We start from the raw sequence: 127,835 nt of genomic DNA, 5'->3' as shown, positions 1-127,835 counted from the left end.
GCTAATCAATAATAGTAATAATATTGCAAATATTTTTTTTATAAATAATAAAAAATAAATTTAGTTTGTATATAATTATTCTATATTTTAGTGTGTGTGTGTGTGTATATATGTGTGTGTGTGTGACTAGTCAACACTACCGATATTCACAATAAAAAGTAACACTCTTAGCATAAAAAGTAATATTTTTTTATTGATGACCCAAATAAGATATCCGTCTTACAAAATAACAGATCTATCTTACAAAATATGACCCGTGAGACCGTCTCACACAAGTTTTTGATTCAAATAAGATAGAAGGGCATTTAAGTCAAACAATTTTTAAAGATAAATAACTGGTCTAGTTTCTAACCGTAAATAGAGATGAGATGAGGTATGATATTAAAGCAATTTGATAATAAAAGGCAAAACAAATATCACACTCCATAATTAATAAATTTACATTTTTAAAATATTCATGATGTGTTTATTATTATTATTATTATTATGCTATCAGGTGATCATCATAAAGAAATGTGCAATAAATTGCAACACGTGTGATCGATTGGCGCGAAAAACCGTAAATCTATTGGATATGCATCGCCTTGATGGATCTGAATGTTTATTTCATTTTCTGTGCTCCTGATCAACAAAATCTAGTTTTGCCATGTAGATTTCAAGTAATAAATTTTTTCATCGCAGTAACTTTTAGTCTCGATATGAGTGATCCGGATGAACAGAAGAACGCATCTCATTAACTAATCCTTACAAGAATGTGAGCATCTTAGACTACAGAGTTCTGTGATTTAAGTGATTACATGGCCAATACTACAAGATTTCATCTCTATTACTCGACTATTGATGTGATGTTTTACACTCAAAATCTTAAGTTCAATGTAACCACCTAAGTCGTACTAAAACCAACTCACGGATCCATCAATCTGCATTACCACGTGCGAAACCTATGGTTGTGAAACTATCCAGATTTTTCTATAGTCCAAATCAAAATTGATACGCAGTTGTTTCACTAGTGTCGTGAATTTAGCTCTCTAAAGTCTTTCATTCTGATGCCTTCTACATGGTGAATTTTTAGGGCACGAATGGCGCGTTACGAGATCATACCTTTCTGCAACCTACCGTCCCTGTTATGTTTGTGCAAGTAAAAAGCATATACTCTGTTTATGTTTAGTATTGAAGTGCTTTTTTTACTGTTGAAGTGCTTTTAATAAAGGATGAAAATTCAATAATGTCAAAGCTCAGAAATTATTTAGGACTTTGATGCATACTACTAGTTAAGAGATTCTTAGAAGTTTATTGGCTTATCATGAACTTTTCTGTTTCATTTATTAATTAATGCCTCAGTTGTATTAAAGTCTCTGGTCGAAATTATTGCCTATGGGAAGTGAGAATTGTACCAAACTTCGGATATTTCATATGACCCGCTGTTTTTTCTTGAAGGGTAGGTAGTAAAGATGGACTCTGTCCACTAGACAAGTTGGAAACTGTAATGAAGAAAGTGAAATGCGTTAACTCGTTGCATGTGATTGATGGCGGCGATCACTCTTTCAAAATCGGGAAGAAGTATCTGTAGTCTGTTGGATCCAATCAAGAAGAAAAAGAAAACAAAGCTGTTGAGGCAATAGAAACGTTTGTTTCTATACTCTTAAGGGAAAGCTAATCTCTTGGTGTGTAACTCTAATTCGCCTGAAGATCAAACATTTCACAAGGACGTTTATTGGTCTTAAATTTTAATGTGGTCGCTTTCGGAAAAAACTTTTGCTACCTTCTTTTGTGATGTTAATATGTAAGTAATTTGTAGGGAACCTAGACTGGGTAGTTTTAAGTTTCTAAACAGTGTTTACTTTTCTCTTTTCTTGAGAAGTTACAGATATTGCAAAAAAAAAAAAAAAGGTTACAAGGACCTGAAGAACAAGAAGAACAGGGAAGACAGCCATACCAACAATTCGAGCAGCAGTGACAGTGATGATGAGAAGAAGTCTAAAAGAAAGGTGAACTCAGTGCAACTCTTTCCACCCCAATCTTTGTAGTTAGTATTATTCATTTATTGGGAATCTGAAGTGATCGTTCAATACCACTAAAATACCACTGAGCTTTGCATTTTCTGGATGCAGAATTAAGAGACGGGCGCCTTGAAGGACCGAGAGAGGATGTCTCGTCTATATGAAATGATTTTCAAAACTTTCGATCACGTGTTTCACTTCATGCCTAGTTAATCTGATATCACAGAATCCCCTTCCCATAAAATACACAATTTAAATGTCAAAAACACAATTTAAACATTCGAACTATTACCTTCCTATTTGGACATCATATTACCAAATTGTGATCGAACATTATCTTCCTACAAACTAATTATTTAAAGTTGATGTTTACTCCGATCCATCCATATAAATAAATACCTCTTCTAGACGAAATAGAGTAACAATCAACTTGTAAATGAAATGCACATAAAACAAAATCGTTTTCAGTCACGTCTTATCTTGTTCTTGCGTACAAAATTACAACCCTGCGTTTTTTTTTTTTTTTTTTGCTAAATCGGACAAAAAAACCCTTTAAATGAGAAAAATATACTTGATTTTTAATGAACCAGGTAGTGTAAAAGGTTGTTATTTTGTTCAGGGGGTTTTGTGCTTTTTGAATTTTCGTAGGATATATAATATTTTTACTTGTCCTCTGTTTCTTAAGTAATGTTCTCGACATGTATGTACATGAATATTTTGTTATCTAACAGTGGTCAATCATTATCCATTTTCCTAATTATCCTTATGTTTGTTCATGCATATTTTTTCAATAAACTCCTTTAAGTAATTAAAAAGAGATTTAATTCATTAGAAATTAACTATTCCTGAGTATTTAAGTAACTTTTATAAATTTTGCAAAATTTGGTCCTCATGTTTACAATCTATAGGTTTGATCCCTTTTTTTTCCAATTTGATTTTATGTGATCACCAAAGTTTTCTATCAAAACTCTAATGGTCTTCCCAGAAATTGGGTGAGATAATTATTTTTATGGTTTATTTCTAGATTTAAGAAAACACTCCCTTTTTAAGGTTTGTCAAAAATATCAATCGTTAATTTGGCGATAAAAGTTCAATCTTCTAAAAAAAGGCAAAAACTTATGTGAGGCGGTCTCACGAGTCATATTTTGTGAGACGGATCTCTTATTTGGGTCATACATGAAAATGTATTACTTTTTATTGTGAATATCTGTAGGTTTGGCCCGTCTCACGGATAAATATTCGTGAGACCGTCTCACAAGAGACTTACTCAAAAAAATAATACTACCGATGGTTCATTTCTAGAATTCAATTTTCTTGTTCATCAGAAAGAGATTGTAATAATTTCAAAAAAAGAAAAAGAAAAGAAATTGTAATCTCCTCGATTCATTTTACATGTGCAAAACGACGTCGTGATGGGTAGGAAACACGAGCGACCCACCGATCCGTGGCCCTCTCATTTACTCCTTGATATCAAATAACGCGGCATTTGAAGATTCTCGTTGCCTTGTTATAAAAAATTCCATCACTTTCTTCAAAATTAAAATACTTGGCTCCATTTTCTTCCCACACTTGATTCTTTTTTTAGTTTTGAATTGGTCAGATTGAACTTTCCACTCTTTCTATTACAGGACTTGTTTGTTACTTAAATATATTTTCGTCTACTACCTCGTAATTATCATAGACTAACGTGATTCATAAGTTACTGCGTAGTTTGTATTTGATTTAATCAGTATAAAGTGAAATATAAAGATTGCGAAGTCATCATCATTATAAAAAATCAAATTATCACGAGCTAAGTAAGAAATTTAATAAAAATGTTTTTAAAGAATTTCTCCAATCCAAACTCGGGTTATATTAAAAAATTTGTCATAAGAAGGGAATAGCACATTTTGAACAGATATTTATACTTCAATAAATTTTTAACGAGAACCGTGAGTATAGATAGGCATGCTAGTATTAAAAATGATTAGGATACAAACGATGTGAGATTAGGTCAACACCTCCCATACAAACTTCTGATTCAACTTTTTTTAATGCCAAGCGAATTTTTTAGTTTTTTGAGTCAGATATGTTCTTACTAAATTCATTTAATGATTCGAAAACTTTCCGACCAATTACATTAATTTAATTATTATCCTATGCTTCTTGACACTCTATAAATCACAAAACAAATGCGATTTTCTTTAATCTAAACTTCAAAACTATGCTAGAAGCTTAAAATGAGGCGACAATAATTTTGAGGAGATAATTTGGCGAATCTTGATGAGATGCACGTTGATTTTTTTTTTTTTTTTGCAAAAAATACAAATAAAATTTTGAATTTTATGAAATAACGCGATGTTGTGATTGAATCGATGGATTTTAAATAATAATTTAAAGCTCAATAACTTCAAATAAATTGAGTTGTGAATGGCACTGGTGACTCTTTGATCTAAACCGTTGTACAAGCCTACTCGAAATTGAGGCGTTCATGTTACTTACTCTACGTAAAGAGTAGCAGGGAAAGGAGAGGTTTGAATTGGTCTGCACTTGACTTTTCGCTACTCCTAACTATCCCATTATTTATGAATAAGATTTATGACCAAAGATTGGTCCACGCAGAAAAAATACTCGGTTTCTCGGTCAAAGTTCAACACTCCCTTCATTCTTTTCTTTTCTCAGGTTTCTTTAAATTCAAAAGCTTCCACTTTCTACTTCATCAGCGTTCCTTTACATATATATATACCTACACCCCTTCTCTTTTCCTATAAATATAACATCCAAAACACCCTACTTCACAGCAGAAAAAACTGCCTTGAAAATATTGAAAGTGCCCACAATTATTCCTATGCATGCTGTTTTATCCAGTCACCTAATTTTCTGAACTTTCCAGATCCTAGTCTTTCTTATATTTATGAACGAAAACTGATTCTGCTGTATAACTTGAATTGTTATACTGTTTTACTGTTCCGTAGTGCTAAGTGATCAACTGAGATTTGTTCAAAGATAAATCCATATTTCCTACACGAGAATAGGCAGGAAAGAAACAAGAAATGGAGAGTCCTGTGAACTGGGAATATAATACACTTATCAATGAGCTCACTCAAGGAATGGAGAAAGCGAAGCAGCTTCGGTTTCATCTGTGCACGACGTTTCAAAACCAACCTCAAGACTTGCTAATGCAGAGGATCTTGTCTTCTTATGAGAAGGCTCTGTTGATTCTGAAATGGACAGGATCAAAACAGAAAGATAATGTTGTTATGGCAGCGGCAACATCAGTTGCGCTCGAGTCTTCAGTATCGGTTGATGGAAGTCCAAGAAGTGAGGGTTTGAACAAGAATTTCGGGGATCATCAGGATTACGTGAATCCCTCAAAGAAAAGGTGAAATTCAAATAAAGATGGAAATTTATTTGACATTGTTTGTGTGTATGTGCGTGTGTGTTGACTCTGTTACTTGATTTAATATGACAGAAAGCTGCAGCCCACTTGGACAGAACAAGTGAAAGTTAACTCTGAAAGTGGACTTGAAGGCCCTACTGACGACGGATTTAGTTGGAGAAAGTATGGGCAAAAGGACATTTTGGGAGCTAAATATCCGAGGTATACTCTCTGTTTCCTACTCGGAACGCATTTATTCACTAAAAAAACATGCACACTTGTACTCGCCAAGTGTTTTCACACGTGAGGAGGGGTGATCAAGAAGAGGGGCAAGGTGGACAACCGTCCATTGAACTAGAATTTTTTTTCGAAATACACACTTGTTCCTATATGATATTGTTCTTATCCGAACAAAACTGATGAAAATGGATCCATTTTGTAGGAGCTACTACCGATGTACGTACCGCCTGGTTCAAGATTGTTGGGCGACGAAGCTAGTGCAAAGATCAGATGACGATCCAACCACATTTGATATCACCTACAGAGGAACACACACTTGCAACCACTCCACTATTGCAGTCCCACCAGCAGCATCACCTGAAAAACAAGAAATGAAACATGATATTTCTCACTGTTCTCATCAACCACAACAGCTTAACCAGACACTTTCCAGCTTGAAATCTAACCTCAGAGTCAACACTGAAGATTTAAACAATAATGAAACATCGGCCCACTTCTCTTTTCCATCAACATTTGCATCCTATGACAGCGAAAATTGCTATTTTCCATTATCTGATCTTGTTAATGGTAACCACCAGGGCACGTATTTAAGAACATATTCGCCACTGTTTTTATCTCCAGCCGTATCAGAGTCGAACTACTTCACTACAGGGACTTATAACCCAATAAAGAGCAATCGGGGAGGTGCAAATTTGCAGCATTCAAAAGCTGATATTGCTGAGATAATGTCGACCCATGCTTCAACAACTAATTCCCCGATTGGAGGCGTGGAGTTCTCGATTGATCATGTTGATCTCGACCCAAACTTCCCATTCAACACCACAGAATTTTTCACCAATTCAAACTTTGAATGTTGAAAATTATAGGAAATAAAGTGGCCCTGCTGCTACCTTGGTGTGTGGTCTTTGAAGGGTTTAAAATCCGAGGAAGATAATTATAGCATATATATTCAGTGTTCATAGTTCTTTTTACACTTTTGGTCGTTCACCGGGAAGAACAAGCTTCTAAAGTGGCTAGTTCAAGTGTTCGTATCTAGAAACTGAAGGAGAAAAAGGCACTATAATAACTATCTTCTAAGGCAACATTTTAAATGTGGATTTAATCAAAGATCGGAGCATCAAAATACAAATGCTCTTTGATTACCAATCAGGAACCAATAAACCATAACATTTTAACAGATAAACAAAGTCAGTTCCACAAATACCTAAGATAAAGCTGCAAATATTAGATAGCTAATATAAGACTTGAACAAGTCTTCATGAAAATTATAAGGGATAATACCAAATTTACCTCATCATCCTGAGAAGTAGATATACATCTCCAGCTAATAGTAACAATGGAGGTGACATGTAACTTTCGATTGTGCATTGATGGTAAATAATTTGATATGTTTCTCGAGATTATCCTTGACAGTTTTTGTTGCAATCGATCTTTGGTGTCTGTATAACATAATGATACTCAATATCAATATCCATTAATTACTTCTCCAAACAGATAACAAATGGAAGATCGCCTCACTAGAATCCTACTATGCAAATCTCTTCAATCTTTCATTGTGAGGTTTTGGCGGGGTGATACTAATGGCGATCTTGCGGCATTCAATCAAGCGCTGCGAGTTCTTATAACCAAGTAATCCACCTCATCAAATTTCCATCTGGCTGGGGTTGGTAATAACCCATCACGTTTATGGCTGAGTATTTTATGGAGCCGAGAACTATTAACTAAAGGTCTTCGTTGGTGAATTGCTTCAGGGCAGCAGGTTCGGGTATTCCGGGATCCATGGCTACAGCGACCTCGTTTTTTCAAACCAGTCATTGTCCCTCCTGTTCAGTTTGCTAATATGATGGTGAGTGACTTTATCACCATCATATTTAAACCCAAAACATAAATTGGCTGTTCAGATTCCAGTTTTATGCCAAAGATGTCATCAATCGCCTGAGGATATCTTCCATGCTCTATGGCTTTGTAAGTTTTCAAAATCTGTGTGGCATCTCTCAGCTCTTTTGGCCTTTACTCTCAAGTTTCCATGTTAATTCCTTCTATGGATTTAATGTGTAGGGCTGTGGATAATGGTATTGGCGATGATCTTGGGAGTTTGGCTGTGATATCGTGGAGTCTCTGGATCTCAAGAAATAAATGTGTTTTGGATAATCGAAAGACAGAGGTAGTTGATGTGTTGAACCGGGCCAACCGACGATCAACAAAATACCGTGCGGATTCCCTTGCAGCATAAAGGATCTTCGATGGGTGCTTCCACAGCCTTGGACATTGCTGGACTCATATTCCCTGCCTCTTTACTTAAACAGAAAAGAGGACATAGGAAACATCCCGACATAATCGGATATGGGTTTGTGTTGGGAGTACCGATTACCTCATTTCAAATTTAAGACGAACGTTGAAAAATTCAATCTGAAACCAAACTTCTTTTTTAATAGTTACACCCAAACCCAATTAAATAAACGAACTATCCAATTAATGCTGCCACCCAATCCAATTGCCCACTCTTGGTCAGGTGTGTGATGTGGAATTTTTAATTAAAACACGCTTTTTCTAATTAAAAAAAAAAAACACTTTTAAATACAGCATTTGCTTTCAACAGTTCACTTGTATACAATGAACACCGACTCCAATAATTGGAATCAACACCCTATTTGCAGAAATCAAATCAAATACAGCGTTTGCTTTCATATCTCGGATTGCAATAAAAACGTATAAAAATTCTACGATGCAAAAGCGGATGATATATCACATATGCAACTTATAACAGATAACATATGTGAAATTCGATCTAGAGGTAATCTAACTATAACAAACAGTTGCATCAGTGTAAACAACTGGAACATTCTGAGAAGCCTTACATCTAACGCATCAGTTAACCAAGATGTCTTGGAACTTTCATACCGAATCCGTGCTTGGCCCTCTCGACCCTGTCGAAATATTAAGAATTGTTATTGCGTGTGTGTAAATTTTGACCTGATGGATGATAAAGTCAATGGCAAATAATGGTTATTTACAAGTGAAAATGGTCCCCGACTAAGAAAATTCAGGCCAGAATATGGGGAAAGAGCGAAGCAATTCTTGATTGGAGGGTGGTTGAAAGATACTCTTAACAAATAGTATCTGGGGGGCTGATAGTTGGGTGAGCGGAAGGCTTAAGCTACCCAAGACAAATTAATCCCCTCATCAGGGGTTTTCCCAAGTAACTTTTCCATGCTTCCGTGATGAGATTATGCCAACCACCAAAGGATTGTGAATAAGAGGCAAAAGACAAGGGATTCATAAACTTGGAGGTGCCTATGCCAGTGCTTGCATGGAAAATTTTTCGATCAAACATATATAGTAGGGATTTCGAGAAAGAAGTCGCAATTCTTACGTCGGGGCGAGTTTGCCAAGATCTAGTTCCTCTCCAGTGCGCTCATCGATCACCTTCCCTGATATCTCAATGTTATAAGACCGTGGTTGTGTGATGGGAAGACCTCTGCTAGTAAGCAAATCTAAATCTTTCTGGTGAAGTTCCCGCCCGTTGACAAAAACTCCAGTATTTCCAGCAGCACAATTTTTTGGCATCGGATAGTTGAATTCTTCAATATTTGGCTGCATAACATCAATCTAACTTAATCAGGAATTTTTGCTTCAATAGGGAAATATAGTGAATTACAAAAACTTTAAGCCCGTTTAAGAATTGAAGATCTTAGGCTTCAGATACTCGATGAACTCACCATGACAATGCCAAGACATGGGTGGCCCATCACACCCCAAAAGCCCGCACATTTGTCGTACCTGGTTTAACAAAAAAGGAGCAAAATCTTCATTATGTTTTTTGTCGAAATGAAAATAATAGCAGCCATGCTTCTCAAGATACTTTATGAGAAAGACAAGGTGAATATATTCAAATGGGATTATGAATGCTGTGGTCAAGACGTCGTGTCATACAGTTTCAGCAAAACACATTCTTCACCCAACACTTACACATTAACACGACTATTTGACACCTTCTATCAATTGCATGAAATTGCTTCAATTTTATTTTATTTCTCAGACTTCTCAAAGCTCATGTTCTCTTACTAGTGTCAATTATGTTTCCTCAATGTCCTGTCTAAGCCACGAACCCAACCTCTTTTTTCTATTTTAATCTTCCAAATTTCGTTACGCCCTAAATGGAAAATACAGCAAGATGACGTGCTATAATGAAGATACATTTATTGAACAATATGTTAATGAATCATAGATGGACACACAATAATGCACTGAAATCAATGAAATTTAATTCGAGGTGTATTTACCAGTATTCTCCAGGTTGGATTGGTCCAGCCAAATTTTCAGCCTTCTTGACCACACGATCCGGTATTACATGCCCGTTAACAAAGACTAGAGATCCACCATCTTGTATACTTTGGTTATTTTTTGTGAGGTCTCTGAAACTCTTTTTTATGAGACCTGCAAAGAAAGATTCGCCCCCTTTGTTGACCTTAGGGTGATCTTCTTTACTTGTTTCCACCAAATCCTGAGAAACACAGCTGTTAGAAAATTCGTTTAAGGACACATCCATCTCAGTTGCCACTATTGCTTCTATCACAGAATTTTGCCGAAAATTAGTCCCACCAAAGGCAATTTTCTCAGGCTCAGATCGCTTGCTTCTGTTTCCATCATCAGATCGCCCGATCACTTCAGTATCAGGAAAATGATTGGGGCATTCCTTAGAGGGCAATTCAGGATTTAGGGAGGACTTGATTTCTTTTAAAGGTGACTCCGTATATGAGGAATCATGTTTCCTTGATGTGATAATTTCTGGGCTTTGCTCGTTCTTGAGGTGACCTAAAGTTGAAAAAAGAGGATCCTGCTGCTTCTCAGATTTACCAGAATTAGATTTCCTGTCTATTGGAGAAAACTTGGCTTGCAAATCATCATAATCATTTGAGTCGCAGTTCAAATCCGCACTATTTGTATCACCAGGCCAATATATCAAGTTTTCATCCACTGTGCCACTAGAGCCCTTGTCAATCTCATTTGGAACCTGGTCATCATGCACAGAAACTGATCCAATGCATCCATTATTCCCAACCTCAAATGATATTATCGAAGAACAAGCCCCGCATTTCATTTTGTGTTGCATTTTTGCGGAAGAAATGCATTTTCTGGGCAGTTTCAATAACTCAAAGCAATTGCAGCACGTAATAAACGGTGCACCACCTGCAATTGGACGATACACCCCTCCACTTCTATGACTTACCGCCATCTTTCTGGGATGATGGTAATTGGAACGAATATTTTCTGAATCAATGTCACTTGAATTCATCTGTAAAGACTGCCGAGAATTCAACTGATGTAGTCCCGAGCCTCCAAAATTATAACCCTGCAGTCCCTGTGGAGTAGAGTTTATAGAGCCATGAAAATTCAGATTAGAAGGTTCATTTTGAGACCTTTGGTTACGAACACCCAAGTGATCAACCTTAGGAGATAAATGCAAGTTCTTGTTATGACAATGCACACACGAGCACGCAGGCTGGTGGAAAAAGTTTTCATGTGAGTGTAACATGATTTGATCATGATTGGCATTCGCATGGTAACCAGGAAATTGCTCATTATATGGCAGATGCATGTATTGAGAATCTGATTGGAGAGTCCGCCCCCTAAGCATTTCTTGACGATAAGTGTCACCACGTGCCAAAGATTTGTGGGGGGACCCTCTTTGAGGATATGATTCCGGACCACTTGAACCATATCTATCTGTGTAAGGATTAAATCCAGCCATATGACCTAAATAAGGAGATTCTAAATCATACGGAGAAAGTGGCTTCTTGTCTATGCCGTGTGAACTAGTCAAGCCTTCTTGAACATAAGTAGCACGATATCTACCATAATGATCGTATAGAGTTGGAGAAACCATCCTCCGATCAGGAACAATCATTTCCTTATGTCTGTCCGCCACATCACAAGACCGAGTAATTTGATCCTTCAACTCATCAAGTTTCCTTAGGAGCTCGGCTCGGTCGTTCTCCAAACTTTTAACTCTAGCTCGCCCACCAATATCTGGATCCTGATATCTAGTCCTCTCACCATATTCATAATAAGAGTTCTTTCCATGACTCGATGGCCCCTCACCATGGTAAGGATAATGATTAAACCTCACTTGTGCCGCAACACCTCTGACAGGACCTATAGAGGCTACCACATCCGGTTCCTCCATAGGTAATGGCCTTGACCTTAATGATTCCATTGGAAAACCCAATTCTTTAACTGCATGTTGACCATTAAAATTAGTATATTCCAAACCACTGGCATTCAAATTACGGTCTCTTCCCTGATTTATGTCACGAACCAGACCTGAACCACATGACCCATTATCACCACTCTTGCTTTCCATTATTACCATCCTTTCTCTCCCTCGCCTACTTAATTCCGAATCAGATTTTGCTTCTCCATTTTCAACCCGTAGAGTGGAACTACCATCGGAAGACACTTTTTCGTTATGAATCGTCTCTGCCGTACCAAGCTTGGTTCCATTTTGTTTTTCCATTTCAACCTCAGAAATATGAACTGTACTACTTTCCTCGGAGATTCTTGGCCCCTTTAAATCATCAGTCCTCTCAGACAACCTGTCTTCCAGAATCCCCTTCTTTTTGGCTGTAGAACAACATCAAACAATCAAAAAATTACATTCACAGACGCCCAAAAATTGAAGAAGAAAATTTACAAGTTCTAACATGTCCCTCGTCCTAATCAATGGAAAAAATAAATCTCCCGCAGCTGATATATCAACATTCTAATTTTTAAAAGATAACCATAGATCAAAATTCACAGTCTGCACCCCAAAAAATTAACATAATTGCTACCTTTGCATTATATTAGGAGAAAAAAGATTTCAAACAAGGGCATTTTCTCATCTGTAATGATTGATAATCTTGAAAATCGATACTAATAAACAAAAACAAAACTAGCCAAGGGACCAAACTAAGAGTTCCCCATATATAGAGTAGCCTTTCTAGTAAACTTTGCACACAGAATAAGACAGAGTGCGAATTGTACCTTTGAGAACAGCGCCACAGCCACCACATTGATACAGAGGGAAATCCGGGAGTTCTGGAAGGAGGTTTTCACACTTGGGGCAGCGAACCAAACGTACCTTTGCGGGTTCCGCAGCCCTGCTATCTTCCAGCCCCATTTACTTCGCCAAATCTTTAAATATTGATTGAATATTCTATGGTCTAAATTGAACAGGTCGTCAAGAATTAATCAAAACAAGAAACTTCAATAAATAATCTCCCAAAGTCAACATAAATCTTGAAGCCCAACACACCTAAATATCATTAATACGATGCCCCAGCTAACCACAAAAATAAAATAATAATACGCAAAAGGGTATTTTCAGAACGTTTCAAATGAAACAAATGCAAACAAGCGAGCTGTCGTATTCAAGACGTGAGGATACAACTGTGTAAGAAGAGTAGGAATTGCTTGACTTTTGCTTCTAAAATTACAGGGCCTTCGATAGAAACAGCAAAATGGAGTCCAAGAACAAACAAACAACACGGTACTCTGTTTCTTGTTTGTTTTTCTTGGCTATCGCTGATTCGTGCCTAGATCGAATGAGACTAAAAACGGAAAATTATTTTATTGTCTTTTTTACTTTAATTCAAAGCTGAGATTTTTGGGTTCCCAAGAAAAGGAGAAGCTGGGATTTGGAGGGAAAGGAATATGGTGGTGACTCGATTCCCGACATTTGTTTACTTTTCTGTGACGAATTTTCTATCTTCGGTTGCTTTCTTCGGCGACGGAATCGTTATTACGACGTCATTTTTCGTCACTTATTGCAGAAGCTTGATCATATTTATATGTAATTTTTTTTAAACAAATAAATATTAATATTTAAAAGAAAAGCAAAAGGAAAATGCAAACTTCGTTGACACAAGCCGTTAGCCACTGTCAAGATTCCTTCTTTTTTTCCCAAATTACAAAAAAGCTTCCTCAGGTTTCTTTGAAAATAAATTGAGTTTGGGACTTTCCATTTTAATTTGCTTTTCTATTCATTATATCTTTACTATTACCTTGATTGATGAAATCTTAGCACAAGGATATTATCGTCACACTATATTTAAAGGTTAAATTTAGATTTGACTATGTTGACCAATAACAATAATTACAAATAAAAGAAAGATTCTGGGCTTATTTAATTTTATTTTAGTTATAAGATAAATAGTTTTAGGTAATAATTCGAAAATTGTTTTGATAATATCAAATGCGTGATTAATTTAATTGTTTATGAATAGAGTTAATTCAAAACATTAAAATAACATCTTTTTGGATTAGAATATATAATATAACGATACAATATTTTAAAAAATGATAATTATTAATATTTATATTAGCAAATGTGTCGGGCAAAGATGAATATAAACCAATAGTAATATTTATTTGTTTTATATATATATATAATAATTGAAATTTGGAAAGGCGACAGCCCACGTAGACCCCTTCAAGAGTATTAGGATGGGGACCATGTTATAGATATTAATTATTAGCACGTTGACCACTGCAACTGCTCGTCATATATCTGAATCGAAAAAATAAAATTCCACGCACATTTTTTTATAAACTTTAAATTTCCTTTTTTTTTATAAACTTTAAATTTCCCATTTCTTCTTTTAATTAGAACTCGTTCTTCTCTCTCCAATCTTGCGAACGTCATTTGAGGACAGATACGGTATTTGAAATGAATGGGAAATAATTGTAGTAGTCTTACATCTAAATTTTTAGACAAGGCAGTACAACATTTCTACACACAAAATAATTCACGTATCATATGCCAAACGTTTTTCTCAAGTGTATCACGGTTTCAAAGTATAGAGGACCGACAAAACAATTAAACAAAGCTTTTGAATGGAAATCTAAAGTGGGCATATTAACACATTTTACACTGAGTTTCCCATTCAAAAAGTAAAAATCCACACACTACATTTACTATAAAACGACATAGCAATAGCTGCAGCACTCTGGGATTTGAATAGATATGATTACACAATCGAGCAAACTGGAAAATTTTCCTATACTATAAGTGAAGATTAAAAAAATTTTCTAAACAACTGTCTAGAATTAAAAAGGACTAGCCCCTCGCTGAAATAAATACAGATACTAATCAAATTCAGAAATAGATGTTGAAACCATTCAGACCAGAAGAGAGTTGATGTGCACTTGGAGTTAAGTAACGGTTTGCCTCCTTGAGACCCCTCTTGTTTTCATGATCATGCCTTTGAGATCATCATAGCGATTCCGATGGTGATCAATCCATACACACAACTGTCTTATGGCCTCTCTTTTCTCCTCAATCAAGCTTGAGATCTCCTCGTCCTTTTCGTTTACTTTTCTTTGCAACTCTCCCATCATTCCATCCCTTTCTGATATTATTTTCTTGAGCTCTACAGTTTTTTCTTCACGGTGTTCCAAGGTTTGAATCAAACTATCTTTTTCCTCTTCATCTTTTTGCAATTTTGCCTCTAATTCAGCCATCTTTCCTTTCAACACCAACTCTTGTTCTTCCTCATCTTTTATCTGCTTAACTAAACTTGCAATTTCCGTTCTTAACTGATTTTTCTGGATATTAGTTTCTTTGATCCAGTTTCTAGTAACTTTAAGCTCACTCACGATTTCATAAATCCGTGTCTCTAAGTGGCCATAGTCCTCCTCAAACTTGACACTGAATGTATCAATACCGGTCAACGTGCCATTTACCTTCTCTGAAATCCCTGCTACAGTTTTTGCTTGAGCTTCTTGATAAACAGAAATTATCCCTGCCAGTTTAGCTACTTTCTCTTCAAATAATTTTTGTTCTTCCTGAAACTTTTGTTCTTTGCTCGAATGGCTCTGCTCATTCTCACTGAACAACTGTTCGGTGATACGGAGCTTCTGGCTCGTTAACCGCTGCTTAACTTCAATATTTCGTACATTCTCTACCAATGTACTGATTTCATCTACTTTCATCTCCAGATCTCTCTTCAGATCTTCTATAGTGTCTTCCAGTTGAGTAATTTCGTTATTTTTTGCATCAATTTCTTCATGGAACTGTTCTGTTATCTCTACAATCTTTTGCTCCGATGATTTGAGATTCCCCTCGTGACTTCGGAGCTGCATTAGCAGTTGTTGCTGATCAACACCCATCTTGATGAAGGAGTCTTCTTTTTCTTGCAGATTTCTCTCATGTTCAAAGATCTTGTTCACCAATTCAGAATTATGATTTTCAGCATGAGTCAAACCTTCTGAATACTCTTGCTTAGCTCTGTCCATTTGCATTTCCAATTGGCTTTTCTCAGAATGCAGTGATTCTAGCTGCTGCTGTAAGGAGTTGACTTGTTCGGTCAAGGCACCAACCTGGGTTGATGCTTCATTATGCGCATCCTCCAGCTTTTTCCGTGTAGCAATTATCTCATCTCCTTTCTCAACTACATTCTTTTCCAATTCAGAAATCTTGCTCGCGAGTACTCCCTTCTCCTCCCTCAACTGGTTTCCTTCATCAATTCGACTACTTATTTGATCTTCAAGTTCGCTTTTCTGGTGACGAAGTGCCTCTAGCTCCTGCTGTAATTCATTTAGGTGTACTGCTAGACTTTCCTTCTCTTCCTTTATTCTTTCTCCATCTGCTGTTTTGCTTGATAGTCCCTCTTTCAGCTTTTCTATCTGAATTATGAATTCTGATATTTCGCCACTCTTTTCCTCAAGAATAAGATCTCTGTCACTTTTCTGATCAGTTAAAGACGTCAATTGCTCTTGAAGACTGTTTACTTCTGCGGTCAACGCCAATATTCGAGCAGATGCTTCATTCTCTTCATCTTCAGATTTTTTCTGCAAAGTGGAGAGTTCAGTTTCCTTTTCAGTAAAGGCCCTCTCCATCTCTAAATTTTTAGCTTCCAGATTTAACTTTTCCTCTTGCAATTGACTGAGGTTCTCACCTTTTCCCTTCAACTCCAACACAAGATTCTCTCTCTCTTCTTTTATTTTCTGTTGCTCCACAGCACTGTTCTCCAATTCCTCATTCAAGGTCTTTATCTGGATTTGGGATTCTGAAAATTCCTGACTTCTGAGTTTTAGCTGTTCCTCCAATTCAGTTTTAAGGTTGCATGTGGTGTTGAGTTCAAGATCCAGATGCTCGACCTGTAAAGCAAGAGTCTCCTTTTTGTCTATGTTCAACTTCAGCTCCAAGTTTAAGTTATCCAACTCTTGTTTCAGATTTTCAATCTGAATTAAGAACTCAGAAACTTCTTGTAGTCTTTTCTCCAGTTGTGTCTCTGATTCCATTTTTTGATAGAGCAGAGACTCCAGTTCCATCTTCTTAGCATCGACTTGATCTGTCAATTCCTTTACTCGGGCTGCAGCTTCCATACCTTCATGCACTATCTGATCTTCAAGCTTGCGTTTATGAATCTTTACAGATTCCATCTCGGCTTTAATACTGTTGACCTGAGTGGTTAGATCATTAATTTGATCTGATGATTCCCTCTTTTGATTCTCAAGCTTTTTCACAAATGCAGAAAGTTCATAACCTTTCTGGTTCTCCATTTCTCTTTTCTCAGAATGCAGTGATTCTAGCTGCTGCTGTAAGGAGTTGATTTGTTCGGTCAAGGCACCAATCTGGGTTGATGCTTCATTATGCGCATCCTCCAGCTTTTTCCGTGTAGCAATTATCTCATCTCCTTTCTCGACTACATTCTTTTCCAATTCAGAAATCTTGCTCTCGAGTACTCCCTTCTCCTCCCTCAACTGGTTTCCTTCATCAATTCGACTACTTATTTGATCTTCAAGTTCGCTTTTCTGGTGACGAAGTGCCTCTAGCTCCTGCTGTAATTCATTTAGGTGTACTGCTAGACTTTCCTTCTCTTCCTTTATTCTTTCTCCATCTGCTGTTTTGCTTGATAGTCCTTCTTTCAGCTTTTCTATCTGAATTATGAATTCTGATATTTCGCCACTCTTTTCCTCAAGAATAAGATCTCTGTCACTTTTCTGATCAGTTAAAGACGTCAATTGCTCTTGAAGACTGTTTACTTCTGCGGTCAACGCCAATATTCGAGCAGATGCTTCATTCTCTTCATCTTCAGATTTTTTCTGCAAAGTGGAGAGTTCAGTTTCCTTTTCAGTAAAGGCCCTCTCCATCTCTAAATTTTTAGCTTCCAGATTTAACTTTTCCTCTTGCAATTGACTGAGGTTCTCACCTTTTCCCTTCAACTCCAACACAAGATTCTCTCTCTCTTCTTTTATTTTCTGTTGCTCCACAGCACTGTTCTCCAATTCCTCATTCAAGGTCTTTATCTGGATTTGGGATTCTGAAAATTCCTGACTTTTGAGTTTTAGCTGTTCCTCCAATTCAGTTTTAAGGTTGCATGTGGTGTTGAGTTCAAGATCCAGATGCTCGACCTGTAAAGCAAGAGTCTCCTTTTTGTCTATGTTCAACTTCAGCTCCAAGTTTTTGTTATCCAACTCTTGTTTCAGATTTTCGATCTGAATTAAGAACTCAGAAACTTCTTGTAGTCTTTTCTCCAGTTGTGTCTCTGATTCGATTTTTTGATAGAGCAGAGACTCCAGTTCCATCTTCTTAGCATCGACTTGATCTGTCAATTCCTTTACTCGGGCTGCAGCTTCCATACCTTCATGCACTATCTGATCTTCAAGCTTGCCTTTATGAATCTTTACAGATTCCATCTCGGCTTTAATACTGTTGACCTGCGTGGTTAGATCATTAATTTGATCTGATGATTCCCTCTCTTGATTCTCAAGCTTTTTCACAAATGCAGAAAGTTCATCACCTTTCTGTTTCTCCATTTCTCTTTTCTCAGAATGCGACAGATCGAGTTCCTGCTCCAAATTCCTCAGGCGAGTTGATGTTTCCTCTTTGTAAGTTACATGAGTCTCTAGGTGATTTGAAAGCTCCCTTTCTTTCACAGCCAATTTTTCAATTAACTGGTTTGATTCAGATACAGTATCTTGAATTTTGTTTTCTGCCTGTCTGATCTCATCCTCAAGCTGAAAAATCTTTGAGGAAAGTGCTGCGTTCTTCCCGTCGGCAGCCTTGTGCACCTGACTTAGGCTAGCAATTTCATTTTTTGCTGATTCCAGTTCCTCCTTTAAAGTAGAGAAGTCCCCCTTCATCACTTCCAATTCCAGATGTAAGGTGTCTTTCTCTTGTCCTAACTGACCGTGAATGGTCCTCAATTCATCAGCTGTTCTCCTATGTTCTTCAATGTTGATGATGGCGGTATCTTTCTCGAGAATTAAGCTATCTTTCTCTCTATTAGTCTCATCCAATTTCTGGTTCAGTTCAGCTAGTAGCTTTTGGACACTCTCCAGTTCCATATTGAGATCAGACTTCTCGCTCAACAGACTAGATTTCTCACCGTTCCATTTTTCACTCCATTGCCTTGATTCAGAGGAAATAGCTTCAATTCTGATTTCAGCCTGTTTTACTTCATCCTCAAGTTGTAAAATCTTTGAGGAAAGAGTTGTGTTCTTCTCTTTGGAAGCCTCGTGCACCTCACTTAGCCCAGCGACTTCATTTTCTGCTGATTCTAACTTCTCTTTTAAGGCAGATAATTCTCCCTTCACGCCCTCTAGTTCTACATGTAGGGCGTCTTTCTCAGTTTGTAACTGACCATGAGAGATTCTCAAGTTTTCAGCCTCTCGCTTCTCTTCTTCAACATTTTTTATGGCAGCATCTTTCTCAGCGAGTAAGCTTTCTCTCGTGTTCTTCATCTCTTCAAGTTTATGGTTCAGTTCAGCTATTAGTTTCTGGGCACTCTCGAGTTCTTTATTGAGATCGGCCTTTTCAGTCAAAAGACTTGATTTCTCATTATTCCATTTTTCAGCCTCAGCATTTAAATCTGTTACAATCTTCTGTGCTTCTTGCGTTTTGCTCAAAGCCCTTTGGTATTCCAGAGAAAATGCCTCCTTTTCATCAGTAGTGACTGCCAGCTTTCTCTTCAAGTCAGCAACCTCAGAAAGTGCCATTTCTTGATCGACGCTAGCAGGATCTTTCTCAAATTTATTCTCGACTTCACCATTTTTTATGCTCTTTTTCCGTGGTGAATCATTCGAGTCTGAGGAATCTGAGCTGGGTGAGGAACTATCCTTCCCATGTTTGCTCTGTGCTTTCTTTCTCAACTCATCAGTAAGATGAACATAACGAGCATAAAGAGACTGGTAGTTATTGTTGAAATCCTCAATCAAATAAGTAAGTGGTTCGCTCTGAGCACTATCATCGCCTTGGAGAAGCTTAAAAATCTTCTGCACTTTGCTGTCAATTTCTGCAGTCATGAGGCATTTTTAAACATTTGAGCTGCACCTAATCTTTAGCTTTGTATATGAATGGAGTAAACATAAAGTTGGAAACAACTGCAATTCTTGAAACATGGCATTATGAATTCAACTTTCCTTGTAGTCTGATCTATACGAGAAAATTATAGCTAAAAACTATTACCTGATTTGCTTTCTTTAAGCTCCTCATCTTTTTCAGTATCAAGACTCCCAAAGAAGGATTTAAATGACTCCCGCCAGCGACGTCTAGGCATTTCTTCTTTTGTTTATCTGCAAATGGTCTAGCTACTGAATCACAAGGCAATCTTCATCTTGGAAAGAAGGTACCTCGAGCCCAAGAAAAATGACTGACGATATTTGATTGGGTCCACGCTTCCCGCGCAAAGAGCACGATCAGTGGAAATCTAAAATGGGGAAAATATACCAATTATTTGACGCACTTATGGATTGTATGAAGGATTTGAAAGGCATGATCATATAGGTAGCAATTTTGCCCAAGGGCCAAGAGTAGTAATGGAATGGCTCTCAAAAGATCAAAGAAAAAATATATCGTCCCTCCCCAGTCATGCATTCATGATTTTGCCGAGGAGAAAAGGATCAGACCACGGCCAAGAAACTATTTATATAAATTGCGGTAATATAGGGGTTTAGTTTTAGTTATCCGTTGACAATAGGCGGTATGTGCTGGCAAAGAAAAAATAAATGAAACCCAGATAGTCAAAGCCTCAAAGGTCGGACAGGAATGTTAATGCCCATCACAAAAAATAATAAAATGAATTATGTAACCTTCACCCCGCATCAAGCGAATGATATAGAAGCCGGAGGGTGAACCTTGTTCTCAACTCGCTTTGGGTGGGCCTGGAAAATACGTGTCGCGACAGAATCAACATGCTATGAGATTTAAGTATGCGACAGATCGGGCCCACCATTTTTATAGACAAAGCCAACGCACAATTTAAAAAATTTGCTGGATGGACGATACTTTCTACGGGAAAAAAGATAAAGAAGAAAAAGAATGCTAAGCAAATAAGTTTTTTTCCATTTTTAAAAAATGTCAGTTTTACATAAATTCCGTGAAATAGCCAAATTTGACACCCAAAAAGTCAGATGGATCGATACTTGAAAATTTTGAAATGATATGTTAGTCCCTAGTCAAAAAAGGACCAGCTAATTAAGTTGCTCTTTAAATATGTGTGTATTCAAAAACGTAAGCAGCACATAATGCTCTCTTTTTCGTTCGTTTAATTCGAAGAAAGTGACTCTACTAGAATTTTCTTGTTTTGATAAACTGATGAATTAAATTCTCATCTTGTGAACATTATTTAAAAAAAACATACAAACTTGACTCGTTGTTTACATTTTTTTTTCGTAATATATATCCAAGCAAATTATATTTCTTTTATTTCAAACACAGATTTTTGTTTAAAAATCGATTAACTAATTTCAGATCAACACAACTAGAACATCAAAGATCAAAACAGAAGATGGAGACTAAAATAAAGGAAAACACAAAATTAGCTCCCAAAATTTTGGGAACAATTCAAATTAATAAAATTTAATCAATAGAAATAGCAATAGTTAGGATATCAATAACAGAGACAAAACATCATGACAAATCTAGTAGTAAACACGAAAATCTCGCCGAAATTAAGAAAACATGATGTTTTTTTTTCAATGGACAGAGTTTCTCAAACAATCACAGATGACAATTATAATCTTGAGTTGAGAGATCATGATTGGATGGCATCAACAAAATCAAACCAGAGCACAACTAAGCTAATTTCTACATCATTTCTAAACATCAGCGTAGGAAACAAGCTAATAAACAGCAGAAACAAAAGTGGATCAAATTCAGCAGACAAACCTCGTAAATCCCGCCACAGTCAGATTGCAGAATTCAAGTCTCCAGCCCAAAGATCATGACTGGATATCATAAAAAGAGAAATGATCAATCCAACGAGCGACTAGCTAAAGAGAGAGAACTGAAATTAAGAAATCAATTAAACATCGGCGGTCAACCAATCAATCAGCCGAGGATCAAAGCTGGAAAAAATCAGTCCTCCAACGCCAAACTTGCACAAACGATAGAGAGAAAGAGAGAGAGAGAGACAGCCAAGTGTGGTGTGTGTGAACTCAGACTGGTAGGAGATTTTATTGTTTTCCAAAATATGCGATGAAAATCGAAGAATATTCAAAATGAAAGGCGTAAATGAAAAGTGGTTTTGTCTGGCTTACACAGCGACCCACGGACCATTTTTTTCATTTTATTTTGTTTTATTTAAGGGGATGGAATCTTTGGAGTCGTCTTGTAAATTTGTGTGTCTTTCATGCATACAGGTAATCCCACTCTGGCAAAATTATGACGCAATTATAGCTCAGGGTATCATTCATCGTGACTTTTTTTTTATTATTATTGATATTATAAAAACAAAATATACTTATCGATATGTGTCATAGATATAGATATTTCCGCTAAACTTATCACAAAAGACATAAATATATATGTTTTAATGGAAATGTAAGAGTCCATATAAATATTGTTAGAAATTTTAAAAATTTAAATTTAGTTAACTACATACATCAATCCAAATTTATGCGATTTAATTACGGGGATTTTTCATTGAACTCCCATATATTTCATACATTTGACTTAAAAAATTAATATTTACTATCCATTTTTTTGTTATTTATTACAGTGGAATACGTCCTATAAAATTAATGTTTGATATATTTTAATAATGAATAAATTGGATTTTAAAAAAATAAATAAATCATTCCTGCGGGCACTGTCTGTAGGGGTCGATCCAATGGCTCGGATTTTTTCGAGATAATTTTTTTTTTTTTACAGGGAGGTGGGCCCGGATCACTCCGTTCATTGCCCGTGCAGGAAATAGGTTGAAACAAACCGAAGTATCCGAGGTTTAAAATCCGGGTGGGTCCCTTGTTTAATTTTCAAGACCAGTGTTATTTATGTAATTCTTCAATGATTAATCGCTTCGAGTGAATGTGGGTTTCCACTGGATTCACAATATCACAGCCAAAACCCTTTCATTCAAGAAAATAAATAAACCCCAATCCAGGCTCCGTTTGCAATCCTACCGTCTTCAACAATGGCCAGCAAGAAGGATGCGGACCCGAATTTGGGTTTCCTAACCCGCAGAGATACGGAGGTTAAGTTGCCTCGACCGACCAGAGTCAAGAACAAGACTCCTGCTCCTATCCAAATCACGGCGGAGCAGATCCTCCGAGAATCCCGTGAGAGACAGGAAGCAGAAATCCGCCCACCCAAGCAGAAAATTACCGACACCGCCGAGCTAGGCGATTACCGCCTCCGCAAACGCAAGGAATTCGAGGACTTAATCCGAAGAGTTCGGTGGAATAAAAGCGTGTGGGTGAAATATGCAAAGTGGGAAGAGTCCCAGAAGGATTTCACTCGCGCTAGGTCCGTTTGGGAACGGGCGCTGGAGGTGGATTACAGGGATCATACATTGTGGTTGAAGTATGCTGATTTCGAGATGAAGAATAAGTTTATAAATCATGCGAGGAATGTTTGGGATCGTGCTACTTTGTTGTTGCCTAGAGTGGATCAATTGTGGTACAAGTACATTCACATGGAGGAGATGCTAGGCAATGTGGCTGGTGCAAGGCAGATTTTTGAGCGGTGGATGGAGTGGATGCCTGATCAACAGGGCTGGCTCTCGTACATTAAGTTTGAATTGAGATATAATGAGGCCGACAGGGCAAGAACGATATTCGAAAGGTTTGTTAAATGTCATCCGAAAGTAAGTTCTTGGATACGTTTCGCAAAGTTCGAAATGAAAAGTGGGGATGTTTCTCGCTCTAGGAATTGTTACGAGAGGGCTGTGGATAAGTTGGCCGATGATGAGGAGGCGGAGGAGTTGTTTGTGGCGTTTGCAGAATTCGAGGAGAAGTGTAAAGAAACTGAGAGAGCAAGGTGTATATACAAGTATGCCTTGGACCATATCCCTAAGGGTCGAGCGGAGGAGCTTTACAAAAAATTTGTGGCTTTTGAGAAGCAGTATGGTGATAGGGAAGGAATTGAGGATGCCATTGTCGGCAAGAGGAGATTTCAGTATGAGGACGAGGTTAGGAAAAACCCACTTAATTATGACGCATGGTTTGATTATATAAGGTTGGAAGAGAGTGTTGGAGATAAAAACAGGATTGAGGACATATATGAGAGGGCCATTGCAAACATTCCACCTGCACAAGAGAAGCGGTATTGGCAAAGATACATCTACTTGTGGTAACGCTTGCTTCTGAATTGTTTTTATATAAAAGGCTTCACCTCAGAGTTATTGTTGGATGTTAAAATCAACTAGGCTGACTGGTTGCATTTGTTTTGTGTAGGATTAATTATGTATTATACGAAGAGCTTGATGCCCAGAATGTGGATCGAACCAGAGACGTGTACAAGTCAGTTACCAAATTTGGTCTTTTAAGATGATTCTAATGTGGTTTATTGGTTCTGCTGTCATTATATTTATATCTTATCTGTAAATTTTCTACGTGAATTATAGAGGGTTTCTCCCTTGTGTTGTGAAGAATTTTTCTAACCACAATTTAAGGTATTAGGATTTTGTGTTTGGATTATTGAATGTGGAAAGTCTCAGTAGTAGGTGAAAAGTGAAAAATGAAAAATGAAACTATGCATCTTGATGTTAGAATGATAACATGGCCAAATAATCTGTAACTCCTTTGCTGTTGGTGCATCTAGATGACGTCCATTCACTTGATGCAATGCATAATTTGCTTCTGATGGCATAGTTGAGTTTGAGCCCAGGATTTTGCTTATTTAACTGTGCGCATCCAGGCAGTCGCTTATTTCTGAGAATTGTGGAACTTATTAAAAGAATCGAAAGTTCCCGACTCTCGAAATTACAACACTAGGCTCAAAGGTCAATAATTTCCTATTCGGGGTTGCTTATTCCCAAGAATTGTGGAACTCATTAAACTTTATGAAAAAGACTTAAAAATTCTCCTGTATCTCAAAACTACAGAACTATGCTCAAACGCGAAGAATTTCGTATTCTTTTCTCTGTTCGCTGTGTATGGGTGGAGGATGTGGCCAGGAAATTGCTTTGCCTGATGAAAATTAATGTGAAAGTAGTGTCAAAGACTCTAAGCTCAATAATTATTTTAGACTTTGTAAGTCAGGTTGATAGTCAACTTTGGCAGCTCAAAATTTAATTGAGAGGTATTAGAACAAAGATTTTATGCTCCCATTCCATGCTTGCTTTTGAAATTTTCCCTTGCATACTCGATATTCATACTTGATATCGTATTCATGTGGAATGATTATCCATCAAACACGTTCCTGATCGACAATGAAATGAAACAGCTTGTGTCTCAAGATAATTCCTCACGACAAATTTTCATTTGCGAAGATTTGGTTAATGGCTGCACAGTTTGAAATACGTCAGTTAGATATTGATCGGGCACGTCGAATCTTGGGGTCAGCGATTGGTAGGGCTCCCAAAGATAAGGTATGATGGAACTGATTTTTACTGTGATATACAATCTCTTTTTCTTGTTTTGGGCCACGTAGATTTTTTGGTTACTGGTTCTCCCTTGGTTTGTACTCTAAATATCTCTATTTAATAAACAGATATTTAAGAAGTACATTGAAATGGAGCTGCAACTTGGTAACATTGAACGCTGTCGAAAATTGTATGAGAAGTATTTGGAATGGTCACCTGAGAATTGTTATGCCTGGAGCAAGTTTGCTGAGTTGGAAAGGTCCTTAGCTGAAACTGAACGAGCTAGAGCTCTTTTTGAGCTCGCAATTGACCAGCCTGCACTAGATATGCCAGAAGTGTTGTGGAAGGTACTTGGATAATTAAGTCCCATTACCCACTGTTCGCTTTCTGTTCTTCAATTCATTTTGCTGAATGACTTCAAATTTGTTGCACTAAATATTTATGGGAATAAACTTGCTTCTACATTCTCCCTGCTACTGTGTTTACCTGTTTATGTCCATGATATGGCCTCATTTTTGTCTCTTCATCTATAGCTTTATTATAATATATTTGAAGTATTAATTTCTTAGGGTGTCGTTCTTTTATTTATTCATCGATAGGCATACATTGACTTTGAAATATCAGAGTCTGAATATGAAAGAACTAGAGCCCTTTATGAGAGGCTTTTGAACCGCACAAAACACTTGAAGGTGTGGATTAGTTATGCTAAGTTTGAGGCATCTGCTATGGAGGACTTGCAGAACTCAGATGATGATGAACAAAAGAGAAAATGCCTTCAGCATGCTCGAGGTAAGAATATTACATTTTCTGCTACTCGTGTCTTTCATTAATGTGTGTGAAACTAAAACTCACATTTTTCTTTTGCTCATCAGCTGTTTTTGAAAGAGCACTTGGCTATTTTAGAACTTCTGCTCCTGAATTGAAAGAGGAAAGGGCGATGCTTTTGGAGGAGTGGTTGAACATGGAAAGCAGTTTTGGTGAGCTTGGCAATGTTGATTTGGTCCGTGTCAAGCTTCCAAAGAAACTCAAAAAGAGGAGGCATATAGAAACCGAGGATGGTCCGGGAGGGTATGCAATTGGCCTTCTCTCTTTCATTTTCTTCTCCATTTTGTTGCATTCCGCACGCTGTACATATTCTTTCGTCTCTGCCACTTTCGATATTTGAATTTGTGGACCTTGCAAATATACACAGTCGGCATAGTTAGTTTTGGCTATCGTCGTCCTTTTCAAATCTTCTACCCCTGCTTTGGCAAATTTTCTACCCCTGCTTTGGCAATTTTCTACTACCTCTTGGTTGGTTCTACCGAATCATCATATGTTTCAGAATTGTTATCTACGTTAAACGTTGTTGCAACTTGCTGTACTTGTTTTAAAACATTAACAAGCGACGGATTTTTCTTAATTCTAGAGTCGACAAGTTGAAGAGGTGTTTGAATTTGGTTCCATCACCACAAAATATTTGTTACTCGCTGACCTCACCCAGCTGATTGAATTTTCTTTTTGCTGGCAATCGACGCTAATACTATTATCACTTTCAGGTATGAGGAGTATATCGACTACCTTTTCCCTGAAGAAACACAGACAACAAATCTCAAGATTTTGGAAGCAGCATACAAATGGAAGAAGCAAAAGACTGTTTCTGACGATGATTGATTTGGCAACACCTGGCTCATTTCCATTTTAATGAATGCATGTGTTGGATTTTTTCTGTCTATGAACGTCGATTCCTCGTATCTGCGATTTTGCCTCGTCATTTACAGGCTGTTGTGTTTGGTAACTTTTAAGATAGAAATTCAAGTGTCGTCGATGTATGTTGCGGCAACGGACTTTCTTGGATTTGTTGTACAGATAGATCATACATGGATTGTACTGTTTTAAATTTAGGTTTGTCCACTAGCACTTCAATCTTGTGTTACATAGTTACGTGGGGTGAATCTGAAGTTTCGAAACACTTCATTGTATGTGTTGTATTTTGGTCTACATGGAGTCATTAGTTTATATTTTTTATTATTGCTCATCAAATATCAAATACAAGTATTCAAAAATGAGTTCAATTTAGTTTTTAATATATTTTAATGAGACGTTAACATAAAATTAAAATAAAAACAAACAACATATCTAAAATAAAAAAAAAAATCAAATTATAAATATATTCATTTTTCCGTACTTTTTTCTTCAAATTAATTTTTAAATCTCCACACTATTTGATATTATGAACAAGAAGTGATAATTGTAAATCATAAAAAAACAATGAGGATATATATATAATTTTTAAAGTAAATAAATATAAATATAAATTTGATGCAAACCTAAAGAGATATGTATAATTTTCAAAGTTAGTTGAGTTTTTTTTTTTTTTTTTTAATCGTCATGAGAAATATATATAATTAATTATATTATAAAACAATCCTGGTATTTGTGTTTTAGGATTGAACATATTTTTCGAAGTTGTTATAAGTAAATATACTTAGCACTAATATATATTTTTTATATATTACATGAAGAGAGAATCCTTTGAAAAAATTAATTTTTTTTGTTAATTTGAAGTAAATTCATTTGTTTATATAATCTATATATGAATTATGTTATCTCCAATTTCACTGTTAACTCTTCAAAATTCATCTTATTATAATTAATTGTTAATTTTAAATTTTATATAAGAAATAATTTTAAATATAATGAATTGTTTACCGATAATAATAAGGTAAAGCTTCATACTAATAAATAGTTTAACTGATTATAAATTTGAAAAAAATTGTTTACTCGATTACTAATACGTTTTCACTTTATTAGTAAACTTTGAAAAATAAATGCATGCAATACAAAATAGAGTACAAATAAAATTTCCCGAATAAAATAATAATAATAATTTGATTGGACCATAGGCAGCATGTGGCGCTGGCGGGTGGGTTACACGAGGTAGACCCCACCAATCCTAACCAATCACCGGTTCTCCTGGTTGTCTTCGAGGATATCACGAGGTCAACATAGTTTCATGCATATTAATTTTTAGGATCATTTGTTTTTCAGATTAATCTCAAGAAAATCAATTACTTCTTGTGAAATTATTTCTCAAGACACATGTTTTATTTTAAATTACAAAATCTTTTAAAAATTTCGGAGAAGAAAATAAAACCAATCTCTATATATATTGCATCACATATTTATGTCAAATCCAATATATTTTAATATTTATCGTTGAATATATAAAATATTTATCTAATAGATTGAAAGAATTTCTGCGCAAAATATAAAGTTACGAAGAAACAAAAACACTTTGGAACAACAAAATAAATAAATTTATATCGTCCACACTACCCGCCACTCAAATCTTGGCATCTTCGTTATATAGTATCCAATATTTTGCAATTTGCTGGCGCATTTCTCTCTCTCTCTCTCTCTCTCTCTGCGTAGGAGCCAGCCGTTCATTCGGAAATTCGGAAGAAATTTACTCTGAAAGAGCTTAACTGCGGGAGAGAGAGAGAGAAAACAGAAAAGAAAATGGCGATGAATTGCAAAGTTTCATTCGGCGTGTTTGCGATGTTTTCTTTTGTTTTCGCATTCTTTTTGCCTGCTGTTCAGGGCCAGCAGCATTTGGCCCCTGCTCCTTCTCCAACAAGTGATGGTGGGTTTCCTTTTCGTCCAATTTTTTTTTTTTTTTTTTTGGTACGATCTTGGAGTTGGTGTTCTTGAACGTTATCCTATGGGAATAATTTTCTTTAAATTTTGCATCTTGTTGGGTTTTCTTGTATTAATATGATGTTATTTGAGAAATGCTGCACTGTTTTGTGACTCCGTTGCTTGTTTCCTGCTTAGTTGATCTTCAAACTGAAAGCGTTGGAGCGCAATTAAGATCTTGAATGCATCATTTATTTGGTTTTTTTCTCAATAAAGAAAACGGAGAATTTGATAAATATTCTTGAATAAAGAGGCATTTTGCCTGAATTTAATGCTCTGGAATCCACATTGATTATTTATATGTAAGTTGGATATTAATAATTTGTCTTTTTGTTTTTCGAAGTTACACTGGAATGACAAAAGTTTCAGAGAAATTTGGAATGATGCCATTCTGTAAAATCTAATGAACAAATGGGAATTCTTTGCAGGGATTGTGCTACACAAACATAATGATATGATTTGGTGGATAAACAAACATAACTACGGTCTTGAGACAGATTTGTAAAGCTAATAATCTGTAATGGCCAATATTTCACTTTATCATGAGGACGATGTAAGGAAATTTTAAAAAACTCGTTAGGAGGATATGCTTGTAAATATGATATTATTTGGTACCGTTTTCTGTGATATTTGACAGTGTAAAACGTTCTAGGAACATATGGAAGTTCATCATTTGTTATCAAATTCCGACTGAAAGGGCTCGGGATATCTTCCCTTGTGGACCCTCTGGTTTCTTGATCTATCCTGCAGATTATTAAGAGTTTAAGACCTTGAGTTTTTTATGTACGACGTTCACTTGTTCTATCAACACATTGAACGCCTTGGTTACGCTTTTATCTTGTATGCTGTACCAAAGATGGGCTGGCAAGGGAAGCCGTTGCCTTAAAATTTTCCCATAGGCTTATATAATTTTGTAAATTACATATGCAGAAAAATAGTCTCACCCTCCTATTTCTTTTCACTTTTTTGTTTCGTCCCCCTCTTCGTAACTCTTCTGGCTTAGCCATTGATGCTTGTTGCCTTTAAGTCACTTTATTTGTTGCTTAGTTTTTGGACTCTGTATCTCTAAACTTGAAGTTTTCTATTTTGCTTACAATGGAATATAAATACTTCGAGGCTTATTGTTAACTGTTTTGGACCTGTAACTTTGACTTCTCTCTTTAACTAAACATAGCTATTCTGCCTCTCTTATCTTGTATCGGAGAACCATAACATGCAGCAACTTCAGTTTGGACATGATCTCACATCTAAAATCAGTGCAACACGTTAAATTGCATTGACTAGAAGTTCGTCAAGTGTCACATATTACCACAATGGTCGAACTTAAAAAGCATGAACTTTTTGACAAAGATTTGCCTTGGTTATGTATGAATACTAATTTTTGAGGCATGTTCGAGCAGGGACGACGGTTGATCAGGGCATTGCTTGTTTCCTGATGCTGCTGGCATTGGTTCTAACATATCTCATCCACGCTTCTGATGCTTCATTGGTTGTCTGAACTCATTTGTCAGAGCTTTTTCGTTTTTCTATTTTATTTTTCGCGAATCTAAGATCGATACACTAGTGATGTAATATGAATCATGATGAACCTCAGAAACTTTATGAATGTCCCTTTATTGACGATGTAATGTTATCTTTTGTGGTTTTGATTCATCCTATGGCTCGATTGAACTGTCGGAAATTTGGTGAGCCTATCGAATGTGTTTTCGGTCAAATAGATATATATGTTTGCACACAATTTGCAACAAGTCAATGCGTTAAATTACACAAGGGAAGAAGTATCACCTCTTCTCTTAAATGCACTGTTATGGTTTAATTCCAATTAATCTTTATAAAATTAGCCTTAAATGCTTTCTATGTAAAACGTGCATGGAAATCGATCCTGAATCTCTTAATAAATCTGATTTGTAAATACTACCGAAGTGGGCCTTGTCATTCCTCTTTCTTCAGAAGGAACAGAAAAAGGGATAATTATCAGCCCCAAAAGGCTCGCAGATGGGCTCCGAGTAGACTTGGAATTTACCTCTATGTTAACAGTATTGCCAAACAATAAAAATGACATATTATCTAGCCCACAACTAGCTAGAGCACTTTTTTTTTCTTTTGCTTCATTCCTCTCGGATCAACATCTCAAAAAATTAGCGTATGCCGCTTATAGACAACACACACACGGTATTCATTACGGTGTGTTTGGTAACCAGGATTTGAGAGGATTTTATGGGATTTGGATTTCAAAATCCTATTTTTACTGTTTGGCAAGGTGATTCAAAAAAGAATTCGGATTTGTTTAGAATTTCATGGGATTTTCGTGAGTATATCCAAATCCCATCAAATTTGATAAGATTTGGTGGGATTTGGATTTTAAAAACAAACAATCACTTTTTTATCCAACACATCATTCTCATCAACACATTATTCTCATCAGTCAACTTTCTCCACCAAAAATTTCTAAATGGTTAGACTTTTTTTTCCTTTTAATTTTTTAGAAGTTGAAAGATTTCGTTTAAATTTTATAAGTTTCGTGTGTTATTTACTGATTAATATAATAAAAATTATAGTAATTACCAAAGCTTCTTTTTTCGTTTAATAATTAATTTCATGTTAAAGTTTGAAGTTGTTTGATGATTTTTTAATTATTATTTTATGTGCACTATGATTAATAAATAATAATTAATTTTTGAATTTACAAACACAAATAATAGAGAAGAATGATTAATTTCTAAACTTCTTTGGGTTATTTATGTTTATATGATTTCTAAGGGTAGCTTAGTAAAATTTTAAAATTACAAATTCGAATCTTTTTTTCTCCAAACAATAAATGAATTTGTAAATACTATTTTTAAATTTTAATCCAAACACTAAATGGAATTTCAAATACTTGAATTTCCAAATCCAATTCTAAATCCCATGAAATCCTCTCAAATCCTAAATGCCAAACACACTATCAGTAAAAGGCGAAAGAATAGTTCGCTATGTGTTTATCGCACGGCTGCCCCCATCACTTTTTTCATGGAAATTATTTAATGCCGTTCTGTCTCATACCATTACACTATTATATTCAAAATCCTTTTTCTTCTAAATTCAAATATATCCAATTTATACATATATGATGTCTTATATCCTAAATTCTCTCATTTATATATATATTTTAAAAAAAGAAAAGATTTTGGGATGATTGTCGCTGTGGACAGTTCCATTCAATGTACATAGAGAAGACAACTACGCAAAATAGGGGAGAGTGGAATATTTGGGACCGAAGGATCTAATTTCATTTGCTCCATCACTATTATGTCTGCTGTTGACACTGACCTTTCGGGTCCTACATTCTAAATCCCACATTTACGTCTGCCTCGTCTCATATTTATCAAGGGTTATCCAATAAATTAGGAAAAGTAACGATATTGCATATAAATATAATGGAATTTTAATGACATGAATAAAAGATATGAGAATAACATAAATTTTAGTATCGATTTAGGAAAATAGAATCCTTATCCAGAATTTTTTAAAAAAACATTGTCTCAGAATCTTTGATTATGCACTTTTCTTATCGAAAATTGTAGCTTTGTAAAAGAGAGGGCGATTTGGTGTCCTTTGACGTTTGTCTTTAGAGAGAAAGAAAGGGCAAGACTCGAACCATCCACGTCCTCTGTCCCATAATTAACTAACTTTTGTCAGACGATCGTGCCTCTTAAGTAAAAATAATAATCGGGGAATTTATTTATAAAAAAGGTCGAATAAATTGATTAATCTGGATAAGAAAAATATGATTCAAATTATACAAAATATCGTGTCACCTGAACAGCATAGGATGACACGAGGCAGCTGGCTTTTTTGGCAATCACATTCTTGTTTACAGAAAATACATTAAGACAAGCCTGATTAATACATTTCTTGGACCGTGTGTAAGAACATGAAAATGGTATAAGCTTAGGTTTTCTGAAAGCTTCGGTAAACCTTAGTTGTTTGTCCAATTCTATGTCATGTCTGAATTCTCACAGCTCATCCTAGGACCACAACCACCACTGTCCATTTGAATTCTTGAAATTTGAGCCCTAAACAAAAAAAATCTAGAGCCTTACGTAAAATACACCAACTCAACTCCATACGTTTTGATTTGGGAGTTCAATTTTTATCGCCGAATTTCGAATTTGAGATTATATCATATGTGTTACAGGTCATCGACAATCTACTTCCACTCTATTTTCGAATTGAGATATTTTAATCCCAGTTGAGGTCGAATTGAGATATTTCAATGTATCTCAATTCGACGAAAATAGAGTGGAAAACAGAGTGGAAGTAGATTGTCGATGACCTGATTCGACAACTCAGACCTTTGTCCTTTATCATCCTTTGTTTTCTCGGTAATGGTTTCCTTCCCGGTGGATGGACAAGTGGTTTCCTAATTATAGGACAGTGGAATTTTATGACTACTAAATTTAGGCAAGAGACTGACAAGCACACAATCATTTGTAACGGTGTTTGCTCCATGAGAATTTAAAGTAGTTCAACTTTTTAGTCAATTAATTTATGGGAATTCTTTTTTTCTACCACAGATCAATCGATTTAATTACGTCAATTAATCATATATTGAACGCGAAACATGAATAAAATACACGAAATAATTGATGAATTTTTGACATAATTTTATAATAAAGACAAATGTCTACATGCTCAAAAAAATATAACAAAGCTACTAAAATGTTCAAATCTATTAAAGAGGATATCAGCTCAACAAAAAATTTCACAAGAATATTGACCATATCAATAGAGAGACCGAATACTTAAATTATCTCAGCTAATAATCACAAAAGAGAGAATATTGTTGAAAGAGACTTTCCAGGTGTCCAAAATATGTATAGAAAAATGTACAAGTCACGTGATCAGAATTCACATCATAACACTACTTTGTACATTTTCTTTTCTTTTAAAATATACGTGAATTTTATAGTAATTTATCCATTGCCAATGCACAAATATCTTTGAATATATTATAGTAACAGTATATTAAAAAAAACATCATAATATTATTAGCACAAACACAATATTATAGTTATGATTCCACGCTAAATTTGTTAATTTAAATTTTTAAATTAACAAATTTAGCGTGGAAACATAACAAACTAAGTTTCAAAACTGCCAAAAAAAGCAGAGCTATATATTTCTAGTACCATTTTTATTTAGATAGTAAATTTAACTACACTCAGAGACGAGAGGATCCGACCCGAATGTATCCCCAAAATCTTGAAAGGAATCATCCGCTTGCCAACTGGGCCATAATCCGAAATCACGGCTCGACCCGATAAGCATCTGTCCGGAGCAGCAGTCAAAATTCGATCCGAAAATGTAACCCGTTTGATCGAACAAATCGGGTACGGGTACCGGGGTCTCGAACCCGCTGAACAGTTCGTCCTTGGGCGGAAAAATCGGCAAGTCCTCGTCATTATCTTTCACGGAAACTGAAGACGACTCGGCTTCCATATCGGCTTTGGGTTCAGCCTCGGCTTGGGAATAAGCGGTGGAGACGAAGCGGAGGACTGATTTAGGAGACCGGGCAGTGTTGGGCGATTCCTCGCCAGAGTTGTACCCTGAGCTTGTTTTGTTGTCAAGCACTGTTGGAGTGGAGAAGTTGGTGAGCGCATCAGGTCCACGCAGCTTGATTGCCGCGTGGTCGTACACCATGGCAGCTTCCTCTGCAGTATTGTAGGTGCCTAACCATAGGCGTACTCGCCGCAGGGGATCTCGAATCTCCGCCGCCCATTTCCCCCAAGGCCTCTGCCGCACACCGCGAAATTTCTTACCATTCCCCAACTTGGCTGCCGGCGTCTCATTTTTCCGTCCACCGCTCTTCTTCTGCTTCAGCGCAGCATCCTCCGACCGTTTGCTCTTCAGAACTTGGTTAGCTTTGACGTTTCCGTTCTTGCTTCCGCCATCTGTACAAGGCTGGATTCTCACCTCGTCGATGAATTTTCTAACTCTCTGGCGTTTGAGAGAGCAACCCTCTTCTTCATCACTAGAGGAGTCGGTAGCGTCCGCGTCAGTAACTAAAAATCTGACAGTCGTGGGGAAAGCGGCAGTTGCATATTCCGGCGCCCTGAGAGCTGTCGTTTGTTTTATATGCTCGATGTAGTTGATTCTAGCAGACAACATAGTCTTATCTATCTCTTTACGCACCATATTTCAATTTCCCAGTTTAAATTTTTTCCTCTTTCAGATTAGCATTGAAAAGGAAAAGGAATGAAAGCGTGAACAGTTTAAATAAAAAGGAGAGTGAGCGAAGAGATTATTTGGGAATAAAGAAAAAGATAGATATAAAAATAATCCCGGGGGGGCGAAAAAGTGAACCTCTTTCAAATATAGGTGGGGAGTAACTTTTCTTTGGAAACTTGGATTTTCTTCTCGGAAATTTATCCAAGAAAGTGCAGGAATATGAGTGAGTTTGGGGAGTGAGTGTGTGTGATTTCTTCTTCTAATAGTTTATTGTGAAACAGTATCACGAATTTTATCTGTAAGACGGGTCAACCCTACCGATATTCACAATAAAAAATAATATTTTAGCATAAAAACTTTTTCATGGATTACCCAAATGAGATATATGCATCACAAATACGACTTGTAAGACCGTCTCACACAGATTTTTGTCTTTCTTCTTGTATCTTTGTTTTTGTCTTTCTAGACAAAATATTGAAATTGTTTAGTTATGCTTAATCACACATTATCGATCAAAATCACTAAAACTCTTGCTGGAAGCAGAGGATAGTTTCTAGCGAGTCGCCGCATGCTGGAAGCAGAGTTCTTTTTACCATTTCCATGAATCAATTCTCTAGCACCCAAATAAGTTTCCTATTACATATTTACTCTGTCGATTAATATAAATTATTTGGTCACTGGCTTGAGATTCATTTGTTTCTCTACCTATATATGTTAATTTATCTCAAATTGTTTTTGCCAATAACGGACCAATACTGGGTGTTTCCGTACCAAAGTCTAATTAAATTTTGGTTAACTTGTAACTCATAAATTCTATTATTTTTGTTTGACAAAAACTTGTGTGAGATGGTCTCACGGTCATATTTTGTGAGACAGATCTCTTATTTGGGTTAATCCGTCTCACAAATAAAGATTCGTGAGACCGTCTCACAATAGACCTATTTTTTCTATTTTGAATATTGTTAATCCAGTTAGCATTTAGAAAATTCTATCATGCTTTGTTGGTAATATTATATGGATAATTCTAAATGCAAGTTTTGTCATGAACACATGTGGTTGACCATATGGCATCTTAGAACTTGTAGATTCCTATGACAAATATTTAAATTTGAAGGGAAAATTCCTACAAAACCCAACGAAATTGTATTAACAAACCCTAATAATTTTTTGTTGTATTTTAACAACTAATTAAACTATTTTTCATAATAATAATAAAAAACCAAGGTATCAAAATGCATGATTTTTGTAACTAAAATATCATTTACGGACGTTATTTAAAAATCAAGAACCTTTTATTACAAACTTGTTGGTTGAATAGTATACTAGGAATGAAAGTATATATTGGGCCTGGAGCTAACGAAATGTTTGGGCCTGGAGCCCCTGTTGATTTAGAAGTCAAGATTTTTTAAAACGATATTATTGTTTATCATAAGATAAAAATATTCTGAGAGCAAAACGTGCATTACAAAAAAAGTACATATACATTACTAGTAAGTAGGAAAAGCGACGCATTTAACCATATTATCAAGAAACAGACGATACTTATGCATGTGCAATTAAAAAACAAAAAGACCAAGATTCATGAATATCACGAGTCTGTTTTCTCTGCACAAATTTAACTAAAAAAAGTATATCTTTCGCCCATTCCAACCATTTCTTGACCTGGATCACGCCAAAATAATTCTCCAATCGAGAGATCTTCGTCCACCGAGATGGTGAACAGGTGGGGTGGAGGTTTATCCGTCTCAAAAACCCGGAGGTGGTGATGGAGGCAACCGCGGCGTATTTTCAGATATGGTTTCAGAGGACACCGGGTTCATAGGAACCATCTGTCGTAGATTTTCGATCATTTTGACTACTTCCACCATTTTGGGCCTCTGATCCGGCATTCTCACCACGCAGGCCATGGCTATTTGCAACATCTCAACTAAATCTTCTTCGATATTTGGATACCTCAGCAATTCCACATCGAACACTTCTGCAGTCCATTCTTCTCGAACGACCGAGTGCACCCATCGAACCAACTGAACCATCTCATCACCATTAGTCGTGTGGACAGGAGGTTTCCCCGTTAGTAACTCAAGTAGCATCACACCAAAGCTATACACATCGGATGGTTGTGTTGCTTTTCGGGTGTCTGTAACTTCCGGCGCACGATAGCCAGCTGCACGAGCAAGTGTTGGAGCTAATGAAGCGGCTATCGCTGACAGGCCAAGATCTGACACACATCCGTATTTTTGAGGATTTAGAAATATGTTCGATGATTTGACGTTTCCATGAACTAGCTTGCCCCCGTTTTCTCTATGGATACGAGCAATGCCCCTCGACGCACCAATGGCTATCTTTAGTCGAGTTTCCCAATCTAGAGGGCTCCGGTCTTCTCCTTGTTTTCCTGCATTTTTGGATGAAAATCACACAGTGCCGCAATTGTAGTAATTGATCGACAAGCTTATGCTAACTTTTTAGCATATGAATGTTAGATTTTAAAGTTGAAGAAACATAGTGAAGAGCATGCAACACAACATATATATAATTTACGTGGTTCATATATGAAGGCCTAAATCCACCATGTCTGGATAAAAATGGCAGCAAATCGTTCCTAATAACAAAATCACATTAAAAAAATATCCCAATCTTTCCAAAATATGTTTCGAACTAGTTAAAACCATACAATCGCACTTGAAAAAGGAAATTCCTACTATTAAAACATATGAACCATGCAGGACAAACAAAATCGAGCATCAAAACCATGAAAATCAGATTAAAAGTCGTACCATGTAACATTGAAGCTACACTTCCCTGACTATAATAATCATAGACCATGAGTTTCTCATCTTTGGAGAAATAGTAAGCCCTCAACTCAGTCACATTTTCATGCTTGATGCTTCCGATAACCTCCATCTGTTGCTCGAATTCCCTCTTTCCGACATATATATCTTTCAACCTCTTCACTACCACCATTGTCGCGTCCTCTAATATCGCCTTATATGCCGTCCCAAAAGTACCTTTCCCCAAAACTTCAGCAGAAGCCCTCAACAAATCTTCCAAATCAAATGCAAAGTTGCATCCCTCAAAGAAAGCCATCTTATTGCTGGTTTCTCGGTTACGGGAAATTGCCTTTTCAGGAGACATATCCCCTTTTTCTAATTTTCCACGGAAACCATATTCCACATATTTTTTCCTGAGTAAGCAAACAAGTAACACAAAACCAAAAGCAAGAATCCCGAGAACAGAACCAGCTATAACAATTCCAAGCAAAGCCCTCTCACTTAATTTCCCACCATTTTTAAATTTTGGATTTTGATCACGAGGAGGCAGAACAAGAGGGGGACTAGTAACATTATACTCCAATAAAGACTCGTTATTACCGAAAAATGAGGATTTCGGGAACCTATGAAGTGATTCAGGCACACTACCAACAAGATTATTCTGTGACAAATTCAGCAACTGCAAATTCGGCAAATGCAGCTGAGGAATCTCACCAGAAAGTGAGTTGTAAGCAAGATTCAACGCAGTAAGCTGGTTCAAACTCGAAAGTGAACTAGGAATACTCCCATTAAACCCATTGTTCGACAAGTCTACAAAAGTTAAGTTCCTCCAAACAGAGAAATCCAGAGGCAAGGGACCTGAGAAATTATTGTACTGCAGATAAAGAAAACTCAGGTTTTTGAGGTTACCAAAATCCATGGGGAAAGACCCATTAATGCCATTGGATCTGAGACTCAAGATCTGCAAAGCGGATAAGCGGCTCAAAGTATTATTTGGAATTGGACCTTGAAACCCAACCCCTGGTAATCTTACCGATATCACTCGAGTCCCATCTTCACTGCAAGTGATTCCGGTCCAGTTCTTGCACACTGGAAGCTCTTCATTCCAGTTCAAGAAATGGAAATGCGGCATCTTGTTTACAAATTCAAGCAAAGCACGCTTGTCACTATGAATTACTGCTCTAGAAGAACTGAATCCGACCAGTGAAAACAAGAACATAACTCCCACGAGAAACGTCTGGTTCCCCATTTACTTTTTTTGGCTCTTTCTTGGCTCCAATAAATTTTTAAACTGTTTTTCAAAATAAAGAACCCATCTTTTCGTAGTTTGAATTGGTACTAGGACCTGAAACAAAAGCTGGGAGACAACTATTTATGTCTGTGTGCGCCGGAGGAAAAAAAAGTGGTACCTTGAAAAAGTTGAGCAAGATTCTGGAAATGGATTTAGGAATTGGTTAAAAGGTGAGATTTTAAAGCAGAATTTAGAGTGAGAAGCAGAAGCGGAAGCAGAAGCAGAGCAGTTTTATTTTTTGTTCTTTGTGCTTTTGGTATTGGTTTGAGTGGCAACAGCCCTTGAACCGGAAATAACTACTATTTGTCTGATGAAGAAGAGCTTGAAGCTAATATGACACTTGCTAATTTTGCATTCAGCGTGACTAATAAATTCCAACATCTCAACCAGTTAGCTTTGTGGTCTTTTCCATGGCTTTTTAGGATCAAATTTCTTAAATAATTAAACGCATAATGACTACTTCCAAGATTTGACAAGAATCAAACCTACATACAACTTTCAAAAGCAAATTTCCCAAAAAAAGTGTTCGAATTTAACCACTGTCTGAGAGCATCTCCAACTCATCTCTATTTTAGAGAAAATCTCCAAAATAGAGTATGGGTTGGTGCTCCAACCCAACTCCAAACATAATATCCATTTTGGAGATTGCAATAGTGATCCTCCATTTTTGGAGGATCATTATTCATATAGAGATTCCACCAAATTACTGAAATGCCATCATAACAATTGCAAAATAATCCTTTTGTATTTTTATGTATTTGTTTTGGTCCATTTTATAATTTTATATTTTAAATTATTTAATTAATTAATTTTAATGTTAAATAATTTTTATATTTAGTTAATTTATTTTAATTGTTTTATTATTTTCATGAATTAATTATAAGTATATTGTTTATAATAATCATGAAATGAAAATAATAAACAAGATAATGATCACAAAAATTAATAACATAATTTATTATAAACACTTATTGTCTATTTAATTTATTTAACTTGATAAACATGCGATTTTTTTAGATGATAAACAGTAGATAATACGAAATGACATCACCAACAATTTAAAAAACACAAACAACAATAAAGTTAAACGTCGATTTTTTATTGTATTATGTTTATCGAATTAATTGAGTTCGGTTATATAATACATAATGTAATTATATAATTATATGTGTGTGTTTTTGAAAATGAAAAAAAAAGAAATGGAGTATGTTGTAATATTTTTAGAGGATGTGGGTTGGAGAAAGTTTTTAAAAATAGAGATCACAGATCTCTATTTTAAAGGATAGAGGATGAAAAATAGAGGATATGGGTTGGAGACGACCTAAAAAAAATATATATATAATTGATTGAAAATGCTCAAAGCCAGTCTGTTTCCAATTAATTCTAACCAAACTATTATGTCAGACACCGATAAAAATTAAATTTCATTTAATTAGATACAAGTTGGATCTTCCCTCTAATTTATAAGTTCGCACTCAAAAACATCTTGTATATGATCCTGAGTTCAAATATCATGAATGATATTTTAAGACCTTAAACTATGCCTTTATTTAGATTCTCAAATTGTCAGCTTGATCTCAAGATTATTGTTTTAATCTTTAAACCCTTTTAAAACAATGTTGAGTGGATATTGCAAATTGGACAATGGAATGAAATAAATGGTTTTATATACCTCTCGCTCATTCATCATGTCAATGTGTTAATTGTCTCACATCGGTTGAATAAATAACCTGGAAGTTGTATATATGAGCTTGGACAATCCTCCCCCTTGAGCTAGCTTTTGGGATTGAGTTAGGTCCAAGTTCCAATCTTAACATGGTATCAGATCCCGGGTTCTACCGTTATGTGTTGGACTGTCTATAATTAGGCCACCCGTTCTGCCAATAATTGGGTCATTTGTAAACTTCACGCTCCAGATGTTCATTCATGGGCGTGAGAAGAGTGTGTTAATTGTCTCACATCGGTTGGATAAATAACCTGTGAGTTGTATATATTGGCTTGGAAAATCCTCCCCTTGAGCTAGCTTTTAGGGTTAAGTTAGGTCCAAATTTCAATCTTAACACAATGCATGTACCATCATTTCATTTCCAGGGATGGGAATGAAAAAAGAGCATTGATTATAATGGTGATGAACATAAAAGCCCCCATAGCAATCATGGCACACTCTACCTTAGTAAGAAAACATAGTAATTAAAGCCTTGGTGTTCGAAAAAGGTTTTATGTAAAACTCGAACTAAATCATGTTATATTGGTTTCATAAAATTTCAAATCAAACATAACCAAATCATGATTTTTTTTTAATCAAACCATTAATTTCTATTTGGATGGGTTTGGTTCGATTTATTTTTATCGAAAACTTGAATCAAACTAATTTTTCGATTTGCATGATTTTAAAATCAATTTAAACCGTTATTCATTGAAAATCCACTTATTAAATACCATTAATTAATCAATCCATTCCTACCAAATATACGAATGTTATCCTAAATATATATTATCATAAAAGATAAAATATGAAATTTCTTTTTATGATTGAATTTTTCAAGATATTACTAATCTGTGTGAAAAAAAAAGTTTATACATTTTAATACGAGTGAATAATTTTTCTTGTTAAAAGATTTTGGGACAAAAATCAATAAATATTGAAATGTGACTCAACAAAGGATTTTTTTTGTTTTGTTTTGTTTTTGGAGTCGGAGAGAAAATTTATTAAAATTGAATATCGAACTCGAAATTTGTCTAAAGAAATTTTTTTTTGAAATGCAATTTAGTAATTTAAATTTAAATATTTGTTGTACGAGATTATTGATTTATGTTTAAAAGTAATTTGCAAATAATGAGATAATATTGAGAGATAGTGATCCGACAAAGGCCGTGGGACCGAAAAATTTAATGATTTCACCATCACACTGTTTTGTCCTTTGTAGGGAAAGTTAAGTTACAAAATTCCAGTGGGGACCTGAAATATATAATATATTTTATCAATGTTACATTTTCAGACATTGTTATCAATTCCATGTTTTGGATGGTTCTTCGTTCTATTGCACAACACAAAACACACCAAGTTAAATAATCATTTACTAGCAATTGAGGATGTTAAGATTGACATTTGAACTTAATTCAACCACAAAAGCTAACTCAAGAGGAGAGGATTGTCCAAGCTAACACACCCCTCTCACGTCCAGGAATGAACATCTGGAGCGTGGAGTTTACAAATGACCCAATTATAGGCAGAACGGCCAACACATAACTGCAGAATCCGGGCTCTGATACCATGATAAGATTGACACTTGCACCTAACTCAACCTCAAAAGTTAACTCAAGAGGGGAGGATTGTCCAAGCCATATATACAACTTTCATGTTATTTATCCAATCGATGTGGGATAATTAACGGAGGATATTCTCAATACGAAAGAAGATTAAATTGCATGAAAATGAGAGAGAGATGTGTGCACAATTAAGCAAGCCAGAGAAGGAAAGAGGTGTTCCTAATTGCTACCACAAGAAAGCCACCTTTTAACTAATTAGAAGGTGGCCCATGTGCTTCGTTCGTATCTTCTTGGCTTGTAAGGCCATCAATTGAGCAACACTTCGTCGCCTGCTAATTTCTAAGTTTGTCTACGAACTCTATGCCTTTTTTTTTAAAAAAAAAATATTACTTGTTTTGTAAAAAATGGGGAATCCAGCCAAGCATTTGAGTCGTGGCAAATTGGCAACTCTCACAAAAAAAGGCTCCTTTTTATTTGCAATTATTCACTTGGTAGTTAGCATAGAAACCTAAGAGGAAGTTGTGGTTGGAACTTTGCGTTTTGTGCTCCATAACTAAGTTCTTTGTAACATCTTCTTTGTACACTTGTCGCGTCGATCCATTTGTTTTGCTTTATTGGGCATTCTTTATTTTTTTAGGTTGGAAATGAGGGGAGCTCTATCATGTAACGAACACAAGCCATGTGATGGTGTCTTGCAAGTGTCATTTGGATCAAACTACCCCATATTGACAAATTTGGTTTTTCTCTTTATTTGTTTTTGATTAGTCTATACCCAACGTTTTCGAAGATCAGGTTGGTTGATAGTTTTGCTGACAAGCAAATAGGGACGAAGTGTGGGGGCATACAAATTATCTCATTTGGTAGGCGTCGAAAATGTGAGAATAGGAGGAATTCACTAGATGGTCAGAGGGCCAACGTGCAAGAAAGTATAAAATTATTGTGGACATAATTTTGAATAATTTCTACCATAATATATATCACTAGAGTTGAATATTTTTTAAGAAAAAAATTGTGGTTTTAAGCAAACGAGTACAATATATAAGCATTTTCGCAAGAAAAATTGAAAGAATTGTTTATATTCACGTCACATGTATTATTTTTCTAATATTAACAAATATTTGGCATCATTAAATTCAAGAAGTCGCCATATGTGTGTTAAATGATCCAGGATTACAAACCCATAAATAAATACTAATTCAAAGTCATACCTAATCATGTATATTTTGTTTATCAATCATAGAAAAACTAAATCATTTTTACTCTCAAATCGAATGAGAAGTTGTCTTGGATCTGGTGATCCAACGACTCTACGGTTCACATTATCCATGTTGTGCACTTTAGAAGATCTTTCCTCGTATGCTCTATGCTCATAGATGTATGGTCACACTCATACTCAAATACACATCACATGACAAAAATCCACTTGACATAATTAGCAGTACAAATAAACATTCAACCGTACACTACGAAGTATAGACAATGAGTCACCGAACATTGTAAAAAAGAGAGAGACAAACTAACACTAACAAGAAGCTTTATACTCAAAAGTTAAAATATTATACACCTTTAAGTTTCACTCTCACTTTAAAATACATATACAGTCGCCAAGTATTCTGAAAAATCAATACAACAATCTTCTCCTCCTTTAAAGAGAGAGATATCGAAAAAATAATTAGATGTTTTAAGTTCCATGTCTTGCGGTTGAACAATGAAATATCTGAGCAGTCATCAACGAAAAGTTTCGGTCTCTCGAATCATCTTGACAACGTTTTCAGTCAGGTCAAAATCATACGGTATTATACAGTGTAATACAGGTCCGCTTGAGATTTTTATCAAATTTACAATCTAATTATCCTGATGCACAAATGGCACCTGCAGAACAGTAAATAACGGAATCAATCACTACATTTTTAATATAATACATACAAGTATTGAGTATCATTTTTTATTCCGCATGCAATAGAAAACACTCAGCCCCATTATAGGAGAATAACATTACCAGAAGACCACAATGGTGGCATAAAGACAAGGAGGCATTTTAGTATTGCTTTTCGCGATTTGGAAAATGTTATCAATAACTGAATTGGGGAATGTCTTGACTGTTTGGTTTTGTTTCAGAAGGGGTATTTTCTGGTGAGTTCTCCAATTTTTAATAGTTTGCGGGGTTTTAAAATTTGAAAATATAGTTTATTACGATAGAATATCGTAATAAAGTTGTTTTTAAAAGTAATGAAAAATTGAATCGACATCAATAGACCCACAAAAATAGTGTAACGAAAATAGAATTGAGTGAGGCCATAGTGAAACCTGATGACTGGGATGAGCAGCAGAACTTCCCTTCGTCAACATGATTCACATCAAGCCCAATGAACCATGATCCGATAGTTATATCATCGTGGGCGTAACTATGAAGGATCAATCTGCAGAACACACAACCACCAAACGCAACCATTAATATGAAATGATGTACAAGGATTGAGTAATGACACTAAAGGAACTTTACTGGTTGATTGAAATAAACCGAGCCAATGCTTGCGAAATAGCAACTACTTCACCAGATGCATGCTGAAAGTATCTGCTTTCAGGAAAGAATTAATTTCAAAAGCTATCAATCAGGAAGTCCATTTCAACTCCACAAACAAGCAAATGGAAATTAAAACATGAGTTCTAGGGAGATAGAATGAAGCAATTGTTAGTATTGAATGTTTTTCGTATTGAAAGTTTACTAGAGTGGTCGCAAGACAAAAGTGAAGCTGGAAAATCCCATTACTCACGATTTGCCATCCCCAAATTTCCACCAGTCAAGTTCATACCATTTGTGCTTCCTGTGCATCCAGGACAACAATATAGTCAACAAAACTTTCAAGATATTATCCAGATTCCTTATTTAAAGAATAATACAATCAGGGGATCAAATGAACTCACGGCAGAGAAAAAACTTCTCCTGACTTCATACATCCAATGTAGACACGAGGTTTATCCAAATGAGTTGCAAGCACAGCTCCAAGTGCATCTGTACGAAATGAAATTATAAGGTGCCAATAGAAGCACTGATTCAAAACACCAATGTGGAAACATTATACAATTTTTTCATTATGGAGCAAGTAAAAGGGAGTGGCTAAAACAAGAGATGTTTCTATTGCTCCCGTGACGTGACTTGCAACTTCAGGAATCAACAGGTGCATGAATTGCAAGCTAACAAATCTATCATTATATCGAAAGATTCAGGTAAATGAATAATTCTAACTCAATCGTTTTATAGATTCATCAAAGGAGTTTTCCGTGATGAGTGACATAGCAATTTTTTTTCCAAATCTACAATGATTAAAAACAAGGTTTCAACCTGGAAAATATAAGATGAGTTCATTAATTTGCCGGATGTTTCCAAAACATCAAGCAAAAAGCTTAGTAGTTTAAAGGTCAATGAACAATACCAATATCGAGATAAACATCATCATTGATCTTAGCATAGAACTCAGCATCCCACTGCTCCACGGCATGAATGAGGAACAACTTCGTCTTATTTGCTTTCGAGTCAAGAGATTCCACATAATTGTCCTGACAAGAAAGATTCAAATATAAACAATCAAGCATCTAAACAAAATCTATATTTGTGATCCAATACAAAATATATACAGTGGTTCATTCAGATACATCAGCATTTAGAGTAAAAGATTACTTCATTAAACAAGACTTTTTCATGTGATATTTTAGTATTAAACAAAAGCTTAAGTGGTTTCTATATTGGTATATAAAAGTTAGAAAGCACTGTTTTAATTTTAAAAACAAGTTCAAGCTAAAGCAATAAAAGCTACAATTTTTGGCTTCTTGATTTCAGTTTCCAAATGCGCTATTCAAATTAAAAGAGCTCGATCAAACATCATATTTTCTTTTTTTGAAAAAGCTTCTCTAACCAAATGCCTTTCGTATATAGTTAAACGTACACAGGAAAAGGGTGCACACCCGCCATATGCACGCACTATGAGTTAAGAGTCATCTAAAAAGTGGGGGGGAAAGGATATGGCAGACCAGTTATATTGAGATAAGCTATAAATGTTTGAGAAATAGAAATGAAAAAAAGTAAAGGAAAAAAAGATGAAACTTGAAAAGAAAAACAAGATTGATCCAAGAAATAGGTGAGGAATGGAAATTGAGAGAAGAAACTTCCTAAAGACATGGAAAGGAAATGCTTCACTTGAATGTGACAGATGTATTTCATCAACAGCCATTCACACAACACAAATGCAGGACTGGGGGCCCAACCCTTGAGAGAAAGAATAAAAATGTGGTAGAAATTGAAAACCATTTCAATGACAATCCGATCATCCCCACAAAACAATTCCAGAAATAGTTTGTGAAATACAGCACCAAGTTCGTTCTCATGTAGTAGAAGTGTTTTATGACCAATTAAAATCAGATATGGGAAACTCAAACATACAAGAATTATGAAGTCGTCAGTCTGTCTATTTTCATCGTCGATCTCCCTTTCTGAACTATCTCCGTGATTTGAACTGCATTAATGAGTAAAACCATTTAATTTCAGCACTCTAAGGAACCCTTCTACGATTTTAATCAGCATCATATAGACCTCCTTCCTAAGACAAATCTTATGACAATGCCTTTTTCTTCCTCCAATATCTTAAGAGCAGCACCTGCATCGAAAGAATTTTAAATTACCAAGTCTCATGAAGCAACTTTACAAATAATGTATACTATAACAGGACTTCGGTAAAAATGTTATTAGAGTGTGATAATCATGTCCATTTGACAGGGAGACCACAACCCCTTCATCCCCACCCCACCTGAACACTCCCCTAAACAGAACTTTTGAGAGAAATAAGAAGCATATCACTGGAAAACAAGGTGACATGGACTTATTTATTTAGTGATTTATACCAGGAAGGTGATATGACTTACCGATAGGCATCCAGGCCTTACGAATTGCATCTCTGTTGTTTTTGCGTCCAAAAGTTGTAACAATCCCTATCACAGCCAGAAGCTTTTTCTTTGCATTAGTTCCAGTGTTTTCTGAGAGATGCTTAGGCACAAATCCTTCCTGCCTAGCTTTCTCCAGCTCCACATGGAGAGCAGTTAATGTCTTCTGTTTTTCCCTGACAAACAAATCTAATTTACTGATGCAAATGCATCCACATAAACATGCAGTAGACAGATAAAAGAAATTACCTGCAAGAAATTATTTTTAATGTATCATCCACAGAAACAGAAGATTTTCCCTGACATAGAAACACAAAAGGATGTCATCGAATTCAGCTGGAAAAGTCACCTGAACAAGAAACGGATATAAAGATATATGTCGAACAATAGAAAGAAACGGGACAGTTCTCAAATTGGCCAAGATCACCTAGTATATGATTTACTGTTGATCAACTCACACGGTATCGAAATCATATATTGGAGCAGAAACGGGATACAAGTAACAAACTAGTCGAGTCATCAGATTTCTTGCAAACCGTTAACAATCCAAAAGGTTGCATATGAAAAAAGGAAACAAGAATAATGGCCAAATAACCACAACCAATGAGAACGTCAACATAAGCCATTCAACTAGACCTATGATAATATTCTGGATATGAAGTCATCCATAGCTTCACACTGAATCACAAAGAGTTTGAATAAGCTCGACACAAAAATAGCTTCTAAATGAGAAATTCACGTCCAATCATTCTTTGACACCTCGGCATCAGATGATAACAAAGCAAACACTGGCATACAGAAATGCGTCTCCATTTAAGTAAGTCTGGTATTTGATTACGCTGTTTATCTTCTTTTTTCTCTGTATCAGCATCCAGTGAGTGGTATTACTAAAGCAGTCTACAAGTGCAGAGAAAACAATGTAGTAGGAAAAAAAAGCCATTCTTAATTCTTATAATAGACGAGTTCGATAGTCCCCTCACTTTACAGTGCTGAAAAAATTAAACTTGGCCACAAAATGCTCAAAGTCGTTCTAATTAATTAAATTGTAAGATCTAGCCGGTGTTGCGGGCTAGAGCATGGAAAAAGGCCCAGTAAAATAAGACATTCTAAAATAAAAGATAATTACAGCAAAATCACGTAATTTACCAGGCCAGTTCTTCTATCGAGCTCGTTAATCAAATAAACTCTGCTCTCCGCATCCTGCCACAACCTATAACATCAGATCAACCATAAGCATTAAAAAATAATAAATAAAAATGCAAAATGAGTGGGTTCGAACAAAGCACTGACCGTCCGGCCACATACAATGCTGCCATAGCCGCAAGCATCGAGAGCATTAAGAAGGAAATTTGACTCCCGAAGGATGACACTGACGAGGATAACCGTTGGTTCGATCCACGGCCAACCATTCTAGCCTCGACGGCGTCGTTTCCTAATATCAGCAGCACCAAGCTGGTGAATATTTTATTTGTTACGCGAATTGAGTTTGTGACAACACACACACACACAAAATGGCGTAAATAAATGAGTTTTCACTCCGATTCAGACGATATAACTGATTAGTTGATTTTTTTCGTTTGAACATCTCCTTGGTAATTTCTTTATTCGAGGTCGATCCAAAACTGAACGGGTGTTGTTGGGTTAAAACCCAAAATAATTTTTGGACGTATACATAACATTGTAAAACACAGGTTTGTCTGTATTTTATACATGTAATATTATTGAATCTGATCAACTAAATCAATCATTCAACTGTCAAACTAAGTTAATCGTATTTGTGAACCAATTAAGTTTCGGAGAAAAAAAAATTAGTATATTTTATAGGATCGAACTCTTACCACTTTATCAAAAACTAGAGCTGATGGTAGATATGTAACTCAATTATTGAGCAAATGATTTGATTCGACATTTTCTACTGATCAACTTAGTGAAATCCCCCTATATCCATGTTCTATTAGTAGAATAGAAATTGTCTTTCGGAGAGATGGCTGAGTGGTTGATAGCCCCGGTCTTGAAAACCGGTATGTTCAGCAAGGTTGTTCTGATTTTTGGTTATAAACTTATGATATATGGTATTAGCTTCAACTCCAAACTGATTAATTTAGTCCTAACAAGAAAATTATCTGAACGTATGTAGTTTGACATTCAATAACTACACATAAATGCAATGAGATATATCTTCTTATTTTCTTCTTGCTACCAAAAAAGAATTTCGTTGAAAACATGTTTTCGGATCAAATCACAAAAGCACAAACATTTTAAATAGAATAATCCATATTATTAATCTGTTGTTGGCAATCCACTTTCATATAAAATTATACGTGTTCAAGTGCGATTTTATTTGGAATAACTGTTTTATTAATTCATTGTTGAAGGTTTTCATTGGGATTTATTATTTTGACAAATAAAGGTTGGAGAATATAAATCAAGGACAATGAAAAGACATATATTGGTTTCTAAATGTGAGTTCAAGTTAGACACTCATTAAATATTTGCTAAATTTTGATGATTATTATACCTTTCATGAAATGTTTATTTATTTGTAGAGCATTATCAATGTTACAACATTTAATTTAGTATGTCACACGTATCTTTATTCGTGAGACGAATCAACTTTTCTCGTATTTACAATAAAAAAGTAATACTTGTGACATAAAAAATAATATTTTTCATAGGTGACCTAAATAGAATATATGTCTCATAAAATTGACCCGTCTGACCGTCTGCGATGTGTTTTTGTGCATTTATAATTGATTATTATTGAATATAGTCAAAAGTTAAGTGATGTCCCTTCCTGTTCTTTTTATTTGGGACATCGAATAAAGTTCAGTCACAAATTTAACTAATCATTTTTTAAAATATAACAAAAAGATAATTAACTTGCATTTTAAAACACAAGATAATGATGCTGGTAGATTTTTATGGGAGGAAATATTTGCATTTTATATAATGAGCGGATATTTATAAAATTTAATTATATTATGTACATGCATTTAAAAACAAGATAATAATATTTTTTTTTCGAAAGGTAAACTTGAATCAAAATAATAAGAGTGGAGCGAAAATACATTTTCAATTAAAAATTTTAAGATAATACATACATTATGTATTGTATATGCTTATTAATCTTTCTTCAGAATGTAATATTACCGAAAAATATATAAAACAAACATTCTGTCTATTATCATGTCGATTAAAAAGAAAAAAAATAAGTAATTTAAATCCGACATAAAGAATTTAGCTGGTCTTTTTTATATGCGACTGCTACTACTTTAGAACTAAAGAGATGAGGTTTATCTTTCACGATTGTACTTAATTAATATGATGATAGCTAAACTGAGCCCTACACTTTTACATTAATAGTAACATTAATTAATTAATTGTTTAGAATATTAATGCTCATCTATACCATTAATTTCTCAGACTGCGGTATTCTCAACAATCCCTTAATTATCAATTGACATTAAATTTTCGATAAAGTTATTCAAATGTGAAGGGTAGTAGAGGTTGGAATGTGTAATCAATTGGTTAGCTACTAAATTAAGATATATATTAAAGATGATAAAAACTTGTGTGAGACGGTCTCACAGATCGTATTTTGTGAGGCAAGTCTCTTACTTGGGTCATCCATTAAAAAGTATTACTTTTTATGCTAATACTATTACTTTTATTGTGAATATCGGTAGGGTTGACCCGTCTCACAGATAAATATTCGTGAGACCGTCTCACAAGAGATCTACTTTTAAAAGATATGGGCAAGAGCCACTCTTGTCCATATACCTTCACCGCCTCTGATCAGCGTTCTGTTGGTGTGTGTATATATATAAGTAAAATATGCCCATGTGTTGTATGTGTTATTATTATTTTTTAATTTTCGAAAAAAATCTAAGCTAGTTATTCTAAGGGTCTCATACTTAATAATATTAATAATATAGTGTATATTACTATTATTATTATTATTATTATTATTATTATTATTATTATTTTGCAATCCTAGTGCCTCAATCCTCACCCCATTAATTGATTCGAAAACTTCGGACGATTTTGATATGAATAATGTACTCTATAATCTTTTTTATTTTTATAAAAAAAATGAGGTATTTTTTTCTGCATAAGTTAGTTTGTTCCATTTTTATACATATATTTTGGGAATAAATTAGTCAATTTTTTGCTTTTAAGATTTATTTATTTTAAAATTTGTTAAATTTATTATTTATTGTTTAAATTATAAAATTATTAGAACACACTTTATATGAGTCTATTTCACCCTTAATATTAATATAATATGATATATATATATTTTTATGATTATACATACACTTCAAACAAAATTTCGGCCACATCGAAATTTTTTTTTGGCGTAGTTGACATATGCAAGAGTACATCAGCACTCGCCACTCATGACCAAAAAATTAAAGTTATAAAAAATCGAAAGATATAAGATTAATGTTGAAATATGTCTATATATATGTATGTATATATTTAATCGTAAACATACTAGCATACACTACACAATTTTTCCTTATGTTTATTCTTTTTGAAATCCAACCGCACAAGACTTACACTTTTATTAAAAACAAAAATGGTCATTCTTGAGAGAGGACAAGGCAACACACATCAATCAAATACACTATATCACGTAAGATATGTAGTTCAGTAGACAAAATCATACTTAAACATGTTTTCTGATAATATTAAAATAAATGTTATGAAACGCCTTCATGATTGTAAGTAAAGTGATATACAAATTTAATTGTCAGAATATGTCTTCTAATTTTTCCAATAAATTAAATTTGTATAACATTTTTGTATATGGCCATCATCATCATGACGAATTAAATATGAAAAAGAAAAAGAAAAAGAAAGAGTTGATAAAGCAAAACGGGGAAAGCAGGTTATTTCTAGACTAACCATTCGTCCACTACGCGGCAACACCTCCTAATGTCCGAAATTTTCGGGTTAAATACGGAAAATTTCATATATCTTTACGACAATACAATTTTGGATTAAATACGGAAAATTTCATATATCTTTACGACAATACTTTAAGGAGGTATCTAAAGATAAACTTTTATCCTTATATATGAAGTCCACCGAAAGAAAGAAAGAAGTGTAGATCTTATATATATTGATAAATGTTCATTTACTCTTGAGACAATCTCATACAAGCTTGTCGTATAAGATTGATAGCGGTTACGAGTTACATCGTCTCAAAATATGGAGAAAAAAAAAGTATTAAACTGTATCTATAATATTTTTACAAACATAAGGATATTAATTTATTAATTTTTTGCGTGGTTTTTGAATTTTGAACCATTTCAGCATCAAATAGAAGTGAAAAATATTAGTGCATTCGTCTAGAAAAATATTGGTGCAGAATTAACGCAGATCGCAACAATATTAATTAATTGGTGACTTTTGGCCTTTTAGGCTTGTCAGGCCGTTCACTTTATCACGACGAGAAAGAACCGATGTGATCGTCCACAACATATTATAAACTTGTGTCTGCTTTAAAATGTTGGTTGGTCTTCCAGCTCTTAAAAATCATATACTCTGAAACTCTTAAATATTATATACAGAAATGGACACTCGAAATGTGATGTCTAAAGAGCCAAGAGGTGCTTTTTCCAGTTATGGAAACTATCAGCAGAAATCATTGTTTGAAACCAATTTAAATATAGATCCAATTGTACTTTAGCAATTTGGTTTAATTAATTAATAATATGCTCTGTACTTACTAAACTGGATGTTTAATTCATTTTGTAAAATAATAGAATTTTTATAAACATTTTTTGCTCAGCTTGCGCACGTGATGTGCACGTATGAACGATGTAAGGGAAATAATGCATAGAATTACTCTCCGATCGATTGTCCGGGACGAGGGGGCACTTGTGATATTTCGGCATGGGACGCATTTTATTTGGCTTCGATGTGGGCAGTGGTGGAGCCACATGGTAAGAGGGCGGCCCAATTTTTTTTTAAAAAAATTGTATGTAAATTTTGTATAAATTTGGATATTAGCTCGGGTAGATCAATTTAAAATATTAAAAAATTATAGAGTTTAAAATTCTATCTCGGGCAGAGCTATATATATTCCTGACTCCGCCACTGGACGTGGGTGTGTACCAAAGTTTTCCTCCGATCGAACATGTATGTATAGTATATAATATATTATTGGGGCTAGTTGCCTCTCATAAATTTAGCATTTTGTTAAGGGAATGTGTAAGCTTTTTTCAGAAAATTTTAATACTATTATACGAAAATTTAATTTATTGAGCGAAGACAAACATATATATTCCTAATTTTAATATATAGTTACAAGTACATCACTGTTGGCTCAACATTTTAGGGCAGTATCTACTAAATTTTTTATTTTTAGAGCAGTATTAAATGTATAATTTCATCGTCTACATATACATAAATACGGTTTTGCCTCTAAATTGTTATTATTATAAATAAATATCCTGGTTTTTGAAATCATATATATCAGATCCAAATTAGTTAAGCATGGATTTGAGATTATGGATTTCAAATTCAATAACTTGTTTAGGTTAACAAAATATAATTCAAATGAATTTCAAATACATGCTTTTCATATCAAATTATGGAATTCCAAAAATAAGTGTGAAGTATTTTCAGATACACCTCATGAAATCTGTCACTAATCAAATTCACCTCTCCAAATCAAATCCATCATTCCAAGCTTAACCTTATAATCGAGCGGAATAAGATTAGTTGAGCAAAATGTTAAAGGCGTTTGTATTCTAATTAATTAATTTTAGAAAAAAGTACATGTGGACAATTAATTTGGAGTAAAAACTAACAACAGTGAAGAATATATTAAAAAAAAAAAAAAAACAATAGTGAAGAATATGAATCTCTTATCTTTCACGTACATTTCTTGTTTCCATTGATAAATAAACTACAATTAATAACATACCTTCCCCCAAGCTTCTTTAGCTATAAAAAGCCAGCGTTTCACCCTAAATTTTGTGAGCTTCTTACAATTTAATTGGGAGATAGTATCTTTCAAAGTTTCCCCAACAACCCTTCTTCATATTGCATTTAAGTAGTTTTCTCGATCGAATTCCTGGGTCTAGCTAGTTTGATATTCGATCTAGATCCATAAAACAACTTCTGCCCTTCCTTTTTGTTTTGGGCTAATGGTGTAGATGTTTATTAATGCTTTCGTACAAAAGCATTCAATATGTACGTTTTCTTCTACAGATGATATAATTAATTCCAAAGAGAGCTTTCTTCAGTCCATACGTGGGATGCCGTAGGGTTCAATTTGCTGCCGACTCATTCATTCAAATGCTGAGTAGTCCATGGTCTTTGCTCGGTAACTGTGTGAATGAAGCGGGAGTCAAGCTGGATCTTAAGCTTCCTGTTCTTGGACTGAAGGGAGCTCCCTTTAATTCCATTTTATTCTACTGCCTAGTTCACATTAATTAAAATGTATTTTTAGTATATTTTCAGTCTGCTATATTGCATTTTATCGTATTTTTAGTTTGCTACTTTGATTTTGGGTTTTACTTTAAAGGTTTCATCTTGGTTATCATCGTATATTATTGATTCTACATATAAAGATGGTCATTCCAAATCCCCCATATAATATGATTTACTAGGGTTTAGTAGAACTGGATCGAAGAATTCGGGTGAGAAAGCGAGACACAGAGTATGGTGCAAACGTGAAGTGAAGAACATATAATTTCAAATTTCTAAATATTTTTTTTTGTTCTGGTCAATAAATATTATATTGGCCCGTAGCCTTTGCGGAAATAAGTAGGGTTGGAACCGAAATTATTGATATTAAAAAATGCATAATTTTATTATGCTATGCTTAGTCATATAAAATAAAAACCCTTGATTTTTTTTTTGTGCAGAAAATAACGAGGATTCCATCCACCGAGTCTAGGGTTTTTGTGAATATCAAGAACTCAAAGTACAAATTGTGAAGTGGGTATCTTGGGCCCTGCAGCTCATTGGTAGCAACAAGTTCCCAGGCATGTCTTCTGGTCGGTGCAATTACCGATATCTCTCCCCATTTTTGATGTCTAGTTTCAAGTTTCAACTGCGTTTCTGACCAGGATCCACATCTTAGATCTACTTCATTCAAATTGCACAGTTTTTCATCCCCAAAAATGAAAAAAGAAAGAAAGAAAGAAAGGTACGTAGATGCACTACAAAACCCTGAGGGTGGATCAAACGGGGTGGACTCAAAGGTTTTCGCATTTTTGGGGTCAAACTTGAAATTTAATAAAATTTTCTATTTTCATTTTTTACGATTTTTTATCCTCCTCATTTTTTGGATCTGACTCCGCACCCACTTGAGTCCAGCTAATTCTAATATTTCTTGTCGCAGCTTTATTAGAATTTCCTTTACCCTGTGAAGTGAAATCCATCTCAGATCATGAGAATCTTAGAATGAGTCTTTCTAGTCTCCTGTTTGGTTTTTTTTTTTCCTGGCAGATGCAGGCGGGGTCCCTTCTTAGTTGTCGTATTTTTACCATTCATTCATACAGCGGCACTGTTGCAACGCCAGATCAACAGAAATCATGAAGTCAATACTAATTTGTTCAAAGCACAAATTTATAAAACCAAACAGTACTAGAACGGAAAATTGTACATTCGGTCTAAGTCCAATAAGCAATTGGATGTTTTTTTAATTTTTCGTCGACCACATCAGTAATATCCATTCGACGATATCATATCAACAATTTTTGGCTGAACAGATCAGTACTTCAAGGAAAATAGATTCCAAGAAGTAAAAAAATAAAAGAAAGAATAATTTTTCGATTTTTGTGTAATATATCGAAAGGGGGATATGATTTGCAACGACTTGCTTTTGTTCAAAGTGGATTGATTAACTCGAATGTGTCTATATAGATGAATATATATAACATTAAAAGAAAATATTCAACGTCTTTCACATGTGTTTCCTCTTCTTATCTTCTCTTAGGTCACCTCTAATTTCAGATTTTTTGGTCTTTGTATATGTAGGTTTTCTTGTTGTAATAGCTCAATGAAAAGTGAAGAAAAAATTTGAGATGATCTTGGATTGGATGCCTGATTATAGGGAAAATTAGAATTTTGGTCATATAAGCATAGTGCTTGGTTTTCATCAAGTAGCTCTGAATTGTTTTTTGGATTTGGTCTTTTTTTTTCTTAAATCATTAAATTCAACGAATATTACTTATTTGACATTTATTCTATCTTATGTGGCTCACATGATACAAGTAAAGCTTATGTTACACATATTAAAATTCATCTGATAAAAAAAATAAAGGAAAAAATAAATAAAACGACAAATAATATTTCTAAATGTGATGGAAATTTTTTTTCATATGTGTATTTTAGTATATGTAATATATATTTTATTATCGTCACATGAGTCACGTAGGAGATCATAGATATCAAATAAACAACATTTATTAGATTTAGTCATTTCGATAAAAAAAAGAACCAAAACTCAAAAAAATATAAGTTACTGAATGAGATCAAAACTTCAACAAGTTATATGATTAAAATAAAGAACATGTTAATTTACATGATCAAAATCCTAAATTTCCCCTTATTATGTGTGGAGTCAATTACTTCAGAAGGAATCTTGGGTTTATATATATATATATAGTGTGCATGTGCGCGCGCATGATGCCTAAGAGATGAGATTTTTGTAACTATGCCCTTATACATGTATGACCTTTAAGTTACGCACAACAAAAAAAGGTCATGTACTCCAAGTGTGATATATCTAATAGACTTATTGGAGGATCCATTGGTTTGCATGGAGTAGGAATTGAACCTACGAATTCGCCAATGTTTTGTTGTGGCACTTTAACCATTCAGCTATATATGGATGCAAAGAGACTTTAGATCTTTCGTGTAGTTTGATTTTTTTTTCTTTTTGAGGCGAAATATTTAGAAGGCTCCATGATATATTTTTTACCAACTAAAGTGTATCAATTTTGCAGTATATATTATGGATATGGATACCAATTAGATATTAGTGACCTTCATATTTTATAAATCTCGAAGTATAACAACATATTCCCAATGGTTTAATAAATGTTATAAAATGTTTTAAAATTCAATTTTGTGACTTATAAATTTTTAGATTTTGAAAAGGAATAAATAACATAATTATTATACCAAACTTACGCTCTTTCCCCATGATGACAAACCCACCATCAAAATTTACAAGTAAGTTGTGACAGCAACAATTTCTCACCTACCTCATGATATTCTAGCCAGGAAGAATAAAATTTATCCAAGCCTTCATATATACAAACTGTACTAAACACCAATTCTTAAGCCAAAATCGATCCCATTCACAACCATGAACAAAAGCACAAGTTACATCATATTATTTTTTCTCGTATCCAATATTTAAAGTCTTAGAACTTATTTCAGGACTTCCATCAGACGAAACGATCCCTGTAAGAGATTCGTGCTATACTACCACGACATCGACATCGACATCGACATCGACATCTTATTCAGTGGCACCAATTTTGCAAACGCAATGTCTGCCAAGGCAATCAACTCGACTGAACTTGGAGAACAGAAGTTGGGGATGCTGGTCATTTTCGATGACCCCATGACTAAGGATCCAAGCTTAGTTCTACACCGGTTTCACGAGCTTAATGGTTCTATTTTTATGACATGAAGAGTACTTACAACGCTTGGTTTGCTTACACTTTGGTCTTCAATTCTAGTCAGTACAAAGGGACGTTAAGTATAACGGGGGCAGACCTTGTGGATGACGAAACTCAAGATCTTTCTGTATATATGTGCATGAAATGAACACGACAGAACTAATTGGTACTAGAAAATAAGTAACTCAAACCATTTCAATATAGGAACTTCGCATTTTTTGCTTGTTCTACAAGTGACTGCATGATGAGTACTCTTTCATCTCATTATATCTCTGATTAAGAAATTATAACAGTAAACTCAATTCCTTTGTCAGGGATCTTATGTGATTATTTGATATTACCATAAAATACGTTTTATGGCGCTTTTGGGATTATTTTACCTCACTACAAAATAAGTGTCATGAATCCCATGTTTATATGTTCTTCACAATAAATAATAGAAACAGAGTTAAAACACTGATTAGTTCATATTATATGTAAGCTTGAAAACTTTTGTAGGCTATCGAGGACATATATAGCTAGCTTTCAAAGCAGATGACACAAAAGGTTCATTTTTTTGAAAGATTGTTATTTAGCAGTCGCATTTTTTATAAAGCTGCATACCAGACTGAAATCTCGTATTTATTTTAGCACGCTAGCTTGAAAACATACTCTAACATATATTATTTATACGAGAAAAGTTTCTTTTTTTTCGTGAGTTGGGAGAGAGAATTATTATAATTGAGCATGAAACTCAAGACATTGTCTCAAACTTGAGATCTAGGTGTCAGATAAACTACAAGTCATTCACCCTCTTTATTTATTTGAGGCTATAACACTTGAATCGTTTTGGCATGTAATTGATTTTTTTGCATAATAATTCAATTTTGTTGGGAAAAATTAGTACGTGGATATATTACTTCGTCCATCGAAAAATGGTTGGTGAAGATTTGACATGATCGTAGGCATAACTAACCAATCAAAATGTGTCATCAACTGCATAATTAACTTTCCATTAAATTTTGAACATCTTTCACACACCATTACTTTACTTAGCTTTATTTGGTCGAACAGCTAAAGTTGTAGCAAGTGGACTTGAGGCAATATAATATCAGCACATTTCAAATGTATATATTTCGGGTAAAATGTAATGTGTCAGTGACACACCACGATGAGCTAATCAATATATCGCATTCTTATACAGTGGTGGTTGACTGGTCGTGAGATCAAATCCTAATTCCTGTGACATTGAATGAGAGTTATTTATTTTCTGTCTTATAAATAGGATTTTTGTTAATTTCGATCATCTTATGGGTCAATCTCAATTTTAGTTCACTTGCATAAATTTTTTTTAATATAAAGAATTTGAGTTATTATTCACCGGATATATTGCTAACGTGATATGGGATAACTCATTAATTGCATTCGTCATGCATCAATTTTCGGTGACACAATATCATTTTCTGACGTCACGTTAGCACTAACTCCGGTAAAAAAGGACTAAAAAAAAAGGGACTAAAACAAAAATAGTATATTAAAATCATAAATTAACAGATAACACATCCAAATAAAAAAGCATTCATGCAATTTACATGATACAAAATGTAGTTTCCCATAGTATTTTGATATATGGTGTTGTGAACTTCTTGCTGCTGAAACAGCTCGTGCAATTTACTGGCTTGGGGTAACACCACCATTTTAGCAGGATCACTTTGGAAACGTGGTTGTTTTTTATGATCCTATCACATTAGATAATAATCTCCATTCGTCTCCGGTTGGTCGGGCTCAGGGATTCTACTTAAACGATAAGAAATATATATTCACAGCATGGCTAGGGTTTTCTTTCGTTTTCAACTCGACTGAACACAAGGGTACCATAAATTTTGCCCGTTCCGATCCGCTGATGAACAAGAAGGGACATTTCGGTCATTGGTGGAACCGGTGATTTCTTCCTGACGAGAGGGTTGGCAACACTGAATACCGATGCGTTTTGAAGGAGAAGTGTATTTTAGGCTTCGTGTTGGTATTAGTCTCTATGAATGTTGGTAAAAACAGCGCAAGTATACATATATGATTTCATGTGTTTTCTTGTTATGATATAAAATTTGATAAATCAATAATTTTAAGTTTTAACCCACAAATTCAATAGAGAATATGATTGAAGCACATAATTAATTAACTAAATATAAAATAGGTTTTAAAATTTTGAATATATACGTTTTTAATCTAACTAGTTCATGCTTATCGATCTAGTCCAAATGAATCTTCAGACTTCAGTGGAGTTAGATTAATACAATGTACACAAACTTTCCTCCTCTCATTCACAAAAATCAAATACTTAATGTTGTATACGTATATTATAGCATTTTGATATATTTAATTAATATTTTTGTGTATATACATACAATCACATTATTGTATCATTCATGTGTCTTTTTTAATCAAATATTTTTTTTAAAAAAATATGTCTAAAAGCTTTAATAATGATTTTAAGTAACAATAATAAATCTTTTAAAAATTATCTCTGAAATTCCCAATTTTGTCCCAAAAAAAAAATTAGGTTATGGTTGGGATTTTTGGGTTCACGGTCAAATCTAATTGGACCCGAAATCAAACCCGAAAAATTTACTCATATGGTTGGGGGTTTTTGGGTTCGATTTTTTTTAAAAAAATACCTTTTTTATAGAATTGAGAAATATTAGCTATACATTTTATATCGTTTGAATTTTTTTATTGTATAGTGATATCATTAAATTTCTTCATATAATATTTATTTTGTAAAATATTAATTTTTTAAAAATATTTCTTATTTGTTGTATTAAATATACTTTAAATTTTCGACAAGCTATTTTCAAATTTATGAATTTATTCATAAATGATGATGCTTGATGAAATATTTATTTTGTAAAATATTTATTTTTAAAACAATTTATTGAAAGTTATTGTGACGTGTTTGGATATTTTTTTTATTGTTATCAATCTCATTAATTTTTAAGTAATATATATTTTGTGAAATATTTATATTTCCTAAAAAGTTGTTTCTATTATGAATAATTATTAGTTTACGCAGCTTTTACTCTTAAATTTAAATATTTAAATATAAAAAACATAATTATAATATATTTAGGTAATATTTTGTTATTGTGTGTTTAAATTAAAATATTAATTATGTGTTTTGAATTTTTATTTAATTATTTAATTTGTTAAATAATAAAATAATAATTGTTGCATACTTGCATATTAAAAAACATCATATAAGTCAATAAAGATTGTGCTTCGCCTTACACTTAATGCCCCAAGACACTCTAACGTTTTAGTGTGTTTTGCGCCTTAAATAACTATATGGTGTTGTGAACTTCTCCTGAGACATTTAACATTACTTTTGTTGATAATTTATAAAACCCGGAAGCCAGGAGACTGTTATTTAGAAATTGAGTTGCGGTTCAGATAAGAGTGTTGCACGGTAGCTATTTGATCATGGATCCTAGATTCATAATCTGGGTTTTGCTGCTAACCCGCAGGCTGCAAATGCTTTCACAAACCTGTGCAATTCCATCCAGATTGGAGGGGCTGGAACTGAATTTATGTATTGTGCAGACAACCTTGAGATTTGATGCACCTGGATTTGCAAGTTCATTTTCATTTCTCCCAAAGTGATTCAAACGGAAATGGAGCTCAATAGATGGACCCATGGATCATAAACTTGAACCATTTGTCAAGCTCTCCGGACAGTAAAGAGAGTACCGCAACTTTATGTATCACAATGTCATCAGCCAAATTAAGAAACTGAAGTAGCAAGAGTCCTCTATGGATCTAGAACTCGACTTCACTCTTTATCATGGCGGGGAAAAATCACCAGAGCTTTCCAAATCATCCAACTCTAATTATAAATCGATGGATGCATGTGTGGCCTAAGATTGATCTGTGGTTGAGCCTTTCCAGCGGGCTTTCTGTATCTGATGTTACAACTGTTCATCAAAACTCCCCTGCACAAACAAAATGGATCAGATGTGGTTCCTGCTGATGGAGCTTTGAGGACAGATGAAGCAGAAGTTATTTTTGTCCACAGAACATGGAAAACACTTACTTTTTCAATCAGCCTATGGGTGTGATCTCTCCTCAAGTTTAACAGCACCAATAAGCTCAGTTACCTGTTCTTCCAGGACAACACGCTCACAACAAAAGCTTAATTATAATACTAAACAGTGCCGGTTTCAGGGGTGTCTGAAGGACGCAAGAGGGGCTTCTGGCCTTTGTATTGCTCATGAGCCACTAGTAGCAGAGACATGGCTGGTCCATCAGATCCCGAAAAATCTTTCGCGACTCGTCAGAATTGGATATAAGATAGTTCTTATGTATAGTTTTCTTTGAAGCACCGGTATTAGCTAGTGGTTTGAATGAATAGTTCACCTCGATTTAAACTATTTTGGTCTTCATTTCAGTTGTAAATTCAAGTCTGAATCATGCAATGTCATCGGTTTTTTTTTTTTTTTTTTGGTGTTGGATACTGAAAAAGATTCTTTTTAATCATTTAGGAAAATTCGTGAGTAAATGTAAATGTTCAAATCTAGCAGAATCTCAAAATCAAATTCCAAATGTTCCAGTTTTATAGTTTTAAATTCCACTTTTATTAGATTCAATAACAAATTTGAGTCGAACATAATACAATTATATCTAATTAATTTCTTTTCTGATTTATACATATTGATAAAGATAGGATTATTAGTTATTTTTTGTCAAAATTAATATATAAGGAGGTTAAATTTTTTATTTTTATTTTATGTCCTAGCGGCTGAGGAAACTTGGAGATGAGAAATAGTCCCAATTTAAAATTAGAAATAAATAAATATATGATTCGTAAAAAAAATGTGGTTCTCTCTCTTCTAACCATTAATCCGAAAGAAGAATCCGACGGATTCTATGTATTCGACTCGCGAATGAACAAGTCAAGTGGAAGATGCCGACACAGAGCTTGAAACAAAATTGAATCAAAACGAGGGTTCTCTCAGGTGTAAAATGCACAAAATCTATGATTTCCATCAACCCATCAGCCCCGAAATTTAGGGATCAGCCCGAGTGTAATCTGATGCTGAGCTACCAATCTTTGCTGCAAAGGCCCATACTTTCAACTTCGAGCCATAGATTTAGAGCTTTGAAATTCGCCCCCAAATCGATTTTTCCTCATTCGTTCAGCTTTCCTGTGTCTGAAACTCATCGCAGGTTCCCAACCAAGGTGAATTATTTGATAATTGTGAAGATGCAACCTTTACTTACTGTGTTTGCCCAAGGATTTATCTGCGTATGATGGATTTCAGATGTGTGAAATTGAAATTTTAAGTTCGGATATGAGCTGAGATTTTTTTAGCCAAATACTAATTTATTTATGTTTTTTTTGGTTATTATTAATTGGTGGCTTTATATTTGCCGTGAAATTTTTTAAGTTTTCAAAATTGCTAGAGTATGAATGTGTTGGTGGTCTTTGATTTCGAATAAAAATGTATTTATGAACTGGGTTTAGGTCGCTATATTTTTTTATGTATAATTTGGGTAGATATTAGCTCTTGAAACCCGGTGATTGATCAAACATAATTGTCGATTTTTTAAATCACAAATCGCATATTAGTTAAATATTACTTTTGTTCATTTAAATCAAGCAGATATTGGGTGTATTGAACACTAAGATTTTCTTTACTGTTATTCAAGTGAAGTATGCTGTGCATCAGCTTGCAGACGTATCAGCTAACAGGAAATATTTCCTGTTGGGTTTATGTGCGGATGATATATCCTTCAAAGATATTAGCTCACACAGATAATTTTATTCATTTTGCAATGGTTTTTCTCGGCATATTTACTTTCCTCGTATATCTACAAGATTGCGAGCACGTCTTTCCCATTATTATGGGCGTTGACAATCTTCAATATGCTTCGAAATCAGGATATTATATCTGTAACTCCTTATCAGCATACACTCATCCATGCTCTCCAGCATAGCCAATAAATTAGAATGTATTGTGTTAATTGGTTGTTTTAAGCCCCGAACTTTGGGAAATATGGGAAGAAATTAATGTGTAATATTTATTCATTGGGAAATATGGGAAGAAATTAATGTGTAATATTTATTCATTGTATTTCCAGTTTGTTATCCATATGGAATCATTTATTCTCTTCCAAGTTTTAAATCTGTTTTCTTGTTGGAAAGGTTTACAATTCAAAAAGGTTTTTGAGGGCAACAGAAATTTCTATTCCTTTGCTATTGCAGTAATTGATGTTAAACTGTCTATCGGACATTGATTGGGCTTGTTTAGGTTTCATTATGGCTCTCTTAATTGGTTGTGAAGGAAACAAGTGTAAAATTGATTGAACCTCCCCAAAATCTGCGATTAGTTGAGGGACTAAGATAGAGAGAGAGAGAAGAAAACCGAAGGAGAAGAGAAGAGGCTGTTTTTATGTAATGTACACATTCTGGATATCAATTGTGAATTATTCTATTGATTCTAAAGCTGGCACAAGGTAGTGAATACATGATCGTATAGAGTCTTATAAGACATGGAACACTGAATAGGACTTGTGGTGAGGAAAAACTAATTATAAAGATATGGCTAGTTCTTAGTTTGAGTTTTCTAAATAAAACTTAAACGACGACAAAAACGCAAGAGGCGAAGACATCTGTCCCTTAGGATCATAAGATTACTACATATTTGAACATTGGTTTCCCTACTAAACTTGAGAAAAAAATGGGATAAGTTTTGAGGAAGGGAAAAACTATTAATCTTCCGGATTATCTAAAAGGGTCAACATCTTTATGGGAGCTTATTAATTATTCTGAACTTTCAAGCTTTCTCTATTTGCCTCACCTGCTGATCATAATTTTTTATATTTTTCGTTTCGCATGAGTATCGTTTGTATGCTGCTATGCTACAATGCAATGCTCAAGTATGAAGTGTATGTACAAATATCATTGGCCTTTTCATACAGTGTTCTAATTGGTTATTTTGTACACAGAAGTGGAAAATCCGGTGCTTTCGGCATGAAGAATTTTTATCTGGCTCCCCAAACTCTGATTCTGGTGAGAAAATCTTACAGGAGTCAGAGAAGTCAGAAATTAGCAAACCAAATATTGAAAAAAGAAATTGGGGAACAAATTTTAGAGAGGTAGGAAAGCCTTTCCTTTACCTGGTGTTTCTTGAAGTTTGCTACCTGGTTCTTGTTGCTGCTGATTTACCATGGGCCATAAGAACTTGGACAATAATAGTATAAAATGACCAAATTCCTACTGTACTCATGACGTGGCAATTGTGAATTACCATTTCTCATTGTTCTGGAGCGAACAGATTACCTATATGAGTATATAGAGGAAAATGAAAATCACAAGGGTGTCACCATGGATTCGTTGTTTTTTTACAGGCAGTAGATGCAATCTTAAAATTGATAGGGAAACGGTGGACTGTACCATGGACTGCAGAGACCATCCTTCAAGTAAGGGTCTCTTTTCCACTAATATGTAATAATTTCTCCTGAAGCTTATGATGATCTCATCTTGGAGAAATAGCAGTTGTGTTTGCTTTGCCTGTGCCCAGCTACAATAAATATTAAGTCTTCCAACGCAAAAAAAATCAGCTTTATGTATTGTGATACTTGCGTTTGGGTTATGAACTTATAATCGGCTTCGTTGTGTCTTTAGTTGTTATTTACAAGAACTAGTTGGCTAACTGAAAGGATGACATACAATTAATATGATCTTATGCGGTAAATTTGTAATTTGTTCCATTTGAGCAGAAACTTTATCAATTGTGACATCTGTATCTTTATTCTTTTCCATTGATTGCAAAAATATGCATTGTGACAGCTAACTTTTGATACTTTGGACTTTCATGAAGGTTGTCACCATGATTCAAAACATAAATGTTTGTTGACAGAACCTAATAATTTTACGGCACTGGCTTACAAAATTTGTTAGCCCCTGCCAAGAACTTTGCTCTATAAAATTTTACTTCTATCAAAAGTTGGAGTGATCAATTATTTATTGAAGCTTTCTTCTTCACAATCTTTCTCTTAGTAAATAACTTATAGTTGGTTTGACAGAGATGCTATTGGATTCTCGTATCATAACTTCTGTCTCCTCGATGGACAAGGTTTCTTTAGCAGTTGATTATAAAATCATAAATTTACGCCAATTTAGTTGTAGTGGTTGAGGATTCATAATATAATATGTATTTTGGATAGTGTTTCGTTTAGAATTAGAACAATGTAGTGAAACTTTCTGGTGATGCAGGTTACACTCCTTTGGATTATGTCATTCTGGTTCATAGGTTCATGGATTATCCCATTTACTGCACATATTACCGGCTTCAGCAAAGAATCACTGACCTTCAGAGGGCAAGCTTTGTTCAGCCTTCTAACAGACATAACCGAAGGCATAGCTGGAATTTTAATACTTTACCGCTCTTTGTCTCGATTCCGTCCCCTATCATCAGATTGGTTTAGATTTACTATTAAAGGAAAATGGCTATTTGATGTCTTGCTTGGGTGCTCCATGTTTCCATTAGTGAACTGTCTCTCTCAGTTCAACCTTGATTTATTACCAGTTCTGCCTTCCACTCCCCTCACTCTATCTAGTGTCGAGCGGTCTATAATGGCACGTGATCCAATTGCAATGGCTCTTTATGCACTAGTACTTGTCGTATGTGCTCCTCTGTGGGAAGAAATCATATTTCGAGGCTTTCTTCTACCTTCTTTGACTAAATACATGCCGGTCTGGTGCTCCATTTTAGTCAGTTCAGTTGCCTTTGCTCTGGCACATTTTAACGTTCAAAGAATGTTGCCACTAATATTTCTGGGGGTTGTGATGGGTGTAACTTATACGAGGTCAAGAAATCTCTTACCCTCCATGCTCTTGCACAGTCTGTGGAATGGCTTTGTATTCCTGGATTTAATGAAATGAAAGAACTGTTTTTTTTGTGTTTCATATACTAATCCATACTCTACATAGTCTTTCGCCTGGGGTCCTTGAGAAAAGATGTAGAACAGATCATCAATCCGTTATGGAGGCGATTCTTGGGCTATGGCTTACTGTAAATTTTATCAGCTCGTTTGCAAATGATGATGATCAAGATACCCGAAGTTGGATTGACTCAGTCGAGATAATCCACCATTTATATTTTGGCTTCCGTGAAGGGGCGAGCCAGGAGATTATTCGGATAGACTGTAATCTGACATTCGTCAGCATAGTGCTTGCTTCTAATATATTATTTCAAGAAACAAGATTATTTTTGGAGAAATGTAGGAGCTTATACCATAAATTGTTATGAAATGAATTTAACAGTCTAGATCCATCAAAACTATAGTTCTGAAAAATCGGATTAGAATATTCAAAGGTCAGGGATTTAGTATATCAATACTAGTCCTCGTCCCAACGCATTTAATTATTATCCTACGGATATTAATATTTTATTCAAATATCATATGATGACCAAAAATTACATTTTTTTATATTTGAATTATTTCGACAAAGATGTGTATATTTACCTAATTTATACGAGAATAATAAAAAAAATTAAAATTTAAAAAGTAGCAATGTAAACTATATATTAAATTATTTTTCATTATCTAATGTCACTGTTCAATAAAAACATATTATAAATAATATTTCATCCTTTATTTTTGCCACGTCAGCAAATGGGCCGGTGGGGCTTCGACGTCTGCCGGTGTTAGGCTCCATCTAATGGACCAGGAGATGTTAAGTCTCATCTTTGACGGAAGAGATGCAACGTCTCCTTCAATCAGTTTCCGTACTACCTGAAGTTGATTTAGTATATCACTGTTCTTTATGTTTCTATTTTCCCAATCATGACTGAATTTGATTTTTTTTTTTTTTTTTGGTTATGGTGGCATATACACAAACGTGTGGACTACTTTGCATGCTTTATATTTCAATTGACACGAAATGGAAGGCATGGTCTGTAATATTCTAAAAATAGATTCTCTTGTGAAATTATGTCCATAACTGTTTTTCCAAATTTTACGTTGTTATAGCATGCTGGAATTTAGTATTTGACATTGTAATAGCCTTGTTTTCTGTCCAAATTGGTAGTCACCCACTGATTCACCTGCTTTTATAAGTAACAGTGGGCGCTGTTCCTGTGACTAGAGTTGGAACGACGTGAGTTCTTTTGCAGTATATTAACGATATAATTAGGAAAAATAAGGTGGTTGAATTCCTGATCTTCAGTGCGAGCTCTCATTTATGATGTGCCGAATTATGTACTGTTGGTGGAAAAGATCGACATAATATGTAAGGACATGGTCTGCATGGTCACAACTCATATTATACTGCCTTTCTTCTTTGGGAGATACTATCTCAAATATCCAAATTTTTTATGCCTGTGATGAGAAGCAAAAAGAGTTCGATTGTTCATCAATTGAACCTGCAGTTGAATAGGAGTCTTACCTTCTGATCCAAAGTCATCAACCCCAGCTGCAAATCTTCGTCACAAGTTAATAAAATCCACTTGCCATCTTCATCCAAGTACTTCAATTTAAAACTTCCGATCCCGATCTTCAGTTTTCGGGCAACTTGTTCCTCCAGCTCTTCCATTCTTGATGACAGATGGGACTGAAATATCATAACATCGTCTTCAAATTTTGCCCTTATAATCAGCGCTTTGGTCTTCGGCTGGATCCTTGTAAAAGATCCTCTGTTTTCCACATTTTGGTGTATAGGGGAACTGGGAAATGAACCAGTGCCTGGAACAGTGTGTAGTATTTGTTGCTTCAAAGAGGAATGGGCTTTTCTTGTTTTTCTCGTTAGATGGCCATCTATGGATGCCACAGCCTCTAAATGCACACTTTAGTGTCGATTTGCCAACTGCAGATAAAGGAATACAACCGGATATATAGATTTTATCTAGAAAGAGGTGTGACCGAAAATTTAATTAATACGCACCTCCAAGCTCTTCCGCCACATCTTCAAGTCTCTTCCCAAAATGTTTTTTAAGAACCTCGTAGCCAATGCTGAAACTGATGTCATTTCGTTTCCTATTTGCTTTCTTTGGCATTTTCTGAATTTTGAGCCGCAGCACTATTGTTCTTCTCCAATTTCCCCACGTTTCTTGTAGAGGTAAAGTTTAGCCATTGAGTTTCCAAAAGTTGCTGCTCCATATCATGACCATTTTGAGTCAATTCAAATTTAAATGGATATAGTTTTGGCTGGTCTAATTCAACTAAAGTAACATCATTCTCCTTGTAAAATTCAAGAACCTCAACTATAATTCCCCTCCTAGTTGTTGCCCAGATGCGACCTTAAAACTTCCGAGTTTCATCTCCAGTACTGGCAGTAGAAAGTGAATAAATGACCACGAGTACGTGCCTTTAGATCCATTGCCAGCATTTATAAAGAATTCTATCACATAGAGGTTAGTCTCAGAGTGAATACTCCGTAAACAAATAGCAAAACTCGTTGTTAACTTAGCTTCTAGGGCATAATGTGCCAGAGGGAACTCGGTCATGCTAAAATTACATAAATTTTGGCAAAAAGACAACTTTCTTGTAGATGACAATACCCTTCCTGCAACTCCGTTTCCAGCTTGTATTCGATGCAACTGACATGCTGCAAGAAACTGAGAAAGATTCCAGTCGTTTTTCTTCTCGTTAGTGATGAATATCGCTTGTTCCATGCATCTAATGTGAATGCTTGACTTAGCACATTGCGAACAAGGAATCCAGATCTGTGCTAGCTTTAGCTGAGGTAACTGGATCAGCAGTTGAAGCATTTCCTTGATTTCACTTAGTTCTAATCTCTGAGCTTCAGAAATCTGAGGAGAGCATATTCATTTGAAAAGATAAATATTTAGAACACATCATCAGGCAAAACATCAGAAATTGTCAATTCGTACTATGTTTTTTATTCACTTTTGTCTCAACAGATACAAAACTAGTTATATTTCAATTCCGCAGGCTTCCTGATAGCAAACATGGTGAGAAGTTGACGTGAGTTGATCCCAGATTAGCTGCCTGCATGTAATTGATTATTACATATGAATCATGACAACAGCAATCTAACTTGAGAAGAGGAAACAATACACACGGGACAAAATAGAGGGGTAAAAGTTAAAGAATCATTAAGAGCTTATGTTTGGGGTCATATTTAGTTGTAACAAACATTAGAGTTGATAGCCAGGACTATGAATTAAATTATATTGAACCATATATGACCTAAAGCTCCCAGTTTTAATGGATTAGCTATATGAAGACAATTGCTGCTCATATTAAGTCAATGATTAATGATCTTATCTTTTTGAACCAATACTCGACTCTTGGAAATCAAATATTTGATTTTATTTTGACATCATCTTTTCTCATTTTTAGACAGTCGACGACTGGAAACACTACGATCAAAATGAGGTGCTTGGTTAGTCAAGGATTCAATTTTTAGTCCATTTTTAAAAAAGGTCAACAACTCAAATGGCACATTCACAAGCTATTGTCATGCCACATAGGAGAACGAGGAAAATTTTAATGCCTAGTTTTACACAAGTAACGTGGAATCGATTGTTAGCTTTACACAGACACTAAATAACTTTAACGACATGTCTTAATTGTTCTTCCATAAAGACTGGAATATAGTACAAAGGCATTCATATCAGGGTGCACTAAATAATCGTTATGCTCACCTCTAGTGCTAGTTCAATTATTCGAAAGTCTGCATATGCCATAAATCCCCTACAAGGTGATAGAACCTCTAGTACTCCGATACATTGGTCCTGAAGAGGATCAAACACAGGAAAATATCTTTGCAACCCGCAAAGTGCAGCATGATCTTGCAGAGAGTTCTTCTTTGAAGAATAGAGGCGTAAGTCGGGGGTGGATTCGGGATATCATTTTATGAATACACGTCTGAGGGGGCCTATGTCCTCTTCTTTTCCTCCTCCATCCACAAGAGACTGATCATGCTCCATGCAATACTTTCTGTACCGACAGAGACCTTTCCACAGAGAATCAACAGCAAATGGCTGGTCTAAGGTTGATAAGTATGGCCTGCCTGCAACCATTTTAGGTGCCCAGAACAAATAGTTGTCTTTCCAGCGCCATTTGGTTATCTCTCGAACCAAAAGTTGGATTATGCTTCGTTTGGCCGATTCATCAGCGTCTGATGCCCAGCAAACCCAACCATACCTCGGCAGCTCATCTGGTGGTTTACTTTGTTTGGGCAACGAACAAATGTCATAAATCTTAAAATATTCAATGAAATCAACAGCTGAATACTCTTCATCATCGAACCTCCAAAATTCCACTCCCATTTTCATCACACAGAAATAAATTTTGGAAACGGAGCTCAAATGGGATGCATGATTCAGTATATATGGCTGTCACTTGCATGTTCCATCGACATCTTCTTCTCGTTGTTTTGATTTTCCATTTAGAAGTGCCTTTTCAATAGGTGTAGAAGCTGGCCGGTTTTTAGATGAAAAGGAACGTTCAACCTCTAGTGAACATTAATAATGTTTTATTTGCTTGTACGAACACAATACATAACCATGAAAGGATAAATACAAGCGTGGGAAAATCTTAATAACTCATAGAATAGTACAGTCGACTTAGTACAATATAATTTTTTAATTGAGTTACATATGAACGAATCAATGAGCAAATTTTTTTTAAACAAAAATTGCATTGGGAGCCTTTAAAAATATTGCCATAAATTAAATTAAAATGACACTAAAGAATAAATAACAAAAATTTCAGTGAGACAATCTCGTGAGTATATTTTTTAAGATAGATATTTTATTTCATAATCTATAACAATATTATTTTTCTTATAAATATAAACAAAATTAATCAATTTCAGGAATAAAATCATGACAAAAACTTGTTTGACGGTCTCACGGATCGTATTTTATGAGACAGATATCTTATATAGATTATTCATGAAAAAGTATTATTTTTTATGATAAGAGTATTACTTTTTATTGTAAATATCTGTCTCATGATAACAATCCGTACGATCGTCTACTCTAAAAAAATTTGAGATTGTGTGACACGGATACTCAAAAAGTAAAAAGGATGAAATTGTGTTCGCATGAAATTGGTGATAGCTGGCAACAGAATTCAATTTGATCTGTTTTTTTATAATAAATTTGATATAAATGATATTTTTATATATATAATTAAATATGATGATTGATCGGGTATGGTATTGTGTGAACTACGGTGCGGAGTGAGGACTGAATAGCGAAATGGAGAAGCTTGAAATCATAGTAAAAGCTGAGGAATTGGTGAAATCCGCCATGAAAGGGAACGATGCTTCCCACGATGCTGCTCACGCTTTCAGAGTCAGAGACCTCGCTCTCTCTCTCGCCCGTGAAGAGGGCCTCGCTTCTTCCCCGGATTCCTTGCTGAGTGTAACCATACTATTTTTGTTTCTTTAAATTCAAGTTATTCGAGATTTTTTTGGGGGGAGTTTCGTGGAAGTTGGATATATGAGCTGAAGGGGGTTACTTTAAAAAAGATCGATCCATGTTTTTGCAGGATATTAAAACTTTGATGCTAAAAATTGTTTCTTTTTGTGAAGAACCACCAGCACAATTTTAGAGTATAAAACTTCGCGTGATATACGTAAAGAGAGAAATTGTGGGGAGGGAAAAACTCGAATTTGTGGGCAATTGAAATGGATATTTTGTATACGGTTTCATTTAAAGGGAAAGGGGACTTGCTTTCTTCCCGGTCATGATTCGTCTTTTGGATGTGGATCAGGGTATAATTTGGTCTACCTTCTTGAAAATCTGGTAATTTATCTTTTTACATAAAACAATAGCAGTTGCTAAAACAATTTGAAAATGCTGAGCCAAACACATTCTTTTTTTGATATCATTTGAATAAATTTTGCACGTTGGAAATTTGTTTACTTAGTGAGTACATCTAGAATGCGTGATGTCGAGTCGTTAAATAAATCAAGCATCTTATGCAACCATTTATATAATTATCTGTCATGAAGTTCTTGCCATGATTAATATGCCATCAGAGATATGGCTTAGAAAAGTTGTTAGTGAAATTTCTTGTGCGTTGATCCTGTATGTGAAGACACCTGCCTTGTGTATGTGTTTTACAGTAGTAAGTAACCTATCTGTTGGTTGTGAATTTATTCATTTGCACAATCTGTTGTTCTTTTTCATCAGGTGGAGTTGGCCGCACTTCTACATGACATAGGTAATAACTTGTTGAAGCATCAACGAGTAATGTTGCAAAGTAAAATAAAGCTCTTGTTTCCCTATTGTTTTTCACTAGTTTTGATTAAAAGACATAATAATAGATGGCATTCCTTATGTTCCTTTCTTCTAGATTCATATCTTTCTTTATTTTTTATAAATATTTTTCATTGTGATTTACTGAAACCTCTGCTTCCTTTCATGTCGATACCCTTGGAGTGATGACCATTGCTAATTAATGAGTATGGACATATATCTTGATGCTGATATATCTCGATCCAGTTGTTTACCACTAGAGTGACAACAAGAACACACTTATAATTTATGGTACTGCCCCTTTATGCATAAAAGACTTCAGGTTTGTGCTTATCCAACCACTTCTTTAAGGAAAGCGTTAGGCATATTTTTGTGCTTAACTTCCACATAGTTGCTTCGGAAAATTCTTCTTTTTCTTCTTACTTTTAAATTCCAATGCAAGTGTATACTATGCCTTTGAGTGCTTAAGATGTCTATTTCCCCTACTTCTATGGAGTTTTCTTATCTTTGAAGTACTAATACCAGTTTCATTGGATAAATTTAACACAGGTGATTACAAATACATGAGGTTGGTGTTCTTTGTCTTGTTTAGCAGCTTGTTTTGTTGTTATTGTTCCCATTTTAAAGAAGCATGATTCTGTTACACCATCGGAAGCTTTTCATGTAGGAAGTTTTATATTTTTTAAAACTAAAAACTTGTTTTACTGCACCATAAAGTTCAAATTTCCTTTTCTTGTGACAGCTTTCATAACTCGGGTTTTTAAATGATTATTCAATGTAATCCTTTCCAATCTTTCACGTTTGTTTCATTGTGCTACTTTTTATTTTTTCCCCTCTTTCTGCTACAATTTTTTGTCATCCAGAGATCCATCTGAAGGCAAGATTGTCGAGGACTTTCTGGTCAAGGAACATGTAGATGAAAATATCAAGACAAGGACATTAAGCATCATAAATGGAATGGGTAGATCTTTCATTTCTTTGTCATTTGCCTGTTCTTCTTGTACAATTTTAGTGCTACTTCTTCTTACTAATCTCTTTTGTGGCATGTTTTGATCTCCAATCAGACAATACAAAAGGTTATAGATAATTTGAGGTTCCTGGTTTCCACTTCTAGTTACCTCGCAAAAGTTGTGAACTGTTTGGGGGAAAATAAGAGAGCTGATCATGTATAGCTGAAATAGATAGAGCAAATAAATTTGAAAGCAAGATTAAAATATGCTAACTAGTTATCCATGAAGTGCTGTAACAATGAGATAGAGAAGCTAACCATTTTTTTATACTATTTATATTCTTTTAAAAAAAATTATGCTTTGAACTTCATTAGTCTCCTATATCGATGCACTAGTTTGTTCCTACTTGCCTACAACATGTTTTCAGGTTTCAAAGAGGAGATCGGTGGTCTTGGAGCGGGCAATTTTTGTGCAGAATTCGGGGTGGTACAAGATGCTGATCGTCTTGATGCAATAGGTGCTATAGGTAATCTTCACTCATTTACTCTTGTAAATTCTATGAACACATATCTCAAGATTTACTTCATTTATTCATATCACAATTTCCCAGCTTGGGGGTGGATATATTATAATTTTTAAACTCCAACTAATTAGAGACCGAGGTGTAATTATGCTGGTGAACCATTATTCCTCAAACGTTGTCTTTAGGAATTGCTCGTTGCTTCACGTTTGGTGGAAATAGGAATAGGGTGCTCCATGACTCGCAGATAAAACCTCGATCAGATTTGTCGAAGGAAAAATACATGAACAAAGATGATCAGACAACAGTGAATCATTTTCACGAGAAGCTTCTCAAGTTGAAAGACTTGATGAAAACTAAGGTCCGACAGCTCTAATTTACAAAAGAGCTCTTTGTTTTCAATTCAATCTTTGCAATACTCACAACGAATTCTTCAAGTGCGTGGTGGTGATAAAATTTCAGGCAGGGCGGAAACGGGCTGAGAGGAGGCACAAGTTTATGGAGGAGTTTCTTCAAGAGTTTTATGAAGAATGGGATGGAAGAGCCTGAAGTCTTTATTTCTGTCTTTTTCTTGTGGGATTATTATTATTATTTGGGGACTTCGTTCTTGTTCAATGTATCACTTTCATTTATTAGACATTCAATCATTATTATTTCTTTGAAATGTCGCTTTACCTCCATAAAATCTTAACATGGAAAGGGAAGCAATTATGTAGTACATTAAATTTAAATTCACAATTTTTCGGACAACTCGAACCGATACATTTGGAGTATGAAATTTTAATTTTAATTAAATGATTGAAAAATTTTACTCATACTAGGGAAATTCATGATCCAACACTTGTATTATTTGCCCAACGGCCTTGTTTTCTCTCGTGGGACTATTAGTTTTGCCAATACATATACATAATGAATCAAAACTTTGCTGGTTCGATTTCTAGGATGATTCCTACTCTCCAATTAATTCGTGTGACACGTTTTCATTGTAAAATTCAGAGACGAAACAATAAGAATTGTAGTGTATGGTCTATTCTCATTATCAATTCACATGGGCAGCTCTTTTTAATAGATTTAAACATGAAAATGGTATATTAGTCGAAAAACGTGAAAAATATGACAGAAGAAGGTTAACTTAAAAGAAATATTATTATATAATGACAAATATTGTCTATTTGATGTCGATGTTTGAATTTATATGAAATTTAAATATAACAAATCTCTCTCTCAATTAAAAAAAATTGTAGTTATCAATTCGAATTATTTTATTTTTTTATGATGATGAAACTCGTATGTGTTATCTTTCGGTGCGCATGGAGTAAATCCTCATGTAATCAATCGTATTAGCTTGATAAACAGTGTCGTGCAAAACAATTACTTTGGATCATGAAGGACTTTCGATGGGAGCTAGCAGTGATTATTTTGATTTTGTTCCCTTACGCCTGGGTCACCTTGTAAAGTTGGACTTACCTGGTTGATACGTATGTTATATTTCATCTTCAAAAAAAAAAAAAAAAAAAAAACAACCTCAGAAGAGTCGTGTTTGTTGATCAAAATAATTAATTTGGCTGTTATGTTTCCTTTTTCTAGAAATGTAATCTTAGAAAACAAAAACAACTCTACAATTTTATTTATTTATTTTAGATTTTTACGTTCTTAATATAGTTATGTCTTTTTATATATACTCAAAATAAATCTCATAAAAAGATAAACAAACCAAAATCAAACCAAACAAATTTTTTTTTTATTTCTCTAAATTTTACTTGAATTGTTTGTTTTGTTTTTAGTATTACTTAAAAAATAAGAGAAAAATATATTATTTGTCATATAATTTACATGTTTTTTCGTTACGTTATTAGTCAATTTACATTCATAATCTATTAATTTGTAATTTTTTCAATTTTGATTCGTTTTCATGGGAATGTATTTCAGAAAATAGCCATGACAAAAAAAATTGTGTGAAGTATTAATTTATTGATTACGAGTATCACGAACTTTTTCCCTTCTCTGGTATCTCTATTCTGACATATTTTCACTTTTTCTTCGGAGTAAACTTATACATGAGTGAATTGTGGGGAATATATATTTTTATCATGGCTATTTTCTTAAGTTACTTTTTTTACAACACAATTTCACGAAAATATTTGCGCGAAGTATTTGATCCATTCGAAAATTTTTTTTTGTGACATGAGAAACAACCGTCCATACCTTTCGGTTTGCACATAGTGAACCGTCGAGTTATACAACAACCTGCAAACCACGCTAACCATGTAAACTATCTTGGGGATGTCATGTGTGACAAGCTCGTCCGAAAAAGTGTTAGTAAAAAAAATCGAACTCTAGAACATTTACCAAGCGTTCACATGATCTAGCAACTCAGCCAATCCTTATAAGCAGAACAAATTTTGTTGTTGTTGTTGATGCTGATCAACGAGGAAGAGAAAAAACTCTGATTTCTTGAGTAGATAAGGTAGTAAAATACTCGTAAGTCGTAACAAACGTATGTACGTAAGAAGGTATGTTTATATACTTATGAGCAAGCATGCATAATATTGTAAAAATTGATATTTTCCAACACTGAGACTCTCTCTTATAAGAATTTCCACGTGTCACTTCACGACCCCGGAATATTATACAGGAGTCTTTGTCTATAAGTATCCAAATACTTGCAAGTAAACACGATAACTTCACCAGAAAAAATAAAGGATCGAGAGCTGTAGAAAATGATTCATTTCTTGAAATCTTTATCAAGAACAGTCCACCAATGTCCAGAAGAATTAGAAAAAGGGATATTGAAGATTAATCGTAATAACAGTAATTATGATACTGAAGACTGCACGATTTCTTTAACGGTTTGGAGGAAATCGCTTATTTTCAGTTGCAATGGCTTCACTGTGATTGGATCCGACGGTAGTTTAGTGTACAGGGTTGATAATTACAGCAGATGCTCTGATCAAGTTGTACTCATGGATGGCTCCGGCAACCCCATTTTCACCATATGTCGTCGCCGGGTAAATAGAAATTTTCTTGATAAATTTTGAGATATAAATATATATATTATTGGGTTTGCTATTTTAGTCTTTTATCTGATTTACTTGTGTTAGTTTAACCAATAGTTGAGTAATTAATGTGTTCGCCTTATATATTTTACTTTGCTTTACCAGATTGACAATATATGTATTCCCAAATCAATTGATTTGATGTGTGAATTTGAAATTAATTACTCCACTCAAATTCTTCGATCCAAACATAATATCATATAAACAAATTCAGCTCGCAATAGACTTCAAATTCACATATCGTAAATAAGTAAGGTGTAGATTTAAGATTTATTATATTGTAAATAGTAAAATTAATCGTAATACATACACACGCACCCTCAATTTTCGAAATTTAGTAATTTCAAGCAAAGCTTATTCGAGTTTCACCCTTCTCACATTATAAGCACGTTAAGACATGACATGTAGCTATTATCTTTGCATAAAAAAAGTATTTATACCTTGTGAAATGAAATAATTTGGACAATCGAGTACCAAAAAAATTATATGAAATTGACTGTATATATATGTGTGTGTGTGTGTATATATATATATATGCATGTTTTGATTTGATTTTATGAATTTGCAGAAGCTGAGGCTAGTGGACTGGAGCTGGCTTGTCTATGATGGCGAAGTGAGCACATCTCACAACAATCCATCATCGAGTAAACCTATCTTTTACGTGAGGAAAAATATGAAAATTTTGGGGGAAAGTTCGAAAGTTCTTGCCTATGTTTACGACGGGGTATATGACAAAAAATGTGCATACACAATCGAGGGGTCGTACACGCATCGCATGTGCAAGATTCTGGACGAATCCAGAAGGGTCTTAGCAGAGATCAAGAGGAAACAAGACGCAGCGGGAGGCGTATCTTTTGGTTTAGAAGTTTTTGTCTTGAGCGTTAGGCCGGGATTGGATTCGGGGGTTGCTATGGCTATTGTATCATTGCTTGATCAAATGTTTTCTTGATTTTCTCGAGGGTTTTCCTTATTTTTTGTTTTTGTTTTTAAATGGTCATACACATTTATGCACACACGCTAAAAATTTTGGTTTTCCAATTCAAATTGCCAACTAATATTGTACGTAATGTTGCTTCAATACAAGCCTAACTTTTGGCTTTTCAGATAGTCATGGATTGAGAAATTTTGTTATGCATTTGGCGTAAATTGAGCAAATTTAATATTTAACAATTGTTCTTTCAAGTAGCTAACTCCATAAATCATTCCATTTAATTGAAAAAAAAATTAAAATTTACAAAAAAAAAAAAATTAAAAAATTAAGTTTTTGTTTTAAAAATATATTACACATCCACTTTTTGTTTCATCTCACATGTTCCATGTGCTTTAGTTATTGCGATCCGACTCCTTGATATGACGATAGTGGGTGTCAAAATCGACTCTGCAAATATACTTTCGGCATGGAATATAGTCCATTTTGACCATGATTATATATCACATGCTTTAGTTTGGTCACGACTTTTAATTAGATATAAGATTTAATAAATATTTTTTTTAAAAAAAAACCATTAATACAAGGTTTCAAATCGAATAGTTTATTAATAAAACTCTTATTATATAGAAATTTTTTACATTGAATTAGGATCAATCTCGTTCGATGAGCTAATAATTATCGAATTGTACCGATATTTAAGTTGAGGATTATTTAAATATATTTAATGTACGTAACAGGATGATTATATAATGTATATATATGCGTGTATAGAAACATATGTATAGCCGATATAATAATTTTTTTTTTCTGAAATATCATTTAGAAATATTTATTGTCAGATGATGTTTTATTTTAAATATTTGAAGTAAAATAATTTAAAATATGTATAACAAATCAATTATATAATTACGAAGGTAACTTATTTTTATACTTATAAGTTTCTTTAATGAATTAATATTTGATGTATTTATGTGAAATTAAATAATTACAAATTATACAAGTAAATACTATATTTTAGGCCTTGACGTCCGAAGAATGAACACATTTAATGGATTTTCATACTCAAAACCCCTTCAATGTACGAGACATTTTCTCCCTTAATTTTTTAACTATAATAAGTTAAAAAAACAATTTAACAAATATAAATTCGTTATAGTACTTTGTAAGCTAGTAATTAATGTGTTTTTTTTTTACACAAAAAAGATTGTGAAACGCTCAAGGGTAATGATACCCGAGTAAGGTGTCTGGCTCGCAAGATCCAACCTAGGTTAGGATGGGATTTAGCTAAAGTTTTTAATATGGACTGAGGAGAAAAAGAACCTGGGTCGACCTCCCGACCCAATTAAGGATCCTCGGAACGGGAGAACGAGGGAAATGGTCCTGACTTAGCAAAATGATAAACCGAGGGTACGGGCTGAAGTGACCCAAGTACATGGGTCGAACTATTTGTCTAAAGCTGATCACAAACTTGGATAATTGAAGAAACGAGGGGGGTTGATGTGGTTTTTGAACCATTGGGCCGAAGCGGGTGTCAAATGTTTACTTATAAATAATACAGGTAGGTGCAATATAAAATAATCCGTTTGTTTTATATTTTGATTCACTCGACATGCTCGTACGTTCTCACATTGAGAATTTTCTTTTTAACTTTTTTGTAACCATCATCTAACTTAAGTGTTGGATGAGTCATGTTAGAAAACTCTTTCGATGTCATTTTTATGAGTTTGCTAGGTCACGTGTGTGCAGGAGATGAGATCATGAACATGATAATGAAGGAGATTTTTGATAGAGTGATGTCAAACATCTTCGACGTATTTTTCATATATATATATATATATCATTATTTCATTCATATTTAATATAAAAAATAATCAAAGATGTTTAAATTACAGAAATCCAATTTTTAATGCTCATTTGTATACTTTTTGTCGAACCAATTCTTTTAATTTGGAATAATATTAGTTTGAAAGATTTTTAAAGTACTTTCTTTTAAATCTTAAAACCGTTATTGATGAAATGCGTGTCTATGATTGCTAGTGTCCGAATTATATTTCCGAATTTTACTCATAAACATTAGCATATTTTTGTGAGTGTTTGGCTCGAGCCACACTTGAACCTTTTTACAATTTTGGATCTCACAAATAAATTTCACATCAAATTTTGTGAAAAGGAGATAAAAGTCAATAAGCAACATATGAAATATTCCAAATTAATTTTAGAAGAAAATGATTTTTAAAAATGGTTGAAAAACATGGTGTGTTGTTTGGTAATAAATAAATTTTTGGAAGTTATTAAAAATTAAAGGCTCTATATTTATTTGAAAGAAACAAATTGACCGACAAGCGTCAGTTATGAAATAAATTTACTTCATAACTTCCCTACGACGACAACGCAGGCGGAACCAGCAGCACGCCGGCGACTCTTAGGGGGGCACCCCGGCGCAGAATTTAACGGCGGATTTTCTGCAATGGCCCAGAGCAACGACTCAGTCGCTTCTTCAGAGATGAACTCCGCCTGCATTTCGGAGATTATTGATGGCCTGTCTCTGGGTTCGCGGCCACGTACGCTCTGCCGAGTTGTCTAGTCTCTGCCTTTCTCTGTCCAGGCAATGTTTTTGCGAATTTTCGTCTTTTTTCTGTAATCTATATTGATTTTTTTTCTTTTGTCTAGCTGTGAGTCTGTGAACCATAGCAATGGTTTATTTACTTCTGCATACGATGTGATAAGTTGGAATTCGTTTTAGTGGTTTCAAAGTGAGCATGGTTTCCTGGACAATAAGAGGTCAGGAATTAAATCTTCTAATTTTGGGAATGTATTGGTTCATTTTGTATAAAAATTCTTATGTATAAACTGGGGGAAAATGTTAGGATATAGAAATATGTAGGAATTTGACTAAAAAAATACTTAGTTTTTTTAATAAATTATTGCCTCGGCTGATAAATGGTTGTTTTAAGTCCGGAATATGGATCATTTGCACGATTGATCTCTTAAAACCCCGAATCTTGTTTCATTTATGATTTGTCTTTGGGTATGCTTTTTGTTAAGTAAGTGAAGCTTTTATTTTGCTTGAAGTTCAGCATTTTTTCATTACAGTTTTTGTTTTGTCCTTGGATTGTCTGATTATATAAACTACTATGGGTGTTAATTCTCAGTGTTCCATGGTCCTCTGTTGGTTCACAAGTCTTCCAATTTTGTACAAGGAAGCAATCTACAATCATACTTGTTTGGTAACATTGTCTAATGAATATGTTCATCTTGGTGATAGTGTATGAGTGTTTCTATGAGGGCGATTTGAAGAGGAAGGAAAGTCAATCACATATCTCTTGTTCATGTTGCTAGTTCTCGTTCTTGTACGAATATATAAAATTCTCTGAGTACTATTTGCTGTTTTGATTTCTCAGCTAATAGTTTCCATGTTATTGTGATGATGGTTATCCTTTATTTTTCCTTTTTGGCAAATACAGACAAATTGATTTTGCCATGGCAAACAATGAAGTTTCAAACAGAGCCCTGGAGCTGCCTTCGCTATTAAAGAAGGTGACCTGATGGTTTCATTTTTTTCATTTTTTCCATGTAGCTGATTTTTTGTGGTTTTCATAGATTTGTGTTATCATTTTGTTTGCTTTGGGTGAACATGTATGGTTAAGACTGTATGGAGAAGGCCTTGTTTTATTGCATTTGGCTTGTATGTGCTTGATTTTCTCACCTTTTTTGTGGTCTATACTTTGTGTGTGAATGTGGAACAATTTTTGGCTTAAATACATGTGGAGACAATAATTTACTGATTTTGCTTATTATGTCTTTGGTAGGTGTGCGTATGGAAAACTGATACCCTCATGCAAGCAGTCATCATGGTCCTGATGATTTCTATTAAGGTGAGTTTGTATCTTCCAATTTTGGGGTCCCTGCTATTTTCATGATTCAATGTGTTTTCTTCTTGTTCTTATTGTTATTATTTTTGTGAAGAGCTTTGAGAAGCTCAGCTTGTGTGATATTTAGCTTTCATTTGTGGGTATTTTTGTGAAGAGCTTTGAGAAGCTCAGCTTGTGTGATATTTATAGCTTTCATTTGCGGGACTCTCTGCAGGTGAAAAGTATTATATCTCATATTATATAGTTTAATGGATGAGCTTGAGGATTTATTGAATGCGTTCATTAATAACGAGCGCTCTTCATAAGAGATAACAACTGTCTTTCTAGATAAATAGTAATATAAGTGTCACTGCTTGATTAGTTTTAATGATTCTGGTTTGAATTTTGCATAATATTATCGATGGCTTTGTCACTTGTGTGGTTTTAGTTTCATACATAAGTTTAAAGTACAATTGAGATATTTTCAAATGGTGATTATGCTATGCATATGAAGGAACAAGGGTAGCTGGTGATGTGGTCGACTATAAAGTCATGGAATGAATTCTTTTTGTCTAAATATACATTTGCTTTAGGAGCTCTTACAAGACTTAGCCCAAATAGTTGATTGAAATCCTTAACCTGGATATAGCTACGAAAAAAATTGTTTTTTGACCTTGCTTAGAATCATTGGGGCTTGTCTCCTCTTCACCACACACAAACAACAATACTCATAATTTTCATTGTCATTGTAATTTAGTTATTTTGGGAATTAATGAAGCTTCTTTTATTATGCCAAGGGTCTAAACTCTCACGTGTGCATGCAAGTGTATGTGACATTTTCAACCTTGAATCTTTGCTATTATAAATATCTACTTTTTTATGAGATGTTTCACATGTTAAAGTAACAGAAATATTTTTGGCGTGGTTTACTTTCACTTCATGGAGAATAATATCCTCTTGTGTCCTGTTCTCTTGAACTAAAAATTATTTGGTAGAATGCTTTTCGAACTGGGTGGTTTTCAGATAGAGATTCTGAAGAATTGAGTGATCTAACAAAGGAGGTTAGTTAACAATGTTTACAATTCGTCAATTTTTTAGTTGACGGGTTCACAATGCCCGGATATTTTTATGAATTTTCTATCTGCATATACAGATCGCGAGCTTTTTTTGTAGAATGCCCCATTTTAACACTGAGCCTAGCTGTTCTAATTTGGTTATCACCTCAATCATGTCAAGGTAAAATAATCATTACCATTATTTTAGTTTCGTTTATGACTAATCATCTTCTGAAGCTTGAAAAAGCACATTATATTAACTTTCCAGTTCAATCTGGTTTCACTATATCAAAGGATTACTAGCTGTAAGCTTCTAAATATGCTCACGAGTCAAAATGGGTGGGTGGTGGTGGTTATTGGTCTGGAGGAATTGGGGGAAGGGGTGAGACTTCTTTCTTTGCTCGTAGAAACGAAAGGTTGTGGTGGAAAAGGGGGATTCGTAAATTTAACACAAAACTATGTATTTCTCATCACGGAGTCATCATAAGGGAGGGACTGAAATTTGAGACAAACATATTTCTGTTCTTTTGTTATGAAGATACCAAAATACGAATTATGTACTTGGCTTTCCCTAAGAAGTAATAGAGGGTTATGATCATATCTTTTACAAATGGTGACCATATCTTGAGTTTGCAAGCAATGACGAGGAGAAATAATAACCAAATCATCAAAAGGCTAAAATGAATCCTAGAGAGATGATTCTGCAACAGAGAATCAATTATGCCATATTTCTGGACTCCCAACCAGAGCTATAATTACACCAAATAGACTATGGATAAAGGTTCTGTGACTTTCCTGCTCGACCAGATTTTTGAGTTCAGTCGTGTACTGGATTAAATAAATAGAGTCGCACAAACCGTAGAAGAGGTGACTTGTGACAGATTTATGTGTATTTACACGTGCACTAAAGCATTTGGTGCATGTTAATGGTGTTAATGTTTCTACCTTTTGTATTGATTCTGATTGATTGTTATTGACATTGAGATTGCATCTAAAACAGTATTGCTTGTATGTGGTATATATGTGCAGATTCTATCCAAGAATGAAAATGGGTCATCTGTTTTTTCACATTGAAGTCAAGGTTGTTACTCTCGCTTCTCTACTTTAATAATCAAGATTGATCTCTCTTAAGTATGATTGCTGATTTTATTGGTGCACTTTTGTTGGATTGTAGCCTGGATTTAATTCTTATTTGGGGGACTTTCAGATTTCAGAGAATTTGAAGTCAGCTCCTGAGGAAAAAATAGTAAGCACATCCAATCATGATTCTAAATGTATAGTTTTGCAGAATATGGGCTATGAATTTGATAACTAGTTACAACAGGAGTTCTCAAGCTTGCAGTGAATGCTGTTTTTAGTACAATTCAGTGGCTTTATCACATTTCCTAAGTCAGGCCAGGAGTTATTAGTCTAATTCATGAGATGCACACTAACTTGCTACACATCTATAAGAGTCGATTCTGAAACATGAGCTGGGATAATCTCCAGTTAAGTACCGATTATGTTGCATTAATTGTTTTGGACTGCTACAGTTATCTTTGACTTACTTACGTGTTGTCTTCCAATGTTATGTTCTTCGATTGTCTGGATGATAATTACCGATAGTAGCTTCTGTTGCCACAAAAAAGGAAATAGTTGTGTGAATAGAGTGGTTCTCATTATCTTGATTTTGATTGTACTATTCAAAATGCCTGAAATGATCTGTATCGCACCCACTGTGGATAAGGGAATTTTAGATCAATTACTTGTCGATTTGATAATTCATTTTTCCTGCAGCGGTTATTTGTTGGACAAATGGATAGTATTGAGACATCTGCATGCCTCGTTAGCCCCTCTAAAGTGAAGTATGCGGTTCTTTTTCCTTTTTCTTTTTCTTTACATTGGAATGAAAGTATATCTCTTCACCGCATTATTTATGAAATCTGCTGTATTTTCTTCTGCAGCTTTCTCGTGAATGGACATGGCGTGGAGAGGAGAACTAATCTTTACATGGTTTGACGCAGATTAATTTTTTTGAATAATATTCACCTTTTGAAGAAGTAATTATTCTGGTTGTACGGATGCTTTGTCTTTCTTAGGACACAGGGCCTCAAAATCCGACTGTTTTGACTCATTTACTGACATATGGGTTGAATGTTCTCCAGGCTGTGGGTGAATTTAGTGGTATAGTTAGCTTAGGGTTTCCTTGTAATAGGATTCTGGTTTTATCGTCAGACATTCCAATTACTCTTGCTAAACACTTATTTTTTGTCTAGGAAATTATCTTATAGCAGTTGCTCGCATGAGTGAGGTGCCAGAACCTGATTCAAATTCCCTTCTAGATTATGAGCATATTCCTCCAGTTGTGGATTCAGGTGCCACTTGGAATAAACTTATTACTTACTGATTAACAATTATTTTCTTTGTTTTTACTGTTAAGAGCAACTATTTTGGGATAACAAGCTCTTGGATCCTTGATAATCTAGACTGTACCTACCAAACACGGACATGATCTTATTGGTATTTTAACTTAAATTCTGTAATGTAAATTCCGAAATCATTGAGGGGGCATCACGAATACCACTGAGCTGTCCCATTAGGTAATATTTAATATTTGTTTTGAAACTAATTTTTTTGTTCTTTCCTCTTCATTTATGCTTTAATTACGTGCGAACAAATTGAATGCACTTAGTTATGCTTCCAATGCGAAGGAAATTTGATCTTGGTGACATTGTGATTACCTGTTTCTGGACCTTGTATCTATAAAACCGCCACTGGAGATGTATAATATGCAACTCCAGTTCTTACATTTCCTTATGGTTTTTACGTTATCAATGTTTATTTTGTTATCTTCATTATTTTATTTATTTAGATTTTTACAGGATCATCATTTCACACATTTTTAAAATTCAGTTTTGCATGTTCTGCTAATTTGTTTATTCTGTCCTTACATTAATATAGCCTCAGGCGTATCGGAACACCTGTCAAAGGACATTTATGTAAACATATTCAGGTACTTCAAAGCATCCATGATAAACCAAAGTTGATGCTTCTGAAAATAAAATAAAAAATTATGAATTTGCACATATCATCAAGTGGTACGGAATACCATATATTTGTGGTTAGTTTCTTTTGTGCATGTTCATGTTTAAAGCAAAAAACTGCTTATTCTAATCCCATTATGTTGTGGCACTTTATATATATTTGAGTATTTACCTGATCGGGTGGCCCCAATGCAAACCCAAACCCTCCCCCCCCACCCCCCCACACACAACATCACGGTAGTAGATACTTATTTGAATTTATGGTGGTCGAGGTTTACGCTACTACATGATTTTGTGAAATTCCAGATTAATGTATATTTATATATAATAAACTGCCCCCACCCGTTATAAAATTGATTTCCTCACTTAAAACTAGAGATGTTTTCAGGTGCAAATGCAACTTGAAGTTCTTAGATGTGATAACATGGCTATAAGGAGACAAGTATACTTTAAATCCATCACTTTGATCTGTTAACTTAAGGAAATTAGAATCGGAACAATCGTCCCCGTGACAGAGAACATTCATACGACATCTTCCTGCTATACAATCCGTCGACGTCTTATCTATTGTCCTTTCCATTCCAGTGTTTCGATTTTGACAACTATGTGGGCATCAACTCAAGAAGACCCTCCTGGCGCTGCCCGAGTTGTAATCATCATGTCTGCTTCACTGATCTTCGCATAGACCAAAAAATGGTCAAGGCAAGTAACTTATTTGCATGAGCCACTTTTTACTGAATTCCCCCCTTCATGTTATCTTGATGTGGTTGGATTGCATTCAGATCTTGAAAGAGGTTGGAACAAATGTCACCAATGTAATATTCGCTTCAGATGGTTCATGGATTGCTGACATGGAAACTGTTGATAATGCACACACGTCAGAGGATAGGACCTCTAATTCTGGACAGAATGAGTCTCCACAAACTGTTTCTGTTGGCTTATTAAATGTTCCTGTTGATATACTCGATCTGACTCAGAATGATTCAATGGGTGTTACTCCAAATGAAACTGAAGACCGGAAGCTTTCCGCAATGGCTCTTCAAAATCGATCGTTGGCGCAGACAATTGTAGTCGACCCTGACAGGACAAACACAAATGATGTGAATCAAAGCAACCTTCATTCTGAGGATGATTGGTTAAGAATTTTTATGTCAACCTTTGGGCCAGGTTTGCCAGATTTTACCTCAAATACATGGAATCTTGGTGCTTATGCATTGACTTCGAATCATATTTCAGTGCCTGCTGGTTTACCTGAGATTACTATTGGTGCTCCAAACAGAGTATGCACATTTGCTGGTAATGCTCTTGCTAGCACCTCCCTCTCACAAACCGAAACTTCTTTGTTAAATACTCCTCAGCAGTATCAATTTGGAAACCTAACGATCACTAACGAGTATGGAAGGTTCCCATCAGTACCAAGACAAGTATCCGGAACACCAATTGCAGTTCAGGCCCCTCCACATATAACGGCTCCTGTCCTTCAACAAACCTCTACCAATAGTGTGAATACATTTATGCAGAATGGCTTTTCAGCAGCTTATCAAGCTTACCCTGCTCCGCCAACCAATACCAACTCAACAATTAGTTCGAATCTAATTCATTTGCCTCCATCGTCATCGAATCAGTATCCTGTTATACAGGTTAACTATTACTCTTGTACCAGCTGGTTTTTCCTCTTTTAGAAAAAGTACATACAAAATTTCAAAATTTTCATACTGCAGTAGGGGACGGTGGGCGGACGACCATACCTCATTCCTTTCTTCCTTGTTTTTTGGTTTGTGTGTTATTTTTACTTCTGGAGAATTTATGTTCTTCGACTTAATAATATTCAGTAAAAGATCACGCGTAACATATATTTCTGTTTCTCGGTAATACGCTCTGTAACATATACATGAAGATCTTATACAAGGTCATGCACTCATCTTTTCCCTCTCTTCCAGAATTATCGGCAGCAAAATAGCTCACTAGCTTCTGCTAGATTAACTCGTTGGAATGTTACTCAGCATGCCTCAAATCAGGTCCCAAATACTTACCAAGGTACAGATGAAAGCCAAATATCAAGTCAGCAGATGGTGAACCTAAGGATGCCTCAAGCATCAAGTCAATCTCATGGCCGGAATCAGTCACCTGTGCTGCCATCTGGTATTCATTTCTTCCGCCCTCCAGCCCACATAGGGGGTTTACAAGACAGGATCGGTCACGCAAATGTCTTAATGAACAGTCAACGAGTTCATTTGGTTGCAGCCGCAAACCGAGCAGCGGACATGGCTCTTAATCCATCAAGAACTTTTGCAGCACCCACGTTCTCAATGAACTCTGGAACAAGTTCAACTCCATTAATAAGGGATGATGTCACGAATCCAGCTAATCAGAACAGGCGGCCTGCTGGACGGATGCGTGGAGCTCTTTCTGGGCAGGCTTTAAATGATGCGTTGAACGAGTACATAATTCGACCTAGCCAGCAAGCTGCTCGGCATATCTCTGACGTGAACTCACTTTTGAATAATCCTCCCCCTGCTACTACAATCTTTGACCAGCTATCTAGGACGGAAATTTGGGCTTCGAGCTCGATGGATCGACTGGGATGCATTATGTTCTTCACTCAACAAGTGGTGGTGGTGGCTGCATAAGTCGTGAACTGAATGTGTACATTTCTTGGGATTGGTTTTTGCAATAATTGCGATGCTCGTAATTTTTGACCATTTTGCAGCTTTGTTAAGTAGGAATCCTCTGTTTCTGTATTTAATTTGTAAAAAGTTGTTGGTGGACATGTATAGGGTTGGATATATCAGGTGTTTAAAATAGTTGCTAGATGATTTCAATGACTATCTTCTCAATTCTGTTCTTTCTCCCATCGGTCATGATATATATGAAAACACTGCTCTGCACACAGCAATGAGAGTTATCTTTCCTCCTCGATTTCGTTATCTTAAAATTATTAGTTGTATGTAACGTTGTTTTGTTTGTTTGTCGCATATTGTTAATTTCATGAACTTGAGTCTATCATGTCAAAAAGTACTTCAAGTCTATATATACAATTTTTAAAAAGTTAATCCAGTTGATGTCGTTAAGGAATAAACAACTGGAGCGCGAAGTTTACAAGACATTAGTGGATATTTTATTAGGACAGTTTAATACACATCGATGAGTCTGACTTTGGTACAATGTTAAGATCGTGAATTTGAGTATAACATTGGTTGTATTAATTTTTTTTGAAGTTGTATGTATAAATTTGGACAATCATTCTCCCTAAAACTAGTTTTTAAGATGAAGTTAGACTGAAGTTAATTATCTTTAACGTATATATGTCAGTGATAATAAGTATGATGGTTGGTAATGATAACGAGTTCGATATTTTTTATCAACAATTTTTCAGACGAGCTTATCAAAATGATTTGTCCAATGCGATTACCTAACTAATGTTGTTTGTAGGCTATTGTGTTAACTCTGGAGTTTATCTAATTTATGACAAATTGTTATGCCGATGTGTTCCATTGTCGTGAAAAAAATATGATAATCGTTTATAAATATTGAAATGATTATAAAAAATAATGTTTACTTTAACTTACAGCTACATTAACTTAGTTAATGTGTACATGTCAATGATATTTACACGTAAATATTGAAATGATTACAAAAATTAATGTTTACAATTTAGAAAAATCATGTACATTATTAATATCTTATCTTTAATTTACAGTTAATTAACCGAACTCCGTTTGCGATTATGTAGTTCGAATTGAACAGTGACGTGGACTACATTAGGAGAGAGAAGCTCATAAAATCGCTTTTAAGAAAATACGATTATTCGATCTGCATACTCGCTTCTATTGAAGGCGAAGGCGGAAGCCAAACCGATCCTACGAGTTCATAGCTGGCCGCTCAGGACCGGGCACCCTATTGTTGCTCCGATGAAATGTAAATCAGTTGCCTGCTTATGGTCCGGCTCGCCGCCGGTTCACAGAGTCAGCGCTGTCGCCGCGATTCACGAACCGCCCACGCTTTACACTGGTGGTTACGATGGCTCCATCATCTGGTGGAACCTCATTTCCTCTCCCGGAAAAAAGGTGATTGTTTTATACAAACTAGGATGACATGACTGTAAATTGAGCTTTGTCTCGCGCGTCTGAATTTAGTTTAATTTACTCGTAGGTAGGTGCTTAATTGATTTACTAACACTTTGTCGCATATGATTTGTCTGGATGGTTGTTCTTCGACATTTACGGTCGGATGAAAATACAATGAAAAAGAAACGAAGCATGATGCATAAATCCAACCAGGAGCCGTTACCTTAAGCTCTTTTTTAGCGTTGAATTCCATAGAAAAAGTGATAATATTTGGTTGAAGTGATTACAGAAGTCTGATGTATCTCATGGAAATAAAAAGTTGAGTATGCTAAATCTCCTGAAGTACTTTGAAGAGCTGAGAGGACTATTAAGTTACACACCAAGCAACATATTTCTCATCCAGGAACCAGGGCTTAACAATATAACCATGAATACCAAGTAAAAAATAGTAAATTATTTCATCTATGCATGTGAGAATCGATTTATGTAATAGCTTTGCAATCCAATCTTGACATTTTCTTTTGCTGTTTTTAGAACCTAAGTGGCAAATGATGACTTGCTCCTTATGATAAATTTATCCACAAGCATGTAAAATGCACAAGTAATTTGATGGCAATATACTATAGCCACCTTTTTTGTGCACTGTAGCACTTGTAGAAATTATAAATTACCAAGAAAGGTATGACTGAGCAAGATACATCCAGAATTCACCATCATAACATTAATATTGTAAATGAAGAAAAAAATATTTGTATCCTTTCTAAATGTTACATCTTTTGAGATCAAGAAGAAACAAACAGAGTCTTGTATCAGTATCTATAAATTCAACAAAAAAGAAAAACCATCTAGTTTAATATTTTCTTTGTAAGAAAACAAGATAATGCACCTTATCTAGGCAAGAACTCGAAAATCAGTTTCATTGTGAACATGAACATGAACATGACTTGGCTGCTGACAGCCCCTATCAAACTAAAAATCCTTAAGATTAACCTTCTTTACGGTTGTCAAAGTAAACCAAACTTTAAAACTTATGGTGAAAGGGTGGTCTCTGCATTCTTAATAGACCAAGTAAAATTCAAATTTAGCCATTAAATAAATTTGTTGAGCAATATTTATCTGTGGATTCCCTCACGTTAATATTCTCGTACATCCAATTTTGCCAGAGTGGTTCAGTGACCTTACTGCATTGCATTAAGTTTTAAGTTTTTTGTTCACTCATTATTTTCGTGTTGTACCTCTCTGTTGGTCAGGAAATTAAACCAGTTGCAATGTTGTGTGGTCATACTGCTCCGATAGCTGATTTAGGGATTTGCTTTCCTTTTGAGAGGCCTGAAAGCGAAAACTTGTCTGATGTGAGTGATCTTCCTGCAAATGCAATTAACTTTGGTGCATTAATAAGTGCTTGCACTGATGGGGTATTATGTGTTTGGAGCAGAGCAAGTGGACACTGCAGGCGAAGAAGGAAAATTCCTCCATGGGCTGGGAGCCCTTTCATAATTAGGCCATTGCCAAAAAATAGAAGATATGTATGTGTTTCTTGTTGTTTTCCAAACCAAGAACATCAGATACTTAATTCAATGGAAGGGGATGAATCTTCAGGGGATGGAAATCTGCAAAACATTAATCATTTGAAGTTAACTGTTCTAATTATGGACACATGTACTCTAACACTAGTCCAAACAGTTTTCCATGGGGATGTATCAATGAGACCTTTGAAGTCCATGGCTATAGTTTTCTCTTCAGAAGACATGGAGAAGCAGTTAGTGACAATTATTGATTCATATGGTAAGGTACTGTATATACCAATATTGAATGACCCTGGAAAAAAAGGGAAAAATGTGCCTAGCGTATCAAAGGATTCCTCAATTTCAGAAGTGATGGATTGGATGGATGATTCAGAGAAAAAGGGATTGCTAGTGGCTTTTGCAAAGCGTGGACATGTGTTAGCCCTTGTGCATAGGACACAATGCATATTAAGACAAGCAGACAGTGGAACTGTTTTCGGTAATATATCGTTCTTGGATTGTCAACTTTGTTCTGAAGACCTTATATATGTAGTAGGTGGCATGTTCCTGGGAGATGATACTGAGACCACTGATAGTGGTTTTGTGGAAGAATTTTTAGCATGGAATAACATTGGTGCAGCTGTTATGTACAGAATATCTTACTCGAGCAACAAATTTAAGTTTGAACTTTTACATGCCATCCCAGCGGCACTACACCCTAATACGAGGATGTCCTTTTTTTTTGAACCATTAAAAAATTATGTGATTCGTGTTGAGTCAAATTGCTCTCATTACAAGGAACACAAGTTCTGGAGACCTCATGTTACAATCTGGCTTTTGCATCAGCAAAAAGATTGTCATGCTAAACTCAGTTTGGAGTGTGAAAAGCTTGGGGAAGGTAATCTTTTTGATGGTTGGGCTTCAAACTTTTCTTTGCCTGCAACGGATGGCCTGAACCATGATGTTTGCAGAGAAGGAAAGAGCGATGGAGATGAAATGACTTCATCGCAACATAATGCACTTTTTCCTGATGAAGCCAATGGTAAATACTCAAGTGATCACAGCTTTGGTTCTTACCAAGTTGAACAACTTGTATCTTGTTCAATGGTTATATCTGAAACATACCTAGCACCTTATGCTATCGTTTATGGCTTCTTCAATGGTAATATTGAAATAATTCGATTCCACATGTTCTTCACTGCATTGGATTCATTTATTCAGAGTCCCAGTCAGGAAGCAGGGTCATGTGGACAGAAACACCACCTTTCAGGACACAGAGGAGAAGTGCTATGTTTAGCTTCACATCAAATGGTGAATCGGTCTGCAGGATGCAGTTTAAATCATGTTTTAATATCTGGAAGCATGGATTGCACAGTTCGCATCTGGGATCTGGACTCTGGTGATCCCATTACAGTGTTGCACCAGCATGTAGCTCCAGTGCGTCAACTAATTCCTCCTCCATTTCAAAGCAAATCCCCATGGAGTGATTGCTTTTTATCAGTTGGGGATGACTCATGTGTTGCCCTTGTTTCACTTCAGACTTTGAGGGTGGAGAGATTATTTCCTGGACACCTGCAGTTTCCAGCAAAAGTTGTGTGGGATGGTGTGAGAGGTTACGTTGCATGTTTATGTCAGAATAGTCTTGAAAAATCTGACAACATTCTGTACATTTGGGATGTAAAGACAGGTGGTTGTGAGAGAATTCTTCGCGGAGCTGCTGCACGTTCAATGTTTGATCATTTCCTCGTAGTCGCCAATGAAGGTTTTTCATCTGGAAATTTTACGTATGGGAATACTTCAGCCTCCTCTTTAGTTTTTCCAGTAATTGAAGCAAAACAGTTTCCACAGTCTCACCCAAAATCTTTTGGAAAGGGGATTTCTATGCAAACGCTATCTGCGGGAAATATACATGAACCTGCTGATACATCGGAAACATCAAATGATTTGCAAAAAATTGATGCAAAGCCCAGTTCATTCGCATCAGTAATCTTCCAACACAACACGCACCCAATTAAAACCTCCTGTCCTTTTCCTGGAGTTTCCACTTTATGTTTTGATCTCACTTCCTTGATGTCTCTCTGTTCTAACCATGAATTTTCCAAAGCTGGAAGTCCTGTTGGAGAAAAAGTTCACGTGGAGGGAGCTGGAACTAGGTCACATAAAGAAGATATATATCAAAAGGAGAATACTCCTGGGAAGGAACTTGGGGCCGAGTCTCCAAGCCATCATGTGGATGGCAGAATGGACTCTATTTCCTCTGTTGTCACATTAGAACATCATGAATGGGTTCACACTCTTGAGAGATGCCTACTTCAGTTCAGCCTTTCATTTCTGCACTTGTGGAATGTTGACAGTGAGCTTGATAACTTGCTAATTGCTGAAATGAGGCTGAACCGGCCTGATTCTTTCACCGTAGCTTCTGGTTTATTGGGAGACAGGGGTTCCATGACACTAACATTTCCAGGCTCTAGTTCAACTCTAGAGGTACATTAATCAATGAATTAGGTTTTCTTACTTGTTATTGACTCCATTTCCAACTAAATATTGGAATGTTCACATCACAGCTCTGGAGATCTTCATCGGAGTATTCTGCTTTGAGATCATTAACAATGGTGTCCCTTGCCCAACACTTGATTAGCTTATCACATTCTTATACCTCTGCCAGCAGGTATGAAAACTTTTCAAGTATTTGATTTTAATCTTTTCAAAAACTCAATTTTCTTCATTTTGCATTCCAGGTCGCTAGGTGCCTGAGAAATTATTGGTTTAATGATTACAGTTATTTGCAATAGCTAATTTCAGGATCATTAATGTAATGTTTCTAAACTGCAGTGCTTTAGCGGCATTTTATATGCGGAAATTCGCAGATAAATTTTCAGACATAAAACCTCCTTTGCTCCAGGTAACAAATTGTATCATTAAGTGAATGAGATTTGTTATTTGATATTTTTGTGAGTTTGTTGCCCGGAACTAAGCTTCAGTTCTTTTTTCTACCCTCTAAATGTCATGCGATGAAAAAGGAGATTTAGTCACATTTCATTGCCACCATGTTTTGTGATTTATGAGTTATCTAAGTTGATTCTTGATAACTATTAAAGTGATAAAGAATAAAACTATATCCTCAGTTATTTTACAAACTTCATTAGCTGAAATTACTAACCATGGTCGATGCTTGTATTTTTAGTAGCTTATACAACATTGAACATTCTAAGAGTGAGATAATATTTTAGGTTCTATGTCCAAATTACAGCCTTAGTTCAAGTACAAAAGTCCATATTTTTCTCCTGGAAATTTTTCAAGTCAGGAAGCTAACCACCTTTTATCCTGTTGATCAAGTCTCTGGCACTAAGATATTTACTTTTTCAAATTTTTTCTCCTGTATCCCCTAAATTATTTATTATGACTAAAATTTCGCGTGCTTAAAAAACGTTTGGCAGAATATTTTCCACGTAAAATGCTGTTGTAAAGGAAGAGTTATTTTCTTCTTGGGTTGCTAATTTCTGGTGTGTAGTTTGTATTGCTGCAGCTGTTTCATGTAGTGTCGAATTTCAAATGTTTGTAAATAGATGATTTTGATAATTTATATATGCTGATTGATTTATTGGTCCCACAGCTCTTGGTAAGCTTTTGGCAACATGAGTTTGAACATGTGAAAATGGCTTCCCGCTCTCTATTTCATTGTGCTGCTTCACGGGCAATTCCTCTTTCATTGTGCTGTTCAAAGACTGACGATAATCATAACATGTTTCGTGTTGGAGTACCAATGGAAGAACTTGAAAGTTCGACCTCATCAACTGTAGTATCTGATGAGAGAATAGAAGCTCAAGTAGACTATGTGGGAAAAGAATCAGAAATAACATTGTGGTTGGACTCATATCAATTGCAAGATTGGATTTCCTGTGTAGGGGGAACAACTCAGGATGCAATGACTGCTCAAATAATTGTTGCTGCTGCATTGGCTGTCTGGTATCCTTTCCTCGTCAAATCAAGAATTGCAACAGTGGTAGTTCATTCATTGGTGAAATTAGTCACGGCTATGAATGAGAAGTATAGTGCTGCTGCAGCAGAGATTCTGGCTGAAGGTATGGAGAGTACGTGGAAAGCGTGCATTGGTTCTGATATAACTCGCCTGATAGGTGAAATCTTTTTTCAAGTAGAGTGTGTCAGTGGTACATCAGCTAATTTATCTGCACAAAATACCACTGGAACTATTAATATTAGAGAGACTTTAGTCGGGATTCTCCTTCCAAGTCTGGCAATGGCTGACATACCAGGATTTCTACATGTAATAGAAAGCCAAATATGGTCTACTGCATCTGATTCACCAGTTCACGTGGTATCCCTCGTGACTTTAATGAGGGTTGTCCGTGGTTCTCCAAGAAACCTAGCTCCATATCTGGACAAGGTATGTGAGAGAATTCAATGGATTTACTATCTTGAAATAATTTCTTCATTTTTACACTCATGTTTCTGCATGTTTTTCAAGCATTCTTCTTCAAAGAACAATGGTTACGCTTGTTGTTGTATTTCAAGACATCAGTAGGGGCACGATTCTTTCAATTATGCCGGCTGAGAAGTTATCAATATTTAACAAGATGCTGGGTTCACACTTGATTATTCTATTGACTTAAAATTATTTTTTTCAAAATTAGAAGGGAGACAATGAATACTTGTTTTCATTTTCTGATATAATTAAATCAAAATTACATGATTTTTTAATCTCAAGTTTTTTCAAAAAATATTTTTTATTCTATTTATCTTCTCCTTGAAGATGCTATGTATCTGCAGTTTAAGTTGATGTACAATGTGATATTGTTTTCTTCTGACTAACACTAGTTTTTCACTGCTCCACTGCCACAGATGTTGTGAAGTCTCAGCCAAATTTCTAGCATCTTACAATTAAAATGAAAAAGAAAATGGTGTTTGCAATTTGTATTGCTTTTGAGACAGTATATGATTGTGGCTTCAAGGTGTTAGGCACAATGATTTTCTTCTTTTATTTTTTGTTTTTAAATCTTGATGTCTAACATCCAGACAGGTTTGCAGGTTGTCTCTTTTATATTACAGACAATGGATCCTGGTAACTCAACCATGCGCAAAAATTGTTTGAAGAATTCTATTACTGCATTGAAAGACGTTTTACGTGTATTTCCTATGATATCACTAAATGATACATCAACTCGATTGGCAGTGGGGGATGCAATTGGAGAGATTAGTAATTCTAGCATTCGGGTTTATGACATGCAAAGGTAATAAATGAAGTTTGAAATTGCAAGGGAAGTCATTCGATTTCAATGATACCGTATTTTGCATTGGGTTTATTTGATTTTGGGGTTCTTTCTGTCTGATGTTGTGGCTTTCAGTGCATGGGTTCTTTTCAGTCTGATTGGATGTACTTTGATGGCATTACTCTTATTGCTCTAATGGTTGTGCAAGAATTATCATAATTTTTCTCTGCTAGTTTTCACCAAGCGATGTGTGTGGTTTTGCCTTTAAATTTCTTCTCACAATCTGGTTCACCACTTTAATTATAGTATGAGAAAGATAAAGGTCTTGGATGCTAGTGGACCTCCTGGACTTCCAGGTTTGCTTGGAGGCGCCTCAGAAATGGTCATTAATTCTGCAATATCAGCTCTAAGCTTCTCACCAGATGGAGAGGTATGACTGCTGTGTAAACAAGTCTTTACAGATTCTTAATTCTTATGGCTGCCCATTTCTGCCATCAAACTTCATACACCCCTCGCAAGCATAGGTCCTACTCAGGAAATCTAATAGAACATGTTTGAGCAACACACACATCTTTAATAGATTCGTTTTTTAAAATGCAAAGTTCATATTTGATCAGTTTTTCCATGTGAAGATGCAATTTTTTTCCGTTACCAGTTAAAGGCAATCGTAGTTCATATTATAATATGGTAATGCGTGTGTTACAGATTGAACTGACTTATTTGTCTCCGTATATCTCTGTTTATGTCTCTTGCCAATAGATGTGTGACTTACAGCATATTCTTGTCTAAATTCAAATTTCCTTCAGTTTTCAATTTGTTTTCCTGCCAATGAACAATTATTCTTTGTAAGTAGTGTGCTTATATGATTGAACTTTAGAGCCAAGTAATTATTATCAAATTTTGATTTAATATAAGCCAATGTGATCCTCATTAAAGTTTATTATACTTAACGGACTGCTATTATAGTTGCCATGCTATGTTTTACTGTTCTGGAAGGAAGTTATCATGTTAAATTATATCCTTCAGAGTAATCTCCGGGTTGCAACAAGCTGTTTCAACAACCTTAGGACTTGCTTCTTTCTTATGTTGACCTCTCTTCTTAGCTCATCTATTGTAGCCCGTACATCATGTTTTGTGATACAAGGTTCCTGAAGCAAAGTGTTTTATCAATTGAGCCCCATAAATATATTTTGAAAATTCTTCATTTCTTTTTTCTTTCTTTTGTATGCAGGGGCTAGCTGCTTTTTCAGAGAATGGCCTGATGATTAGATGGTGGTCATTAGGCTCAGTGTGGTGGGAGAAACTAAATCGAAATTTCATTCCTGTGCGGTGCACCAAGCTGATATTTATTCCTCCATGGGATGGATTTTCACCCAATTCTACTAGGTCCAGCATTCTTTCAAGTGTACCTCGTGATGATGGAGAAACCAATTCACCGGTAACTTTTCTAATAAGATTCACTTTTAGTAATAATCGTCGTGGTTCTGCGACTGTTCTTGAATGTCCCCGAGACAAAATTCTTAGTTGCTTAGTTCATTTATCGTCCATGTTATTCCTGCAGTTTTAGGAATCCTCGCCATCATGTTAATTTTTATGATTTGAACTCCTTGACTCATATGTATGAGGTCCTCGCTAGACCTTTTGAGTTTTGATGCCTCTTTACAAGTTGCATTTGAAATCAGTAAATTTTCCTTTTAGAGAATTATAATTGAACCTCTTTATTTTGTGATGCTAGTCTATTATGAAACCTGTTTATACGTTCATTCATTCATTTATTTATTTTTTGAAGGCATGTTCATTTATTTATTTTGCAGGGAAGTAACAAATCATCAAGCGAAGTAGACGACAGATTGAAGCTTTTGATTCACAATCTTGACCTGTCTTATAGGCTTGAATGGGTTGGTGAAAGAAAAGTAAAACTCACACAGCATTCCCACGAGCTAGGCATGTTCCAGCTATGAGCATTTGCAAGAACCATGTTTCCTGCCAAATGTTTTGAAGTTCCATGCCTAAGTTCTTGAACTACAACATTGTTACTAGTTACGTATATATTGTTAGCTTAAATGGTTCTTAAACCATAGTGGACTTTACTTAGGGTTCTCGATTTTGGTTACAAGCTCATTTTACTGCGACAAAAGGGCTTTTAGTGCAACCTTCTTAGAAATTCAATCCTCCAACCCACTCCTAATTATTGGTACTATCTCTTCCCAGTTTGCTAATCGTGCTAATAAACCACTCATTATCGTTATGTTGTACGACATTTGGTAGTTCTATTCTATTATGATGAATCATATATGCATATTAGTGGCCTGTACCAAAACTCTCTTCGTTTTACTTGATGTTAGATTATGTGTTGTGAGCGTTCTAGCGCTGAATAAACTTGTTCATAAATATTACTGCTTAATCTTCTCCCTCCCTATTATACACACATGTTTGGGAAGTTGGGATAATTTATATGATTTTATTGTGGCAGGCAAGATCCTTTTTCATTTTTAATTTGATCAAAATGACCTGCCGCCTCGTATTTCGTGATGAATGATGGTTGAATATACAACTGTCGTTCATCCACGTACGTAAAACAAGAAAATTCCGTATCTGTAGAACACAAATTCTGGAGTTCCACTGCAATGCGCTAAGCATGGCCCATGCATTGTGTAGCACGAAGGGTGCCATAACAATCTCGGTGATACCATTTTGCACAATTCTAGGTTAACAGTTCATGTCTACATCTATCTCAAAGTGGTAGTGGTGATATGCGTACGACACACATTGTAATGTTTGTCTCGATTCATTGTAGAGTTTTTCCATAAAGTCAACATCCTGGATGTCACTAGTCAGTCGTGTTATCAATTATATATTTTACATATACTTGTAGCTTTTTTGTTTTGCAGTTCTATACAGGACAGCTTTGGGCATCATCTATGTCATCCAATGAAGCAGTAGAAATCCCAAAACACGGACAAGTTTTCAGAATCTTGATAGAAATTGGAGCTGCCTGAGAATTGGGGTCAATGTTTCCATTAGTTTTTCACAAGGATGATTGTGAATTCCTTCGTACGTCGTGACAACAATGCTGGTGTCCTTTGAAAGCCTCTGTATTTGCTTCTTCACATTGCATGTATGATGTGTGCACCGGTAATAACTCCTTAGCCACGTCCGCAAAACAAGAAAGATTCAAAGTTATTTTTGTGGATAGAAGCAATTACAGAGCCAGTATGCAAAGTAAATTTGTTTCCATTCTCTCTCTCTCTCTCTCTCTCTCTCTCTCGTTTGTGTGTGAAAAGTTTCGTACAGTTGGCTTGAGTTTTGAAAAGTTTTCAGGCTTAAAACCTGAACCATACGAGATTCTCTGTCATTGTTTAAGCGTATTGTATTGTTTATGGTTATTGAAATTTGAATTTAAATCATCCTGGTTGAATTTTGGGAAATTAGAGTATATCTGAAGCAATTACGGAAAATCCCGCTCCTTGGAATTCGTATGATTTTATTTTATTTTTGTGAAATAAAAGTGTTAACTTAAAAAAATCTATTTGATAAAAAAAATTAAAAATATCTTTATTTCATTAAATTGCTTTAAATTAATATTATCATGTAAAAGTACAGTATTGTCAAATATTTAATAAACTTAAACCAAAAAAACCGTTAATTAAAATAAATTAATAAAAGTGAATCAACCATGTGTAGAAATAATATATTTTCTAGATGCTTCTAACAACTTAATTTTATATTTTTAAGATAAAACTTAAAATAAATTTAAGTACAAAACAAAAATAACTAATCTAAAATTTAATTTAAATATATGAAAGTTTGACTCAATAAATCAAATTGTGTGGAAATAATTTAATTTCAATTATATTTAACAAAATAAATTTAGATATTTAAGATTTAAAAAAATATCCAAGGTTTAAAACAAAAAAATAAGTAAACATATGATTTTATCCATATGCTTTGATATTATGAAATTCCCATAAATTTTTAAAACAAACATTTGAGTAAGTATATATTCGTAGAGTAATTTTTGGGGATTTTCCCATTTTTTATGATGAGGCCAAAATATGGTCTTCAGTCTTCACAATTGTAATCAAAATTTTATAATATTTATGGATATTCATATAAATTTATTATTAAAAATAATGTATTTTTTCCAAAATAAAAAGACTGTCAAAAATAAATATATTATTTAATTTGAATTTGTTTCCTTAGGTAAAATCGATTCAATTGTGTGTTAAGAATTAATGTAGTGGATCTAAACTTGGGGAGAATAAATTTTTATATTATATTATAAATAACTTCATGTCGGAAATTAATATTTTACTATGTGCATGTACTCACCTGTAATAGAGGTTTTCCTAAAAAATAAAAGGGTGTAACAGAGGTGAAATTATTATTATTATTCGAGTACAATTATCAATTGAGTAGTCTCTCGTGCGACGGTATTACGAATCTTTATATGTGAGACGGGTCAACCCTATCAATATTCACAATAAAAAGTAATACTTTTAGCATAAAAAGTAATATTTTTTCATGGATGACCCAAATAAGAGATTTATCTCACAAAATACGATATGTGAGATCATCTCACACATGTTTTTCTCTTATCAAATAAACCAACCACAACTTAGAATAAAAAAATAACACAATCATTACCAGATCAAATTTTGATGTGAAAAAAAAATAACGATGGATCGATATTTTAATTGCATAGATTTGCATTTATTTTATACAAATTGAAACAAAAATCTATTATGGTAAATTGATTAAATGTGTTCATTTATCTTATAAATCGCTCATTTAATCTATCATTAAATTATCTATTTATCTCTCAAGTTATTATTATCAAAACCTTAATTAAATTTTATCCCATTGTTATAATTATATTACTAATATTTAATTAGATTTTACGATAAAAATATATCAAAAAAGTAATATTTGTTCCAATAAACCTGTATACGTTGAAGGCATGCAGTTTATGAGTGTAACTTATACACACAAATTAATTAAAGGAACATATTCGACCTTCAAATGGATGCAAACAAAATCAAATTGTCATGGAAGAGGTGCATGGCCTAAAGAATGAAGACAAAAACTTGTGTGAGACGGTCTCACGGATCGTATTTGTGAGACGGATCTCTTATTTGGGTCATCCATGAAAAAGTATTACTTTTATTGTGAATAATAATAGGGTTAATCAGTCTCACAGATAAATATTCACGATATCGTCTTACAAGAGACATACTGAAGAATGAAAATGTACATGTGCGAAATGGAATATTTATTCCTCACAAAAAAAATCAATATGGGATTTCAACTATCATTTTAAAATTCTAATTCACTAAATTTCTTGTATTTAGTATAGTATCTTTTTTATTAATAGATTTTTATCTTTTGTATCTTAGAAGGGAATAGGAGAATTCTTGAATTTTGGTAGGTATATTGTGCTGATTAGGCGGCCAAATCGCGTTTTGCTTGCATTCTCTTCAAGTTTGTGCGCATATATATGTTTTTATACATATTATTTTGATAATTTGCATATATTAAATGAGTTTTATAAAGAATGTAACTTTTATATTAATAATTAACGATGAATCGAGAATATCAAACTTACCTTGGATGGATACTATCCTTGACAGATTTCTGTCCATATTTTCTCCACTTGTATCCATCATCAAGAATATCTTCTGAACTCCTCGTATGAAATGCAACCCTCGCTGGGATATTTTTGTACCTCCTTCTCTTACCACATTTCCCTATGTTGCTTCTAACAATACCCTCCCCTTCCGTAATCCTAGAAACCGAAGAAACCGGGTTCTGCTCCGGCGCCAGAAAAATGTTACCGAAATCATCAATATTGTGATTTTGAGAAGAAAGAAACTGAGGGTGATTTTGCATGGATGGGTCTAATATGGAAGGCGGATTAATAATATCCATTATTGGTTCTTGTATTGGAAATAAAGATGGTGTAAAGTAGGAGTTATTTTCACCTTCCATGCAATCAAGATGAGGGACTAATAATCTTTAGTTTCTGGAGCTCTATATAAGATATATAGGGTTTGGTGGGACAAACAAAGAAAATGAAGGTACGAAACGAAGCTTACCTTTTATTTAACCCCAAAAGTCAAATTTTTTTTTTAGAAAAAATAAATAGGAATCGTATATTACAATGGAGAAAGCTAGCTAGGCAAGAATTGGCTTAACTTGTAATCCTAGAGAAAGCCAACTACTATCACCTAATTAATTTGATCTGTTCAACCTCCTGAATATTAATGAATGTTATCGTGCCAAAACTTGGAGGGTTTGCAAGTAATGTGGTCAAAGTGAATATGGGGGTAACAAGTAGTAGTATTTTAATTTGTTGGGTAACTACCCTAGCTAGAGTTTTCTTGAAACGGCCGGACACCAAAGGTACGTATATTGTTCGAGGTTGTTTGGACAATTATGGGACATATTTTCAAGCAAGTAAGGCGACTTTGATTAATTGTGATCCATTCTTTAGCCACTTAAATTGAATAGATTAAACGAAATTGGCAGCAATCTAGTTCGTTCCCTTGGATCTTTTGTCAAGTAGTCTTAGACCAAACTCACGCAAAGATTTGGCCTTCATTAATCGAGTAATTTCCTTTGTAATTGGGAAGGGTATGATTGATTTTACTTCATTAATACGTCATTTTTTTGTGATTCGGACAAGGATGATTTATTTCCATTAATGTAATGATATTACGGTGGAAAAGATATCACAAAGTTCTGATCGTATACCGTTTAAATTACTTTTCTAAAAAAAAAATTTTTTTTTTAAGAAAGTTGCCTGGAAGATCATGTTGAGAAGATTGAATTTGAATTTTCGAGTAGTTTTTAATATATATCATTTTGTGCATGAGATTTCATTGGCCAGCCAGCAGCCCAGCATAGCGAGTTTTATAACAAATTTAATCTTTTAGAGCCGTCAAAACGGGCCACTCATCGAGTCAATCCACCTCTCATCATGAAAAATAAGTAGTTTTGGGTTACTCTTTTAGTGACCCGTTTGGGTTGAGACTAGCCGGCCCGTCAATTTTCAAAATATTAAAATTTCTAATTTTACATTAATTTTTTTGTGAATTATTGTGTCAAAACAATTATTTAGTGTGTATTTTGATAAATTAAAATTAATATTTGATGTGTTTTTAATGTATTATATTTTTATTTTTTTTACATAATTTTTTTTATTTATGCTATTAATATTGTTTGAGCATGTGATTTTTCATCCAAAATATAATTGACCGTATTGAAAATTCATATTATTTGTTTGATTGTGATATTGATTTCTTGTTATTACGTAACATTATTAATATTTTTTATTGACATTATTTGGGTTAAATAAAAAAAATGATTTTTCACTGCATTTTATTAGTTCTCCCGAAATAGGATATTCCAAGCCTAAATTTATGTTGAAACATTCTTGTTTTATAATTCCTTTCTGATGAAAAGTCGCATTAATGTCAGAATTTCATATTCTCACTGATAACAGATTCTTGGATAGTACTTTTCGAATCACTAGGAAAAAAAATTGTACATAACTGACGAGTGAAAATCTAGTTGTTTTAAAAAGAACGGCAGATAAAAATACGGTTCAATGCCATCTTATTTTTCAAAATGAAAATTAGTTCAAATAAAAGACAACAGTTCCATAAAGTGCTAACATATTTATCACAATTGAAAATCTATAGCATCAAGAATAATATAACATAAAAAACTTGAATCCACGGCCAAAATTTTACTAACCCTAGATTTTAAAGATCTATTCAACTCTTCTCCAATGTGAATTCCCTATCAAATTACATACCTCTGTGAGCAGCATCATTGCTGAAGAAACACAACAATTATTTCTCTCATTCTACCGTCAATGGTAATGGTGATGTCAACATCATTGCAGTTTAAATGGAGTTCCGGAACAAAATTTTCAGTTTCTTTTCGAAAGAAAGACCCTTTTTCCTTTTATAGCAAATCTATCACTGTTATTGAGCTGCAGTAGAGATTTGAACCAATTGCACCAAGTTTCAGAATTGCAATTAGGGAGAACTACAAATAAAAATTCTAACAAGCAATATAACAGAGTAATTAATACCTTGTGTTTTAAGGAAGTAAGCGCCTCTTCTGAAGAAATGTTGGAGAATGTAGAAGGTGAGTGTTCATCAATAAGTTTCTTGAGCTGTTTCAGTTTTAAGGACTCTTTGGGCACCTGCAGGAAATAAAGACTGAGCTGAAGAAAGTTGAGTTGATTCAAAACTGACACTAGAATATCAAGAACAAGGACCTGCTGAAGAAGATGCCTACAGAGCTTTTTAATTTTTTGCTTCGATTCAACACCCATCTCAGCCCCTGAATTTTCATCTCGTTTCCTTTTAACTGGAGAATTTAAATTAGATGAATCCTCGGCATCACTATCATCAAAATTTGTCTTTTTCCCCTGAAAGTAGCAGCCAGCAACTTTCTTTGGACGGTCCTTGATACCCAGTCCTTGTTTTCCAGATGTGGCTTTGTCCTAAAAACACAAAGCTAGGCAGCTAAATTGTAATCTCAAGAAGAAAATTTCTTAGTTAAAGAAGGATGTCATTATTATTAGAGTCTAAGAAGTGAGCTCATAAGAAAACATGTATCGACCGCCACTAATCCAAACCTGCACAAGTTTGTATAGATTTTCTTGATCATCTTCATTAAATGTAGTTCTCGCATTTAAATTTTCCTCGCCACCTGTGGGGAGGGAGTTTCTTCTTCGCGATTCAGCACCAAGCAAACCTCCAGCAATGAATCCAAATTTGGTTCCCCACCATTCATGGGGAACATCTAGAACTTTTCCTGTATGATGGTTAGCAACAATGTTTTTTAGGTTGTACAAGCAAATGAGTGAAAGCTGCATAGAAATAACAGGAAAAAAGAAAAAAAGAAAGAAATGTGGCTTAAAGCCTTAAGATCCTTCGAAGCTAGCAACTGTCGATATTAAGCAATAGAATCTGACCGTGGTTCAAAAGAATATTCAGTATACATTTTATTTTTTTAGAGTAATTTTGCGTTCATTGTTTAAAGAGAATAACATAGTTTGACACCATGGTGCATCAATGTCAATTCAAAAAACATGTTATTTATAATACAATTTTCATAGGAGGTTTTCATCATTAAATTATTTAAGAAAAGAAGCAACGACGGAGGTAACTCAAAGCGAAAGCAAACTACATAAAGTAGATATTGGTGAACCAAAAACCATGTGGTGAATCCACCCATAAAAGAGCATTGATCCACAACAAGAAGTCAAAAACAAAAAAAATTTAAGAATGTTCAAAGATTTGATGTTATCCGTGTGGATTTAAGAACTTGCCTTCAATTTCAGGCTCAGGCACGTGATTTTCAATTGGCTTCACTTCATCCAAGACATTGCAATTACTTTGGGGAGACTTTGCCCTGTTCACCTGAAGAATGATGCCATTCAGCTATGCCGATGATAATAAGTAGGAAAAAAAACACAATTGCGGTCGGAATTGAGAGACCCGTCTTGCCTCCACAGGAACTTCCAATGACTACTACAAAGAAACTTGCAAGTAAAAAATTCTGAAGACAATACAAGGCTTAGCAATAAGAGATAAATGTATCCAAAAATGTAACAAAGTAAAAAAATAATGAACAGCTTTAACCTTGCTTTGGCAAAATTCCAATAAAACAAAATTACAGTGCGTGCATATCAAACAAAACTTACAAGAATTCCTTCAAGATCCTGTGAAGAATATCCATGAACAAGCTTCCCCTTCTCTCTTTTCTTATATCTGCCACATGTTGAAAGTAGTATGACCATTGATATATGAGCATGAGTAAGAAAAGCATCCATTTTCAAAATATACTGACCTTCCTTGTGGCCGAGTAACCTTAACAACCATCTCTTGATTGTTGTTAGCAAGGACGGACTTTGAGGCATAATTCACTTCATCCTTTTCATCGCCTGTCATATGGAGTAGAATGTGAAGATCTATATATATCAGAACATGGGCCTCAAATGCAGTACAATTTTTTGTTCTTCCTTAAGTACCTTCATCCAAATTGACATCAACCGCTTGCTGAGAAATCATACAACATATATACAGTTAAAAAAGGAAATCATATTAGTGCAAAGAACCTTATCTAAAAAGATAATATATTACCACTTTCAGTTTCTTGAGGATATTATCAAATTGAGTTGTGTCAAATGCCCAAGCATTTGGTTGTTCCGTGCCTATGCCTATATGATTAAAAAATAAAAATGGAATTAAGATCTCAATTCAAATCAATAAGTTTACATACCTAGCACATATAATCATGGCCACCTAAAGTATCCTGCTTGTTCTTCACCCTGACATAACCTTTGATCCCTTGCTTTTCTTTACCCAGTCCTTCTCCTTCTTCCCATCCCTGCACATGCATTTGATGGGTCAAACATATGAACAGACATTAATCTTTGAGACCTAAACATCAACGTTGCCACTGCAATTTGAATTATCCAGAAATAAGATCCTTTTTTATCACAAATAAATAACAAAAGCAAACTCAACTAAAAAGCAATTTTTCAGAACAAATATTTTCCCAAAATAGAACTGATGTGTTGGAACTTGAAAAAGCAAGAGCCGAATGACGAAAGTGTCAATTTTAGTGCCTCTAACTCAATTTATATAGGAAAAATTATATAAAAAAGCTAGTTTTCACAATAACACTCAATCACGTAACTGCTTAAAGATTGCTTAATGAATTATGCATTCGAACTCGCCCATTATCCTATCATCATCAAACTGACAAGGACAGAACGATCAATCCAGAATGCATCAGATTAGGAGCAAAATGTTAAATACGTGCGTCACCAATTTGTACAATGATCAGCTCTATATTCTGAAAATCATATCTAATTCAACTAAAAAACATATATCCACATCAGATAGAGCTAAAAAAATTAAAAATTCCAGATTTTAGGGACATAAATTTCAGCCCCGAGCCGAGACATGAAGGCAGATGATTTCAAACTAAAACGACCCGTAGCTGAATTTACACACGGTAAATATGAAGAGTAATGCCAGCGAAATAAGTTATACCATTTGTTTCATCAGGCGGAAGGCGGCGGAGCTTCGATCAACCCCAACGTAGCGGAGAGGAACTTCAGGAGTCGCCATGATTTTACAATCCGAAGACAAGCGAACCCCCAAACTCTCCCTCCCTCTCTAAAGTCTCTTTGCTGCAACAACTGAAGGATCGGGAGAGGGGTAGTGTTGGGAAGCAGCAGGGGTTCATGGAAACCCTAGAAATCTGCAATTTAAGGGAGGAATTACACCTACGGTCACGATTCGGCTTGTCTCCCAGTTATCAACGGCTAATAATGGCCTTAATAATATTATTAAGAAAATGGTGATAAAAATATGGTGTTTTTTTTTCTGAATCCTAATCCAATTATGTTATATGTATGTATTAGAAAGGTAAATTACTTTCCATTTACATCAATTGATTTAAATCCTAAAAAGCCTAGAAATTTAAAAAATTCATGCTACAAAATAAAAAAAATCATGACTTTTATTTTCAAATGCGCTAAATTAAATATAAAAAAACTATTAAATGTAATTTATTTTCTAAATATTACTGGATAATCGAAATGGTGATATTTTTATTTTGATTATAACAATTTATTTGCATATTGCTATAATATTTAAGCAATAAACAAGATAGTAATTTGGAACGAGAGTATAAAAATTGTAGTATCTTCTCGATGGTAGATAAGTCTTTTTAAAAAGTTTTTTTTCTACTGAAACAAATATGATAACAAAATATTATAAACAACGTAAATATTTAAGAATAAATCATTAAATTCCATCAAAAATTGTATCATATCAGTTATTTTTTTTTACAAATACTTGTGTGAGACGGTCTCACGGGTCGTATTTGTGAGACGGATCTCTTATTTGGGTTATTCATGAAAAAGTATTACTTTTTAATGTTAAGAGTATTACATTTTATTGTTAATATGGGTAGGATTGACATGTCTCACAGATTAAGATCTGTGAGACAGTCTCACATGAGACCCACTCATTTTTTTTTGGTTAAATGTATATCACGATCATCAACTTCGAACACAACTATCACATTTAATGTCTAAGTGTCCATCGTGACTCAAAATTGTTGAATCTTCATAAAAAACTTCATCGAGGTGTTTAAAAACAAGAGTTCATCAAGATAGTTAAATGTTCACTCTTTAAATTATCTAAACTCAACAAATACCAAAAAATCTTTCAAATCGGACTTGAAGAGAATATATAATTCGATTAATTATAAAATAAAATATTCAAATTGTTTTTTTTTTTATTTAATATTGGATAAGATTTTTTAAAAATTTCCGTGGATCACCAACTCAACATAACAATTTTCTTTGAAACTGTTGATCCTCAAATAACGATGATTTTCAGAGAAACCATAGATTTAATAATGAGGATTAATAAATAATGATACAAAGCATTTTTCCCCGATTTTTTTAAATTAAAATACGAACCACAAACACAAGCGCCGGAGGCAAGAATCGATAAAAATGGCAATAGCCACTTCACTCTCTGTCACGACTCAGCTCCGCAGCAAGACCTTCCCGAAACAACTAATTCCCGGAGCGTGTTATACACGGAAAACGCTTCCTTGTCATAAGTCAAGGCTGAAATCCTCCCCATTGCCGCCGGTTGCGGTGGCCGCATCTTCCATCTCCGTCCAGGCCGAGCCGCGGACCACACCCGCCGCTTCGGCAAAGGTTCTACCTTTTCGCGTTGGCCACGGATTCGATCTCCATCGACTGGAGCCTGGGTATCCACTCATCATTGGTGGTGTCAATATTCCTCACGATCGAGGCTGCGAAGCTCACTCCGATGGTATATTCATACATTTGAAATGTACTCATTTTGTATTCTTCCTTTCTACTGTATGCTGCATTCGAATTTGGGGCTAAATTATAGCTTAAAAATAATACATTGAAGTTTCGTTGTTCTTTTCGTTTGACTCTGACTACATCTTGGTCACTGGGTACTACACCCCTGCCCACCACCACCAATGATGGTCTGTGCCGTTAATAACCGTGTGACGATGAAGTATGAGATGATAAATTGAGAGACAATAATATTACAAATTTTTAATCCATTTATTGTAAAATTGAGATGCTGAATCTCATCAAACAGTGTCTTTAAATTTAAAATTCGAGATGAATACTGCGTAGAGTTTTAATTGTTTGTGTTCCAGTGTTTAGTTTGATATTCAACTTAATTCATACTTGATCAAAATATTTAATAAACTTACATAGGCACATTTACTGAATTCATACATCTACTTTTTCAAAAGTTATCATTTATGTAGATGTGTTTATTGTATATGTAGGTGATGTCTTGCTCCATTGTGTTGTTGATGCAATATTGGGGGCATTGGGACTTCCAGATATCGGACAGATCTTTCCCGACACAGATCCTAAATGGAAAGGGGCAGCATCTTCTGTTTTCGTTGAGGAGGCTGTGAGTACTGTACTGTGCCTTTCCTTTGTCGTTACTGAAATTAGTGGCAATATTTGGTTATGTTTTTAGTGAATGTTTTTGTTTTTGGAAAAGAAAATTGCATTTGGCTTTCTTCTTGCTTTCTCAAAATGTTTTGGTTGTGACTTGTGCATCATGATCGTTGCTTCAGATTTTTCGTATAAAATTTAGGGCAAACAAAGATTAACTTTTGACAACTTAATTGCTTTTACAGTATGCTACATCACACTAATGTCCATTTGTTTAAAGTAGTATTATCTATTAGTTTGTTGCCGTTTTAATTTTCGCAAAAAACACTAATTTGAAGTGGATGCCTGTACTATGTCTAGACGACATACCACATATTCGTAATGTACATACTGTATTTGGTATGTTTCAGATTTATCCTTACGATCGTTTCGTAAAGATCGATTGCCTCTCAGTATTTTTGCTTATCATGGATCAAGAAAATGAATTGTACTAAGTGCTTCACTAATAGATTTCCGCTAAGCCTTAACTTGCAAAACCTCCTGACTCCATTACATAGTATCTGTACTGGGGTTTGAATTAAAGGAAGGGTGGTTTTCAAATCTATCTTTCCCTGTGAATTTTGGTTCCCTTCTAGGTTCGACTAATGCACGAGGCAGGTTATGAAATCGGTAACTTAGATGCCACTTTGATCCTGCAAAGGCCAAAAGTTAGTCCTCACAAGGAGGCTATCCGAGCCAAGTTGTGCCATCTACTCGGTTCAGATCCCTCTGTTATCAACCTCAAAGCAAAAACCCACGAGAAAGTTGATAGTCTCGGGGAGAATAGAAGTATTGCTGCTCACACCGTGGTTCTACTTATGAGGAAATAATCTACTTCGCTCTTATTTTTTTTTTTTTGGATAGGTATTATACTCCCTGAAGAGTGTGAATTGTGTACATTTTATGAGCTACGTCGTTACTCTTCTACCAGAAATAGCACAATTGCTTAAAATTAATTCCTTCTTTTCACTGAGAGAAAAGAAGGAACGAGGAGCTCAAGGAACACAAAGTTGAACAAAGAAATTTAATTAAATGACATTTGTTCGCCGAATGGTGTGGTCAATCATCTATGCAGTCTACGAGTGGACGTGAGGCCTTACGTATGGTTATTATTTTTGTATCTAAAAAAAATCAAGAATAGTATATATGACTTATTCATTTTTATAATATATGGAACATCTTTTCCACGAGCTAATATTTAGTTTTGATAACGGAGCTTTCAAACAATTGTTGAGGGAAAAAAGGGCATTCTAATTTATAAATCTAAAAATTGGTCAGAAATCTTCGTAAAACTCGCTTATTAGAAAATCTTCAAGTCCACGTGGTATTTTTTTTAAAAAAATATTTCTTGCCTAAGAAGTAAGAAGTCGGACAGGAGGAAAGTCACACGATGGACCAAATGTTCGACTGGTCTTATCAATTCTTCAATTTTATTTATGTAACTTAAATTTAATTTTGTAATTATGTTTTTGAAGATTGACTTTTCATCTCAACTGCGCCTGTTCCCAGCACATGCGTTAAAATTATTTGTCACGTTTTATTTCTTCATTTAACCATAAACTATAACCGGTCTAGTATTACAACAAAATAATTATATCTTTGCTGTAAAATTGTTAAATTATTTGGTTACACAACACATGCGTTAATATTTTTTGCAATTCAATGAAGTATTATTTTTCAAAATTCAAAATTTACTTTGACTTCAAATTAATCCAAGTCTTAGCTTTCATATTATATTAGACAATAATGAAAACATGGTTTATGACTATAAAGTAAATTCAAAGCCGCCTAAATGTTTCCAGTTTAGGCATCTAATTTTTCATTTAGTGAAGATTTGAATTTGTAATGTGTTCTTCATAGGAAGCTTCACATTCAATGAATACTTACTATAAGTATTCACCCATTCCACATCTTTGAAACCATATTACTCAGATAACTCAGTAACAACTAGCAAATCCATTCATTCTTTAATTATTTTATTCGTTATTTCATTTGTGCAACCTTCCCCAACTTTGCAGTTGAAGTTTTTGGAACTGAAACTGATGGAGAACATGTTGAAAAATCAAGAACAATTCTTATCCAAGATTGCGACCAACGACGGACACGGAGAAAACTCGGCGTTTTTCGATGGTTGGAAGGCTTATGAGATGAATCCTTATCATTCCACCAAGAAACAAAATGGTGTTATTCAAATGGGATTAGCAGAAAACCAGGTATTTTATTTTATTTTTTAAAAAGTGAATCTCTCTCTTTCTGCATTATCTTCAAGAATATTATATCTAAGTTTATTTGTAATATATATTTTTTTTGTTCGTTTTCTTGTAGCTTTCATTTGATCTGATCCAAGAATGGGTTAAGAACAACCCAAGGGCCTCAATGTGCACCGCAGAAGGTGCAGATGAATTTAAGGATATTGCAATATTTCAAGATTATCATGGCTTACCAAAATTCAGAAATGTAAGACAATCCAGCCCTTTGATATTTCATTTTCTGATAGATTATCATTAAATTCTTGGATTACATAAATTTTGAAAGGGTGGATTTGCAGGTTGTGGCAAGATTCATGGAGAAAGTGAGGGGAAATCGAGTCCGATTCGATCCGGACCGTATTGTGATGAGTGGAGGTGCAACAGGAGCTCAAGAAACACTGGCTTTCTGCTTGGCTGATCCTGGTGATGCATTCTTGGTCCCGACTCCTTACTATCCAGGGTATGAATTTTGTCTATCAAAGCTCGACGATTTAGTATATTTAAGGACAAATTTTATATTACTAATAAAAGTTGTGGACAAATTTTACAAAACAATTGCAATAAAAGTCAGCAAAGTTCCTACTTGCACATTGATGGAACAAGTTAAGTAAATTATAGGAGGAAGCAAGATAAGCTACTCAATGTTTTTATAATAGAGACCCTCAAGTTTACTTTCCATCAAATGACAAGCACATCAATTTCCATGACATAAGGATGTAAATTAATGAGCATGCACTCAAATTTAATTTGATTAAAAAAAAGAATGAGAGGGACGATTTAAACTTTTAAAATTTTCATTGAACAGAATATAGATCGTTCCCCCATATTTCAATTTCAGTACAACTGATCCCCTCCCCTTATTAATTTTTTTAACCTTCAAACATATGTTGAAACGATTTCCTGCAAATATTCAAAATCTTGAAATATGAACTGAACTTCAAGATTCTTTGAGTTTGGGCCTACAGATAATATATTTCAAAACATATCGATTCACATGATTCTACTTAACAAATTAGTAACATTCATGCAGAAACGATCGAGATCTAACATGGCGAACAAGAATACAGCTAGTACCCGTCGTCTGCGACAGCTCCAACAATTTCAAGATCACCCGAATCGCCTTAGAAACCGCGTACCAAACAGCTCAAGAATCGAACATCAAAATAAAGGGTTTACTTCTAAACAATCCATCAAACCCTTTAGGCACAGTACTAGACAGAGAAACCTTAACAGACTCATTAAGCTTCACTAAGGAGAAGAAAATACATTTAATTTGTGATGAAATTTACTCCGCAACAGTCTTCAGCCAGCCTGGTTTTATCAGCATAGCCGATATAGTCCAAGAAAACATAGCAAGCTGCAACTTGGATCTTATCCATATTGTCTATAGTTTGTCCAAGGATCTGGGTTTCCCTGGATTCAGAGTCGGTATCATATACTCATACAATGATATGGTCACAGATTGTGCGAGAAAAATGTCGAGTTTTGGGCTTGTTTCTACTCAGACACAGCACCTGATAGCTTCTATGCTGTCGGATGACGCTTTTGTGGACAAATTCCTCAAAGAAAGCTCAAAGAGATTAGCCACGAGGCATGGTTTGTTAAGCGGAAAACTAGCTAAAGTTGGGATCAGAAGTTTGAAAGGAAATTCCGGGCTATTTTGCTGGATGGACTTAAGAAGGTTGCTTAAAGAAAATACGTTTGAGGCAGAAATGGAGCTCTGGAGAGTGATAATCAATAAAGTTAAGATCAACGTTTCGCCGGGTTCATCATTCCATTGTTCTGAGGCAGGATGGTTTCGAGTTTGTTTTGCAAACATGGATGATGAAACCATGATGGTTGCAATGAATAGAATACTTAAATTTGTGATACAAAGCAAGGAGATTGAGGCAAATAATACAAGGAAACAATGTTGGGGAAGTAAGCTTGAAATTAGCTTATCTTTTAGGAGATCGGATGAATTTTTTATGGCGCCTCACAAGATGTCTCCTCACTCGCCTATGTCATCGCCCCTCGTTCGAGCCAGGACTTGAGAAGCTTAAATCTTCTGCCCAGTGCTTGGATATTTTTTCTCGGCCAAACATGGTGAATTAATAGCTAATCAGTTCAGTTGATAGTGCAACTCAAAATGTAACAAAAGAATAGGAATATGGTTCGTTAACATAGACATCCAATAAAACAGGGGTAGTTTAAGCATTTTTTTCCTTGAAAAATTTAACTTTTTTAAACCCATTTTGCACACGATAACTTTGGGTCAAAATGGGATTCAGCTCACTGGACAGGAATTACCATTGTCGTATTAAATATCTAAGCTGATATATGTTTCCTTCAGAAATTTACAGTGTGTTTCACTCTGTTAGTAGCTTGGGGTACCATCAAATTTCCTTTTATTTAACATTTTAATTTCTCTCGAATGGAAAAGTTTTATGATTCAGTATTTGATACATGAAAAAAATTAATGTTCATTATCTAGACCAAAGTTAATAATTTAAGTATAAGAATTAATTTCTAAACAACATATGTATAAACTTACTAGAAATATATATTTTCATGTATCCAACTCAGAAAGATATTACCATTTCACCATTATCTGTTTATCATGCGATGTTTCTGGCTACGTAAAAGCTATTTTGGTAGTAAATAATTACATCACACAATTTTAGTTTTTCGAAATCTTTTCACAGAATAAAAATAAAATCTCATTTCTTCGACCGGATAATCCATGAGGAGTTAATTACATTTATATAAAAAAATAATTGTACAGTGAAGTGAATTCGACCTGAGTATGTCTTAACTCCTTACATATGAGCATAAAATTAACGAGAGCTTTTTGTTTGGACTTCTTCGGTTTCTTATTGAAAATACATGGGTCACCGATCGGCCCAAATACATTTTAAATGGACCATGAGGCCCATACTCGATTCAAGATTCGGAGACATTGTTGGCTATTTTTCCGAGCCCGCGTTCCTTGGCATCATCCCACCCTTAATCAACTTTGCGATTATTTTCATTTTTAAATTATGCTGGGGAGTGGAGCTCCACGTTATTAAAAATGTTTATGTCACTAAAATAATTGAAATTGATTTTTTTTCTTCTTACAATTGAAAAAAAATGATAATGAATTTTCTTATTCAAAATTTTTCTCGAGGTTGTTGGGATGGAAATGTCGTACATTTTAAGGAAAAAAATAGTTTATAGAAATGAAATATAAAATAATTTAATATCTTCATCCGCGAAGCTCCCACAACAAATCGGAAGCAAATTATGCTGATTAATAATACCAATTTTTTTTTGGGGCCAAAACACAGCTATATGATTGTTATATTTAACAGAAACATTTGACGAACGGAATTAATTAATCTCCTATTATATTATCTGCTACATTTTTTTTAAAAAAAAAAAAGAAAAAGAAAAAAAAAAGGGGTCCCGTGTTGTTTGATGATTTAAAGACTAGTACCCTAGGTGGGCTCAAGTAGGCATTAATGTGGCCCATGTACAGCCCAACAAGTCAATGATTTTTATACCTTTCAACTACCATATTCCCCCACTCGTGTACCTGTGAGGCAACTGGCAAGCAAGCCACAATTTGCTTTGCAGAATTAAACAGCGTATGATATATGCACATGCAAATTCTTGTGGCGTCACTAGATTAGGGAGTCTAAGCTAGTCTGGATTTTTAAATACATAATGATATAAGAAATAAATGGTTCTTCGTGTCTATTTATTCCTTTGCGATTTTGGTCTTCAAAAGTCTAATTTTTTAATTAATTTTAGCAATTTCAGTACTTTTTTAGATGGAGGAAGATTAAAAGAGGGGAAACCAGCTTTTTGGTTCTTGGGTATTTCTTGGAAAATTCATTTATGCAAGCCATGACCTAAACGTCGGCCGTGCTTGTTTATCACGTGTTGGGAAAATTGACCAAACAATAAAAACACATCGATAGGATTTGTCCCCTTCTGCATGACCTTTAAACCGATGTTATCCACTATTCATATTCCAAAATAAAATACAAAAAGAATATGGTCCATGTGTATAAAAACTTATATGAGACGGTCTTACGGGTCGTATTTTGTGAGACATGTTAGATATATGGAACACGCTTTTACCTTTGTTCTACATTTTTGATACACGATTTTGTTAACCACACACACTAGTCACACACACTGACTACCCTTCTGTATATATATGTTGGATCTGTACGAGAACATAAAATTTTCCCAGAAGTTAAGAAATGAATTGAGCTTAGCTTCATGCCTTTCTTTGCACATTAACATGGTATCAGAGCCGTTACTGGCGACTTCACTCTGATTTCTTCTCCGATTTTTTTTCCCTAGATCTTAGCTCCTCTGTAGTGCCGATTTGAGAATCTGTACGTACATTTTGTCATTTTTTGTGAGATATTTTGGCTACGATCTGGTTTTCTGCAAGCTCCCATGGCGATTAACATCGGATTCAACGATCCTCTCTACATACATCCTTCGGATACACCTGGTATGAGCCTTATCATTGATCAATTAGTAGGTACTGATAATTATGGAATATGGAGTAGGGCAATGCTCATTGCTTTCCGTGCTAAGAATAAGACCGGCTTCATCGATGGCACATGTAAACGACCTCCGTGTGACCAACCTACATTACATCAATGGGAGAGATGCAATGCTTTAGTGTTGTCTTGGATTATGAATTCTGTTTCGAAAGAAATTTTTGGGGGCATCGTCTATGCTATTGATGCATCAACCGTTTGGACCGATCTTAAGGAGCAGTATGACAAAGTTAATGGTTCAAGAATTTTCTCTTTGCACCGGGAAATCGGCAGGTTGACACAAGCTGGTAACACTGTGTCAAGTTACTATTGTCGACCGAAACAATTGTGGGATGAGTACTCGTCGTTGGTTGTGCTTCCTTCCTGTGAATGTGCAACATCGAGGCAATACATTGTGCACGATCAACAACAAAAGCTATTGTAGTTTTTAATGGGATTAAATGAAAGTTATATCTCAATTCGAAGCCAAATCTTGATGATGAGTCCTCTGCCCTCTGTTGGTCAAGCGTTTTCGATCATCTCTCAAGAAGAATCACACAGATCCTTGTCCACGGTAGAACCCCCATCAGCAGTGTTTTTCTCTGCACAAAGCAAGCAAAATTATCAAAAAAAGGATGTTTTGACACGTGACTATTGTAACTGGAATGGTCACACTCGGGAATTTTGTTATAAGCTTGTTGGTTATCCCCCGGGCCATAAACTGTACGAAGCTCCTCATGCTAAGAAGGGCCAGCATGGACGGATTTATAGGGATAATCCTCGAACTCCGAGGCCATCTGCAAATTTATCTGAAGGTGCACAGACAGAGGCTTCCACCTTGACCAACACAGATGACAAAAACACTGCTGTCCCTTCCATTTTCACGCCTGCTCAGTATGCCGAAATCTTGAAGTTGTTGGGTACTTGCAAAGTTCAATCTCCAGCTGAACCGGTAGTCAATATGGCAGGTACTTCAACTAAACCAAGTATGTTTTCTCATTGGATCATTGACAGTGGAGCGAATGAACATATGGTTGGTGATTCTAGTCTTTTGCGAAATCCTAGTTCTGTGGCACTTCCATCTAAGTTCATAAGATTGCCAAATGGTAACAAGGCTGCTGTGAATAAGATAGGATCTGTCTTGCTTAATAATTCTATCACCCTTGACCATGTATTACATATGCCAGATTTCAACCTCAATCTTCTTTCCATATCAAAGTTTACCAAAGATAATAATTGTTTTGTTACCCTTTATCCCCATTTTTGCTTATTTCAGGACCTCAAGACTGGGAGATTAATGGGGATTGGTAAGGAGTGCAATGGCCTATATCACCTTAACACAAGATTCTTTTCAAGTTCAAATCACAGCTCAGTACCTTCTATCCCCTCTCTTGATTCTCTTTGTAATAATTCTGTGCATAGTTGCAGCTCTTTGCCTATCGTTTCTGATGATTCTTTTGTTTGGCATAAGCGTTTAGGACATATGTCTATGTCTCGAATGCAATTACTTCCGTTTATACCAAAATCTGTAAAGTTTCCTCATTGCCCTGTGTGCCCACTGTCTAAACAAACTAGAGTTCAGTTTCCATCAATGAGCTTGTCTAAATCTTCTTGTTGCTTTGCGCTGGTTCATGTTGACATATGGGGGCCTTTTCATACTCCTACGCATCATGGTGAGAAATACTTTCTCACTACAGTGGATGATTTTTCAAAAGCAACAAGGGTTTACCTTATGCATTTTAAAGTTGATGTATTGCAACTTCTCAGAAACTTCTTTCAGCTTGTTAAGACTCAATTTTCTGCCCTTGTGAAAGTCATTCGAACCGACAATGCGCTTGATTTTTTCAAAAATGAATGCACTTTGTTATTTGATTCCTTAGGTATCGTGCACCAAAGTTCTTGTCCATACACTCCACAACAAAATGAAGTTGTTGAACGTAAACATAGGCATCTACTTGATGTTGCATGAGCCTTGCATTTCCAATCTTCTTTACCTTTGAAATTCTGGGGGGAATGTGTCTTGATTGCTTGCTATATCATTAACCGCACCCCTACTCCATTGTTGCAAAACAGGACACCACATGAAGTCTTACTCCATAAACCTCCGTCATTTAGTCATCTTCGTGTTTTTGGTTGTTTATGTTACGTCACATCCTTGACTCATAAAGATAAATTTTCTGCTAGAGCAAGTGCATGTGTGTTCTTGGGCTATTCCACCAATCAAAAAGGATACAAAGTAATGAGTCTTGATGCACAAAAGTTTTTTGTCTCCCGAGATGTTGTTTTTCATTAGAGCATTTTTCCCTTTGCTTCTCCTAGTCATCCTCAACCTATTTTTCCTTCTCCTGTTACTCCTGATTTTTCTTCAACTCCATCAGACCCTGTTGAGGTTACTTCCTCTGCCCCATCTTCTCCTTTAGATGGTCCAGCCCTACATGACGTCCCAAATTCAGTCATTGTTTCCCAGCCACCAAGAAAATCCTTGCGCACTCCCAAGCCTCCTATCTGGACTAAGGATTATTCTTGTCCTACTTTATCTCACAGTAATCTAGCTTCTTCTTCTTATCCTCTTACCCAATATCTTACTTATTCCAAGTTTTCCCAACCATACCAAAGTTTTTTAGCATCCATTTCTTTAGACAGGGAGCCTAGTTCCTATCATGAAGCTATTTTAGATCCTAGATGGAAGGCAGCCATGGACCTAGAACTCGTCGCCTTAGAATCCAACCATACTTGGGATTTAGTTCCGTTACCAGTTGGAAAGAAGCCAATTGGTTGCCGGTGGGTGTATAAAATTAAACGACATCCGGATGAGACCGTTGATCGTTTTAAAGCCCGTCTCGTAGCCAAAGGCTACACACAACAAGAAGGGATAGATTATCATGACAATTTTTCACCTACTGCTAAAATCGTCACTCTAAGATGTTTGTTGAGTATAGCAGCTGCAAAACAGTGGCCTCTTCACCAAATGGATGTCACTAATGCATTTCTTCAAGGTGATTTGGATGAAGAGGTATACATGTGTGTGCCACAGGGGTGTTCTCCTCAGGGGAAGCAGCGTGTTTGTCGGTTGCTTAAGTCCCTCTATGGCCTTAAGCAAGCCTCTAGACAATGGAACACTAAATTTGCTTGTATTATGAAGCTTGCTGGCTTTATACAATCGGCCAACGATCACTCTCTTTTTGTTCAACATAATTCTGCTCATATCACTTTGTTGCTCGTGTACGTAGATGATATCATTGTCACAGGGAGTAGTGAGCAAGCTATTTCAGATTTAAAGGTTTTCTTGCATTCACAAATTCACATCAAAGACCTTGGCCCTTTGCGTTATTTCCTTGGCATAGAGGTCGCTAGATCCAAGTTGGGAATTTACCTCAATCAACGAAAGTATGTGCTGGACTTGCTCGGTGATTCTGGTTTAATTGGTGCTAAACCTTGTGATACTCATGTTGTACAACATCTCAAATTGACTAGTCATGAACTTGATGACTTTAATCGAAAGAACTCTATCTCTGGTCTCACAGATCCTTTGTTATCTAACCCTGATGCTTATAAGAGGTTAGTTGGAAGGCTTATCTATCTAACAGTCACAAGACCGGATATTTCTTATGATGTACAAGTCCTTAGTCAGTTTATGCATGCACCTAAAAAATCCCATTTGGATGCTGCGTTCCGTGTGCTGCGTTTTTTGAAGTCTGCACCAGGCTTAGGAATTTTGTTGTCTGCCAGTTGTTCCTTTTCTCTTCAAGCTTATTGTGATTCCGACTGGGCCGCATGTCCAATGACTCGTCGCTCAGTCACGGGCTATTGCATCAAGTTGGGGAGTTCCTTGGTCTCTTGGAAGTCTAAGAAGCAAAGCACCGTGTCACGTTCTTCGGCAGAAGCGGAATATGGAGCCATGGCAAGCACCACATGTGAAGTTACTTGGATCCTTGGGTTGCTTAGTGATATGGGAGTGATACTGCTTGCGCCTCCGACCCTGTTCTGTGATAATCAGGCGGCATTACATATTGCGGCCAACCCGTTGTATCATGAGCGTACCAAACACATAGAAATTGACTATCATTTGATACGAGAAAAAGTCAAAAATGGTGTGATCCAAACTACCCAAATTTCTACAAATGAACAACTTGCGGATATCTTTACTAAAGGCTTGAGTCGTGAACAACATTCCTACTTGCTGTCCAAGCTTGGTGTGTTGAATCTACACCAATTTTGAGGGGGAGTGTTAGATATATGGAACACGCTTTTACCTTTGTTCTACATTTTTGATACACCATTTTGTTAACCACACACACTAGTCACACACACTGACTACCCTTCTGTATATATATGTTGGATCTGTACGAGAACATAAAATTTTCCCAGAAGTTAAGAAATGAATTGAGCTTAGCTTCATGCCTTTCTTTGCACATTAACAAGACGAATCTCTTATTTGGATCATCAATGAAAAAATATTAGTTTTTATGCTAAAAATATTACTTTTTATTGTGAATATGAGTATAATTGACCTGTCTCATAGATAAAAATTCGTGAGACCGTCTCGCAAGAAACCTACTCGTCCATGAAAGCATAAAAAATTAAATTTTTTTGTGCACTTCTGTTTTTTCAAACAAAGGAAAATACGGAAGTATTCCCCAAAAATATCTTGTATTCCGTGTAACGAATGAATATTTCCTAAAAACACCTTTACTCAATTAAATTTATATATTTTTTATTGGTGCAGTTCCACCGTATTTAGCTCGAGTTGATCTTTACTAATATATGACGACTTTTTTTATGCCATTAATTAATCTAAAGAGACTATATATATATATATATATATATATATTAATTAGGGTAGTTGAAATATCAAAATTCGCATTGTTTTCAATTTTCTTTAATCCGGTTTAATTAGTAATAGTAGGGATCCACCCTGAAACTTTGATGATTAACTCATTATTGGACTTTAATTATCCTCAATGAAATATATTTTACATTTAACCTGAGCTTAATTTTGAGCCCACAACTAATTATTTATTCTTATAAGCAATATGTTTGTTTGGACTAATCTCCAAACAATCAAAATAGTTACAAAAGGAGTTTTAATTCACGATTTTAAATAATCGAAAATGGTCCTAGCTAGCTAGCCTTTTCATACAAAATTTTGTAAGATAAATCAAGAAAAGAGGGAGAAGTCATATCTCTTGGAAATTTTAAAAGTAGCAAAAAATATATATCCCTTTGTTGACAATTAATGAAAAGCAACACACTTCCTTGGGAGGACCACAATGATGAGAATATAAAATTAAAGGTGTTATTTGCAACATGGTAGATGGCACGTTTGGTACATTTAACGTAGTTCACAATTAAATGAATGAACCTGGCAAGAAATTTAAGCAGATTAACTTCCTTTAATAACCAACACCAAATTTCACGTGCAAGAAGTTTAAGCAGATTAATTTCGTTTATAACCAACACCAAATTGCACATAAATATGATTAAGCTGGCTGGCTATCCCAATATTTTATGTATACCACATGTAAATTATATATATATATATATATATATATAGGTTTTCTACTGCCATCACCAAAACCTTTTTCTTGAAACTCCCGGCAAAAATAACTTCGCCGACAAAATACAAACTTTCTTGATTTTTTTTTATCTCTTTCCTAAAATTTTCTGGAAAAAGAAAATTTGAATTATCCAGCCAAATCATGCAGCAACTGTGCACCCATCAAATTCCTGTATGGCGACGTCTGGCTTTCGCTATTCAAAAGTGAGTACTGAACTGTTTGGCAATCTGCCATGTGATCTCTAGGGTAAAAGATCGAATTTTGGGATGTTGGAGAGAATGATAAACCCACACCACCATGTTGCTGCAACCCCAATGTCAAGGACACTCCGCCAGCTGCAGCTACGTAGCTGTGAACACCGGCATTCTCGGCGTAAGAGCAGCTGCCCCCCGTTGATGTATGGTGAGTGTATGATGATGAGAAGTCAAGTTCCATGGCACCATATGAGTCTCCCACGACTCTTCCGAAAGCCTGGTTTTGCAGTTCATTTTGGAGGGTTTTGTTCTTTTTTCCATTGATTTTCTCAGGATTGTTGATTATGGAAGACAGGCATTCGGAATCGATTCGTATTAATTGATCGTGGGTTGGCTTCTGATCTTCGTTTATGGAAAGATTTTGATTCTGCAGGCTTTCGTTTTCATCAAGATTTTCAACATCTAAACCTCCCACGTCATCTCGCTCTTTCAGCTCTTCTAAGTACATTTCCTCCACCATGGGTTTCCATAGCCTCACTCTTGCATTAATGAACCAATTGGAAACCTGAAGATAGACCAAATCAGTTGTAATTTAGCAGAAAATTTTGAAGTTATTTGTGATAATGACTTAATATTTTATCATTTTTTCAAATCTGATTTTGTAGTAATTAGTATTTGATTGATGACAAGGCATCCGACAAAAATTTGATTAGTATGTGGAGGAGAATGTCATGTAGCGGCTACATCTTTCCCGTCGCTTCGTGATATTTGAAAAATAAGGTTTGTATTAAGTCCTAGTTAAATGACAAAATAATAATGAAATAAAATAACCTTCATTGAATAATTTAATGTTGGGGCTTTATTTAATGAAGATATGGGGTTAGTTTATTGCATAAATAAATTAATAAAGTTAATAAAATAAATAAATTGGGGATAAAAGGGACTTGCCTGGCTTCTTGAAAGACCGGTTTGGCGGGCTAAAATATGTTTATCTACATCACTTGGATACCTGAAAAAATTTCAAGAAAATTAATCATCTTAGAGATCATAAAATTTCTAGATATTTTTATCATTAAGATATAATTGGCATTTATTTTCTTGTCGTGTGAGTTTGTACTTGTTTACTCTTTAGAAGAATGATATGAGAAACTTGAGTGGTTGAGAATGAGAGAAGGAGATGGGGTCCTATGGAGGTTGAAACAGAATCAAATCCACACAAAATATAACAGAAAGATCCAAGAGAATTCCATAAAAACGAAGAAGAAATATATGGACATTGGAGCTACCAAGGTACACTAATACAAAAATGAAACGATGGAATATTATTAATGGTGGTGGATAGAAACTAACAAACCATGCACCGGCTTACGTTTGCAAACTTATAATGATTTGAAACAAGAAACTAGAACCTGAGTATACTAAAACAGCAAGTGGAATATTTTCTTTCTGTTCGAGAATCTGTATGGAACACTTACGTATATATAATAGGATTAATCTTAGAGCTAGCTCGAAACAATTACGATTCACAATCATATATATGAGTTTATGAAGGAAGAGTAAATTACGGGTGAAGGAAGTGCTCGAAAAGCCAAGCACGTAGAACGGAGACCGATCTTTCGGGTAGGCCACGTTGCGGTCTCCATGGATGACTTTCCATCATGCTCATTTGTTGGACTTGTCGATGTTGCCTTAAGGATTGATCTATAAATCGTAATCTCGGTGTTTCTCCTTTGCTTGTTCCTGGAGCGGCCGTATCTTTGTCTTCCATTGCCTTTTTTGAGGCTTTGATTTGGCCCACAATTCCATCTCTTAAGCATCTAAAGTGCCTAGACATAGCTCTTGAGGCTAAGGCCGAGTACACCGTTGCGGCGCCATTTCCCGCTACTGATTCAAAAGATGATACCACAGCCTTCATCTGATCACAGTAGTGCTTGTACCTTCTATCCACCTGCATAAAACAGTCAAAAGGATTAAAAAAAAAAAAAAGAATCATAGCAAAGAGGCCAAAGTTGCAACTTTTCATGAATTTTAAGGTTAATTTACAGCAGAGATAAAAACCGGAAAACTGAACAAGAATAGATGTTTCTGAAATTAAATGGAACTCCAGATTTGTCACCATGTGGGCATTAATGAAGGGAGTCCCCATTCACTTTGTTAGTTCAGATTTTAAATATCAGTGATCAAAGATTGCAAAATAAATTGAAAAAAAAAAAATCTTTAAAGAAAGGTATATGCAACTATACCTACCTCTTCCAGCATATGAAGCAACTTGCCTTTTCTTTTCTGCAACTCTAAAAGGTCAAGAGAGTAAAGTGATTGGTTTTTAATGGCACTTTCATCATCATGACATTCGCCATTTTTCTGCAACTTTTTCTTTGAATTTTCATCATTTTGCTTTGTCCCAAGATTACAAAACTCATTCAGGAGCTCCTGAGCCGGCCCCAAGAACTTTGAATTCCCAAAATGGAAGAACCCTGTGATCAAATTTGACTGGTTCTGAACGTTAACAGACATAGAACTTGACGGACCAAATCTCAGATCATCTTGTTGTCTAAGTTCAAAAGATTGAAGCCCAATAGTGGAAGGATTAGATGAACTCAAAGAAAGTGAGAGACCTTGGCTTGGCCTTTCATTACCTTCACATGGAAACACGCATCTCAAATTCGAATCATCTACCATCAATCTGTTTTGATGGTAAGAATCCGGTGAGATATTCACTGTTATATCAGAAATCCCAGCTAAACCATGCGGGTAAAATTCACTTGAGCTGGGCTCGTTTATCACTTTAGAAGAAGATCCGATGTGATTTCCAGGCTTGTTGAAGAACCCTTTCCACAAAACTGAGCTGCTATTTTCTTGGTGCAGATTCTTCGAAGGAAACCCTATCATCTCCATTCCTGCAGTTAAATTATAGATCTCCGAATTGGGCTCAAAAGTCTGCAACTGGTTGATTAAATGAGGAGTTTGCATATTTCTGTTCCCACTTGAACATGAATCAGAATAGCAATATCCAGCTGATGAACCAGCCATATACAAAAGCTATATTAATATATATGCAGATCTTAGTGATCTTGCTTTCTTTCTTCTTCAAAAATCTTGACTCAGGCCGCCATGAAAAACTTCACTTGAATCATCTGAAAAACCAATCAAGATCCAACGCGTTAATCAATAAACAAGAGTCTACCCAAAAGATCAAGAAAGCTTGTGTACACACATACTTTGTGTTTGGAAACAGTAAGATTTCTATAAATGGAAGAGCATACTATGTTCATATGTTTAGGGTAACCATATATGGAGGTGGTGGGGTGAATCATGGGTAGTTTAACAATAACAAACAAATTTAAAGAAGAGAGAAAAATATAACGATATATAATGGTGGGTGAGAAGCAAAACAAAGCATAGCAAGCAAATGGGCCTTGCTTTTGTTCTTCGTTATCAGAGATGTACGCTGAGTAACCCAACAAGAAAGGCCGAGCCTTTGAAACCAAACAGAAGAAGAGAAAAACTGAACATTACAGATTCGAAAAGAACTCAGTACTTACATTAATTCTTCATCTCATATGATTTCTTTGCCCCCCCTCTCTCTCTCTTAAAGAACATTAATATATAGACTATAATTAATACATAAAAAAATAGACTTCCCACAAGTTTAATTAATAATAAATTAACCCCTAATCCACTCCTTCAATTATTTAAACCCTCCAAGATCTTTATATTCCTTTTACCATCCCCCACACATGAAACTCTCGTTAAAACAAGAATCAGGCTTCACCAAAAGCTAGGCAAACTGTTCACGAGGTCAAATTTTCAGGTAAAAAGCATTTCCATGCATGCATGATAGCCAGCTGCACACAAAGTTTCTTTGAAAGGCGTGTTACGAATCCCCAAAACTGAAGCAAAACTATAGACGCAGCAGGCTTTTTCAAAAATGTGGTGGGGCAAATAATCTGATCAAAATTCAATACAACAGTAAGAAGGGAGGAGATAAATAAAAATAAAAATAAAAAATAATGGGAATTAGATGCCAATATCGTGTTGTGCAAAAATGTTCCTTGTAATAGGGCCTGTGAGGGGCATGATGGACGAGTGGTCCTTGTACCCCAACTAATTCTAATTAACACCATTCTATTAAAGCCTCCCAGCAATCTTTTCTCTCTTTTTCTTTT

The 127,835-nt window shown here is 34.9% G+C and overlaps 17 protein-coding genes, 4 long non-coding RNA genes and 1 pseudogene across 26 annotated transcripts; 12 read left to right on the top strand and 10 right to left on the bottom strand.

The window, feature by feature from the left end:
• The first annotated feature begins 1,894 nt into the window (after window positions 1-1,894).
• On the top strand, window positions 1,895-2,281 carry LOC142551044 (uncharacterized). Its single transcript, XR_012821466.1, has 2 exons — window positions 1,895-1,988; window positions 2,112-2,281. It is a non-coding gene; the product is annotated as an uncharacterized LOC142551044 (long non-coding RNA).
• A 2,421-nt stretch (window positions 2,282-4,702) lies between these two features.
• LOC142552237 (putative WRKY transcription factor 53) lies at window positions 4,703-6,557 on the top strand. Its single transcript, XM_075661939.1, has 3 exons — window positions 4,703-5,361; window positions 5,452-5,580; window positions 5,801-6,557. Exons 1-3 carry the CDS (start codon window positions 5,033-5,035, stop codon window positions 6,453-6,455), a joined length of 1,113 nt encoding a protein of 370 aa, XP_075518054.1. The 5' UTR covers window positions 4,703-5,032; the 3' UTR covers window positions 6,456-6,557.
• A 1,202-nt stretch (window positions 6,558-7,759) lies between these two features.
• Window positions 7,760-13,405, bottom strand: LOC142552236 (uncharacterized). Its single transcript, XM_075661938.1, has 6 exons — window positions 13,028-13,405; window positions 12,625-12,803; window positions 9,882-12,222; window positions 9,318-9,378; window positions 8,972-9,192; window positions 7,760-8,525 (listed from the first exon to the last, which is right to left on the bottom strand). The coding sequence occupies exons 2-6, from the start codon at window positions 12,758-12,760 to the stop codon at window positions 8,471-8,473; spliced, it is 2,814 nt and encodes a 937-aa protein (XP_075518053.1). The 5' UTR covers window positions 12,761-12,803; window positions 13,028-13,405; the 3' UTR covers window positions 7,760-8,470.
• A 1,092-nt stretch (window positions 13,406-14,497) lies between these two features.
• On the bottom strand, window positions 14,498-22,065 carry LOC142552235 (uncharacterized). Its single transcript, XM_075661936.1, has 4 exons — window positions 21,910-22,065; window positions 21,755-21,813; window positions 20,054-20,294; window positions 14,498-19,880 (listed from the first exon to the last, which is right to left on the bottom strand). Exons 3-4 carry the CDS (start codon window positions 20,142-20,144, stop codon window positions 14,794-14,796), a joined length of 5,178 nt encoding a protein of 1,725 aa, XP_075518051.1. The 5' UTR covers window positions 20,145-20,294; window positions 21,755-21,813; window positions 21,910-22,065; the 3' UTR covers window positions 14,498-14,793.
• An 818-nt stretch (window positions 22,066-22,883) lies between these two features.
• Window positions 22,884-27,398, top strand: LOC142552234 (uncharacterized). The gene is made up of 7 exons (XM_075661935.1): window positions 22,884-24,157; window positions 24,262-24,327; window positions 25,253-25,397; window positions 25,520-25,738; window positions 25,991-26,180; window positions 26,264-26,459; window positions 26,930-27,398. Exons 1-7 carry the CDS (start codon window positions 23,001-23,003, stop codon window positions 27,042-27,044), a joined length of 2,088 nt encoding a protein of 695 aa, XP_075518050.1. The 5' UTR covers window positions 22,884-23,000; the 3' UTR covers window positions 27,045-27,398.
• Window positions 27,399-28,706: 1,308 nt separating this feature from the next.
• Window positions 28,707-30,741, top strand: LOC142552232 (uncharacterized). Its single transcript, XR_012821718.1, has 2 exons — window positions 28,707-29,016; window positions 30,470-30,741. It is a non-coding gene; the product is annotated as an uncharacterized LOC142552232 (long non-coding RNA).
• On the bottom strand, window positions 29,908-30,463 carry LOC142552233 (uncharacterized). Its single transcript, XR_012821719.1, has 2 exons — window positions 30,209-30,463; window positions 29,908-30,178 (listed from the first exon to the last, which is right to left on the bottom strand). It is a non-coding gene; the product is annotated as an uncharacterized LOC142552233 (long non-coding RNA).
• Window positions 30,742-34,078: 3,337 nt separating the features above from the next.
• LOC142551042 (ethylene-responsive transcription factor CRF2-like) lies at window positions 34,079-35,388 on the bottom strand. Its single transcript, XM_075660088.1, has one exon. It carries the CDS (start codon window positions 35,244-35,246, stop codon window positions 34,263-34,265), a length of 984 nt encoding a protein of 327 aa, XP_075516203.1. The 5' UTR covers window positions 35,247-35,388; the 3' UTR covers window positions 34,079-34,262.
• Window positions 35,389-37,020: 1,632 nt separating this feature from the next.
• LOC142552231 (putative inactive receptor kinase At4g23740) lies at window positions 37,021-39,838 on the bottom strand. The gene is made up of 2 exons (XM_075661934.1): window positions 38,054-39,838; window positions 37,021-37,671 (listed from the first exon to the last, which is right to left on the bottom strand). Exons 1-2 carry the CDS (start codon window positions 39,294-39,296, stop codon window positions 37,025-37,027), a joined length of 1,890 nt encoding a protein of 629 aa, XP_075518049.1. The 5' UTR covers window positions 39,297-39,838; the 3' UTR covers window positions 37,021-37,024.
• Window positions 39,839-44,018: 4,180 nt separating this feature from the next.
• On the bottom strand, window positions 44,019-49,091 carry LOC142552230 (hydroxyproline O-galactosyltransferase HPGT1-like). Of its 3 annotated transcripts, XM_075661931.1 has the most exons (12): window positions 48,834-49,086; window positions 48,690-48,753; window positions 47,793-47,842; window positions 47,526-47,719; window positions 47,197-47,260; window positions 47,047-47,119; window positions 46,043-46,166; window positions 45,534-45,621; window positions 45,383-45,433; window positions 45,112-45,183; window positions 44,916-45,028; window positions 44,019-44,480 (listed from the first exon to the last, which is right to left on the bottom strand). In XM_075661931.1, the coding sequence occupies exons 1-12, from the start codon at window positions 48,950-48,952 to the stop codon at window positions 44,458-44,460; spliced, it is 1,035 nt and encodes a 344-aa protein (XP_075518046.1). In that variant the 5' UTR covers window positions 48,953-49,086; the 3' UTR covers window positions 44,019-44,457. The 3 variants fall into 3 exon arrangements, with proteins under 3 accessions (XP_075518046.1, XP_075518047.1, XP_075518048.1); XM_075661932.1 differs by lacking the exon at window positions 45,112-45,183 and having other exon boundaries at window positions 48,834-49,091; XM_075661933.1 differs by lacking the exons at window positions 44,019-44,480; window positions 44,916-45,028 and having other exon boundaries at window positions 45,335-45,433; window positions 48,834-49,084.
• Window positions 49,092-58,068: 8,977 nt separating this feature from the next.
• On the top strand, window positions 58,069-60,229 carry LOC142550810 (dirigent protein 5-like; annotated as a pseudogene).
• A 2,818-nt stretch (window positions 60,230-63,047) lies between these two features.
• Window positions 63,048-67,138, top strand: LOC142552229 (uncharacterized). Its single transcript, XM_075661928.1, has 4 exons — window positions 63,048-63,413; window positions 65,183-65,332; window positions 65,585-65,656; window positions 66,453-67,138. The coding sequence occupies exons 1-4, from the start codon at window positions 63,210-63,212 to the stop codon at window positions 67,119-67,121; spliced, it is 1,095 nt and encodes a 364-aa protein (XP_075518043.1). The 5' UTR covers window positions 63,048-63,209; the 3' UTR covers window positions 67,122-67,138.
• A 1,672-nt stretch (window positions 67,139-68,810) lies between these two features.
• Window positions 68,811-70,009, bottom strand: LOC142551041 (uncharacterized). The gene is made up of 2 exons (XR_012821465.1): window positions 69,123-70,009; window positions 68,811-69,044 (listed from the first exon to the last, which is right to left on the bottom strand). It is a non-coding gene; the product is annotated as an uncharacterized LOC142551041 (long non-coding RNA).
• A 2,330-nt stretch (window positions 70,010-72,339) lies between these two features.
• Window positions 72,340-75,636, top strand: LOC142552228 (uncharacterized). The gene is made up of 7 exons (XM_075661927.1): window positions 72,340-72,576; window positions 73,351-73,381; window positions 73,966-73,984; window positions 74,280-74,377; window positions 74,794-74,892; window positions 75,075-75,247; window positions 75,349-75,636. Exons 1-7 carry the CDS (start codon window positions 72,412-72,414, stop codon window positions 75,433-75,435), a joined length of 672 nt encoding a protein of 223 aa, XP_075518042.1. The 5' UTR covers window positions 72,340-72,411; the 3' UTR covers window positions 75,436-75,636.
• A 1,945-nt stretch (window positions 75,637-77,581) lies between these two features.
• LOC142551040 (protein LURP-one-related 17-like) lies at window positions 77,582-78,915 on the top strand. The gene is made up of 2 exons (XM_075660087.1): window positions 77,582-77,894; window positions 78,511-78,915. Exons 1-2 carry the CDS (start codon window positions 77,607-77,609, stop codon window positions 78,889-78,891), a joined length of 669 nt encoding a protein of 222 aa, XP_075516202.1. The 5' UTR covers window positions 77,582-77,606; the 3' UTR covers window positions 78,892-78,915.
• Window positions 78,916-81,203: 2,288 nt separating this feature from the next.
• Window positions 81,204-89,627, top strand: LOC142552227 (E4 SUMO-protein ligase PIAL2-like). The gene is given in 17 exon segments (XM_075661926.1): window positions 81,204-81,420; window positions 81,422-81,478; window positions 82,338-82,410; window positions 82,683-82,748; window positions 83,720-83,785; window positions 83,878-83,960; window positions 84,809-84,860; window positions 84,954-85,025; window positions 85,556-85,623; window positions 85,723-85,771; window positions 85,858-85,942; window positions 86,035-86,133; window positions 86,307-86,358; window positions 86,720-86,771; window positions 87,388-87,504; window positions 87,585-88,442; window positions 88,743-89,627. Coding segments are annotated over 17 exon segments (2,619 nt in total). The 5' UTR covers window positions 81,204-81,340; the 3' UTR covers window positions 89,433-89,627.
• Window positions 89,628-90,597: 970 nt separating this feature from the next.
• LOC142552225 (uncharacterized) lies at window positions 90,598-101,043 on the top strand. 3 transcript variants are annotated; one of them, XR_012821716.1, is made up of 10 exons: window positions 90,606-90,869; window positions 92,120-94,858; window positions 94,939-95,042; window positions 95,207-95,276; window positions 95,988-96,779; window positions 97,421-97,623; window positions 97,909-98,032; window positions 98,834-99,040; window positions 99,417-99,796; window positions 100,494-101,043. XR_012821716.1 is itself a non-coding variant. In XM_075661924.1 (9 exons), the coding sequence occupies exons 1-9, from the start codon at window positions 90,714-90,716 to the stop codon at window positions 99,561-99,563; spliced, it is 4,542 nt and encodes a 1,513-aa protein (XP_075518039.1). In that variant the 5' UTR covers window positions 90,601-90,713; the 3' UTR covers window positions 99,564-100,268. The 3 variants fall into 3 exon arrangements, 1 of the variants encoding a protein (XP_075518039.1); XM_075661924.1 differs by lacking the exon at window positions 100,494-101,043 and having other exon boundaries at window positions 90,601-90,869; window positions 99,417-100,268; XR_012821717.1 differs by lacking the exons at window positions 98,834-99,040; window positions 99,417-99,796; window positions 100,494-101,043 and having other exon boundaries at window positions 90,598-90,869; window positions 97,413-97,623.
• Window positions 100,493-103,610, bottom strand: LOC142552226 (putative WRKY transcription factor 24). The gene is made up of 2 exons (XM_075661925.1): window positions 103,208-103,610; window positions 100,493-100,747 (listed from the first exon to the last, which is right to left on the bottom strand). The coding sequence occupies exons 1-2, from the start codon at window positions 103,588-103,590 to the stop codon at window positions 100,570-100,572; spliced, it is 561 nt and encodes a 186-aa protein (XP_075518040.1). The 5' UTR covers window positions 103,591-103,610; the 3' UTR covers window positions 100,493-100,569.
• Window positions 103,611-105,261: 1,651 nt separating this feature from the next.
• LOC142552224 (G-patch domain-containing protein 1) lies at window positions 105,262-108,890 on the bottom strand. The gene is made up of 11 exons (XM_075661923.1): window positions 108,684-108,890; window positions 107,928-108,012; window positions 107,766-107,842; window positions 107,654-107,681; window positions 107,473-107,566; window positions 107,327-107,393; window positions 106,952-107,042; window positions 106,256-106,434; window positions 105,893-106,120; window positions 105,704-105,817; window positions 105,262-105,601 (listed from the first exon to the last, which is right to left on the bottom strand). Exons 1-11 carry the CDS (start codon window positions 108,759-108,761, stop codon window positions 105,539-105,541), a joined length of 1,104 nt encoding a protein of 367 aa, XP_075518038.1. The 5' UTR covers window positions 108,762-108,890; the 3' UTR covers window positions 105,262-105,538.
• Window positions 108,891-110,107: 1,217 nt separating this feature from the next.
• Window positions 110,108-112,101, top strand: LOC142552223 (2-C-methyl-D-erythritol 2,4-cyclodiphosphate synthase, chloroplastic-like). Its single transcript, XM_075661921.1, has 3 exons — window positions 110,108-110,489; window positions 110,989-111,119; window positions 111,742-112,101. The coding sequence occupies exons 1-3, from the start codon at window positions 110,162-110,164 to the stop codon at window positions 111,973-111,975; spliced, it is 693 nt and encodes a 230-aa protein (XP_075518036.1). The 5' UTR covers window positions 110,108-110,161; the 3' UTR covers window positions 111,976-112,101.
• Window positions 112,102-113,069: 968 nt separating this feature from the next.
• LOC142552222 (1-aminocyclopropane-1-carboxylate synthase-like) lies at window positions 113,070-115,510 on the top strand. The gene is made up of 4 exons (XM_075661920.1): window positions 113,070-113,358; window positions 113,471-113,602; window positions 113,694-113,854; window positions 114,425-115,510. The coding sequence occupies exons 1-4, from the start codon at window positions 113,188-113,190 to the stop codon at window positions 115,425-115,427; spliced, it is 1,467 nt and encodes a 488-aa protein (XP_075518035.1). The 5' UTR covers window positions 113,070-113,187; the 3' UTR covers window positions 115,428-115,510.
• A 7,834-nt stretch (window positions 115,511-123,344) lies between these two features.
• On the bottom strand, window positions 123,345-127,631 carry LOC142552221 (homeobox protein BEL1 homolog). 2 transcript variants are annotated; one of them, XM_075661918.1, is made up of 5 exons: window positions 127,212-127,631; window positions 125,917-126,803; window positions 125,235-125,617; window positions 124,618-124,678; window positions 123,345-124,234 (listed from the first exon to the last, which is right to left on the bottom strand). In XM_075661918.1, exons 2-5 carry the CDS (start codon window positions 126,697-126,699, stop codon window positions 123,602-123,604), a joined length of 1,860 nt encoding a protein of 619 aa, XP_075518033.1. In that variant the 5' UTR covers window positions 126,700-126,803; window positions 127,212-127,631; the 3' UTR covers window positions 123,345-123,601. The 2 variants fall into 2 exon arrangements, with proteins under 2 accessions (XP_075518033.1, XP_075518034.1); XM_075661919.1 differs by lacking the exon at window positions 127,212-127,631 and adding an exon at window positions 126,888-127,066.
• Window positions 127,632-127,835: the final 204 nt, after the last annotated feature.

The sequence above is a fragment of the Primulina tabacum genome, chromosome 7 (genome assembly GCF_025594145.1).
Source record: "Primulina tabacum isolate GXHZ01 chromosome 7, ASM2559414v2, whole genome shotgun sequence".
NCBI classification, from domain to species: Eukaryota; Viridiplantae; Streptophyta; class Magnoliopsida; order Lamiales; family Gesneriaceae; genus Primulina; species Primulina tabacum.
The sequence above is the reverse complement of the archived record's forward strand: the minus strand, read 5'-3'. Positions and strand labels throughout refer to the sequence as shown.

Excerpts from the sequence above, each read along its gene's own strand:
- LOC142552237 (XM_075661939.1), top strand. The coding sequence starts at position 5,033 with ATGGAGAGTCCTGTGAACTGGGAATATAATACACTTATCAATGAGCTC. Across the intron at positions 5,362-5,451 it reads GTGAATCCCTCAAAGAAAAG|AAAGCTGCAGCCCACTTGGA; the intron begins GTGAAATTCAAA and ends TTAATATGACAG. Across the intron at positions 5,581-5,800 it reads TTGGGAGCTAAATATCCGAG|GAGCTACTACCGATGTACGT; the intron begins GTATACTCTCTG and ends TCCATTTTGTAG.
- LOC142552236 (XM_075661938.1), bottom strand. The coding sequence starts at position 12,760 with ATGGGGCTGGAAGATAGCAGGGCTGCGGAACCCGCAAAGGTACGTTTG. Across the intron at positions 9,379-9,881 it reads ATCCAACCTGGAGAATACTG|GTACGACAAATGTGCGGGCT; the intron begins GTAAATACACCT and ends TTGTTAAACCAG. Across the intron at positions 9,193-9,317 it reads CATGTCTTGGCATTGTCATG|CCAAATATTGAAGAATTCAA; the intron begins GTGAGTTCATCG and ends GATGTTATGCAG.
- LOC142552235 (XM_075661936.1), bottom strand. The coding sequence starts at position 20,144 with ATGCCTAGACGTCGCTGGCGGGAGTCATTTAAATCCTTCTTTGGGAGT. Across the intron at positions 19,881-20,053 it reads GCTTAAAGAAAGCAAATCAG|AAATTGACAGCAAAGTGCAG; the intron begins GTAATAGTTTTT and ends TCATGACTGCAG.
- LOC142552234 (XM_075661935.1), top strand. The coding sequence starts at position 23,001 with ATGGCCAGCAAGAAGGATGCGGACCCGAATTTGGGTTTCCTAACCCGC. Across the intron at positions 26,181-26,263 it reads ATGCCTTCAGCATGCTCGAG|CTGTTTTTGAAAGAGCACTT; the intron begins GTAAGAATATTA and ends TTTGCTCATCAG. Across the intron at positions 26,460-26,929 it reads ACCGAGGATGGTCCGGGAGG|GTATGAGGAGTATATCGACT; the intron begins GTATGCAATTGG and ends TATCACTTTCAG.
- LOC142551042 (XM_075660088.1), bottom strand. The coding sequence starts at position 35,246 with ATGGTGCGTAAAGAGATAGATAAGACTATGTTGTCTGCTAGAATCAAC.
- LOC142552231 (XM_075661934.1), bottom strand. The coding sequence starts at position 39,296 with ATGGGGAACCAGACGTTTCTCGTGGGAGTTATGTTCTTGTTTTCACTG. Across the intron at positions 37,672-38,053 it reads TGTAGCTTCAATGTTACATG|GAAAACAAGGAGAAGACCGG; the intron begins GTACGACTTTTA and ends CCAAAAATGCAG.
- LOC142552230 (XM_075661931.1), bottom strand. The coding sequence starts at position 48,952 with ATGGTTGGCCGTGGATCGAACCAACGGTTATCCTCGTCAGTGTCATCC. Across the intron at positions 47,843-48,689 it reads TCGATAGAAGAACTGGCCTG|GGAAAATCTTCTGTTTCTGT; the intron begins GTAAATTACGTG and ends TTTCTATGTCAG. Across the intron at positions 45,434-45,533 it reads GGAGAAGTTTTTTCTCTGCC|GAAGCACAAATGGTATGAAC; the intron begins GTGAGTTCATTT and ends CTGGATGCACAG.
- LOC142552229 (XM_075661928.1), top strand. The coding sequence starts at position 63,210 with ATGATTTCCATCAACCCATCAGCCCCGAAATTTAGGGATCAGCCCGAG. Across the intron at positions 65,333-65,584 it reads GGGGAACAAATTTTAGAGAG|GCAGTAGATGCAATCTTAAA; the intron begins GTAGGAAAGCCT and ends GTTTTTTTACAG. Across the intron at positions 65,657-66,452 it reads CTGCAGAGACCATCCTTCAA|GTTACACTCCTTTGGATTAT; the intron begins GTAAGGGTCTCT and ends CTGGTGATGCAG.
- LOC142552228 (XM_075661927.1), top strand. The coding sequence starts at position 72,412 with ATGGAGAAGCTTGAAATCATAGTAAAAGCTGAGGAATTGGTGAAATCC. Across the intron at positions 74,378-74,793 it reads AAGCATCATAAATGGAATGG|GTTTCAAAGAGGAGATCGGT; the intron begins GTAGATCTTTCA and ends ACATGTTTTCAG. Across the intron at positions 74,893-75,074 it reads TGATGCAATAGGTGCTATAG|GAATTGCTCGTTGCTTCACG; the intron begins GTAATCTTCACT and ends CGTTGTCTTTAG.
- LOC142551040 (XM_075660087.1), top strand. The coding sequence starts at position 77,607 with ATGATTCATTTCTTGAAATCTTTATCAAGAACAGTCCACCAATGTCCA. Across the intron at positions 77,895-78,510 it reads TCACCATATGTCGTCGCCGG|AAGCTGAGGCTAGTGGACTG; the intron begins GTAAATAGAAAT and ends ATGAATTTGCAG.
- LOC142552225 (XM_075661924.1), top strand. The coding sequence starts at position 90,714 with ATGAAATGTAAATCAGTTGCCTGCTTATGGTCCGGCTCGCCGCCGGTT. Across the intron at positions 95,043-95,206 it reads TCTTATACCTCTGCCAGCAG|TGCTTTAGCGGCATTTTATA; the intron begins GTATGAAAACTT and ends TCTAAACTGCAG. Across the intron at positions 95,277-95,987 it reads TAAAACCTCCTTTGCTCCAG|CTCTTGGTAAGCTTTTGGCA; the intron begins GTAACAAATTGT and ends TTGGTCCCACAG.
- LOC142552226 (XM_075661925.1), bottom strand. The coding sequence starts at position 103,590 with ATGGAAGGTGAAAATAACTCCTACTTTACACCATCTTTATTTCCAATA. Across the intron at positions 100,748-103,207 it reads AAGGATAGTATCCATCCAAG|GAGTTATTACCGGTGCACAC; the intron begins GTAAGTTTGATA and ends GACGTGGCTAAG.
- LOC142552224 (XM_075661923.1), bottom strand. The coding sequence starts at position 108,761 with ATGGCGACTCCTGAAGTTCCTCTCCGCTACGTTGGGGTTGATCGAAGC. Across the intron at positions 108,013-108,683 it reads TCCGCCTGATGAAACAAATG|GGATGGGAAGAAGGAGAAGG; the intron begins GTATAACTTATT and ends ATGCATGTGCAG. Across the intron at positions 106,121-106,255 it reads ATCTATACAAACTTGTGCAG|GACAAAGCCACATCTGGAAA; the intron begins GTTTGGATTAGT and ends TTGTGTTTTTAG.
- LOC142552223 (XM_075661921.1), top strand. The coding sequence starts at position 110,162 with ATGGCAATAGCCACTTCACTCTCTGTCACGACTCAGCTCCGCAGCAAG. Across the intron at positions 110,490-110,988 it reads CTGCGAAGCTCACTCCGATG|GTGATGTCTTGCTCCATTGT; the intron begins GTATATTCATAC and ends TTGTATATGTAG. Across the intron at positions 111,120-111,741 it reads CTGTTTTCGTTGAGGAGGCT|GTTCGACTAATGCACGAGGC; the intron begins GTGAGTACTGTA and ends GTTCCCTTCTAG.
- LOC142552222 (XM_075661920.1), top strand. The coding sequence starts at position 113,188 with ATGGAGAACATGTTGAAAAATCAAGAACAATTCTTATCCAAGATTGCG. Across the intron at positions 113,359-113,470 it reads TGGGATTAGCAGAAAACCAG|CTTTCATTTGATCTGATCCA; the intron begins GTATTTTATTTT and ends GTTTTCTTGTAG. Across the intron at positions 113,603-113,693 it reads GCTTACCAAAATTCAGAAAT|GTTGTGGCAAGATTCATGGA; the intron begins GTAAGACAATCC and ends GTGGATTTGCAG.
- LOC142552221 (XM_075661918.1), bottom strand. The coding sequence starts at position 126,699 with ATGGCTGGTTCATCAGCTGGATATTGCTATTCTGATTCATGTTCAAGT. Across the intron at positions 125,618-125,916 it reads TGCTTCATATGCTGGAAGAG|GTGGATAGAAGGTACAAGCA; the intron begins GTAGGTATAGTT and ends TGTTTTATGCAG. Across the intron at positions 124,679-125,234 it reads TTCGAGCACTTCCTTCACCC|GTATCCAAGTGATGTAGATA; the intron begins GTAATTTACTCT and ends AAATTTTTTCAG.